The 108,441-nt window shown below is 44.6% G+C and overlaps 3 protein-coding genes across 3 annotated transcripts; all 3 read right to left on the bottom strand.

Annotated features, from left to right (window-relative positions):
• Positions 1-13,975: 13,975 nt before the first annotated feature.
• LOC119059743 (glutathione S-transferase A4) lies at positions 13,976-36,434 on the bottom strand. The gene is made up of 7 exons (XM_037159556.2): positions 31,663-36,434; positions 23,863-23,969; positions 22,653-22,704; positions 19,955-20,087; positions 17,748-17,889; positions 15,734-15,865; positions 13,976-14,241 (listed from the first exon to the last, which is right to left on the bottom strand). The coding sequence occupies exons 2-7, from the start codon at positions 23,947-23,949 to the stop codon at positions 14,119-14,121; spliced, it is 669 nt and encodes a 222-aa protein (XP_037015451.2). The 5' UTR covers positions 23,950-23,969; positions 31,663-36,434; the 3' UTR covers positions 13,976-14,118.
• Positions 36,435-36,534: 100 nt separating this feature from the next.
• Positions 36,535-48,173, bottom strand: GSTA4 (glutathione S-transferase alpha 4). Its single transcript, XM_037159555.2, has 6 exons — positions 48,048-48,173; positions 42,752-42,803; positions 41,031-41,163; positions 40,016-40,157; positions 38,308-38,439; positions 36,535-37,128 (listed from the first exon to the last, which is right to left on the bottom strand). Exons 1-6 carry the CDS (start codon positions 48,135-48,137, stop codon positions 37,006-37,008), a joined length of 672 nt encoding a protein of 223 aa, XP_037015450.1. The 5' UTR covers positions 48,138-48,173; the 3' UTR covers positions 36,535-37,005.
• A 3,477-nt stretch (positions 48,174-51,650) lies between these two features.
• CILK1 (ciliogenesis associated kinase 1) lies at positions 51,651-86,330 on the bottom strand. Its single transcript, XM_037159544.2, has 13 exons — positions 86,230-86,330; positions 82,853-82,907; positions 78,209-78,330; positions 77,186-77,265; positions 67,977-68,109; positions 67,110-67,281; positions 64,228-64,395; positions 61,788-62,108; positions 60,160-60,350; positions 59,894-60,045; positions 58,905-59,033; positions 56,251-56,373; positions 51,651-55,229 (listed from the first exon to the last, which is right to left on the bottom strand). The coding sequence occupies exons 1-13, from the start codon at positions 86,328-86,330 to the stop codon at positions 55,075-55,077; spliced, it is 1,902 nt and encodes a 633-aa protein (XP_037015439.2). The 3' UTR covers positions 51,651-55,074.
• Positions 86,331-108,441: the final 22,111 nt, after the last annotated feature.

The following is a 108,441-nucleotide window of genomic DNA, read 5'->3' as shown; positions in this document are numbered from 1 at the left end:
TTATTCCATCTTCCATGCAGCAGCCAAAAAGGGTTTTCTTTTCTCTTTTGAGATATAACTAACCTTCGACGTAATAGTCATTTCGGGTGTACAACGTAATGATTCAGTACGTGAATGTATTGTGAAATGGTCGCCACAGTGTGTCTAGTTAACATCCGTCATCACACATAGTTGCAAACACTGTTGTGGTGATGAGAATTTTTAAGATCTGCTCTCTTAGTAATTTTCAAATATGATATACAGTATCGTTAGCTGTAGTCACCGTGCTGTACATTGCATCCTCATGGTTAATTTAATTCGTAAGTAGAAGTCTGTCCCTTTTGATTCCCTTCACCCATGTTGCTAACCTCTACCTCTGGCAACCACCAATCTGTTCTTTTGTTTTGTTTTTAGATTCTACATATAAGATCTACAGTATTTTCCTCTCTCTGCCTCACTTATTTCGCTTAAAATAAAGTCCTCAAAAGGGCCTTTCTAAGAAGCATATTTAATCCTGTCACTTGCTGGCTTAAACTCTTCAGGGAGCCATGTTTGCCCGTAGGGTGAAGTTCAGACTCTCGCGCAGAGATTGCCAAGTCTCCACTAGCCCCCACGCTTGTCCAGCCTGGTCTGGGCTCCCTCCCTCACCCCAGTACTTTCCCCTTTAGACCGTCTTTCCCACCTCTTCACCTCCTGCCTTCACGGAGGGTGTTTGTTCATAGGATTCTCTCCTTGCATCTGCCCTCGGCCTCCCCACTTGGCCTGACTGCCTCCTCCTCCCCTTTTAGGCCTGCTGAAGTGCCTGCGGAAGCTTCACAGTCCCACAGACCAGGGCTGGGTAAGAGCTTGGGGTGGTGTCAGTGTGGTGGGGACAAGCCCAGCCTTTGGAGCCAGACCGCCTGGGTTCAATCATGGCTCCGGCACCTGGTACTGCGTGGCATGGGGTGAATTACTCCCTCTCTTTGTGCTTTAGTTTCCTCATCTAGAAAACAGGACCACAATACCTACCTCATAAGTCTGTTGGGAGGGTTAAATATAAAGAGCATAGGTCAAGGCCTGGCAGTAAAAAGCTCTGCATGTGCGCGCATGTCTCGGTCGTTACATTGCTGTACCCGTCACAGTGCTTCCTGAATGCTGCCCTTTAACGCCATTAGGTTATAGATTAGGTTGAGTATGGGACATGTGGCAGCAAGTACATTTCACTGATTAAGAGCAGTTATCTTTGTGTCGTGGAACAAGGAGTGGCATGTGTGTGTGTGTGTGTGTGTGCGCACGAGCACGTTTTGTCTTTTTCACAAGGTTTGTGCATTAAGCCTTCACTACGTTAGGAATTTAAAAAATGCAATATAATATTTTAGTTAGGCAATTAGAAAAGCATCAGAATACTCAGTTATCTTTACGCTATGGTTACAGATACATGGACTTATAGATTATAAGATTTATAGATTTCTATGGACTTATAGATTATATCTATGTAGATTTATACGAACAGGGGAAAAAACAGAAAGGAACACAGAACAAGAGAGATAGTGTGCATTGGAGTTCTGAGATTGTGGCTAACGTGTTTTCTTTTAACGCGAACTAGGATTTTAGCATCATATCATTACCTAATAAGTTAAATTAGTTAACATCTGGAGAGCAGAACGGAAGCACAAGGGGACTTGCCCTATAACGCGGAAGGAGGGGCAGGCACAGAAGGCAGAAAGTGAGGGGGAGTCACTCGAAGTTGGCCCAGGGTCGCCCAGCCCGGCAGCGCCCAGGGCTTCGCACCGCGGCCCTGCACGGCACCACATCACACTGGCAGGGTCACAGAACAACAGGGGCCGAGGTTTGTCTGACGCCCTAGAGGAAAGATGCCTCTCAATGCCAGAGATTCGTGAAAAGGAAAGGAAATGTTTATTTAATGCTGTACAGAATTAAAGTAGTGACCTAACGTCTTCATTAAAATATCAAAGCCCTTTAGGATACCCACCGATGCCCACAGTGCTTCCTTATTCCCCTCCCCTAATTTGAGGTACCATAACTCAGGAAAAAAAGCAAATGTCCCGTGTTTCCAGCCGCTAGTACCGCCAGCTGTGTCGCCATCCAGGCAGGATCTCCAATTAATCCAAAGCCATGTGGCACCTTCTCATGATCCACTGGCAAGAGTTCTTTGTACCCAGTTCCAGTCAAAGTCTCTCCTGCTTTCCAGGCCACGCAGCCAAAGGGGCACCCCAAAGCCACGTGGTCCTCTTCTACCAAAGCTGCAGGTGTCTGCACTCTGGCCAGCGGAGAACCACATGGATCTCCCCGCAAAGCTATGGGGGTCTGCACAGAGAGGGTAGGGTCCCCACTCTGGCAAAGCCACGTGGTTCTCCTCAATGGCTGCCATGCCTGGCTTTAAATCCCCACCCCTCGCCAATCTTCCTCTATACCCCCATTTCTGACTCCTCCCACAATCAGTTATACCAGTCAGCATTCCTGTATTATTCCAAGTTTACTGGGCTGCCATCATGAGTCTGGGCAGGTATGGCCCCATGTCATGGAGCCAATCTTCTCCAAGCTCCCACACAGGCTCTGTAACTCAGGGAACCTGCCCCCCAGGTACATCTTGGGGGGTAACTTCCATCCTCCTGGCTCCAAGCATGGCCACAGCTATTTAACATATCTAAGCAACCAGCCAAAGCCTATAGATAAGTTAGATGACCATTCCATGGATGAGCTGCAAGGCTGTGGCTGTACAAAACAGCCCTGCACGTTCCTGCTCCATGGGTCCCTTCCCCCAACTCATGCCTGTTGGGAATGGAGTGAGGACATCTTATATGTCTCTCCAATATTTCCTAGACACCTGGAGTTCTGGACCCCATTCCAAATCCCTTTTTCTGGGGCCCCCTTCTTGGTTGCACCCTGTGTCAGTAGTGCACCAAGTGCTCAGCAGAGCCTGCACGGCCGGCCCGGCTGAGACTTTCCGTCTGCTCTGCCTTGCCGGGTGTCAGCCTATTATCTCCAGGTACCGCATCAGTTACAGTGTCTGTACATGAAGAATGCGGGCTTTGGAATTTAGGCTCAAAACTCAGCTTAACCTCTTATCAAACCTGGGAAGTTGCTTCTCATCTCTGAGCCTAATTCTTCATTGTAGGGGACCGGTTTGTCTTGGTCTGGCAAACGTGACTCAGTTCTGTATGGAAAACCTATAGATGCAAAGTGGTGGGCAGGAGTCAGACCTTCAAACCGAGTTTTCCCGTGGGAATCAGGCCTAGAAAATACTTACAGACTGTTATGGCTTGATCTTGCTAAAACTTCCTCACCCTGGTCTAAAGCAACAAATGTGTATTGTTTATCTTCAAGGTAATTTCCAAAGCCTGTGTGAGCTCTCCCAAGGACAGAGCTAATCAGCTCATTGCCATCCCCCTCTGCATGTTATTTTTATTTCCTTGACTGTACCTAGAATGTAGACAATAATGTTCTATGTGATAGATAATAAATCTTTCTTTGATGTAAGACCAAGGAAAACAATAAAAGCCTGTCTAGGCAAGGGTCGGGGCGCTCCCCTCTTGAGGGAGTGGCCGAGGCACCATAGGCACTCTCCCCTTGAGAGAGTAGTTGTGCCTGTTCCCTGTTTCCACACAGGGTTGTTGTCGCCTGTGCACTGATTCTCGTCTTCAGCCACAATAGGCAGACTCTGGTAGACAGAGTCTGCAACACTTCATCAGTAAAATGGAAATAGTAATACCTACCTCACTAGGTTGTTGTGAAGTTGAAATAAGGTCTGTGTAAAATAACTGACATATAATCACTCGCAGTTGTCATCGTCAGCATCATCATGTGAGCACAGTTTTGTAGGGACAGCAAGGAGCTCTACAGGCAAGGAGCTGGGCCCCAGCCGTGAGAATCTCACCCTTTGGGGCTGAAGTGCGGTGGCGGGGAGTGGGTGAGGGGTGGGGTGTGTTTGAAATGCTGGCAGAGACTTCACAGGTGCAGTTTCACAAAAGGAGGTTCTGGGCCAGAACAAAGATCCAGTTACCAGAAGTGCAACCTAAAGTTCTGGGCCAGAAGAAAAATAAATAAGCACAAAACTAGAGATCATCTGGGCTGATAAAAAAAATTCAGCTGTGGAGATGTCAGTCCTAAAACTAAAGTTACAAATGCAGCCACTGGTGTGGGGCTGTAGAGGGACAGACACCGGCTTTCATTAGCAGATGGTTCTAGAAATTGTATTCTAAAGCATATTTTACAAATCCAAGCATATTTTCCTCTGGGAACCATGTTACATTTGTACATTTTATTCCTGACTAAGGACTTAGCATCAAACAATGCCTAGATATGGCTAAAAAAGTCACAAAAACAGAGATAAAGCAATGAACCTATAGAACCATCTAGGGAGATCCAGTTTGTGGAAAGTGGAAACCTATCAGCATCCCTGACTCCTCTTCATGATAAAGTGTTGCACGATCAATAATTTGCTGGAAGAATCTAAGAAGTTGGTGGCTGGCTGGCAGGCCTGGGCTTCCCTTATCTTCCTCACTCCCACTCGATTATCCACCAAGTTTGCTGATTTTCTTCAGTGTTTTGAGTCTCTCTCCTCGTCTCTGTCTTCACATCCTTCTGCCTATGGTACTGGCCCCATCATCACTCAGCTTGGCCCTCACAGAATCTCCTAACCTGATTCCCTGCCCTCTGTTTCTGTCTATACATAAAAGATGCTTTCACCTTCAAGCAAGAGAAAATTCAAACAAAAGCATCTTAGCAATAAGGAATATAGTAACTCAGCAAGAAATCTGGAAGCCCCTCCAGAAATGGCTTCATTACCTTGGCAACACAACAGCATCATCAAGGATTCTGCAAGTGTGCCAGCTACTTCATCGGGACCATGACTTTGGTTACACAATGACAGCCACAGTCCCCAACTCCTAGCCCCTCAATTGACTCGTCTTTTAGGTCCTTAGTCAAGGCTGCATGCTGATGTGTGAACACTGGACCATGATTGTCTTCAGTTAATCAAAACTCACTGATGGAATGGAGAAGGGGCTGGTTTCCCTGACCCCATGAGAAGGTGGTGCCCCAGCGAAACTGTTGGAATGCTGTAGGATGGACAACCAAATCCCTCACCTTCCTCACCAAGCCCCTTCTGCACAAAAGTCGCCCCTAGAATGCAAACCCGACCTACTGACACTCCATATTAGAGCCTTTCAGGGGCTCCACATTATTTAAGCCTCCTAGTTCATGTGGTAATAGCATGACTACCAAATTTCAAAATACTTTTGCACATTATCAATCTATCCGCCCTATGATTGCACTCTTGCTCCTTTATTCTCATGGTAATACTGACACTGCAGACCCACCTGGAAGAGAGAGCCTCCCCTTCTACCCAAGACTGGGCTAAAAACCTCTCATTAAAGTCCCACTCCCAGCTGTATTAGCCAGTGCAGAAACCACCTCCGTGGTTGTGTAGGGCTGAGTTCCATTCTGATTGTTTTGGTGTCCATTCTGTCTGTCCCTACCTTTCCTAAAGCCACTGTTAAATATGTTTTACATCACCCTACTTTTATAACATTCTTGCAGTCTGTCTTAGTAGTTATCTCCTAATGTAAGGAGTCTTCCCTCTACTAAATATAAGCTCCTTCGGGGGAGGCTGGGATGGGAAAAATAGACAAAAAACTGTACTTGAAAAATAATTGTCCTGAGATAATGTGCATTACCTTATTAATCGGTGTATGTATCCCCATGCCTTATATGATGCTGGCTGGCATAAAGTGAGCTTTCAATACCTTAAAACATTGTTATTGATGAACTAGTTGCATGCAAGGGTGTAAAGGAGAGGAAGGATTGAAGATGATGCTGAGGAGTGGAGTACTTTTGATATGAAGAAAATTGGGCAGGAGAACCAGTTGAGTGAAAACAAAGGTTTTATGGGGTCGAGATTTGGTCATATGGAGTTTTAGGCGATGGCAGGACTGTCCTAATACAATTGTTACCAAATGGGGTCTGGCCACTTGATGGGCGTCAGCCAACAGAACACTCCAGGTTAATTTTCTTAGTAGGAAATTTATCGCAAGCCAATGAGCAAGAAGTGCAACGAGGGCCGCTCCCTGAGCTGTGCCTCCCGAGAACAAATGACCACCCGGTACTACAGGGCTAGTTGCTCACCTCACAGCGTGTTGAATTATGCTGGGGGTGAGTGTGCTCAGTAAACAGACGTGACTATGCACTCATCATATGCACAGAAAATAGCAGGTACACCCTGCTTTGGGGGAGATTGTAGTGTTACATATACAGTGAGGGTGTAATGAGAAAAGTTCACACAGAGACCACCAGAGTGTCTTCTGGTCAGCCTCGGCTGGTCTGGGTGTTCTTTTTTATCTTTACATTCTGGCTCTAGAAAAAAACATCTTAGGCAAGATTTATAATCAGCCAACCAACCAAACTTAGCAAATATTTAGGCTTGACAAATATTTAGGTAATTACATAGGCTTTCTTTTAGTTCTTTTTGTAAATACATTTTATTGATTATGCGATTATAGTTGTTCTTATTTTTCTCCCCTTTACTCCCCACCACCCTGTACCCCGCCTTTTACCATCATTCCCCCACCTTAGTTCACGTCCATGGGTCATACACAGAAGTTCTTTGGCTTCTCCATTTCCTGTACTATTTGTAACTTCCCCCTGTCTATTTTGTACCTACCATTTATGCGTCTTATTCCCTGTGTCTTTTCCCCTATGGCTTTCTTTTCGTTCTTAACTCTTCTGTACATTAGGTAGGCTACGAGATGAGATGCCGGCACCTGTCTCTGAAGCCAGGAGAAGTTATAATGATGGTACAGTTGCGGGTGTAGAAGGGATAATACAAAGCATTAGAAAAAAAATCTGCCAGCCCTGACCAGTGTGGTTCAGCTGGGTGAGCTTCATCCCACAAAACCAAAGGTCGCTGGTTCAATTCCCAGTCAGGGTACATGTTTGAGTTGGAGGCCTGGTCTCTGGTTGGGTGTGTGCAGCAGGCAACCGATTGATGTTTCTTTCACACATTGATGTTTCTCTCCCTCTCTTTCTCCCTACCTTCCCCTCTCTCTAAAATAAATAAATAAAATGGAGAAGCTGAAGAACTTACACACATGACATATGAACAGTGGTGTGGGGATTGCCGGAAGGAGTGGCGGGTGCTGGGTGGAAGAGGAATGAAGAGGGAAAATTGGGACAACTGTAATGGCATAATCAACAAAATATTATTTTAAAAAGGGAAATGCCCAATTTTGTGATAGCTGAAGACTAAATTTAGACAAGTAAAAAAAAGATTCACCTACTGGCTATTAATGAAAAAAACCTGTTAATCTCTAGTTGAAAACCTAAATATATAAACAAAACAGGGCTTAGATGCTATGACTCTCTGACCCCCTTGGTCTGGGCTGCCGGGTCCGAGCATGAACGCCCGCGGGACCCCGTTCTGGTGCCGTCATCATCACCAGAGCTATGGCTGCTATCATCATCGATGATTGGTCCATCTCCCCTGTTAGAATGTAAGCACCGCGAGGTCAGGGACCATGGCTGCCTCGGTCTCCACCATATTGCCAGCCCAGCATTCAACGCAATAAAAGGCATTTAAAAACTATTTCTTAAATGAATGAGTCAATGTTGAAAATATTTATACTAGTTAAGACTTATTAAGTAACTAATTTGGTGGCAGGGACAATGCTAATTGCTTTTTTTTTTTGCTAATTGATTTTTTATTCATCATCTCATTTAATCCTTACAATCCTTTGATGCTGACACCATCATCATCCTCGCTCTGCACATGAGAAATCTGGAGCTTAGGAAGTTTAAATGGGTTTTCACAAGGTCAGAGCCAGAAAGGATATTTGGAATTTGAGTCTGCTCTCGAACACATTAATCTACCACCCAATTTTAGGAAAGGAAGAGAGGAGGTAGGCTCCGAATGGTCACCCATGGGCAATGTCTGTCCCAGTTTGTTTGACTTGCCCATTCCTTTTAAACATTGAAAACAGGATGATTTCACATAAACATGGGCATGCTCAGCTGCATCAGCTTTGGGCTGGAGCTGAGCCCCAGGCACTGTCTGCTGAGGGCCTGGAGCCCTGCCCACTGCCCACCAAGCTCACAAAGTCCTGAGCAAAGGCACCTCCCCCCCCACCCCCGTGCCCTTCATTGGCCCACCACGCTCACTGGCCACCTGCCCCCTATAGCTATTTGGATTTGCAACCCTGGATCTATCAGGGAGTTTTTTATTATTATTTAATTTTCCCCCTCTTTTTTATTAGCAAAGTAATCAGTCTGTTTTTTAATCTCTTCTTACTTCTTAGTTTCTTTTAAGACTCCACTTATTAATACTTTTTAAATAAAATATATTTTATTGATTATGCCATTATAGTTATCCCATTTCCCCCCTTCATTCCCCTCCACCCTGCACACCCCCTCCCACCCACATTCCCCCCCTTTAGTTCATGTCCATGTGTCATAAGTTCTTTAGCTTCTACATTTCCCCTACTACTCTTGCCCTCCCTCTGTCTATTTTCCCCCTGCTGTCTATGCTACTTATTCTCTGTAACTTCTCCCCACTTCTCCTCCCAGTCCCCTGTTGCTAACCCTCCATGTGATCTCCATTTCTATGACTCCACTCCTGTTTTAGCTGTCCTGCTTAGTTTGCTTTTGTTTTAGGTGTGGTTGTTAATAACTGTGAGTTTGCTGCCCTTTCACTGTTCATATTTTTTAATCTTCTTTTTCTTAGATAAGTTTCTTTAACATTTCATATAATAAGGGCTTGGTGATGATGAACTTCTTGAACTTGACTTTATCTGAGAAGCACTTTATCTGCCCTTCCATTCTAAATGAAAGCTTTGCTGGATAGAGCAATCTTGGATGTAGGTCCTTGCATTTCATGGCTTGGAATACTTCTTTCCAGCCCCTTCTTGCCTGTAAGGTCTCTTTTGAGAAATCAACTGACAGTCTGATGGGAACTCTTTTGTAGGTGACTGCCCCCTTATCTCTTGCTGCTTCTAGAATTCTCTGCTTCATTTTAATCTTGGCTAATGTAATCATGATGTGCCTTGGTATGTTCCTCTTTGGGTCCACCCTCTTTTGGACTCTCTGAGCTTCCTGGACTTCCTGGAAGTCTATTTCCTTTGCCAGATTGGGGAAGTTCTTCTTTATTATTTGTTCAAATCTTCCTCTTCCCCTTCTGGTACCCCTATAATTCAGATGTTGGAACATTTAAAGATGTCCTGGAGGTTCCTAAGCCTCTCCTCATTTTTTGAATTCTTGTTTCTTCATTCTTTTCTGTTTGGTTCTTTCTTTCTTCCTTCTGGTCCACTCCATTGATTTGAGTCCCAGTTTTGTTTCCATCACTGTTGGTTCCCTGTGCATTTCCCTTCATTTCACTTAGTGTAGCCTTCATTTTTTCATCTAATGTGTGACTAAAATCAACCAGTTCTGTGAGCATCCTGATCACCAGTGTTTTGAACTATACATCTGATTGGTTGGCTATCTCTTGGTTGCTTAGAAGTATTGGCTCTGGGGCTTTGATTTGTTCTTCTGTTTGAACCATTTTTGGTCAGGTCACACCTATTACATATAAGGTGCAGAGCCTTAGGTGTTCACCAGGGCAGAGCAACCCAGTTGCTGAGTTGTGATGCTGTATGTGGGGGCAGCAACAGAGAGGGAACAATGGTGCCCATTCCACTCTCTCTCAGATTTCAGTCCCCTCTGCTGCTTCCCACAAGCAAATTGGGCCCTTCTGGTGCTGGTTCCTGGGTGGGTGGGCTTGTGTATGTTCCAGGACCCTGTGGGTCTCTCCAACGAATTCTCCTGTGAGGCTGGGCATCTCTCCTAGCACCTCAACCTGGAAAGTTTTTCTGATTGGTGCTTTAGGCTTTATTTCCTGTTGCTGGAGCCCTGGGTTGCGAGGTCTATCTCACTGCCCATTTTTGCCTGGTTTATCTGTGCGCAAATCTATGACTGAGGTCAGCCAACCACCTTGCATGCGCTGCTCGTTTCCTCCCCGTGCCTGGGGTCTGCTAGCCCCGCACCACCTGTGCTCCTGGGTCCAGCAGCCACCACCTTTTCCAGCCGCAACCCCTCTCTGCTGGCCGCTGACTCTGCCCCTCTTACCGGTCTGGTTGAATGGTTATTGAGCTTCTGTACAGTTTAATTTTTGTCTGCTCTGGTTGTGGTTCTATTCCTAAATATTTGTTGTCCTTAATTTTGGTTGTGTGAGGAGGTACAGTATTTCCATCTATGCCTCCATCTTGGCCAGAAGTTCTAACTAATACTCTTTTATTTGAAAATGAATCAGAGTCCTCTAGGTTTAAGACTGATTCCAAAATCCCCTTTGGAAAACATCCACTTCAATATTAAAATATACATACAACTTATATAATAAGCCTAGTGAAAAATAAAGATTAAACCTATACATGAATTTCAGCTTTTCCCCCTTTTGGAAAAAATACTATAGAAAAATTCCATGTCCTATTCTTTGAATATAATGTGCCTTCTTGCCTCTGCTGACCTCTAGTGGTGTCCACCGTGGTGGTTAAAAGGAGCAAGGGGAGAAAAAGTACAGGGTCTTTGGAAAATGCATGGAATTTACAGTCCCCCAAACGTGTTTTAGTTGGAAATGCGACTTAGACCCCAAAATGAAAACTTGTTGCTTGATGATGGTTAAACACGATTTCCTTTCAAATGAAATGTTGCTATAGTTGCAAAAATAACCACCATATAATTACCATGTTTTTCTTAGCAGCAACTTGAATGAAGGGTCTCATTTTAAATTTGCAACTCGGTAACTGCCAAAATCGAGCTGAATTCATGCATTCATGAATTCAATAACAGATGCTAATGGAAGGATGGCTTTGGTTTGCATCATTAGTGCTGCTCACATCCAGTTCTCTGGAGTTGATGCCGGACAAGAATTTGAACCCAAGGATAACCGGGCCGTTCCTGCCAGGGTTGCCCAAGGATCCAGTTATCAAGAGATAACCAAGGGCGGCCAGGCAGTTTGGGCAACCAGATGTGTTCTGTGCCAGGGTCTATATGGCGTTGAGAAAACCAGTACCCTTATTTAACAGATAAAGAGAGGCTCTGAAAGATAAAATTTGCCTGCTCACCCAGCTGGCCAGATCCCAAGTTTTTCTGATGTCAAAGTCTTTGCCGTGTTCACCATGTGCCTCTCACGCACAGTGCAGAGAGAAAGCCAACTGTAATGTGGAACTTGAAGAGAGCCTGTACCAAAGGCACCACCCCTGGAAAAAAGCAAGGGTCTCAGACATAAAGCAGGAGATGGGCGAGCGTGGAGAGGGCAGCCCAGGACTTGGATTCCCGAGTAGGACTGCCGGATAAGATAAAATACAGGACACGTGCAACATTTGGGACATACTAATACTAACAAAGTACTCGTTGCTTACCTAAAATGCGAATTTAACTGGATGCCTTCCTCCACACCCCCACCCCCGTCCCCATCCCGTCCCCACCCCCCCTAAAATTAACAACACTAGTCCTGAGTGCCTTTTGTGTCTGGTTGGTTGGAGTTGGAGGCCGGGCCCTGAAGCTGCCCTTAAACTCAATATTGGATGGAGTCTATAGGGTAGACAGCAGGTAGGAGATAAAAGGAGGCAGGAAACCCCCACACCTGGGGAAAATGGCTTTCTGCCTAGAGAGCCAAGACTTGGAAAGATGAACAATAACACAAACCTGTGTCAGAAACTTCAACAGGCACACGGATCACAGGGCAATCTTATTAAAATGCTGATTCTGACCCAGTGGTTCCGGGGCAGGGCCTGAAACTCTGCATTTCTAACACCATCCCAGGTGCTACTGGCTGGGGGCCACACTGATAGAGACCAGGGCTGTCCCTCCCCATGAGTAGATGTGTCTCTGGGGGTGTCATGCGATTCAACTCTAGCATCTTTTCCAGCCTTGCAATTCTTCTGTCTTGTTTCACACTTGACAGGATGCTTTATCACTACATGAAGCTATTCTCTATGATGCCTTCTGGGAGTAACACATGCAACCAAATTGTAGTTTTAAATTTGACCACCAAGTCCTGAAAGGAAAAACAATTGAATTGACTAAATGACTGGATTCTTTTGCACTTGTAGAGGGACGAGGGTGGGGGGACGTTTAGACTACTGGGAGACAGCAGCTACTTCCAGGGACATTACAGCCCTGTGAGTGAGTAACCCTGCTTAAAGCAGGACTGGAGAGCTCCACATGCCACCCGCCCCTCGGCACCAGCCTCCCCGTTATGTACAGTCTGAAAGCACCGCGGCTTCATCCCACCCCTGGACCCCGCTCTGCTATTGAGATGAATAGCAGGGCCAGGCTTAAAAATGAGTTCATGGTAAATTTTATGTTACGCATATTTTACTACCACACACACACGTGACACAGGTATATAAACCAGAGATATGTTATTTTAGAAGAAGAAAGTAGTTTCTGGGAGGATCAGAATGTTCCTGATGGCGGGCCAACACACGTTCAGCCCCGGAGAAAAATCTCTAAAAAAGCTGTGATGAACACAAAATCCCAGCCAGAAAAGTGGAGTGAGGTTGAGAGCTGGCTTGACTGGTGACACTATGAACTATGGCCGGCTGTGCCTCTGCCGGCTGCCCCTGGGGTGTTCTTGGGGAGAGGGTGCCAGCTTGGGGCCAGGCCTGGAGCTTGTTCAGGTAGCTGGGCAAGGAGGGAAAACTAGGAAGTGGTTGTTTTTTAAAACTACCTGGGGCATGGAGGGGAGGGATGATTCTATTTTTCACTATATAAGCCTAAACTATTAATTATTTACCATGAACTGGGCCACAATTTTGAATCATTAAAAATAATTTATTTTTCTTTTTCCACTTAATTTCTACAAGATCAGAGTCTTGGCTCTGATGGAAGTCAGAGGAAAAAAATCATCTCACACAGCGGGCGTCGGAGGGCAGAGTCTCCCCTGAGAAGCCCTTTCTACCCCTCTGTCTTACTCACCACGTGTTAGTTGGCCTTGGCTTTGTTAGGGCGGGAATGACAAGGGATGATTAGCTAAATGGAATCCCCAGGCTGGGATTTGACCCCGCTGGGAGCAGGACCTCAGGGCAACTGGGGTGGGGGGTGCTGACTGGATCAGCTTGTCATAACTCTGCTGACGAGTCAGTCAGCCCATCATCTCAATGAGTTGGGGCAGTGTGTGGTGTCAGAAGGTCCTGCCCTGGGGTGGCCCCGAGGGCTGGTGAGACATTCATCAGGTCATAAGTAAGGATGCACATGGACACACATTCACAATCAGCTCAAGCCTGGACGGGATGTCCAGCTGCAGTTTAGAGCTGGTGGACTCTGCACCCCAAGCCACCGGCAGGAGCCCAGTTCCAGACCAGCGACTGCCCACCAGGACCCACGTCTGTGCCTGTGACATCACCCCCTCTCAGCTCCCCCACCCCCCACCCAGGGCCCTGACGTCAGCTGAGCTTCCACAACTCGTGAAGACAATGATCATCCTTAAAGAAAATGTATTTTTAAAAACGTATGAAATAGAGAGAATCTTTGGGTCAATTTGTATAAATATTCATTGGTTTTATCTTAATCTCAGTGTTACTTGGAATGATTTCACCAAAGCAAACCCAGTCTTGGTGGCCGAGTTAGGTGGGATAGGGCTGTCTAATTGCCGGTTGCTGTTTCTGTAACCAGACTCTCAGAATGGTGTTCCCAGGACAGTCTCTGTCCGCCACACACACCCCCCCCCCACCTTAGGATTTACTAGCATCATCCATTCCCTTCCCGACCGTTTATCACTCGCCACTTTTTCCTATTCCAAGTAGGGCATCAGGGTGGGTGTTGGAAAGATCCTGTCCCCCAAAGCTCTGCTCACCCTTTCCCCAGTGGATCAGATCTGGAGACAGACAGCAAGAACAGGGCCCCAGGCAGGCCACCGCCTGACAGGTACCAGCCTCCTGTTCACTTGTGCATTGGCCTCAGATAAGCTGCAACCGTCATCCACAGTTGACAAGCTTAAAAATGCTCACCAATCCAGATGGTTTCATTCTGCGTTTAATGGGCATTTGCTGTTGATGACAGGGTGTTTTTGTTCTTTTCAGACATTTTACACCTAGAATCTACCGTGAGCTCGGGCACCGCCGTGGCTGCGATGGGACCGTGACCGTTTGCTATGAAGACCTGCTGCCGTCAGAACTGCAGAACGTGCCTGACCACTTGAACGTAGTGGCCGTCCGGGGGCGGCTTCCGCTGACTCCCAGGCTGCAGGAACTTCTTAATCGTAGGGATGTTGCTGATTCTTGTTTTAAATGCCTGGAACAAATGAAAGAGCAAAATCAGGGCTTCGAGAATGGTCACAACCTTTAAGAAAATTCAAAACTTTGTTCTGAGAGGAGGGTGCTTAGACCAGCAGCGTACGGAGCCCAGCGAGTTGAATCTGAGTTCATGCCTCAACGCATCTTTGCTGATGCTCTTGGGAAGGCGTAAGACACTTGCTGGTACGTATAGCCTGAGTTAAATGATCTTATTTTTTTTTAAAAATCACTGTCACAATTAGGTAGTGCATGTTAAAACTCAGAAAAAAATCTTTAGCCTATCAATTCCCATTCTAGGAATTTGTTATTAAGGGAACAAGTAAGGATTCTATCAAAGGAATAACTATAAGAATGTTAGCACAGTGAAAAATTAGAAATAAGATGGGTTTCCAAGAAAAAACTGTAAGCCAGCAATTCATAATGATGTTATATATAAAAGGAAAGAGGAAGGTCCTTGCACTGACAGGAGAAAATTTCTAGAATGCGTTGTTTAGGGGAAAACAATGCTCAGGGCACTGCTTAAGAAAAACAGGGGATAAATATGCACTCATTCTTGCTCTGTCTGCACAAATAGGAACAGCGGGCGCCTGCACAGGAAAGCAGTAAAAGGACCCCGGGAGTGGAAGGGTGGGAGGGCAGTGGTGGGAGTGAGGCTTCTGCATTTATGCCTTTTTTACATGGTTCTGGTTTCTCAGAAAGCTGTGACTGTACTGCCTAATGAAAACAAAATAAAACTATATTGCAGAAGAATATTTGTTGGCATGTAAATATATTTCTGATCATTGAAACAATGTTAAAAGCAGGCTGCGGGAATGTGTTAGTGTGATCCTGTTTGGGGAGCAAAAGGTAAAATAATAGGATATAATCATATTTAGATGATTAGGTTTTGTCCTTTTGGTTTATACAAATATATAGTGTAGCCACATAAACTTGCATTTCTTTTATAATGAGAAAAAAGGCTATTTTTATAAAACCGGTGGTCATGTGTTAGATAAAATGTTTCTAAGGAATTGGGACAGAGGCAGGCAGGATTCAGTGAGAGGTCAGAGCCACCCACGCAGACGCTCCTGGCAACCCAGGGACGTCAGGGGGCCCTGGCGTCAGGGGGACCGTGGGGAGCAGAGGTGTTTGGTAGGTGGGAAGGAAACACAAAGACAGACTCGTTATCCTTACTTCCTCGGGGGAAAAAACGTTCCAAGTAGTAAACAAACAAACAAACAATGGAAAGCACCACAAAAATGAAAAATGCACTAAATGTTTATGCTAGAAATCAAAACAGTCTATTCTTTCTCCCTTTGTAGGATTTTCTTTTCTAACCATCTTATATTGTGAGCAGGAGAAAATTACCAAAATGAATAAAATAATGATTTTTAAAACAAACAGTCTTCTTAAGTTTCTTTTGAGATTGACCTGTGAGGCACATTTTATTTCAATCTGTGTTTTTATTCATTTCCCACCCCCCTGGGCTTTGTGTGAATGAAACACACGACCTTTAGCAGAGGGAAGTCGGAGAGAACAGAAGCGTTGAGTTCTTCCACCATTAAAATAGCTTCTAACAGTTGTATGTCTGCCCAGCTGAATTTGTTGCCAACGAGGAAATCCTCTCCATGGTCTTCGAAAATCTGTGGAATGAAAAATTACAAAGAATATCAAATAAAAATAAAGACTACTGTGCCTGGCTAAACACAATGCACGTACAGATCAAATTTGCTAAAGAATCTTTTTCTTGGTAATCCTCCAGAATGCTGGCCCGGACAGGGTAAAACCAGCACTCCCACGCATTGCTGTGAGTCAGCACCATCTTTGGGGAAATTTGTCGGTGGTTATCAAGACGTCCTGGGTGGCGAAGTGCCAGAACAAGGTACCCTGTTATGAGACTGGAGCTGGTTAAGTGACAGTGTACCCACCCGTGTAGGGAGACATAAGTACAGATAAGCCACCAATGGGATACAAGAAGCCCAAACCTGGTGAAGTAGCATTTATCCTACTTTCCCACAAAAAAAAACATACCCCAGAGTAACCAAATATATTATGAGGGGAGGAGTCATTTATGACAGGGTTCCAGCTGACAAATGAGGAGTAGCTGACAGGACTGGGATGTCAACATTTGCATCTACTAATAAATCAGCGGCTCTGGGCATCGATCATCAGTCACACTTAGTCACAAGAAGAGTGACAACCAGATATGTGCTTCCTAATGACCTGCACAACACCACCAGTGAAGTGGTCTGACCAAAGGACATTGAATCTGAACCTATCAAGCTTCTAATTCTAACTTCCGATTGACAGAAAATCTAGGGAATAAAAGAGCAGGTTGTGACTGGTAAAATCCAGTCTGTGAGAAACTCAGCAAGATGAATGGGAGAGGAAAGAGGAGAGAAATCGAGAGGGGAAAAAGGAGCTTGCAATTAATAGGGGCTTAAAATACTATGAATTGACTAATTACAAGGAATGAATGTGAGTTGGGTCCTGATTTGAGCAAACGAATTATTTTAAATATTTTAAAATAATTTAGACATTTTAAAATGCTGGATTAGGCACACAGATTTAAAAACCTGTAGTATGATAAAGCTGTAACTGAAATAATCAGACTAGGTGTTTTTATTTTTAATGGGAAATGTTTGAATATCACTGTACCTTATCCTCAGATAAACAGGAACTTGCTTGTCTAGAACTCTGAGGTTCTGGTAGAACTCTTCATTATCCTTCAGTCAAAATTAAATGATCCTTTTTCAGTCTAAGATGGAACTATTTTGAATTATGCCGCAGAATAATTTTGTGCTGCAAACCAGTATTTATGGAACCCTGTGCTAGCAAGTCTTTACCACATGGCACATGGCCCTCTCGGTCGGGAACCTAACCAGACAAGTTCTGTGACTTGAAGAGGCTTTGTCTCTTGATTGAGGCATGATTAGCTAACAGTATTAAGCCTCAAAAATTTCTGACACAGTGAAGTTGGGGTGATGAGATCTTGAGCTGATCGTTTTTGTTTCAATCAAAACAGAAATGCCTTTCAGTGCACTGGGTTTATTCTAATTCGGTTTTGTTGTACGTTCCGTAATTATGTCGTTTATTTTAGAATCCTTATTAAAGCTTTAGTTCAAATGCAGAAAAGCTCTAATATGATCTCTGTCTTTTCAGATACTCTTTTAAATATTCTTGTCAACAACTTGACCAGGACTTGAAACAAGGACTTGAAAGTGGTAAGTCCTAAATCCCTGCAGCCTGGGAAGAGAAGTAGGAACTGCTGTGTCTGGACCATACCTGCCAGTGTCTCCCTTCCCTTCCCCACTTCCTCTCTGGGTCCAGAGAAGAACTGGAGGGTTCTCACAAAGTCAGCTCCATGCCCCCCCCCGCCGCCTGTCCTCTACGCCTCCAAGATCTGAGCATGCAGCTGTTGTCAACTGGCATCCTGGGTCGCAGGAGCATCAGGGCACCCACCACACTGCTGGTCCCCTCTGGGTGAGGCCTCGCAGCTGTCCAGACTGGATCTCTGTTGCCTACCTTTTCAAACACCGGGAAGTAACGGGTTTTAGCTTTGGTCACGATGGAAGCAACGTTCTCCTCTTTTTCCTCCGGGGGTTTGAAGGCAGCCTGTGCAATCATCATCATGAGGTCCAGAGTGCCGTCGGCATACATATTGATCCTGACAAAACATGGCGGGACTCATTCCCAGAAGCAGCCCCGAGTGCGTGCGGGTTTCCTAATCGGCAACTTCTATGGTGTAATTAGAAATTGGGGCAAATGACTTTCAATTTCCCCTCTCTTGTTTTCCACGTTCAGGAATGATTTCTGAAACCAGAGCCAGCCAAGTGACCATGGTAGAGTAGGGTCTCTGGAAATGTTTAGTGAATAAAGGGATATGTGGAAGAATTGATGAGTCCCTCTGAGTGGAAATCTTTTATAAACAAATAATTAGATTATTAGGGGTGTAAAGAGTGAACTGAATGAAGTTTACCAAAAGTGCAAAACAATTCGTACCAGGACCTTTTCACTTGGAAGATACATACGCAACTTAGCACATCTTCCGTTGACCTGCCAACTGAGAAAGGAGTTTACTTTCCTAGTCAGGTCAGACAAAAAGCTCCTTTCATTCTTTTTACAATTTTCCTGTCATTGACGAACACTTTTTTTAAAGGTTATTTAAAAACGAATAATAGTGGATACATTACCCTTTCTTTTGGTCTATCGGTCCAGTCACACTGTGCTCGCGGTCTCTGAAAACAGTCTGCACAGGCACTGGGGGGTCCTGTGTCTTCGTACCCCCGCTGGGTGCTAATTGTCCAACAAGTGGAATCGCCTTCCTATCTTTGTTTTCCTCTTTAACATGTATAGAGTATAGAAGGATAATTTACTTTCCTTGTCCTGAGTTACAAATCCATTTTCTTTCCTGTTAGATTGACATCTAGCCCGCTTAGTCTATTAAAGTTTATACCTTTAAGAATGTTAGTGATGCTATCTATAGCTTAAGACATTATCTTGGAAAAAAGCCATGGATATTTTAAAAAAAACAATAAAAAACATGCATTGAAACCATGAGAAACAGACTGCTTTTGCATGTTAGTACTTCTTTACATTGTTATAAAAGGATTCTATTCATAGTGTGTTTGAAATTGCTTCTCTTGGTGTACGTCCTTGGGATTGCAGGTTAGAAAGATGAGGTCAGTTTTAAAGGTGAAGCTCTGGGAATGTTGGGGCGAGCTGCCTCTTTTTATGAACTTTGCTCATTTGTATGTAACGCTCTCTCCTTTTTCCGAACAATTGAGCTTGGGCCTTTCTTCTACCACGTCTTCTATGTTTATGGACCATTGAGTCATAGCCATGTTTATGGTGATGAGATATAAGGGGGTCACTGAAAATGCCCCTTGATCCCAAATTCAGATAAAATTTTATAGTTGTCTTTGCTTTGTCTTGTCTATATAGCTCCTATGAAATTACACTAATCACCCAAATAGCTACATATACCCTCTGGTATTTGTAATACAATTTGGTAGTTTCTTCCATCAGTAGATGGGGGCTGTATCCTGGGCTGCCCTTGTGACTTGCTTTGACTAATAGAATGAGGTGGAATTGATAAGGTAGTAGTTTCGAGCCTAGAATTTAAGAGGCCTTGCGTGTTTTCATTGTCCTTCTTAGAGCCCTGCCTAGAAGTCATGAGGCATGTTCAGGATGCCACCACCCAACACCAGAGCCTCCTGGCTGACTACTCGTTGACTACAGACATATGAGTGAGTGCGGCCAAGATCAGTCAAGCCCGGCCCAGATATGTGACCACCCAGATGACCCATAGACTGGTGAGGAATAATAAATGCTTGTTGATTAAGTCACTGGACTTTAAGAAATGCTACACAGCATTGTTTGTGGTCATAGGTCATTGCTACAAATGGTTGATATTTTTACTAAGTCATCCATTTCCACCTTCATGTAGAATGCCAGGTCATTTGATGAGAAGATATTTTGTTGGGAGTGGGGAGAGAATATGAGAATGTTGAATGCAGACTGCTATGAGTAGTAACAGGAGAAGTCTAGCGTATTTATTCGGAGTTAAGCGTAAGTCATGCTGGTATAGCAAGCGCACATCTCCCCTTTGTTCCCCTAGCCTTCTCTCCTCAGTGCAGGCTGAAAGGCTACACCTGAACCAGGTTTCAGGTGCCACCTACAGAGGCCTGGGTAAGAACAAAGTACGGGCATGAACAGGTATCCTATGGTACCTGACTGTCTCCTTCAGGTCCTTCCCATACAAGTTGTACTTGGCAGCCAGGTAGCTGAGGATGGCTCTAGTCTGTGTCAGCATCATCCCATCAATTTCGACCAGAGGCACTTGGCCAAAGAGCAAGCATCCATCTGCGATTTGAACAAAGAAAGGTTATGATGCACTCCTTCTATGGCTGTCACTTCTAATTTTATTGGATGATTTATAGTTTTCATCTAACGTGTTGAGTTAAAGACCCCAGCTCTTTGAGAAAATGCCTTCCATCTGCTTAATAGAAAATTTAAGATTTGCTGGATGGTTTCATGCATTTTTTGTGTGTTGGGTAGTCATTATTATTTCGGACTTTCTACATTTACTATGGCTGGTTCTCAAAGAGTAGGGTGTATAAGAATCACCTGGGGGAGCTGGGTTGTTAAAAATACTCACCCCGCCTCCCAGATATTTTGATTCAGGGTGGCGTCTGGGCGTCTGAATTCTTTAAAAAGCACCTGGGGTATCACTCGGGGTCCACACAGCAACAGGGGGAAGTGGCAGTGAGAACCCAGGCAGACATGGGCCTGCATGTCAGCTTTGGCCCCTTCCGCCATGTAATTTTGAGTAAATGACTTACAGCTTCAGCTTCCTTTTCTCTAAAGTCATAATATTATACATCTAGCAGGATTTTGAAAGGATGGAATGAAGTAACATTAGTAAAATACTAAATACTGTCAAGTCGATGTTTAGTAAAATCCAATTTTCTTCTTTGTGAGTGGCTGCCTAGATAAATACTATATTTAAAAATATACTACAGATACTGTTCTTTTCATGAGGCCTTGAAGAAATGAACAGCCTTTAAATTTCACTGACACCTGTACATTACCCAGATTAGGGAATTTGACCCAGAATAGGAACCAGACTTCACTAGTGCATTGGCAAAGGCCACAGGTGATCTCTCCAATTTCACTACTTTGCTAATTGATTAGTTAGAGGCAGAAGGCGGTGGGGAGAATGGCAGTGCAGGGACCAGCAACAGCTTTCAGGGGCCAGTGTCCCTGTCTAGGTGGAGGGCTTTAGGCAAGTCTCTAACTTCCCTGAGCTTCTTTTCTGCTCTGGAATACCACCTGTCCTGCCCGTCTTAGTGAGTTCCTTTGAGTAGGAATAAGATTATGTTGGTAGCCATGCTTTGGAAATATGAATACTGTTATTAATACTTCAAAACCTCATTTTCCTAAACATTCTACATTTGTTCAATATTGAAGGAACTTCTAAAGCTGTGCTGTGCTGCTTATGAGTGATACAATTTAGAACCAGGACCCAATGATCTTCTGAAGGACTTTCTTAAAATCCTCAGATTAAGAGTGCAGAAAAGCATGTTTGAGATCATTTAATTTAATTCATTCATATATTAGACGATGATCAGGTGGAGACCAAGGGAGGCACATGTGACTTGCCCAACCTCACAGAGTCAGGGACAGCTAAGCCAGCGGAAGTGGGCCCGCTGCCTCCTGGGCCATGATCCTTCCGCTGTCCCTCTCTGCCTTCTGGTCACAGGTAACAGCACTGGCCAGGAGGGTGTCCCAAGTGCAACTGCAGCATCCCTGTCTCAGACAAGGCTGGAGGATTTCAGAGGCTCTTAGGGAGCACTGCTGCCAGAGTGGTCATGGAAGAGATTATGGAGATACAGTCATTTATTCATTCAACATGTATGTAAGTATTTAAGCCCTACCCTGCACCAGTGACTGTCCCTGTGTGTGGCAAAGTGGGCTGAAATAAAGGAGAGGAGCTTCAGGGGGAGTCCAGATAATGAAGTCCCTAGACAAGAATTAGGGAAGGGGTAAGTGGGCCTTCTCTGCTCAATAGGATCAACTGGTGTATTGCCATCTACAACCATACACATTATTTAAATTTTATGGTAAAGAGGATGCTTATGTCAACTATAATTTTTTAAAAAAATTTTAAAGAGACAGGATGCAGAGAAGTTAAAGGCCTTGACCAAAGTCATACAGTTTGTAAATGGCAGGACCTCTGACCACTGGTTGAACATTTTCCTTAAGAAAATAATTTGTCAGTTTCATGATTGTTTATCAGCAACATGTTTATCAGATACCCAGGTTTCCTTAGATAAGAAAAATAATGTAATGGCTGTTAGAAATTTGAAAGTACTAGTCTTTTCTCTCAGTGTGAGAAATTTTTCTGAAGATTGTGGGGATTAAAGACATTTTGATCCCTTTCTATTATCTTGATTCTAAAATGTGACCTGATAAAATGATTTCAGTTAATCTGTTAAAACTGCTGAGCACAAGTGGATACTAATGATGAGCACTAGGGAACATCTTAGGTCAAATTCCTCTCTCTTTTTTCTCCCTCCCCTTCAACTTCCTGGATCATTGTTTAAGAATTAGAGGATGCTTCAGTGCTGATGGGCAGTTTTGAACCGACTGGCACTGAGCAACCCATACTCATCCGTCTTACCTAATAAGGATCTGGGTCCTAACCTACTTGATAAGCTTGTATGAAAGCTAAAGAGACACTGCAGATGACAAATTTAGCTCTGTGCCAGGAACACAGTGAACAGGCAGTTGGTGTTAGTGGTCACACTGCGCGCCTTTCCTAATAGTCATCATTCTAGAGTGCTGTGTTCTATAATGAAATGAATATTTCCAGAAACAAATTTTCTATTTCTTCCCATAAGATGCATTGAACGAATCCAGGCTCACCCTTCTGCAACTTCTCATATTGCTCTCTTGTTTCCAGAAATTCTTCTTCAAACTAGATAAAGGAAGAGACATTGTTATAAATTTAAGATCAAGAAAGAAAGGAAGGAAGGGAGGGTGAGAGGGAGGAAAAAAGGACGGAAGAGAGAGAGAGAAATGCCCGGAGTATAAAATGCCCAATGGCTTCCGGGGAACACAAAGCTATCAACTGCCACACAGCTGAAAATTCTGGTGCAGTGTGTGTGCAGATCAGCTGAGACTGGCCGAGGACTGGCAGCCCTTTTTGTCCTGGCCAATTTAAGGCACATCCCACTCAAACTTTTTTCCTTTCTTCACCTTAGCTCTTCCTTCTCTCCAAACTCTAGTCTTTTTCTTCAATTTCCCCAATGATTTCTCCTCTTCAGTTTTTTCTTTTCTTTCTCCTCTCTTTTCTGTGTTATTCTCCCTCCATATCAGATCAAATCAAATTTCTCTTTGATGCTCATATGTTCAGTGAAAGGGGTCCAAAGATCATTACTCAGGTGGGGTTATCATCACTTATCGATGGAATTTCTAAGCCTCTGTGGGAAAGAGTGACATGTTTGTCCCCCAAACACTGAGATGGGGGTAGGAGAAAGTGAGCAGTGTTAGGAGAGAAGTTCTTAAAGGGAAAAGGGAAAAACAAAGAAGGTCATGAGTCTAGAGGAGATGGCGTTAAACTAGGGAAGAAGAAGCTTACCCCTGCATGAAATCAGACCATTGCGTTTGTGAAAATCTGTGGAAAAGTCAGCAGAGAGAAATTCAGAGCTAAGGAAAGATCACCCTGGGGTGACCCTTCAGAAGAGGATTCAGGGGGAGACCAAACTGCAGCTGCGCCTAGGACTCCAGTTGGCAGCCATTGGGTCGATGTTACTGAGATGCTTAGGCAGAGCTGGAATGATCCCAGAAAGTCAGCTGGTCCCAGTGCAAGAAATGATTCATCTTTGTCTTATGACCCACCAAGATCTTTCCAGCCCTGACAAAGCTTCCGGAACACCTCCCTTGGCTTCCACCCTCCCACCCCTGCTTAAACAGAGGACTATGAGCCTTTCTTCACTTCTTACACAGGAAGACAGTGGGAAAGAGAAAGAGTCAGTATGGCTTGGAGGCACCATCCTGAATTTTGAAGAAGGAAGAGGCTCACTTCAGTCTCACCCCAAGTACCCTCCTTCCTTTTTCCCAATCGAGAACCAACCTCCACTCCAGCGGCAGCCAGCAGCCAGCGGATCGACTCCATCCTGCCCCGGCCTCGGAAGTACCAGAGCTTGGGCTTGGCTGCCATGACGCTTGGCTCAGGGGTTCCTGAAGAGCCAAGTCAGGAAAACGAAATCAGAGAAGAAACTAATACACACCATACGGAGTGTCTCTGTTCATGACAATTCCAAAACAGGCAAAGCAAAACTATCCTTTAGGGGTGCACACGTAGTAGGTAAAACTATGAAGAAAAGCTAGAAAAAAGCAGGATGGAGGTTGTGTTCGGGGGAGCATGGGGCATCCTGGGAGGTTAATAATATTCTATTTCTTAAAACTGAAATAGTAATTAGCCTGTATAACCAATCTGTAGGCTGCACGTACCGGTTTTTGCACTCTCCTATACATATGTGAGCTCTATCTCACAATTTAAGGAAAAGAAAAAACAAACTATACATATCAAGGTAGTCTTTAGATTTGAGAGACTGTCTCTGGTATTTTGAGAAAGAAACAAGGAGTTAATATGATGGTTTCATGAATAATGTTACAAAAGATCATCTTCTCTAACAGTGGCAAGGAGCTGGGCTTGTTCATGGGAACTGGGACCTCCCTCTCTCGCTTCTGCCTCGGACTTTCCTGAGTGCTGGGACGAGCAGGCACAGCCCTGGGCAGGACCAGCACTCCAGGCCTTCCCTGGCCCACACCGAGGGGGCAGGGGCGGGGAGCCGAGGACCAGCTCACTAAACCTTGTCTGCCTTCATGTTCTCACCTATAACTGAAGAGAATTACACCAGGTCACCTGCCACCTTTTAAAGGACAGTGTTGAACAATAAAACTTTGTAAAGTAAAAACTCTGGGAAGAGGTTTAAAAAAAAAGGAGAGTATAGTGGTGATGCAAGTGTACCTGACAGCACTTTTCTACCTCATTGTCACAGAGCCACAGTGGCTTTTGTGTTAATGACCCCTTTTCCTGTCACCATGATTGAGGGGATCGAGTAAGGTAAAATAAAGGTAAAGTGCTCTGAATAGATTAAAGTGCTGCCTGAAGCTACAGGATTGTTGGGTCTCCTGTTCCTGCCTTTTCCCCTCGGCCATACGGGCTGATGCAGGCTTTAAGGGAATGGCAGAAACGTCTCCTGAAGGCACAGTGCTCGGGGCACTGCAGCTGCGAGGCTGCTCTGGAAGCCTCAGGGTGAGCCCAGGAATGAGGAGGCTGCCTCAGCTCCCCCAGGCAGCACTTACTGTGGTCCTCACTATTGTTCAACCTTAGCCCCCCTCTCTAAGTCTGGGTCTCCTCATCCTTAAAATGGGGTGGTAGTTGCACCACCCACCTCCGGGCTATTGTGAGGACCAAGGATTGAATAAAAGTGATAGATAAAATACATACCACAATATCTGACCCATATCAAATAAAGTTCTTGCTTCTTTAAGCAAATTATCAGTGGGTTTAGCATTTCTTAGAGTTTCTTACGCTAAGATAGGCTTGTCTATTAGTTTTATGTGAGATTTATAAGTATTTGTTGTGTGTGCAATTGATATTTGTAAAAGAGAGCTAAATCTTCCATGAACCTGACTCCATATTGTACCAGATATTTAAAAGGTGGTATCTGGTGTGGTTTTTGCCTTCATTGTGGGATTATGAGCATAATGAGTGTTTTCGTGGTTCCCTGTTACCTGGAAGTGTATTTTGGAATTTTACCTAATGGCCCTGTGCCCACAGCCTCCTCACTCCCCTTCCACCTGCCCCTTGCACACTCTCAGGGCACCTGGGGGATGGACAGAGGTAACTCTGGAACTCAGAGCTGGATTACAAGGGCCAGGATCATCCGCTCACCGCTAAGCCGTAAACAGTGCCGAGGGAGCCCTAACAGCCCAGGGTGAGAATGGAAACCTCACCTCAGCTAACTAAGCAGGACTGAACCTAGCAACCCTCCTTTTCTGGTCCAAATGAAGGAAACTTTTTTCTCTAGTTGTGAATAACCAGCCACTACCTCTTAGAAAAATCCCACAAATGTTGGTGTGTCCCGTAAATAGCTGGCTCTGGCCAACCAGCCACCATTTGTCCTCTCTCGGCCTTGGTGGGCCCCATGGATTCCACACTGGCATGATAGAGAACTGAGCTGGGGCTGGCTGACAGGCTCAGCGGGACTCCAGTCCCCACGCCCGACCCCTCCCAGGACGGGCTGTTTCTGGCTAAAAGGACTGAGCGCAGAGAAGGGACCGGTTGGTTACCTGTCATGATCTCACACCCCAAGAATCAGCTGAAAATTCTTCACTGCAAAATTCTTTTTTTTTATTTTTTAATATATTTTATTGATTATGCCATTACAGTTCTATTTCCCCCTTCATTCCCCTCCACCCTGCACACCCCTCCCCCACCATTCCCCCCTTTAGTTTATGACCATGTGTCTCAAGTTCTTTAGATTCTATATTTCCCATACTATTCTTGCCCTCCCCTCATTTTCTACCTACCATCTATGCTACTTATTTTCTGTACCTTCTCCCTCCTTCTCCCACTCCCCTGTTGCTAACCTTCCATGTGATCTTCATTTCTATGGTTCTGCTCCTGATCTAGCTGTCTTCTTAGTTTGTTTTTGTTTTAGGTGTGGTTCTTAGTAACTGTGAGTTTGCTGTCCTCTCACTGTTCATCTTTTTTATCTTCTTTTTCTTAGATAAGTCCCTTTAACATTTCATATAATAAGGGCTTGGTGATGATGAACTCCTTGAATTTGATCTTATCTGAGAAGCATTTTATCTGTCCTTTCATTCTAAACGAAAGCTTTGCTGGATAGAGCAATCTTGGATGCAGGTCTTTGGATTTCATGAGTTGAAATACTTCTTTCCAGCCCCTTCTTGCCAGTAAGGTCCCTTTTGAGAAATCAGCTGACAGTCTGATGGGAACTCCTTTGTAGGTGACTGTCCCCTTAGCTCTTGCTGCTTCTAGAATTCCCTTCTCCATTTTAATCTTGGCTAATGTAATGATGATGTGCCTTGGTGTGTTCCTTCTTGGGTACAACTTCTCTGGGACTCTCTGAGCTTCCTGGATTTCCTGGAAGTCTATTGCCTTTGCCAGATCGAGGAAGTTCTCCTTTATTATTTGTTCAAATAAGTGTTCCACTGGTGGCTGTTTCTCTTCCCCTTCTGGTACCCCTATAATTTGGATGTTGGAACGTTTAAAGATGTCCTGGAGGTTCCTAAGTCTCTCCTCGTTTTTTTGAATTCTTGTTTCTTCATCCTTTTCTGTTTGGTCATTTTTTCCTCTTTCTGGTCCGCTCCTTTGATTTGAGTCCCAGTTTCCTTTCCATTACTATTGGTTTCCTGTGCATTTCCATTCATGTCAATTAGTTTAGCCTTCACGTGTTCCTCTAATTTGTGACTATAATCAACCAGTTTTGTGAGCATCCTGATCACCAGTGTTTTGAACTGTGCATCTGAAAGTTTGGCTATTTCTTCATTGCTTAGATTTATTGGCTCTGGGGCTCTGAGTTGTCCTTGAGCCATGTTTTGATCTGTTCGTGCCTGTTATCTACGAGGAGGTGTTCACCAGGGCGGGGCCACCCAGGTCACTGGTTTGTGCCGCTATATGTGGGGGCAGGTCAGAGAGGGACAATGGCAGTCCCCTCTGCCACTTTCCGCCACTGGGGCCTGCAAGGTCTGTCTCACGGCTTCACTCCTTCACCAGTTTATCTGCACTTGACTGTGTGACTTTGGTCAGCCCTCAGTGAGTCCACCCACTTCTCCACAGCTGGGATCCACCTACGGCTGCTGGTGCACCTGGGTTGTATGCCTGGGTTGCGTGCCCGGGTCTATCCTGTGGATCCTTCCTGCCCAACCCCGCTCCTCTGCTGGCTCTGCCCCTCTTACCGGTTTGGCTGAAGGGCTCATTGTTGTCAGACTTCTGTGTAGTTCAATTTTCTGTGGTTTGGCTGCATTTTTGTTGCTAAAACTTTGTTGTTTTTAAACTTGGTTGTGTGAGAAGGTGCAGTGCTTCCACCTACGCCTCCATCTTGGCGGAAGTCTACTTCTTCACTGCAAAATTCTAACAAGGAGGCAGTGTCCCAGAAGGCAGGGGTGATGGCGTAGCTCTTCCACCTCTTGTGGAGCCAACCCACACACGTGGCAGCTGTTACCTCAATGAGCACTTTGAGATACCTACCAGTTTCTTACATTTCTGTCTTTGATCTTTCATTCTCTCAACATCAACCATTTGTTGAACTTCTGCTATGGATATAGTACTAGGTTAGGCACTCTGGGCACACAAAAATAAATAACATGTAGTTCCTACCATCAAAACCCTTATAAACCTATTTACATCCAGTGGTGGAAGTGTCCAGACTAACCAGAGGTAAGTCAGAATCAACCAAGTGTTCAGTTGAAACACAAAATGCTACAGAGGAACTGAACACAGCATTACAGAATGGGTATATAGGTGGTGTTCTTATGGGAAATAATACAATAATTAAATACGTAATAATACAAGGATAAACACTTGTTCCACATACTCACAACTGTAAACCTACTTTTGCCCATGGCCTGTACATAAATGTTTCTCTGAACCCTACTCCCTACTCCCCCATGGCGTTATAGGTAAGGACCAAAACCAAGTCCTTTAATCCCTTATACTTGACCTCTAAGGAATTTCAACAGACTAGGATAAACTACAGTTTTGCAATATGGAAGATTAAGTTTGTATATGCTTCATGTAGAAAACCTAATTATTCTCATTGTTAAAAAAAATACAGTGTCAAAGCTTAGAAGCACAGGTGAAATGGAATGCTCATTCCATCCGTGGGAAGTGAGGAGGCAGGAAACAAAGGAGCCGTGCTTTTTGGAACTCATCCAAAATGCAAACACTCTGAGAAAAAGCCGCTGAAAGAACCTGGAACCCGAGACTTTGAGCTGAATGTAAAGTCACTCCCATCTCTTCAAAGCTCATTCTTGTGCTGCTGATGTTGACCCACATGTGTGTCCTGAACTCAGACCTGCCTGGTGCTTCGACATTGGATCCAACGACACAGGGAACTGAGACTCACCTGCCAGGATTCACAAACTTCACTTGTGCAGTTTCACCTGAGATAAGCAGTGGGGTGTGTTTCCCCACCCAGAACCCCAGGTACCCACACCTAAGGCAGGTGAGCAGAAAGCAGCGATGATGGCATAACAACCTTTGCATAGTCAGAGTGTGCTCCTTAGGTAACAAACATGCCCCAAATCTTTTAGAAAAGGGGATGTTTATCTGAGTTAGTCCCTGGGACTCACCGGTAAAAAACATACTTCAACTCTCTCACTTGAGCAAGATATTAACCTCTCTGAGCCTCAGTTTCATTGCCACCACAAAGCTCAAAGTTCCTAATTCATTTGGTTAGTTATGAGATACAAATAAGATGTATGCAAATTGCTGAACATGGTATAGACGCATGCACACACACACCTGCATGCATGTACACATAAGCGCACACACATCTATATCTCCAGGTTGCAGCAGCATTCACATGTGCTTCCGAAAGGAGGGGAAGGCATTCTCCAAAAATGTGTCGGGCCAGTGGCATCGCTTCCCACCCAGGAGTGTGTTAGAAACGCAGTCTCAGTCCCTGGACCCAACCTACTGAATCAGAATCTGCATTTTGCACAACACCCCCAGGTGACGCATCCCCAGGTGATGCACTTATATATATATATAAGTAAAGTTTGAGAAGTTGAGTCTAGAATAAAAACCCAACTAAACTGCCGCTGGAACTCAGTGTGGGGCTGGCTAAGTTATTCTCCCTGGGGACTGCTGGCGGGCACAAATCACAGGACACGGTGTTTAGAAGGTAGGTTGAGCAGGCAGGGTGAGCACGTGGTGGCGTGCCAAAGTGGTGGGTGGCTAGGAATAAAGGAGGGGAAGGGCAGAGAGATTGGGGGGAATTTCAGTGAATTCCTCACGTGTGATCATTTTTCTGGTCCCCCTTTAAGTGAGGCCTCCTTCGATTCCCAGGTTTAACAAAGTAATGGATATGCACAGTGCGTTGCCGCCCTAGGGCAGGTCAGCTTCCTCATCGGCAAACTGAAGCTTTGTTTCAGAAGTAGACAATGCCTTTGTTTCTTCCGGCTTTAACAGTCTTTCTGATCTTGTTTCTCTTCCCTGGTCTTCATTCTTTGCCTTCAGCCCCTATCTGCTGTGTACACAGGTTGGGAAAGCAGCCAGTCTTCTTGGGGTGAAATTTTACTGATGATATTAACAGTCATTCTGGATAATTTAGGCAAAACAACACACATTTTTCACATTTATTTGAACAGTTAGTCAAAAAGCAGGCCTTTATTGCCTTGATCATGAAAAATTTAAGGGGTTGATTTGAAGGGGCTGCCAGTTTTCGCAGATGTTTTAGGCCAGAATACAAGATGTCAATTCTAAATCTATTACCAATAGAAATGACTTTAACATTGACTTTGGCTTCTCCAATGGATCAGAATGGTCTATATGCATTACAAACAGCAGGTCAAAATTTGTCACTAAGACAAAACATTCTCCCAGATAACCCTGCATTCCCCCCAGAATTTTAATTTGCTAGTTTGTGAAGAGGTAGCATTATTTTAGCTTTAAGTATATAATGCTTCAGAGCACAACCAAGACTTTCAGTGCAGCTTTAAAGTTTGTCTGTTTTTACTCAATTATGAATTATTTCTCTGTTTTGCTAATATGCGACATAACATCAAACATTTCATTACTTAGATTCAAAATATTAATTATTTGGTTTTTATCAAAGTGAAAGTCTCCATGACAGTAGTTCCTTTGAAAATGAGTGCCAGTACTTATATGGAATTTTAAATATACAAACATAGCCGAACAATATTCCTGGGTGGGGTGGGGTGGGGTGGGGTTACCAATGGAATAGAGTATCTGAAGGGGGGGTGCTCTATCGCAAGCTCACACGAGAAGTATTTCCTCCAAAAAGCTTTATATTTCAGTTTCAGAACCTAAGTTTCCTTTCCATGAAGGTCTAATGGATTGACTCATGTTCCCCAAACTCACAGAGGTTGACATAGACCCCCAAGGTTTATAAACTTACTGAAATGAAAGATATAGCCAAAAAAGAGACTTTCACCTCCCTAGGTCATCAAGGCTCTTTGGAGAAGAAGCAAAGAGTGCTGCCACATGGCCCCTTGCTGTTTAAAGACTGGGGCAAGTCCTAGGGAAATGCTGTGTCTCCTGAGACACAGGAGACTAGAGACTCCTGCCTTTCCCCTTGGCCGTTCCCCGGGGGGTGCAGGGCCCGAGGCAGATCACCTGGATTAGACTTTCCAGGCTCAGTGCAGCAGTTGCCTAGATGAGGAGCCTTGGTTTACCCGTTAGCACCTGGCCAGGTGGCGCCTGTGTTTTCAGCTATGTAGGAAATATGAGATTTGCCTAAGAAGGCAAAATGTAATGGCTCAAAAATTCATAAATGTTTAAGTTCTGCAAAGCCTGTTATGTCACCAACCAACCAAAATACCACTCACTCGCAAGCACTTATTTCTAAAGTTACATTTGATGTGTGATGTCGGTGTGGAGGATGTTAATGTCTGACGTTATGTATAGCATGCATAAGCAGGGAAAGTCTTGAAAAGGCTGGTCTAGATACACAATTGCCATCTCATTATCACTTATGAATCTACTCTGCAGAAAAAAAATATCTGTTCCTTTTATCAATACAGGCAAGTTTAGAAATATAGGCATTAAATTAACCACAGAGTTACAAAAATTGACAATAAGCTGCAAATTTGGCTCCAAAATGCAACTATCCAACCAAGCCCAAGAAGAGTGTATGAAAATTTTACCACTAACCTTATCTCTTCCCAGCTCTTGTCTCCGGTGCAGTGGGGGCATGAAGTGAGGGCTTATAACCCTTATCGTTCCAGTTGAAAGCTCTGCCTGCTCAAGGGATTAGCCAGTGAGTATTCAAGTTTGTACACACCCCTGGGGCTTCACTTTACATCCATTGTTGTATTTGATAGCACATCAGGTTACCCCGAGAAGGAGAAAATAGGACTCCACTGCCTCATGGAACACATATTTACTGAGAACCACGCTGCGCCAGGCACTGTTTTAGGCCCTGGCTCGAGAATGGTGGGCAGGACAGACCCAATTCCTGCACCTGCGGTGCTTACAGTCTAGTTGGGGAAGACAGACGGTATACATAGATAAACAAATACAATGTGTCCAAATAATAACAGCAACAATATAGCAGATGATTACAGTTTATGGATAAGTGAAATCTATGACAGCGATGTTATAAGGGACAGAGGGGAGGAACTGGGAATACTCTGTTATACAAGTATGTACCTACACTACCTATGAAGCAGTATAGTGTATTTGAAAGTGGTCTTTTTTTTTTTAATCCTCACCTGTGGATGCTTCTAGATTTTACAAAAGGAAGGAGAGAGAGAGATTGAGAGAGAGAAACCCGGGCGTGAGGGAGAAACATCACTCAGTCGCCTCCTGCCCGTGCCCCGACCGAGGCTGGAGCTGCTGCAGATGGAGAGGGGTCCAGGCGCTTGGTGGCTACAAACGATTGAACGGGCCACACAAAGGTAAGCAAAGCAAGCAAGGAAAAGTTTCCGGTATCGTCACTGATAACTATTCTGGGAAACAGGAGAAAGCCTGAATGGGAACCACCCACCAGAACCAATACCAACCATCAAACTGTCCAGGGAAACAAGTGGCAAACCTGAGGGTCAGGATCCACTTAGAGCGAGACCAGCTCCTGAAACGGCCCACACCTTCCAGCTACTGAAATGGCCAGACAAAAAGACAGGGAAAACCCAATCCAGTGGGTGAGGAATGTCATGATCTGCTGTATTTACAGTTTTAACACAGTAAACCAAGGTGAATAACCACTTGACAAAAAAACAAACAAACAAACAAAAAAAACACTATGTTAGGGATCATCTCAAAAGTTCCAAGTTAATTCTTTCTTTTCTTCTTGTAGTTAATCCCTTCCCTTCTCCCAGCCCTTTGGCCAAATCATCAGGAGATAAAAGAAAAAAGGAATAGGGACTCTAATCATACAGAAAGTGTCAAGAATTGCCTATTGCCAATTAAGGATTCTGTGCAGAAATGCAGTCATAATGAAAGTTACACTAAAATATTTAATTCCAAAGTAAACACATATTTTACAAGTTCCAAAGTCAAAATCACCCCCATTCCCAAAATCCTCATTTCTTCCAGGAACCAAAGGGAGGGGAGCTTCAGCCTTGGTTCTCTTGGCTTCGTCATCCCAAAATATGGGAGTGGGCCATTTCTGGCCAGGGAGTGAGTCTCTTCTACTGAACAGTTGGTTACAGGCTTTATACAGTCTTTATTTAACCTTCTACCCAGACAATTTCCCACAATCCTCCTTGATTGCCCACTCAAGGGAGGAAACCACAACACCTACTATCAGGTGTCACAAAGCGATTCCCGAAAATCAGGGTGCTGACTGGTGACAGCTGCAGTGTCAGGGTTTCCCATTCTATCTCCGGTCTCAGAGCCCACGATCCAGGTAAGTGCCCGGACCGGGGATCGAACCAGCAAACCTTTGGAGTTTGGGATGATGCTCCAGCCAGGTGCTCCAACCGAGCCACCTGGCCAGCAGCAAGTGGTCTCAGTGTAGCTGTAAATATATATTGCAAAATCTAGGGCAACAAATAAAACTTTATTTTAAAAAATGAGCTACGATTGACATGCTAAGAGAAATGGAATCATATAAAATATTCAATTAAAACAAAAGAATACAGAAAAAGAGGGAGACAAAAGAAAACAAAGAACACGGGAAGCAAACAGAAAACATTTACAAACAGGGTAGATATTAATTCGGCTACATCAACTATGATTTTAACTGTGGTCATAAATACACCAATTAAAAGACAGACTATGAGTGGACTAAAACAAGACCCAACTATGTTTTCTAAAAGGAACCCCCTTTAAATACAAAGACAGAGTTTCATTAAACAGATAAAATTGCCAGAGGGTGTCAAGTGCTCTGAAGAAAACAAAATGGGATGATGAGAAAGGTGGGCAGGTGCGGGGGAAGTGCCACCGGTCCCCTGGTCAGAGGGACTCCCCTAGGGGGGACGTTTGTTAGAGCGGACAGAAGAGGAAGGAAATCGCCATGCTGTCTTCTGGGCAGACAGTTTGCATAGGGGAATAAAAGGCACATGGGATGAAGAGGGAACACCAGCAGATGCAAGAGCCCAGGCTGACTGTTGCTGGTTGCAGGCCCCATCCAGGGGAACTCACTTTCTGCCCTGTTGGGTCCGCAGGATGTGGGCCTTTCCAGACCACCCTGGCCAAGCAGCAGGAGTCAGGGGTTCCCTGCGGCAGCCAGTCTGCCAAAGCCTCTCTCTGGGTCAGGGCTCATTAAGTGCTGCACCTCCTCCTCCATCAGACACCAGGGCCACACGCCATCCAGCTTTTCCCCTTTTGTCCCTGACACTGGGGCGTCTGTACCTGCTGCATTTATATGTGGCTCTGCCCTTTACCCCCATTAGTTCACCTGCCACAGATACGGATTCTAGTCGTTGTTCCTCATGTCACCCCTCTGCTTGTGCTCCCTGTCTCACGTGTTTGGGTCCAGCCCCGATGTTTTTGAGGATAAATGGCCCAGAGCCTGACCTCTTACTCTATCTAGCACCAGAGTCTGGTGTCTCATGAACATGGAATAGAGGGGAAAGGTTTGAGACTAGCAGGCAGGAGTCTGGGTTGAACTGGGGTAATGACACCTAAGGCGGGACGGGAACTTGTTTCCGATGAGGGAACTGAACTGCACGATTTGAGGTCATGTAACCATGAGCAGGAAAGACATGGGAATCTGTCTTTGTTGGTTGGAAAAAGCTTGGCCTCTTGAGTTTATTTTCTCGAGTCCTCTAATTCAAACTTCCTCCCGGGTGGTTTCCTCAAAGAGCTGGCATGGAGTGCCCCCTTGTGTCCAAGAGAATTAAAACCCAAAGAGCAATGTTTACAAAATGGCCTAAAGGTCTGTATAGCAGCAGCCTCTAAATTAATACTGTCAGACAGTGGCACTGTAAATTAGCCCAAATTCGCTGCCGTCCCCCAGACTCAATAATACAGACCCTTGGGTGTTATCAAGTCCAGGGCTGGTTCCCATGTGTAGGTTAACCTTCACATGAGTAAAAAACGTTTCTCATCCCTAAAGAGATTAGAAAGAGCAGGCCAGAAGACCACCCTCACTCTGACACCAACTGCAAGTTCAAGGGGGCGCCCAAAAAATGCCCTCGGGTTTGACAATCCTAGAAGAACTCACAAGACTCGCTGAAAGCTGTTACACTCACAGCCCTGGTTTATTACCGACAAAGGATACAGACGGGAATCAGCGGGGGGAAGAGAGGCACGGGGCGGGGTCTGGGGGGCGCTCCACACACGCAGCTTCCAGATGTCCTCTCTGGGGGGTCTCTGGTGGATGGCATTAACTCCCCCTGGCAACCACGTGTGACAATGGATTCTTGTAAACCTGGGAAGCCCACCCAAGCTCGGAGCCCAGAGTTTTTACTGGAGGCTCCGTCATGAGGGCCTACCTGACTGCCCACGTGGCTGACCCATGTCCAGCCCCTCCAGAGTTGAGCTGACACAGCAGGGCCCAAAGCCCCCACCCTACGTATGTGCGTGGCCTTATTGTACATACGTGGCCGTATGTACGTGGTATTGTTACTATCTGGCTGGCTCAAGGTCCACAGGCAAACAAAGACACTCTTATCAGGCCTGCCATTCCAAGGGCTTAGACATCACCTCCCAGAAGCAAAGGTCAGACCTGTCTGTGGTCTGGCCTTCGGGAAGGGTGAGTCTTTTCACTACACACTCCCCCATTGGCTTCTTTTTCTTGGCTCTTACTCTCTGGATCCTGGCTGGAGCCTGGGCCTCTGCCTCAGCAGCAGCAGCAGCCTGGGCCACAGCTTCTCGCGACACCAAGCCCCTGCTCTTCCAATGGTCCTAAATGTCAGAGTGACACCGGAGTGCTCCACTGTGAAAGTGTGAAGACAGGGACCTGGATGTCTGCAGCTGATTTTTCCCTAATGAAACACTAAGGCCCATGCAGTGATTGGGACAGGCATTAACGATCACTTCGGGACTGTTTTTTTGTTTTTTTGTTTTTTTTTCAAATATGAGCAAAACCCCCTCCTGCAGTAAGGGGTGAATGTGTCTCTTCTGCAAGCCCTCACCAAAAACTTGGCCTTCCTTAGTTATTTCTATTAGATTCTTCCTTTTCCAAAATTACTTCCACTGTCTACACATCTCTCTCCCCTTCTGTGTGGTCAAGTTTTGTAGAGCAGGCACCGTGTTCTAGGTTTCTGCCTCCTGGAACCTTGCTTGGCACATAATAGGTGCTCAGTTAGTATTTGAGCCATAAATCAACACATGTGTATTGCGGTATGAATAAACCATCCTTTTAGTCTGAAATGGAAAAAATTCAGGTCTGTAAATGAACATTTGGGTGATAGAAGTAATATATACTTATTTTTTCTTATGCGTACATCAAAATTAACTGGAAGGATATACACATGGTAACTATGTTTGCCTGTGGGAAGAACCAGTAGCTGGGGGCAGGGCTGAAAAGACTACTTCCAACCGTATACAGCCTTTCATGCTTTTTTGATTTTTGAGCCATGTAACTGTATTATAGATTCCAAACAATTTAATTTAAAAATTCTAGCAATAGGGCAGTGATTTGTAATTCTTTATTTTGGCTTATATCAACCACATTCATTACTACCATGGATTTCTAATAGCTCAGAGGGGAGATGGTCACTAGATATTCTGTTGTTACTAGACACTAAACACGAGGAAGAGACCAGATGGGGTTTAGAATGGGCTCAGGAGAGGAGAGAAGAAGCTCAGGGGAGAACAGGAAGTCCCGCCCTCCCCTGTTGTCAGGAAGTGAGTTCGGATCAGGTCTAACTTAAATGCCAGCCTCTCCAAAAAGGTTTTCAGAAACAGGTCCGTAACATTATTCACTGGACAAAAAAAGATGTCAATGTTTCTAGAAGAGACGTCCTTGACATGAAAGACCCAACTTAGGAACCACTATACAGAGCACCACGACGGAGCTGGGGTCACGGCAGCCTGGCATCAAGATACTACTGTGGACACGGCAAACTCTAGGGGCGGTTCTCACTCACAGACGCCCGCGTTGCTTTACGGCATAAAGATGTTGTAGACGGTTCTCACGTAGATCTCGTCAGGAGGAGGCTTCTTCTTGCTGCCAGGTTCAAGGAATTTTCTAATAGTAGGGATATTACTCATCTTCACTGTGTACTCCTAGAAAGGAAAACACAGATGTTCAAGGTTAACCACAAAGGTATAGCTGTTCCAAATGGTCCATCCAACAAAATTTATTCAATAAGTATTTGGCAGAGATCCAACCAGAACCGTAATCCAGCATCTGTTTAGGATCTGACCTTTGGGTATGGTTTTTTACAATCTCTGCCAACAACGGCTGGGATCTAGACCCGGCTTTATGCAAACCTCATTGTTCACAGCAAGATGTGAATTTTTTTCAGAGATGGCAAAATTAAAAAGGTACTTAGAATAGGACTATGATTCTTGCTTAAAGAGGGAAAAAAGACTTAGGAAGTACCTTAAATATACTGGTCTGTTTACAGAAAATGCACAAGTGATTTAAATAAAAGTGCTTTAAAAAGTCATCAGATGGTATAATCAGATGGTGGGGGAGATGTAGTTGGCCAACCCCTAGTACAGAGGGAAGCCCACTGGACTTGCAAATAAAAGGCTGCGGTTCTAGGCAAACTCAGGGACCCACTCGCTGGGCCATCTGACTGCTGACTTCTTTACCTGGAGTCTCTATTTCCTCATATGTGTGTTGAATCATTGGATGAGATTAGTTGTTGAAAGCCCTTTACTGCTTCAAAACTGTGAGATCAATCCTGCCAGAATAATAGTGAGGAATAAGCAGACTCACACCCATCTTTCCTCAGAATTTCTGGGACGGGGAATTGTGGGAGCTCCTTGGGATGATGTTTAGGGAGTCTCCTACTAGCTCTCGAAACTCAGGCTTGGACATGTCCGATCTGAGACTATGTCATTTCTGAGAACAGGAGCCGTGCCCTGAGGATGAGACCATTTTGACACTGATGCTCACGTCCTCCGGGTCAGTACATTCAACAGGAAAAGATGCATCCCACTCACGTGATTACATCTATGGCAAGCGCCTATTGGCTAAGCTGTGTAAGAAGTTGGTTCCACAAGTGTAGTTACGGAATAAAAGCAACACGAAACTTCTTTCACATGTAAATGATCTTTCAGCTCTAAAGATCTAAGAAGCAGGAAAACAATGTCCAGTCTGTACCTTCACTTCATTTTACTAACTAGAATCTTAAAAAGTCATGTGCCCACACAGGCATCCCGCCCCACCCACAGGCACTGAAGGGAGGTCGCGAGAAGTTCTGGACCAGTCTTCTAACACGTGGTTGTATTTACCTGCAGGTGAGGAAATGATGACAGGATATTGGGAATTTTCTCCTCCAAGGCCAGAATGGTCTGGAGGAGAACCACGTCCGCAAGGCTCAGCTGATTACCAACGAGGAACCTCTGTCCGTGCTCCCTCAGGACCTGCAGGGGTGAGCAGTTCACATCAGTTACAGTACTCTGGAGACACTGATGAAGCTACTGAATCAGAGCAGTGCCGGTGGCCCTATGGCCTTATCTTTTCATCTCTTTATTAACAACATCAATTAGGAGGAAGCCCCCTACATCAGACTGTGCATGCACAAAACATATAGATATGTAAGCACCCTTAAATATCTGCTTATATCAGAACAGAACACTGTGACGGTGAAGGACATTAAATCTGGATTTAGCATCCAGTACTTTCAAAGGATATATCTGTTCTATAAATACTGAGGATACATTTACAGAAATGAACTAGCCCTGATGAATTCCGGACGTGATGTAGGGAGTAAGCGACAGGGCCTTGCCAAGGAGTCCAATCTCGTTTGCCAGTTGTTTCTGCAAACATCAACGCTCATAGTCACAAACTGGACCTGACTATACAAAAGTGGGCTTCTTTTCACATCTTCTAAGCCAGAGAGAATTAAAAGCATGATCCCCATTTTGAGAGCACCATATAAGTGCAGAGTCATAAGAACCATGATAGAAGGAGGGAGATCCCCTTGGCAGGGAACTCTCGGGTGCTCATGAGTGCGAGGACATGTGCACACGTGTGTGTGGTATGTATGACGAACAGGGACCCTGTCACAGCCACTGGAGCCAGAGTGCGGGAGTACAGTGAATCCAGAATCTGTAGTCCGAGGGCCGAGTTCCATCCCCAGCTCTCCTCCGTGGGCACATCACTCAGTCTCCCTGTGATTCTGTTTCACTATGTATAAAAGAGGAGTAACCATTTCTAGCTCATGTGTTGGAAAGAGACCTGACATCATCTGGGCCACTGAAACATAAGAACCAGCGGTGGCCTTTCCCCGAGGCACCTGTTTCTCCCCTGTCACGCCACATGTCTACATTATCATATTTTACATTCGCAAAGTGCCTGTGGGCAAGAGAACATGAAACCGAGTGACAGAAAAACCCAGGAAATACCACCCCTTCTGGAATCTAATTCCATGAAGATGGCCAGAGGAAGTCTGCCAAGTCTATATTTTAACATTGTCTTCTTTTGTTTAATTTTTAATTGAAACATTTAAAACAATTCCTCTCAGTTGAGAAAGAGGAGTTAAAAGTCCAGAAAAGCAGAGTAATAAGACAAGATAAATAACAGCACAGAAAAAAACTGCAAAGGGTAGAGAAATAAAGAGCGATAGTTCTTCTCTTCACATCCAACTGTTAAGTAGAATGTCTGACACATAACGCTGTTCCACAAACGTCTGTGGGATGAAAGAATGAATAAATGAGGGAGTTTCTGCTTTTCTGTACCTTGTACAGGGCGGGCGCCTGGTGAATGTAAGCCACGATAATGCACACACGTGGCGAGCCATATTTCTCCAGACTTCTGAATGATGTGGTCCTAGTGGAGTCCGAGAGGCTCCAAGACACCTTGGCTTTGTGTGGATGGCTACTGCCAGCTCCCAGAAGTCCCTTGGGTTAGCCCAACACTGTCATGAGCGAAAAGGGACATTGGCAGCAGCTCCCTGTGGCCTGGGTCTGCTTGTCCCCAGGTTTCTCTGCCTCCTACCTTTTCGAACACAGGAAAGTATCGAAGGATGGCCTTCTGGGCCATGCTAACCACTTCCTTCTGCTGATCGTCTGGTTTTAGGAAAGGGTGCATGATAATCAGTTCCAGCAGGTCCAGCGTCCCTTCCACATACATGTCAATCCTGAAAACCAAAAAGCACTTTTCTTAGTTTCCCTTCCTAGAACTCCTCGGCTTCCACAACTGAAAAAGCAATTCAGAGGGCTTTTTCTCTTAGGGGTCTGACAACTTAAGTAGCAAGAAGCATTCATCTACACCCGTCCCTTAAGAGGGAAGATACCGAGAAAACTCTATAGTTGTCATTTGGAAAATTCCTTCAGAAACATCTGTCACAAATCAGAAAGCTGAGGCCCCCTCTCCTCCACTCTCACCCCAGCACCCGAGTGCGGTGTGGGTGGAACTCCCCATTTATAAAAAGAGTGGCTATCTCTATGGAATGCTTGGTATGTACCAGGAATGGTGGTAAACACTCCATATCCGGTATTTTATAGACTCCTATGACATTCTGAGGAATGTGCTATTATAATCCCAATCACACAGGAAACTCATCAGGACTGCAGAGCTTAACACATTGCCAGGGCTCGTGCCTTTAAGAGGTACAAGGACCAGGCTTTGAATTCAAATGATAATCCAAGGCACAGTATCCTAGGCCTTGAACGTCACAGCAGCTTCCTAGTCCTATCATGTACGTAATGGTAATAAATTTGCATGGAAGGTAAAGAGCATTATCAAAGCTTTTAAAGATGTTGAAAACTGAAACTATCACACTCCAGATACACAACCCAGTATCTGAATTCAATTCTTTTCTATCATTTCACTCAGATACTCTGTAGTGACTTTGCAACTGGTCTTCACAACCTTCCTAGGTTTTCATTCACTGTTCACAGTAATGATACAGGAACACATAAAGCAGACAAGGTGTGTACTGCAGGGACTGCAGATTGGCTAAGGCATCAGTAAGCTGACAAACGACAGCACTCAGGAGGGGCCACAGTACAGGGTTCTCTCCTTCAGGTCCTTGCCGAAGAGGTTGTGCTTGTCCGCTATGTAGTGGAGGATGCTTCGGGTCTGCACCAGCTTCATCCCGTCAATTTCAACCATTGGCACTTGCTGGAACAGCAGGTGGTTACCTGAGAATGGAAGCCCAGAGTTAGAGGTGATCTCTCCGCTGCCCCCCAACCCCTAAAAAGTGCTGTAGGGAATGAAAAGGGATAGTGGGGCCATAGCCGTAGGAAACAGGGTAAAACTTCCCAATAACAGAGAGATAACCTCAACCGCATTCAGGGGAGCAGATTCAGCCATGAAAGAAGCATGAAAACTAGCTTTGTGCTAAAGTTTCCCCTTTCATTTTCACCCCTGGAAAAGTGCCGCCACAGTGACAAGGGTGTGGAAATGGAATGAAGGCATTTCTTTAGAGCTGTGCTGGCCGAGAGAGTAGCTAGTAGCTGCATGTGCCTAGTTAGGCCTAAATTTAAATTAATTAAAATCTGGAAAATGTAGAATGCATCCTTAGTTACACTAGATGCATTTCAAGTGCTCAGTAGGCACAGATGGCTAGTGGTTGCTACGCTGGACAGTGCAGACTAGACCATTTACATCGCTGTAGAACGTTCCACACACTGTATGCCTTAGGCGACGGGAGAATGAAGCCTAAACCGCCAACTGCTACTCATGGACACTCGTTGGTTCTTCTCTTTCACAGCCATAAAGCACTTCTACCACGTTTGCTGTCACTGATCAAAAAGTAGCCCGTTACTTTCTTCAACAAACCTGTATCAAATACTTTCAAATCCCAGGGAGAGATGCAAGTATAGGGTGCAGCTTGGCCTGGGAAGGGCTCAAGGCTGGAGGGAATGTGAGGGTCAAGGGGGGATGAGTTCTCAGCACATGCCTCATGATGTCGGGCAGTGTGCTGCACGACAGGTGGCATTACGGCCCTGTACAGCTGATCCCTCTCTGGGGAGTCTCAACCTGGGCTCAAGGGCCCTGCTGGGGGTTGGGAGGGAGGCCTCTAGGTATTTCTTAGCAGGGGTGTCCAACCTTTTGGTGTCTCTGGGCCACACCGGAAGAAGAAGAGTTGTCTTGGGCCTCATATTAAATACACAAACACTAATGAAAACTGATGAGCAAAGGAAAGGTTTTAAGTAAATTTACGATTTTGTGTTGGGCCGCATTCATAGTTATCCTGGGCTGTGGGTCAGACACCCCTGTATGGGGCCTGGGTGTGGAGAGGGTAGGGTTGACTAGGATTTAAAGGGGGTCTTTTATTGGTTCATTTGCTCATTCATTCAGAAATGCAGCCCAGTGCAAATGGGGACTTTTATCTGCGTACTTTAGTAGGCCCAATGCCTCAGATAATTTGGAGGAGGCGAAAGAGGTGAGGCAAGGAAAATGAGGAGGGAAGGGATGAGGGAGAGAAAGGAAGGGGGTGAGAAGGAGGTTGGAGGAGGAAGGTCAGGGAGGAGAAAGGGATGGAGAAGGGCTGTTTATGAGGTTGGAAGAAGGAAGTGCTCTCTCCCTTTAGCTAACCCTTACAGAAGTACCAAATAAGAAGCAATTTCCTGGCAATTTCTGCTGTTATTCCCTCTTGCTGGTCTGGTTTTAGGACACTGTTTTGAATGTTTAACGTCAACATTGCCTTTGCCGTTCCAAAGAAATACCGGGTTTTTTTAGAAAAAGTACCAGTATTACTGAGCGTTGTCTCATGTCCATACTCACCATCCTGCAACTTCTGCAACTGCTCTTTTGTTTCTAGAAATTCTTCATCAAACTAAAGTTTAAAAAAGACACCCCCCCCAGAAAAGGTATGTGTTATTACAGATTCAGCACCACAAATTCCAAATTAACTTGCCCCCAAATTCAAGAGAAGAGCACACTTAGTATCCTCATCCCTGTTTCTAAAGACCACTGCCCACTGAAAGCAACCAGGGCTGCTAGGAAAACAGCTGACTCTGGCATGTCAGGAAGCAGGGACACCCAAAGACTAATGAGACATGTCAAAGGTGAACTTAGGACCCTACCTGAGGATAGTCGCCTAGTCAAATCTGGGACGGTTCAAGCATCAGGAAGAGTGGATTATAAGACATACCAACAACAAAAATCACTGTGTCCAGAAATGATGATACTGAAAAAGGGGAGGGGGAGGAGAAAGCTCTTTTTTTTTTTTTTTTTGACAGCAGAATTAATGCTGGGTAATGTAGAATTATTGCTAATTCATAATAAAATTAGAAAATCACTAGTTTGCAACCTACATTGGAATAACTGATTCTAATAAGGGTGATAAAGGGTGCTGAAATCATTGGGTCATGGGACACAGACTAGTCACACAATCTCAAAATGTTACCCATAAGTCACTACATTACAACAAAGGAAAAAAGTATCTTTACAATGCAGAAACCTGGAGGTCACACCATCTGTCCAACCAAGTGGTCAAATTTAGTTGCCCACTGAGGGACACTCTGAATGTCAGTCATGTGCTTGCTGCTATGACAGAATGAGAGGGACACAGTAGCAGTGTACAAACCTTGCCAAAAGCATTCAACCTGCATCTAACCCTGAGGTAAAAATCAGGCACACCCAGATGTGGGAATTCTGCAACACAGTGGCCTGGACCCTTTCAGAGTCAAGGGTGTGGGGGCCAGCGGGGGCGGGTAGAAGGTACTGTTGGAGAGGAAAAGAGACTAACAACCAAATGCCCGAATCTTGGTTAGATCCTGGATCAGGGTGGTGGTTCAGGAGGCAGCTGTAACTGCTACACAAATATATAAAAGTGAGGTAGACATCTGGGGGACATGGGGATTGTATATTAGATATTGTAAACTTAGTAAGCATTATTTTTCTTAGTTGTGACAATTAGATTGTAGTTATTAGGACAGTTTATTCTGAGGAGGAAGGTATCTGCTGATGTGTGCAACTTACTTTTAAAGGACTGAAGGAAATGAAGGCAGAAAGAAAGAAAGCAAATATAGCAAATTATTAACAAATTTAGTTGAAAGGTACCCATTGTACTATTACAATATTTCTGTAGGTTTGAAAAAAATCAGGCAGAACTTGCAGGCAGCTCCAGTGCAATTACTGCCTGAGGCTGGGTTCCGGTCCCGCCACCAGCCCTTTGCTCCCTGACCTCGGAGAACTGCCCTCTTCCACACCACAGCACTCATTTTCTCAACACTCTTGCAGTTTTTTTAAGTGAATTACCTGGAAGCCCTGAACTAGGTAGGAGCTCCAGGCCCGTAAGTATTCCCTTTTGCATGCTGTCGATTTCCCTCTTAACAAGGGGATCTGACTGGATTTCTGGTTTGGGGGGTCTTCAGGCAGATAGAGATCTGTGCTTGATGCTGGAGAGGCAACATCCAGCAGATATTTATGTCTAAGGACCCAAACCAGTGCCAGGGATGGAGGATGCTGATTCCCTGAATCTGGACCAGCGGCCCTTACGCAGGTTGTTACCTAATTACTGAGAAATGTGTGCTTTCCCCGCAGGCTCAACCCGATACTGTGACAGCAGGAATCACGACCTCATCTGGTGGCTGCCAGCTCGTCCCTGATTGGTTCAGATCTGTATAAGCACAGACTCAGCTAAAAATGTGCTTTGGCGAAGACATGGGGAGGAACCGGCGCCCACATCCCATATCACCTTTTGGGAATTGTTCCTGTAAACCACTGTGTTCAGCCCCAGCGAGGGAAGCCAGTCAAGCTCCCTCTACTCTGCTCAGGGGGTGAGCCCAAGACCCAGGCTGGGCTCATTATTCTGCCCCACCCACCTGCCCACTGTGATTGGTCCCGGATAAGCAGGTCATGTGACCTGTGCTTTTTGTTAGTTTGTTTGTCTAACTTATTTAGGGTTGAGTGTCCATTCATGAAACCAAGAATCTTGACTGGTAGGAGAATAGCAGGGACGGGGTAGAATGAAAATTGGGGAGAGGACATGAGGAAGCATTATATTACAGATGTAAGACATCTATTACGATGCCTACTAAATAAAACAACTGTAAATTCAGAAGCATGCAAGTTTAGAAAGATGACATAAATAAGAAGGCCAGGATGAGATCATGGGACCGAGAATTTTTTCACAAATGTCCTGAGCCAACAGGGAACGAGGGGGCGGTGCCGAACTAGAAAGGCCCGGCTGTGTATGTAGTGGCGGGTCCTTCCTCAGGTTCCGTGGAAACGAGAGCCCGTGTCACTGCGCCTTCCAATTTCCCAAGAGAGGCCAAAAGTCAGCATTTGTATATAAAAAGGATATCAACCAATTAAAAAAATAATAAAACACTGTGTGGGGAGTTATAATGGCATACAAAGAAACCAAAATCCAAACCAAACCAATAAGACACAAACCCCAAACTCAACAACCTTCATTGGTCATTTTTGGCGGTTGCCAGGGTTCCAGAACTCATTATTCTGAAAATTGAGAAAGAGACCGAATCAAACATTTACCTTGCCTTTCCCACACAAGCTGTACTTCAAGGTAATTAAATGGTTAACAAGTGAAAAAATACTCTTCGTCAGAGAATCACAGCTAATAAATTCAGGTGAAAGGAAAGAAACAGAAAAATCAGCATTTTGTCATCGCTAGCAACACTGCTGACCAGCAGCTGCTACAGCCACCATCTGAAAGGGTGATCGGGGCACCTTGTAACGTGTGGGCCAGGCTGACGTCTCCGAGCGCACTGGTCACGCTTTGCACGGCTGAAAGGGAGACAGTCAGACATCATGCACCCCTGATGGCGTATGATAAAAACATGTGCTCCGTTCCTTCTGTTAGAATCTGGCAAGAAAAAAAAATGTAAACACAGAAAGAAGATAAAGGAGCCTGGATCTGATCACAACTCAGGATCCAACCAGCCATTTGCAGGAAATATAGATAGTGAAAGAGCAGGTTTAAAATGTGTTTAAAATCAGCCAAATGCAGAATGGGGAGGGGGGAGATTCTACAGAGCAGTTTCTTCCACACTAAAACAAATGAAGAAGTTAACACCCAGATTTGGACTGTTAATGTCATTGTCTAATAAAAGGAACCAGAGCTTCTTGGAGAAATTCCTGATTCTAGGGCCAGGCCAAGGAAAATACAAGCGCAGGCTGGAGCACCTTGTTGTGCTAAAAAAGTAAGAAACTGATGAAGGGGGAGAAAGAAAAGAAAGGTGGGGGGGCAATGTGGAAAGGACACAAAGAGCCAACCTAGAAGAGTTCCAATGGCCAAAGCTGGAATAATTTGAGAAACAAAGTAAAATATGACTGCATTGTAACCCAACGTAAAAAATAAATACACAGAAGTCAGTACTAATATAAATAAATGACTGAATGAATAAATAAATAAAGGGAGAGGAAAAAGACATCTCCCTCACCTAAGAATTCTAAAGGCAGATGCCCCACCCCCACCCCAGGAGGTGGAGCTTCATTCCCACCCTTTTGAGCCTGGGCTAAACAGGATTCACATCTAAAGAAGGGAAAATGGCCACTTTACAGGAAACGTGGCAGACACCACCTTAACCGAGTGACCAAGATGAATAGCACCAGTGATTACCCATGTTAATATTATGTAACCCCTAATGTGATACCATGGAAAGGGCACTTTCCATATAGCACCTTGGTGCTATTTTTCCCTCCAACCCCAAACCTCAGTCTAATCTGAGAAAAACATCAGACAAACCCAAACTGGCGGATCCTACCAATCCTCCAGTAAAAAACCACGACCAGTTCTTTTCAAAACTGTCCAGGTTGTACATTAAAGGAAAGACTGAGAAACTGTCATGGATTGAGACTAAGAAAACGTATGATTCCAATGTTGGATCCTGGAACAGTAAAAGGACACTTGTGGAAAAACTAATTAAATTTGAGTCGTCTGTAGTTCAGTCACGCACCAAGGTTCATTCCTTAGTGGCGGCACGGTTATACGCAAGATGTTATCATCAGGTGAGGCTCAGTGGTGGTGATATGGGAACACTCTGCACTGTCTTCATAAGTGTTCTGTAAATCTAAAATTATTCCCACATATAGAGTTTATTTTTTTAAACGCAGAAGTAACTGTTATTCATTTTTTTTATTCCGAAGGAAATACAACCAGATGCAATGTGCAGGCCCAACCTAGATCCAGACTGGAATAACTGACTATAAAAAGACCAGTTTACAACAATCAGGCCGAGTGTTAGATGATAAACAAGGAACCGTTAACTTTGTAAGGGGTAATAATGGTATTGTGGTAATGTTTTAAAATTCTCATCTTTTAGACATAAGAACTGACAAAGCACTACAATGTTGGATTTTGCTTTAACATATTCCCACGTAAGTGGAAGGGAGGAGTTAGGTGAAATAAGACTAGCATAAAGTTAATGATTCTTTTTAAAACATTTTAATAAACGTATTGGGTTGACATTGGTTAATGAAATGATATAGGTTTCAGGTGTACAATTCTATAATGTACCATCTGTGTATTGTATTGTGTTCACCACCCAAAGTCAAGCATGCCTCCACCACCATTTGCCCCCTTTTTACTGTCTTCTGCCTTCCCCCACCCCCTTTTCTGCTGGTAATCACCATTAAAATGAACAATTCTTGAAGCTGAGTGAAAGGCACATAGAATTAATGGCAATGTCCTCTTTACCTTTGTTCCTACAGGAAAATTTCTGTAAGAGAGAAGCTAAAAAAACAGAAAAAAAAATCCCTGTGGGCCAACACATACACAGATGCAGACAAGAAATACACATCGTATAATTCAGAACAGTCTGGGAAATTTCAGGCTCATTTCTTTTCTCCTTATTAATAAATATTTATTGGTGGTAGATCAGAAGCCAATGATTATGTAAAAGTCAAAAGCAGAACAGAATTCCATGCACTACATACCATGTATTGGAAAAGAAAAACGAATGAGAACAATGTTAAGGAGAGAATCCTGACTCCATGGAGCAGGTCTGTAATATTAGTGGGAGAGGACTAGCTCCGGGCTCCTCCACTGAGGTTTCCCTCAAAAGTCCCACAGTTGTACGACAAATCTGTGAAGAAACAGCATATAAGGTACCTCGACTCCAGCGGCAGCTAAAACCCATCTTACGGTTTCCATCCGGCCTCTCCCGTTCGGATAGTGGAGCTTGGGCTTCTTCTCTGCCATGATGGTCTTTCAGGCTCTGCAAAACACACGCAGCAGCTCCTCCTACTTTCGAGTCCTCAACCCAGTGCTCAGGGGCTAAACGAATATTCACGATGGGGGCACAGGAACGGTTTTGTTCTTACTGCGCTTTCCCTCACTCAAAAACATACCACCTTTTTAAAACTTTTTTTAACCACCTCGGGTTTCATATTGTTTCTATTTATGATTTCTTATTCCAGATCTTGGGAAGCTGGGGCTATTTGTTGTAAAGGCATTTGTGTTAGCATTGTATTTCGCAGAATCAAATCATTACGTACTTTGACCTTGAAAAAATCTTAGATTTCCCAAATTCGGCCGGTAGAGGCCAGACACGGAGGGTTGCAGAGAAGTCTACACTCACCCGCGGGTCTGCAAGTGGGCATACTTTCACGAGCATCATCCTATTTGATTATAACACAAACAGGAGTGTAGACAGGCCGAGTGTTAGTATTGCCTCCAAAATGTGCATCCATCGTCACGCCTGTGATAGCGGCCCCGGGTCCCGCACGCCCTCCCTGGGAGGCGAGCCCTGGGCCCTATGAATGCACCCAGGCCACAGATTCGGCCACCCAAGACTAGACTTCGGTGATCGTTCCATCTGTCTGCCTGCCCTGCCCGGGGAGGATCTGAGCCCGGCCTCTTCCACCAACGGATTCAGACTTCGCAGAGCGGAGTTATAAAAACATGCGCACTGAGCCGAGAATGACCCCAACTTGCAGTCAAGAAGCCCACGTCTGTGCAGACGGAGGTGAGGGGGTGCAAAGAACAAGAAGGAGGGAGACGGGGAAAAGACTGGAGGGTAGGGGAGAAATAAAAAGAGGGGAAAAAGCGGGTGGGGGCGTGAGTAGGGACACAGACCTGGAATCCGCTGACGGCACCCGGAATTTCACAATGGCCACTACGAGGAGCCTCCAGCCAGGCAGGACCACCAGGCGGCTAGGAGGCCCTAGTTGTGGGCGAGGCTCGGAGAAGATTTCACCAATTGAGACAGCAATATTTAGCATGCCCCACCCATATGCAAGGCATTGTGGATAATATAAAAACAGCTGAAATTTAAGCCAGTTTTAACGTTAATTTTAGCCTTTTGAGAGATTTTATAATCTTTGAGGTCCTACTTGGACTTAGACTTTAATTGAAAATTCTCACTAGAGCTCTAACATAATTATTTAAAAAGTTCGACCTACGTGTAAAGATGACAAGTATCTGGGCTTTATATAGCGTGCATACAGTGTCTCCTTCTCGGATGTGAGGGCGATCTGGCTGCGACATCTGTCACCCCATTGATCGCCAGGGTTGATTCGGCTGATCTGGCTGGCTAGGCGGGTGTCCCCTTCCTCCCTCACCGATCCATGTGCGTCCCTCCCGAAGCTGCGCGCTCGGTCGAAGAGGACGACCTTCCCAACTAGAGGAGAGGACCGGTCTTCGGTCAAGGGTATACGAGTAGCTGCGCTCCCCTGCTAGAACCTCCAAACAAGCTCTCAAGGTCCATTTGTAGGAGAACGTAGGGTAGTCAAGCTTCCAAGACTCCAGACACATCCAAATGAGGCGCTGCACGTGGCAGTCTGCCTTTCTTTTCACACATTTTCTTTGTTAAAAATTACATATGATTACTGAAGTGGATTACTTTTCACCTGAGGAGGATAGAGACACACAGATAGAGACACACAGACCTATGTAGAATCATGAGTTTGAAGTGATGCCCCTCCAACATACATACACACCACACATTTTTGCTTTTCCATCCTTTGTCTATTTTTCATAACTCATTGTCATCTAATATACTAAAATTTTTATTTTGTAGTCTGCGGAAAAATGTAAATTCCATGAGGTTAGGAATTTTCATGTTTTTAACAGCATGCATTTGTACATCCTACTTCTAGAATAATGCTTAACACAGAGTGGATATTCAGACAATATTTGCTGAAATAATGAATGCATGCTGCCTTGGTTTGTAGCTCCATAAAGCCTGGCAGAGGTGGACAAGGAATGGAAGAAATAATGAGTACATTTGTCTTTCATTCCCAGGAGCCGTCCGATCCCTGGTATCTTCTGGACAGTTGTGTAAGCCAGTAATGATTGGGAAGGGAGGACGAACATAGATCGAACTGGCAACCAAAGGATGAGCAAGTATGGAAAGTAAGAAATTAAGCAAATCAAGAAGAGCTAGGTAGCCCATGAGGCAGAAAAGTCACTTTCAGGTACAAATATATGTTCAATTTCATCTTTCTATATGACTTAACACAGAGATTACTCAGTCTAACATGGGTAGGAAGTCATATTTTCCAGCCCTGGTGAAAGTTATTATTCTCTTTTTCCAACCCACTTTTCTACAAGGATTCACTTTAATTGAACTACTAACACAAGCATTATTATTCAGCTTTGTTGATATGCCATTTATCTCTATTTCCTTATTTCTAATTGGTTGAATCATATCACTATTTTTTTTCTAACCCACCAAAATGGCAGGTTCATATGTGCAGCCTAATAAAATAGGGACCATCATCCTAGCAATCTTGTTTACCTGAAACAAAGAGAAACTAAGGCAGTATTGAACTACTCTATTAATTACACAGCCTTGTGGAGAAATAAAAAGTCCTGTTTATAATAATTCTGCCATCCTATGGCAGGAACCCTTAGGTCATTTTATTCTTGGGGACTGAGTCACTCTCAGTCCTACTCTATAGCAGTGTCTTCCCACCAACCTGATGTATTTCCAGAGGCCCTGGGAAGTACTCTCTGCCTTTGAACCTTTGCCCACCCACTCAGTAGCATGTAAAATTAACAAAAATGAAGAGTTTTATATCTCAGTTTCAGAGAACCTTAAATTGTTTCCCTCTAGGAAAAGGAAAAAAACAGAATTCAATTCAGCCTTAGCTATAAATGACTAGAATCAGAACGAATTCTAACAGCAGGTTTTTATGGAAGGAAGGATAGTTTCAATTTTCTGGGCTTCTGAAGGAGCAAGGCCAGAAGGTTCGACCGATGGTGACGGACCATCAGGTCAGCGGTGCTCTGATCGTAAGGGGCACCTTCAGGGATTCACCAGTGTAAGTCTGACTGGTAATCACATTCCACAAAGTTCTGCCAAGTCAAAGAATGTTTGGGAAATGAATTTCCTGTGGATCTTGTGTGTATCATGAGGTTATGACTTTCTTTTGAAGGCTTATATTGAACATGTGAGTGCACCATGAAAGTTAGAAACATGTAAGATAGGTTTTAATCATGATGGAATCAGAAACAAGAAGTTTTGACCTGTGCAGGTTTTTAAAAAATATCCCTAGTCACCAAACATTCTAAAAGCGAAACTTAAAAAAATGCTTCCACATTTCGGGACAACTCTTCATACCGCTGCTCTCAGGGTATGCTTCCAATGCACAAGTATTAAGGAGAAGATATAAAACATCAAAATTCCAAGTGGGAAATACTATTGTTATCTTTTGATGGAAGAACATGGAAAAAACCCAGAACACTCAAAATTTTTTTAAATCATAACTTTATTTTGAGCAGAATTTTTAAATGTAAAATTAACATTTTAAAACACCTTAGGATGAACTATTCAAAAAGCAACATTTTATTTTGGAAGGGGCTTGCATAAGTGGTTTTCTGTCCTCTATCTTTTCATCATTATGAGTATTTGCTTTATAAATAAATATATTCTCAGTTCCTCCCTTGTAATCAAATCAGTTGACAAAATTTCTACCAGAAAGCTATTAATTGGGTCCTTTTAAATTCACATTAGCACAGTGTTCGTAAGAAACTAATAATACAGATTAAGTGATATTTGCCTCCAGTTTGTCTTCTTAATGGTTTCCACGAGAAGATCCTCACAATAAATTATATAAAATACAGTACTTTGGTTGGAAATTGTAAAAATAATTCTAAAAATCAAACACATACATTAAACAAACAAGTTGCTATAGTATGCTTTAAAAGAGATACAATTAGTATGTCACACATTTTCTTATAAACATATTGCTTTTGGTCATACACTGAGCTGAATCATAAAGCCTGCTTTCTTTTTCTCTCCTAAATGGCACAAAACGACTTGATGGAAGGGAAATGCTACTTCATGAAAAACATGTCGACCATGAACTCCAACAGTACTGCTATTTGTACTGAAAAACAAATTCCTGACAAAATCCTGACAATTCTTTACAAAATGAGAATAGTGTCACTTTACATGTGTTTCCTTGATTGTATCTGGTCTTCAAAAAACCCAAGGAGATGACGTAGCACTGATTTATTAGACGCTACTTAACCCTTTAGGCGAGAGATATGCCTTCAAAGTTGTTTAAAAATCCATTTTCTTCCTACTTAAATCCCATCACCCATGAGCAGAGGAGGGCTTATTGTAAAATGAGCACTCACACCACGCTACTTTTGTGTCTGTGCAGTTGACACATGTGCCCCCTGGCGCCCCGTCGCTGAATCTTTGGGCATGAGTGACAGCCATCCCCGTCCGTCGCCTGGTGCCCTGAAGGGCTTTCTGACTGAAAGTGAGGTATAGTCATGGATGAGTCCGGTGACACCCATCACTCGTCTTGGTGTCTTGTGGTACACCTTATAATTCTATAGTCATTAAAAAAATACATGCAACAAGTAGCATTTTTTTCTCACTTAACCATAACAACAACAGCAACAAAAAAACAGGTCACTATTCCCTTCTATATTAAAAAACTTGTATACATAATTATCCTTTACCCATTTCGGGGATGGGGAGAGGGAAAGTACTTTATAGGGTTTTCCTAGTTCTTTAGAATTTATTCCCCCGGGATTCTAGTTTCCTGACTAGAAACTGCACATCAGCTTCTTGACTTCCTCATGAATAAATGTGTTTAGTTTCCCAAGGGAAGTTGTTTGCTGATGAACAAAGGAAAGATAAGAGGAAGAAAAGCAAAATATTCTCTGAACTCAGGCCCTACAAAAGTATTAGAAAAACCACTTTATAATGTATAATAACCGGGTAACAAGGTTTTTCAATTAAAAAATATATAATGACTTTAACATGAGCTACAGTGTCAAGAATATGGTATTCACAATCCATTTGCTTCTCTAAGGGGTATTTACAGTTTAAACCCAGCTTTCCAGCAAGCTGGGTATGGTTACAGATTAACTTACTTTGTATACATAATACAGAAAGAGAAAATAAATATTAACCTCAGGAAAGGACTCATTCCTGAAAACACATTTTCTGTTGCTTTAGATAATGAGTGGAGAATATAATACAGAAATGAATTCAGGTTCAAGTTGTGCTTACATACATATTTATTTTCGGAAGCTCAGCCGCCAGTTCGTTAACAGGAAATATTACCTATCGAAGCCACATCCATTATGTGCTTTTCTCCTGGCCCTCGGGATCATAGTGCTTGGTCAAGTGCATTTCTGAGCCAGATTCTCCAAAGCAGAAATTACTCCTGACTTTATAAAAGTGGCTCTTTATAAAAGTGGCTCACAGTATAACTGGTTCAGGTCAGGCTGCAATATATTATTAATACACTGAAATGACAATTTACCAACTTATCAGGCTCACCCATAGCCAAACGCCAATATTCATTTTAACCTACGACAATGGCAATTTCACAGGGTTCAGCTTCTGGAGCCTGGAAGCACAGGAGAGAGCACGAGCCCGGGAGAGCGGGTCGGTGCGCTACTGAGACTGCGCTGCGTTTCTCTGGCCGTGACCTGCCCTCCTGCCTTTCGGGTAACCAGGAGCGGAGGCAAACGCGTCCTACAGGGATGGAGGAGGGTGCGCCTTTTGACTTCCTCTGTCTCCGAACTAGCTTTGTCATTTTCAAAATCGCTGTAAACATTCCTCTCAATGGAACAGCCCCCCACCAACCAATAGAGTTCTCACTGTTGAAAGAAACTACACAAGGGTTAAGAGTTCGAAGTTCAAATGTGGCACACGATGACATCACCATCACGGTGACTGACTTCCTAGCTAAGTGGAACCTCTGCCATGAATCTTGTCAGCTCCGCACATTGCCCTGAGATTTTGGCTCGGAGAGAAGATTATTTGTTGCATGTTCCTAACCAGGCCTGGAGAACTGAGCTGAACACAAATTTCTATCCGTTTTTATAATAAAAAAATCTGCTGCTTTGAAACTTAGATTTTTGGTCATGCATCTTGGCAGCAATATTTGTTTCATTGACTGTATTAACCTTTATGTTGAGAATCTTGTGGCTTGATAAGTTTTCCTTTTGTGGGTACATACACCATCTGATTTCGAACAGGGAAGACACAGAATGTGACGGCACACAGCACGAGAAAGCCTGGTTCTAGCTGGCTACCTCCAACCACTTATAAAGGGTGTTGTAGGAATTTCAAAAAATATTTACTTAGAGTTCTTTCATCAGAGGGGACAAACACCAAACAAAGCGAAGTGGAAGGTCATTTTTCTGGTCCTGATGTCAGTCCAGGGAAGCCTGAGGTGCCTGATGTGCCACATTTAAAATGTAACCACTTCACAAATATCCGCACGCAGTGAGTAAATAACCCTTTATCTTGTAGTCTTAAATTGCACCCCTGTTGCAATACTGCATCAATATTATTACATTTTTTAAAATCTGTATAAAATATTATCTGGAACCCCCAAAAGAAAGTCAATTAATTTTTTAAAAATTTGTTACAAAGTTGACTGTATAAAATGCTAAAACATAACCCATATATACAAAATGCTGCTGTTTAAGAAAATAATGGGACCCAGTATTAGAATAAAATAATTTTGTACAAAAAAAGGGTATTGCATTTAAATCAATATTTAAAAAAAAGTTAAAAAAGAATATTGAAATGTCTTCATTCAGAAGAAGAACTATAAAGTGTTTGTTTGCTTTTACACCATCTGAAAGTTTCTTGCAGATAGAACACCAGTTGGCTGAGACTCTGTCCTGCTTTCCCCTCCAAAGGGCTCTGTGACTGTCACCGCCGAGACGCGTACTTGGAAGCCCAGTCTGTCCGGCCGTGTACTGGCTGTGCAGCTGGAGGCCGTGGGATCAACCCCGGCGTGCTTCTAGGCTGGGTGTGGAAAAAAGGTCGTCCAGGATGAGGTCTCACAGACTTCAGGGAAGAATAACCTGCACGGAAGAGAAAGGTGGGCCTGACTGATAGGGTGCCCATGCAAACAAAGTGCAGATAAATGCATCTTGTGACCAAAATATGAGAAGATGAGAACTTAGGAGGAGCGCTTTGCCTCCTACTCGTAGTTTTCCCCCTTTCCATTAAAGACAACCTGCTTCTATAGCTGTCAGGCTAAATACAGGTATCATTCCTGTCTCCTCTCCTTTTCTCGTATTCTACTTGTAATCTGTCAGCAAATTCCGTTGGCTCTTCCTTCCAAATATACCTAGAATCTGGCTCAACTCAACTGCCACCACCCCAGCTCAGCTCAGCATCATCCTTGCCTGGATGATTACCCTCCCGCTCAGTGTCGCTGCTTCCAACCTTGCTCTTCCCTTTCAGTCTAGTGACCACGAGCACCTGAGTGGGCCTGGAAGATGGAAGTCAGGTCACCTCACTCTTCTGCTCAAAACCCTCCAGTGGCTCAGCCTCGGTGACGACATGCTTACGGTGGCTGCAGGGCCTCACACCACCCGGCCTCTCCTCACCCCCCTGACTTCCTCTCCCCACTCCCTTCTCTCACTCACGTCACTCCTGCACTCTCCCTTTTTGCTGTTCACTGAATATGCCAGGCCTGTCCTATCTCGAAGCCCACACACTTCAGAATTCCATGTCTGGAACAGTCTCACCCATACTGCTCGGCTTGCTCACCCACCTCCTTCACATTTACTCAGCACCTCCTTTGCAGTGAGGTCTTCTTTGGCTACCTGTCTAAAATTGCAATTTGTACCCATCCCTCCAACCCCCACATTCCCTACTCCCTGCCTGCTTTTTCTCCTGAGAACCTATGAGCATCTTATCTGGCTCACTTACTGTCTACAGAGTGCACATTCCTGCTCCACAGCCACCAGTTTTGTCCGTCTCCTTCACCGGTGGATCCTAGACCTCTAGCATGCCCATTCATGCCTACGACTACAAAGCATGTGTTCAATGACTATTTGCTAAATGCCTTTATGACTAATTCAAACTAGAACTTACCAGGGGAAGGATCTGGAATAGGTGCCAAGTGTACCCTCTGCACAGCAGAACCCACTTCTTTTTTCAGGAAGGAAGAGAGATAGTTTCCAGTCAGTCCACTGGAACTCGCAGAGCTGGAACCAACTGATTTGCAAAAGCAAGAGTTCATTAGTGCAAAGTCACGCACACACGACACCAACAGGGCTGCAGGCCAGCGGTGCAGAGTGAAGGATCGGGCTTTATTTTGGGGGGAAGAATTGATAAAAACATATTCTGAGCAGAGCATTCCAGCACACCACACTGCAGAGAGATGCGGGGGACGGGGCGGGGGCAGGGGCAGTGCTGCTCCTGTAGTCCACACCCAAAAGGAGGATGGTTGGTTTGCTTAAGAAAAAGAAAATCGGGCATTTTCTTTCTTTTGGTATAATCTGTTCAACCTGTTCTGAAATTTGCTTTTTTCACTTCATAAGACAGAAGAGTTCTCCTGCCCTGTCGGGATATGCAAATTCTAGGGTATGGATAAACCATAATTCATTTAACCATTTTCTCATTGATCAACACACAAGTTATGTTAACTGTTTAGCTATTCCAAGTAATTCTATAGTAAGTACTCTTGTATGTAATCAGAATAATCAACCATTATCAAACTACATTAAATAGCCCCTACTGGTATAGCTCAGTGGATTGAGTGCTGACCTGTGAACCAAAGGGTTGCCAGTGCTATTCCCAGTCAGGGCACATGCCTGCATTGCAGGCCAGGATACCACTAGGGGGCGCGCGAGAGGCAACCACACATCGATGTTGCCCTCCCTCTTTCTTCCTCCCTTACCCTCTCTCTAAAAATAAATAAAATCTTAAAAAAAAAAAACCTCCTTAAAAAGACTACATTAAATACATTTACTTATTATGTCAGTTCCATCCTGAGAGTGCTTTAAGGGCCAAACTACATACTACTCATCTGTATAGTCTAGGAAGTTAATGGAATGCCTTACATACAGCAAGTAATCAATATATGAGTACATTAGATGGGGGAATGAATATCTATAAGCCTTATTATTAAGGCTTAATGCTACACACAGAATCACAGGAATGTTATTATGGCCATTATACAAATGGAAGTGACAGCCATTAAGAAAGGAGACCCTGAGCGGCTGAGCTGCTCTATGTCCTTCCAGACCGAGTGTCCTCGGCAAATCGCTCAGAGCAGAGTGCAAACCACGGGCTGGGACGCACGCCTGAGGACCTGAGTTGGTCAGCTGGCGTGGATTCTGCATTTTTGGTGAAGAGACAGATAAGAAGAAAAAGGAGAAGGGAATTTGAACAGGTAAAGTCACAAAAGGGATGAAAGATACAGCCAATAAACACAAGAAAGGATGCTCAACCTCATAAGTACACAGGACATGCATGTTTAAGCCAAAATAAATGCCATTTCACACCCATGACATTAGCACAGATTTTACAACCTCGACAGTACCAAGTGGCATCAAGGATGCAGCACAACTCCCATGCCCTTCCGGAGAGCAATTTGGCAATATCTGCGAAGTCAAAGATGAGCACACCCTTTAACCGAATGCGTTTGCATCGCACCCAGAGAAACCCGCACACAGCTGCACAGCGAGGTCCTTTCAGCGTAGTTTCTAATGGCAAAAATTGTAAGCAACTTACATGTTCATCAAGAAGGAAGAGGATGAATAAATTATGGTCTAGTACAGTAATAAATGATGGTATTATATGGTTATACATATTATATGTTATATGATATATATTCTATACATGTACAATTGCTACATATGAATACATAATTATTAAAATGAGTGAAGTGAAGATCCAGAATTATATGCACATAAATTTTAAAACATGCGAAATCATACTATATACTTCATGTATATGTTTTTTAAAAACACAGAAATAATAAACACCCCAATCAGGTGGGAGCTGGAGAGAAGGAAAGGGAGGGAAGGCCTGCGCATTGGGCTTTGGGTCTCTTTCCAAAGTGTGACTTCTTAAGCTGGCAGTGTGTATGTGGGTACTGATATACTATTTTCTTCCTTTTTGTATTCCTTGAAATAAATGAGCACATAATGGATAAGGGCAGAAAGAAGTCAAGCCCAGATGTTTACCTGGGAAGTGGGGGGGGAGCAGCACAGAGCAGGGCCGCCCCGTGAGGGAAGGCGGTGTGGGAAACAAGTCGGCCGGGAATGGGGTGAGTCAGCCTGCAGAGCTTACTAAATGCATTTAAGTACCCATTTAAAACTATCCTTCCAAACTATCTTCCAACTGGAAGTTTTGACGCCCTGGGCTGGGGCTGGGCTATCAGACGCAAAGGACAAGCTGGAGCAGGGCAGACGGAGTTGAGCTTGACTTCTGGAGGTCGCCCACCGCAGAGGGGGCCTCAGAAGTCAGACTTTGTAAAGTTATTTTTGTTTTTCCCATGAGCCAAGAAAGACTATGCTTTTTCCCCAGATACTCCTGAAGGAAGATCCCGTGGAGCTGTTTGAGTTCTCGGGTCCTGCTGCCAAAAGAGAAACAGGCCCACAGGCCTGGAAAACAGGCCCAGGGTTCTTGTCCCAGAAAAGCCCTTGTGGTTCCACGCGCGTACCTTCGCCTCTGTACCCACTTGGCCACCTCCAGAGAATCTGCTTCTTGCCATCGTGGGGTTAATAATTAGTACTCACCTGAATTTATTTTGCTGATCACTGATACCGTCCCTGAAGACTTTCCAGATAAACCAGAACTAGACCATGGGTTAGATGGAATAAAATCCTTGCCTGGAGTCGGAAGGATGCCATTTCTTATATTTATTCCTAATAGGAAAGAAATGTTTTTCAAATTCAAAATACGCATTTAATCTTGCACCAGACTTGAGACGAAATTAATGCAGAACCCAATTTGTCAAAATGTTTCCGAGATTCAAGAACCTAAGCAAAAACTGACTGTGAAAAGGGAAGAAGCCGTCTTCAGGCTGGGTGTGTAGTCTCACCGGTAGGTGGCCTGAGAGAGGTGTCTCACACTTCTACACACACATCTGTCTGGCCAGGTCTTATGTCTTGAACCCCGCTGCTACCGTCCTGGGCCTGAGTGCTCCTGGACATTCCTACTTGTCCCCCTCACAGACCACTGTCTTTCTGTCATCTAAATTTCTCTCTGTCCTCCTCCAAAGCCCTGACCTCTGCAGGTCTCTCCCCTCTTTCTGTCTCCTGTCGCCTGAGATTCCACCTTCTCACCTGACCTGGACCACTGCTGCCATCCCATACTGATGAGTCCAGTCTGTACCAATGAGCTTCACGGACTCCCTCATGTCCAAGGTTGCCTTGACCTTAACCTCAAGCCAAACCACTTTCCCTCTGGACCACCCACGTTCCCTCTTGTGTCAGGCACTGCAGATTTCTGGGGCAGAGACCTCGGGCACGAGGCCTGGCTCTTACCAGTTCCTCCCTCCCTGGGGGCCACACCCAGTTTCCTCTACCAAATTTCTTATTTTAGGCAACTATACAAAGTAGAAATATGAGGCCTGGGCTCCGGCAGATATTTTTATGATGTTCCCACCAGTCCCGAAGAGCAGCCCCAAGCACGTGCCTTCCAAAACAGGATCTCTGAACACGCGATTCCAGGGAAATGGTTTCTTACCAACGGTCCAAGAAAAGGCAAGTGTTTATATTCTTACCAGGCAAGTATCGGGAGTGCTTCAAGTAGTGCTGTTTGGCTGCTGATCTCAGGGTCGGCGTGTCTCGCCTCTGATATGAAGTCTGGGTGGGGGCGCTGTTTCCTGTCCCCACGGGCTCAGAGGGTTTCTTCAGGTCCAGAACACTCTCAAATCTGAATCAAGAGAACGTGGCTTAGGTCAAGCAAGACAGAACCCTCATCAGATCGGTACGATCACCTCACCGATCCCAGGTTCAGTCCGCTCACAGACAGAAGCCTCACACTTGCCTGCAGAGGGTCTCGTCGCTCTGTCTTTTCTTGTTTTTCAGGTCAGTCCTGGTGAGGGACGGGCTGAACTCCAAGTCATCCAAGTCGGCCCAGTCATCGGAATCCTTCGTTGACCTGGAAACCAGACCCCACCTTCTCCTGCTCTTTGGTTTGATGTCACCGTTTTTGTGCTCCAGCCCAGGTAGGATTTTCTGTGTTTACCAGGAGAGAGGAAAAAGACAATGCTTGGCATTAATGGTGCTCATCCAGGGGTAATCCCCACTCTGAACTTTCCTGGTCATAAAAAGGGGGACCCTGGGGTCTTTCACTCCCCACCAGGCACTGCTTGTCTGGAAGGGCAACTGGGAAACACACTCCCAGACTTCTGTCTCTCGCCTGCCCTGCAGAGCTTCACCATTCTTCATCCTGGGGAGACCCCGAGTTGTATAAGATAAGGGTTTTAAAAAAGAAATTCTAGGTACTTCTCCAAAACTAGGAAGGTGGCTGGATTCTCATTCTGGTCTCCTCTCAAAGAATTAACATGATTTATAGTGTTATAAATAAAGATGGAAGAGAAAATAGCTAAGATGTCCCTCACCCTGCTCTTTTACAGAAAACAATACAAGCAGTGGTTTCCTTGCCTTCTTGGTAGACCTGGACACGATTTCACTACAGAATGAGGTATCATGGAAAATTTCCAAACACACTGCGTTCAAGTCTGGGGCTGGGGGACAGCCAGCAGCCTGGAGACACCACCTCGTAACCTCCCGCAGTGTGCTGCATTGTGCTGGCTGGGCGCCCGCGCTCGCGGAATGAATGCCAGTTGACAGAAAATGTTTGCACGAAGGTGTTGGAAAAGCAGACTTTCGGACAGCGTTATACAGTGACTGGTAACCACACTTCCTTGTCAGGGTATCGTTTGTCTAAATCTAACACTCGCCGTCTCCTTTTGGACTCCAGCCCAAGAGGAGAAACAAGACCTGGACTCAGTTACTGCCACATTACCCACCGCTGACGGCATCCGTGGGAGTAACAACCTACAAACACCAGCGTGGTTCTTTGGGATTTTCAGAACATGCTCGCAAGGACCTCTGCTGCTCATGAAGAGCCCTGTCAGTGGGCAAGACAGACATGGTGACCTTCTCTCACAGGTGGGGAGACTGGGTCCACAGGGACTGGTAACAACGACCAATACTTACCAAGTTCTCACTTGGCACCAGGTACTAGTTCACACTCTTTCAAATATTAACTCATTTAGTCCTCAAAAAAATTCTGTCAGACAGGCGCTACTGCCATCCCTATGTTACAGAGAGGAAACAAGGACTGGAGGGGCCGGGGAGGTGCCTAGGCCGACCGAGCGGGGAAACAGCAGGGCGGAGGCGTGAGACCCTGGCAATCTGGCTGCGGCGTCCTGCCCGGCGTCCCGCCTGCAACCACCACAGCACTGTGGTTAACAGGCAGGGCCTGAACTTGAACCCAGACCTCTGACTCCAAGGCCAGAGCTCTCTTTACAATTCCATGATATTGCCATGACAAAGTTATTACAATTCCACTTTATTCGCTAAAAAAGAAGACAGTTCCCACGTTAAGTGAAGTCAGAAGAGGAACAGGCCAGGCACGAGGCGCACGCGTGCACCTTCCCTGCTTACCGCCGGGGGGTTCTTGGCGTGGAGGGACGGGAGGAGCAAGGGGCTTGACTCGTCCTCCGGAAGATGGCTCGGGTGGTCTGTCCTGGAAGCCTCTGCTTTGTAGGGGTACATGAGATGCTGAGGGGGCTGGCCGGCTTGATGCTGTCTCGAAGAAATCCGCGTGTGTGGTTTGGTTGGGGGCTGGGCAGGAGGGACTGGCTTCAGGTGAGGAGGCGGGCCTGCCTTTTCCAGGCCGTCCTTCTGGGGTCCTCCTGAACCCTGAAGGCTCTGCGCGCTGCTGCCCAGCGGGTGCCCAATCTGGAAGTAAGGGTATCGAAGCGCCTGCAATGACACACGTGGCTGCTTTAGGAGAAAAGTCTAGCTGGGAAGGTCAACACCATCGGGCTCACGGGGCTATATTCCGTGGGACTGTAGTAAGAAATTGCTTATTACAGTTTCTTAGCCCAAACCAACTACAGGGTGGGGCAAAAGTAGGTTTATAGTTGTATGTATGGAAACGAATACAATATTTAAAAAAAAAAATAACACTCAAACTGCAAACCTGTGTTTGCCCCTGCCCCATATCAAACAGCAGCTTCAACCTGTAACACCCGTGAATTTTTTCTAAAACAGCATCAAATGCATGGACTTACAGTGGTCTGGCGGAAGCAGCCAGTTACACTGCTATTACCTTTGCTACTTTGGAGAAGTATTTGGGCTCAACACAGGTCCTAGCTAGCTTTGTAACTAATTTGCTGTATGTCTTCAATATAATGCTTCACCTTTCTAAGCATTTCCTCGTGCCAGAGAAAGAGAAGTAAATAATGTAAAACCGAAACAGCCAAACACAATGGTCCCAGAGTTCCCTGAAGAATCAGGTGTACAGTGAACAAGTGCATCTGCTTGTACCCCAGGAACGCCGAGAATACAATACAGCGTATGGCTGTACAAGTAGCCACTAAACCTTGTTAGTTGTTCTGAAAAATCGGGTTCTCTAGACAGCCAAAAGATAAGTCTCACAAGTTTTTCTGAAATCTTCCATTTTCCCTAGTCTTTCTGGATGAAAATTACCGATCACAGCATAACCTTTCTTAACCATCTGGGACGTGGCTGTAAACATCGATAAGCACCAATGTAAACATCGACACAGAGGCAAGCGACGTGGATGGTCCGGTGCAGGTCCTGGACCCCGGCATCGAACTCGGAGAGTCTCCTCTGCGGTCCCATTCCTGGAAGTCCCAGCTGGGTGAGTGGCACTTCTAGCTTTTCTGACACTGTTAAAAGCACACACTGCTCCCTTCGTTCCTTGTTACAGAATCTTTTTCTTTTCATTTCTGTGTGCACCTGGTAAAACACTGGGTTCATCAGAAAGCTTCCTATCTGCCCTGAGAATATTAGTGAGTTTCATTCCAAGAAGCGCATTTCTGAGAGCTTGCCCACCTCTTGGGCCATCCCGAGTCCTACGGCACCACTTGGCTTTCTTCTTTGAGCCTTCACAAAGCTGCTTTTCTGCAGATCCTTAATCCCCCCATCACCATCTCTGCAGCTCTCACAAATTCTAACATCACATCGGCACTGTCTCAAATGTTGCTGTCACTTTTGCTTAGCCAAATCATCATTTCCGGTCACTGTTCTTTATTCCCTGAGCAGTGTGATCGTCAATGAGACAAGGTGAGAAGGGGTCGGACACAAGCAGTGCAAAAGGCAGCTGGCAGGGGCCCTGCCACGCCTCTTTGGGGCGTACTTCCTAGTCTAAGCCAGGTGGCCCGGGGGAGGGCGGGAAGAGAACCCGGGAGGAAGGGAGTCAGAGACCTCCACCCGAGCAGCTGCGCTGCAGTTGGTTGTCCTGTCCGAACCACTTACTAAGTGAGTGATTAGGGCAGATTGCTTAAACTTTCTGAGATCCCATTTCCTCATTTATAGAATGAAAAGAGTAATGCCTACCTCATGGGTTAAAATCGCAACAAAACAATCTTCAGCATTTATAAACTGCAAAGTGCTATAACATGCTAATCCCGGTTATTAGCCCAACCCTATCCCACCGGTCGTTCTCTCTGTCATCTGTAAAGTGAGCAAGTTGGGTTTTACAAGACAATTTCAAATTCCCTTTCAACAATCAGCCTGGTTATAAACAAATAGTTCCATGATTTCAACTCATAGAGGATATATTTGACAACATTCTCCAAATACAGGTAGATACACACCTATTTTCATTTCCACACATATAGTGATATATCATGTGAACTGAATGCCAGTCTTCAAAGCCACCACAGATTAAATCTTAACTATGCCTTTACATGAGTTTCAAGCTATTTTAAGAGAATACACCAACAGTGGTATTCACAACTATTGTTAAGCATAATATCAAATGAATTACTTTCGCCAAGATGTATAGAAGTTATCTGGAGTTAGGTGTGAACGTCACGAGAAATGCACTGAGCAGAGGAGAGTGGAAGCCGACCTGACTGGCTGTGGGCCGTTTCCTGGGGTCCCACTGCAGCATGTCTCTCAGGAGTTGAATCGCTTCGCTGCTGGCATTCGGAACTAGAGTCTTTAAGTTATTGGGCACGCACTGCGGCCAGCGGAAGTTCATAGCACTCGAAAGTTGGTAGCCTTCCGGCCAGTCGGTCTGAAAGAAGGAAAACACAGAAAACCTTGCTCAGCCAACCTGCGGGGACAGGAGTTGGTGCGCCAGCTTGTGTGTCTGCGACAGAAAAAAAAATCACGTCACTGCCACGCCACACCCACCTGCGTGGCACGGTGCAGTGACTGACACACGGGAGAACGCTGACGGGGAGGCTAGAAGTACATGAAGTCGGGGAAAGAGTGGGAGGGACATGGATTTGCCACCAACTTGTTTGATAACCTTACCACAAGGCAGTTCCTTTCGAGATTTGAGGGTTGAACCAAATTACTGTTTTCCCAATTGTGTTCCATAAGACAGAGGTTTTGGAAACTGCTAGTGAGACATATTTGGGGGGGTGGGGAGAATAAAACAAAACACTTTGTCCTCAATTAAATAAATTTGCCAAAATCTGCATATCCCCATCTTGATGATTCAAAACACACATGCTGAGAAGTCAGTCCAGCCGTAAAGAAAGCTGTCCCACCCAATCTCAAACTCTCTACTGTTCCACCCTCAAACCTGAAAGGACAAAGCCGGCCCCATTTGCTATTGTGGCACCATTTGCCTAGCAGGCCTGTGACCTTGTTAAACGTGACTGCCACTTTACTCTTTTCAGCTTGTCCCCAGGACTGGAAACTACTGGAAGAACAGAACTACCAGGTCCCTGCAGCCATAGGCAGAAGACCACGTGAACAGGAACTGCAGCCTCTGGTTACAGTCCCTCCACTGGAACTCCCAACAGCCCGGGGGCCACACAGCAGTCCCCCCCACCCTTTCTTAATCCACTACAAACTCAAAGCCTCCAGCCATGGAGGCTGGCATATCTCTCCACACCGTGCCCCTCTCTTTTCTTGGAGAGTGAGTAAAAACTTTATTCTCTACACTTTCCTCTCTTTGTGAATTCTTTCCCAGCCCGTGTCACTGACCACCTTAACAATACTAAATACAGGAGTGAAGGACAGGAAAAAAAATGCACAGATAATTTTTAGGTTTCCTTGTAGTTCCAACACTCCACTACTTTACAACATATTCTGGTATAGTTGCTTTTTTTAAAGCCAGGTGAAAGTGGCATTGCACGTTGTTTATAACACTCATTCACTTAGACAGTCACTGCACGCCCACTACAGGTGCAGCGCTGGGTATCCAAAAAGAATGTGATATCAGTCCTTCCCTTAAGGATATCGCTGTCCAAAGGAGAAAATAAGATGTTTACATAAAAACAATAACACAGAATAAAAAGTAACGCAGGTCACAAGAGAGGCACAGATACAGTCATCCGGAAGAGAGAGGGAGTCCAGCAGGAAGGGGACTGGAAATCTTAAAGAGGTGCCATGAACGACTCGTTCAAATGGCTTAATAATTTTTTTTTGAGAGACTGGTTTGTATCAGCCATGGTGCCAGGACCTGGAAAAAGCAACACAAATATACAGGAGACAAACCCTTGCCCCGAATGAGTGAATCAGGAAACAGGTATGCACACGGACAACTACACTAACACTGACCCCTCGGAAGGTGGGGCGGAGACTGGAGGAGCAGTGAGGGGAAGGTTCTGGCAGGGCCTCGGAGGAGTGTGCTGGGCCTCAGGGACCTTCAGCTGGGCAGGGTGTGTGTGTGCGGAGCACTGCGGTGGGAAGACTCCAGGGCACCGAGCGGGCCGGGGGTACAGGTTTGGGGCTGCAGGTGTGAATGAGGGACAAGGGTGACATTTAAGGGGGCTGGGTGATAGGAAGCCAGCAAATCTTTTGAGGAGGGAGGTAGAGTACCAGAGCTGTTCTTTAAGAAGGTGCGCTGGCTGCAGACTGAAGGATACATTGGAGGGCAAAGACTTGAAGGCAGGGAGGGCGAGCACGGCCCAGTCTGGGGTGGAGGTGGTGGCGCACTCCAAGGACGAGAGCCACGTGAGAGACTGTGCAGCAATATTCAACAGGGTTTAAGGACCCAATGCTCAGGTAAGGGGAAGAGGAATAAGGAGAAGAGAGAAGATCAAAGGGAAATGCAGCCTCAAGGCTGGGGCTCTGGGATCAGGATAGGATCGCAGATGGACACGGAGAATGAAGGAAGGACACCAGCTGGGGGCAAACAAAAAGAGGTTGGGTGCACCTTGAACTTGTACAACAATGTGTGTCAACTATGTCTCAGCACGATGGAAAGAAATCCCATAAGCAGTGATGATGTAAAACAATAAAACACATAAATGACTAATTTAGAAGTAACTAAAGTATAGAACACAACATGCAAGGTCAGAAGCACATAAAACATCCCAACGTGTCTGTGTTCTCTGGAAGAAGTTTCTGGAAAAGGCGCACTGTGTCAGACGTGCTGAGTCTGAGGTGGCGGGAGGGTGGCGGGAGGCAACCTCAGAGGGTTGTACCCGTGCGAATGGAGCTACGAAGGAGGGAGACGCGGGCTGCAGGTCACAGGTAGGAGACTTCTGAACAGCTTACAAGGGCTGCAGCCGTGACAGCAGAGAAACTCAGCAAGGCAGGCGAGGCGCCACAGAGAAACCAGCAGAGGGAGCTGTGACAAGTGTCTTCTACTGGAGAGCAGGAGGAGGGAACCCGGCGGCTGTGTCTGAGAACGTGGGCAGTGGAGGGTCCCTGAGGTTGAGGGAGCGATTCTAGGATGGCAGGTGATCACCGTGCCAGCACTGCACGGGGTGGGGGCCAGAGGGACGGCGAGCTGGCTGCGGCCCACAAGCCTTTGTTCCGCGTCATTACCTTTTTCGGAGTCCCCAGTACTTGGCAAATTTTGAAGATTGTGTCAATTTCACTGGCCCCGGGGAAGAGCGGCCTGAGGGTGTACACTTCGGCCATGATGCAGCCCACGGCCCAGATGTCGATGGGGGAGCTGTAGTTGGTGGACCTCAGGAGCACTTCCGGAGCCCTGTACCTGGAGGCACAAAGGCGACCTGCCTGTTATTGCTCCCACTGGCCAGAAGCAAACTAAACAAGTCATCAGTTCTCAGCGACAGAGTTTATACATGTCCACTTTCTGTCTAGTTCAGAGTGGCACACGCACACACGAGCACTGCCAACCGCTGCGGCTGCCGTGGCAAACAGGGCTTCTCTGTCCTACGGTATTTTCTACCGAGTGTGTCTCTACAGGACTCCTCTCTGTAGACACTTTGAGAAACAGAGAGTGAGGGTAAAAGCGAGGAAAAGAGGGAGTGTGAGAGAAGAGGAAAAGGGAGGGAGAGAACACGAAACCTGTTGTCTGTAGGCTACCTCTTGGTCACGGCCAACTGCTTACATCGGATCCTTAGGGTCTGGAAGTTTGAATAGCAATAATCTAGCTATTCAGACAGGTCTTTGGAGAATCTTTCATACAACTATCTTAGTAAACGGTCTTTAGGAAGGTCTACGAAATACTATTTGTATTATGGAAAAGCATAACAGACTTCCTTTGAAAATTATTTACAACACAAGCTTTTAAACCTCGCACGATGCCAACATACCTACAAATGCATGTTTTAAACTGCACCGTTTCTTAGTGAAAAGTTCATGTTTGTGACATTATTATCCTCAGTATAGTGACATAGATTTAAACAAATGTAATTAAATAATTTTGAGGAAAATGGTATTCACCATCTGGTAGACACATAATCTGTGTAGGGAGGTCTTGATCGGATTTCTCGGGCCAATCCAAAGTCTGCGATTTTCACGAGTTCTGGTCCCATGCAGAGGAGGTTCTCGGGCTTTAGGTCCCGATGGAAGAAGCCTGGAGAGATAGTGGAGAAGGAATCCACGGGCGAGCTTGCTTCTGCATTAGTCTTTGCAGCTCTACTGCCCTTGTCATAAAAGCTATAATTTCAAAAGTAGTCTGGCGTGACACTGAAGCCGCTATACACTCGTCCCACTGATAACGCGGAGTCCCCTGGACCTCTCAAAGGACTTCATTCATTTCCCTTTGATGAATTCAAAATGTAAAATTATTCCAAAGTTGACCTTCATAATTTTTTTTTTGCCAAGGGAGAAAACTTCTTTTAAAATATCGAAACACAGTTATGGGCTGAGATAACTTTGCAAAAAGAAATTGTCATCTAAGGAAAAAATATTTCAAAAGAAAAGTCTTATGGGTACTGAGAGTTTATACCACAGCAGAAACACAATTACAACTTTTGTTCAAGAAACAAGGGATTTCTGAATATGACTTCCTCATAGCTGAGACTCTGGTATGTGCTGCAACAGATGTTTAAATGTTAAATACTACTTGGCCTAATGAAGAAGGACAGGTACAGCTGCAGCTCACATCAGGAGAGGCAAAGAAAGGTAACTCGTCACGTGGGAAGCAGGTCTCAGCTACAGCAAAGCTCTGGGAGCCACCCAACCTGCCAGCCTTCTGGGTGCACCCAGACAGCCACTGAGTAGTGACACATGGCTCTGAAAACCCAGAGCCCTCCCCTTACATAGAGTCTCACTGAAAAACACATTATTGTATATTACTGTACCCTAAACTCAATGGAACACCCAAACTGGAAATTCAACCCCATTTCAACACCATTTAGTTAATGCTGCTAAATGGTATTAGTTGTTATGCGCTATTACCAAGGTTGTGAAAATTGGGTCCTAACTAGCACATTATGGGAGAGATTAATGGCCCTCATTGAAGATCTTCACTGTTGCTCAACCACCTCTATGCTGGCAATACCCCATCTCCGCATCTACTGCGCCTTCTCCACCCTTTCCTAGACCTGCGTGTCTAATGACAGCACTGATGTCACTGCCATCCCACAGCAACCCGCCCCAGCCACCTGTCCTTGAACCTTTGACAAGATGCCCAGACACCTTGTGGTGAGGCTGGACCCACCTCTCCCCAAACAGTCCTGAACTGTCACCTTTTTCACTGAAATACCTGCTATCTGTCCTGCGTGCCCTTTTCGGGCCACTGCCCCTGTGCTGCCACTTTCAAGCAGGCCTCCCTCGCTGTGGCCTGTCTGATTCTCACCCTCCTCACTACTTAAACTCTGTCTTTCCCTTGTCAATGTCCCATCCACACGCACACACACACAAACCTTCCATGGCTCCTTGCTAAATTATTTCACAAGGCTGAACTCCTTCCAGTCTATCTAAAGAGATAAATTCATTTCCCAATACTCACCACCAATATGTGTAAAGCGTGTCCCGATCAGGGTCACTGTACTGATCCCCTGTAACAACGTGGTACCCTTGCACTCTTTGTCCCTACTGATCCCAACCTCCGTCATCCAGACTTCGCTTCATTCTCTATTTTGCCATTGTACCAATGAATATGTAATGGCCTCCCTCACACCAACTTCTTAAGTATTGTAATCAGATTAAGAGTAAGTTAAACCTAAACTATAGGAAGAACCAAACTTGAGGCTGTGAACTCAATAAATTCAAACAATAATTAATTCAGTGTTAGTCAAAAATGGCCTTCAAAACAAAAGAAAGAATTTCTGTTGTAGGCAAATTTGGACGGCCTGTTCTCAGCCTAATTAAACAAAGATGGTCGACGCCCACCGAGTGGGCGAGGTCTAAGACTTAGTGCATCTGAGTCATTGTGCTCGGACCTTCTGCTCTTCAGAGCGCCACCCAGCTGCCAGGAGGCCTGACTGCATGTTCACTGCACCTCGGACGTGACTTAAGAATGTGAAACCGCTCAAGCAATTATTAGAAAGTATCTTTTGTCAATGCACCCAGGAAGACTCCCGTGGCCCCTTAAAATGTATGAACCATGAGCCCATGGTTTCTCTTCCTAAAAACTCAGAGCATTGGAAACACCCCAGTGAGGATGAAATGGTGGGCATTGTTTTCTTACTGAGCAGATGGGAAAAGCGAGTCACGGTGGGTGGGTGAATTACAATCCTACCAAGAAATGTGTCACAGCTGTTATACTAGGGAGCTCTATTCTGTCCCCCTCAATGCACATAGCTGTGCATTTGTGGTTCTGGTCCTCTCAAGTCCGGATTAGCTGTTTCTCCTCTTAGACTCCACTTTTCTCCTTTTGTTGAGCTAATATTGTTTCCAAACTTATGTGGCATCTCTCTTATAATGAGTCGTTTGTCCTCCAGCTCCCAAGCCCCACTGCCACCACCCACAACACCCCTCGACAAATTTGCATCTTCTCCTATTCTGTTCATCCCATCACTTCGACTTGTACTCAGATACAAGGATTCTTTTTTAAAATTGTATTTTACTGACTATGTTATTACAGTTGTCCTGATTTTTCCCCCTTTGCCTCCCTGCACCCAGCACCTTCCAGTCCCTCAGGCACCCCCCCCACCATTGTTCCTGTCCATTGTTCATGCTTATAAGTCCTTTGGCTATTCCATTTCCTGCACTGTACTCTACATCCCCCTGGCTACTCTGTAACTGCCTATTTGTACTTCTCAATCCCCTCACCTCTTCACCCCTTCACCCACTCCCCCACACTGGCAACCATCTCCCATCTGGCAACCATCAAAACAATCTCTGTATCCATGATTATGTCTCCATTCCTGTTTGCTTAGTCTTTTTTTTCAGATTGAATTACTGATAGATATGTATTTATTGCCATTTTATTGTTCATAGTTTTGATCTTTTTTTAAGATAAGTCCCTTTACCATTTCATATAATAATGGTTTGGTGATGATGAAATCCTTTAGTTTTTCTTGTCTGGAAGCTTTTTACCTGCTCTTTGATCCTAAATATCTTTGCTGGGCAAAGCAGTCTTGGCTGTAGGGCCCTGCTTTTCATGACTTTGAATATTTCTTGCTAGTAGCTTCTAGTCTGCAATGTTTCTTTTGAGAAATCAGGTGTGTCCCTCATGTGGGCAGAGTACACCCTCCTCTGGTAGTTGATACTTTACTGCTGTTGGCAGGTCAGTGAGGCCAGTCAGGTGCAAGGACTGGCTGTGACCACTGACCACCAACCTCCACCCTCTGTGGAGGATCAGCCGTACAGGGCAGGGTGGCGGTGCTCCACCGTGGTCTATAACTGTCCACTGGGTGCACAGGCTCTAGGGTTTTCTGGGTGGTGCTGACCAAGGTCAGCCCCCACCTCTGTTTTGCCCAGGGCCACCCTGCCTGAGCTATAAAGCAATCTGAGATGGCTGCTACTTGTACTGGGCTTGGAGATTTCCAGGCAAAGCCAAGCTGTGAATCTAGTCTGGTCATTGCTGGTGTAGGGCCTAGGGCTCACTGAGGCTGGCTGTTATTTGGTAGGATTTAGGAAGCTGTGAAGTTAGCCAAGACCAAAGATTCATATGGAAAAGCAGTTTGGGTGGGCCCATAAATTGGGTGGGATAAGGTCTTTGGGGATCTCCACGGCCAGGCAAACAGTGTTAGCCAGGTCGATAGAGACTCAGATATGGCACCCGCCTGCGGGCTCTGTGGCTCTGCGAGGGGAAGGTTTGCAAAGGGACCACAGCCTCTGCTGGCCTTTCTGTCTGGGCACAAGCTGCCCTCCAGCTCTCGTCTGGATGCCAGATACTTCAGTTCCTCCCTGTGTGCCACTGGTGTCTTTCAAGCTACTACTCTGGTGCTGGAGCTCAGAGGGACTGAGCCTGGGTAGTGAGTCCCTGTGTGAATTCTTTAAGGGGAACTGCTTGGGACTCCAGAATTTTCTTCTACCGACTCTGTCCTCACTGGTTTGTGCAGCCATAAGTTATGGGGACTTATTTTCCTGGCACTGGGACCCTGGCTAGGAGCCCTGCTATGGGGCTGGAACTCCTCATTCCCAAAATGTCCCTTCCAAAATTTTATCCATCACATGTACACATGGGACCAGCTCGTTCCCTATCTCCGCCCCTGCTACCAATCTAGATGGATGTGGTTTCTTTAATTCTGTAGTTGTCAGACTGCCATTCTACTCAATTTCTGACAGTTCTGAGTGATGATTGTGTATTTTAGTTGTAATTTAGATGTGGTTGTGTGAGGAGGCGAGCTGTGTTTACCTGTGCTGCCACCCTGACTGGAAGTCGCAACTATTCTTGCACTGCAGGAATTAAATATCCTTGCTTCCACCCTGGGTTGTGCTCCCGGAAACACAGACCATCTCCTCCCACCAGCCGGACTTTCCCTCACTGCTCACTCGTCTTTAATTCCACTTCCACAAGGACATGTGCACTAATGAAATGGGGAGAAAGAAGATTCTGGTTCCCATGTGTCCCTCAAAGCAGCTTTCTTTTCTATGGATCATACTTCAGGCCCCAAATAAACAATCAGAGGGAAAATGGCCAGGAAAAACAACGAACTGCAAACAGACTCTACAACTGGCTGGTGAAAACTGTATCTGTCAGTTGACATATGCTGTCTGTTGCACCGTCATAAGCCTTTACAACTAGGAACATTCATGAGTGTGTCTGCAGGATGCAGCCCTCTGCTCTCTTCATCACTGAATAATGAGCTCTATTCCTTGATAATTAAAAATATAATAACCTCATGTCATGTATATTTACTTTTCATCACTATTTTAATAAAACATTACTATTTCTATATGACAGGCAATACTGTATGGTGGTTAAGTGTACAGACCAATCAGATTGGCCAATTTCAAATCCCAATTCTGTTCACTGGCTGGCAAATCACTTAACCTCTCTGCCTCTCTTCCCCCATCTGTAAAATGGGGAAATAAAGGCATCTATCTCATGGGCTTTGTTATGCAGGATTCGATGTGTTAGTATCTGTGAAGCTCTTAGAACAGAGTTTAGCACATTGGCACCTTGCTAGAGCTTGCTGTTATCAGTAGTACGAATCCTCTCATGTTCTCTTCCCAACAACCCGGTAAAGTGCAGAGGCAGACACAGCTCCACGTTTGCAGATAAGAGTCAAAGCTCACGGGGCTAATGATGTGCCCCATGACCTGTGAGGAGGTGGTGCTACGCTCTGAACTGACTCTGGGCAAGGTCCACGTTCTGCGGATGTGTGCACTGGGCCTGTGACAAGAGTCCACTTCTTCCTCTGCCCTTCTGATTCACAGTGCAAACCTGTATAGCTGGGTCAACACACAGCAAAGTGCTATTAAGATAAGAACTTTCCTGTTCAAAGTGTCTGGCTTTCATAATTCAGGTATTGAACAGCCCTTCAATTTAATTTCAGGGTACCCCATGCCAACTGAATAACAAAGGGATTTTCTCTTTCATCCTGGCAGAAAATGTGTTATGCTTACTTTTCATTATGAACCCTGGGGCAAGGAAACCATCAGCCACAAAGAAGGCCTTCTCCCCTCTGCCACATTCTGTTACCGATGAACCTGATATGAACATCTGAAATTAACCAGAGAATACTTAGACACTGTGATGTGTGTAGCATACCTTTCTGTGATGGAAGTTATAATTTCACAGGTATTACTACGTTTAAACCTACACAATGTTTTTATAAAGAAGGCCACAAGGACAGCCACACACAGAAAGGCCAAGGGCAACTCGAGGTCATGCACAGGCAGACAGTGGTAAAGCACAGAAGCAGAGAGCTACTTCCCGGGGCAAAACACTGTTCTCCAAGCCCCCTAGTGCATTTCTGATTGCTGGCATGGATAAGTGTGACCTGAATATTTGTAAGGGCAGGTTAAGGATGACAAACAGCGTGCATTAATTATTTAATTCCTGCAAAGTGCATATGCTTTGGCATTGCTCAGTCAGCCCCAAGCAGAATCATGCTTTCATTCCCTGTGCGGGGAAAGTCTCAGTGACAGGAACTATGGCCATAGCAACACCTGCAGTGCTGCTGTCCCCTCCCACAGGAGTGTCCTCCCTGGGGGCAGAATGCGCCTCTGCATGAGGAGAGCGAGCTACCAGAGCAGAGCCTGAAAATCACCTGAGAGATCTGTGAAGTGCTTCATGTTATTATTGTTATTTTTACCATTACCAGAGGAAAGAAATAATATGGAGTTACATGTGCAGTTAACCAAAGTCAAATACTATATAAATGCCATTTAAAAGTTTCCAAAAATCATTTATCAACAAAAACGAGGTAGGACCTATAAAATTAGCATCAACCTACAGTTATCATCACTATTTTTTTAACCTCTTACTCTCTTGTTTGCTTTGAGGACAGGTTTTTCTAGTAAAGCAGAGTTAATGGGCGCAGGTGTCTGAGCTAATCTCTGCTCTACCACTTTATTACAGTGGGGCCTGCGAGAGCACTTTAAACCTCTCTGAACCTCTTTGGAAGGAAAAGATACCACCTTTCCTTTCTACATGAGAAATTGGCATGGAAATAAAGCAACAGATGAAACGTTATTAAGTTACAACTAGAACTGGATACGTAGCAGCTGGGGTTCTAGAAGTACAGATGGTTGGACCTTCTCAATAAACTGAGCTTCCAATATACTATCTGAGTGTCTACGACATATCAAGGGAAACTAACAGTGCGGAGTTCCAAAGGGCTGATTTGAAACAACAGTGTATGGAAGCTAAATTATTGGATGTAAATATATATTGTGTGTGCACACATACATGTGCCTTTGTGCAAGGATGTGTGTAGGGGAGTATTTCTGTAGATACATGTACATGATGGTTTGTGTGCATGGAGATATGTATGCACATGTATGAGGGCACATAGGTAGATAGACAGGCTACCTATGGGTAGGTAGATAGCTAGATAGGCTAGGTCTCTACCTAGCCTATTCGTCAGATAGGCTAGGTAGAGACCTGGATAAAAGGCTACATGTTCTTTCTGGCAACAAATATCTGAGTCACATAAAAGCAGCAAAAAACACAATAAAAGGAAGCCAAAGACTGTCAACTTTGTTTCAGGTCTCCTGCTCAGCTGGTAGCACTGAAAACAGCCCAAGCAATTGAGATGCTATGACTGGTCCACAATGAAAACATTCTGGTTGACCTTTCTCTTTTGAGAATTTCTTTGACTTCTTGTCATTTCTTTTTCCTGGACTCCTACATCTAATAAGTGACTCTTCTCAGCCCCATCTGTCCCTGATGTCTTACTATAAGTTTTTCACATTTTGCAAATTCATATCATCCCTTGTGAATTCTGGTGACTGTGGGCTAAAGTGCAAGCTTGATCAATCTCAGCAGAAGCAGACATATCTTTACTAAAAACTTTGTCCTAGAATTGGTTTACCTGTTGACTCAGTCTTGCAATTACGCGCTGATTATTCAGCATGTGCCTGAGGCTGACAAGAACTTGCACAGATAGCTTCCGTCTGTTGTTTGCATTTCATTTAGTCTCTAACTGTGAGAGGGCACTTAAGGGCTGAAGAACCACCCCGATGGACTGTGACCCATGCTGTGGCACAATGTCTTTTCTACTCACTACCAATTTGTGTCAAATCTGAACTGACTGTATGATCAAAGTGTTTCCACACAGCTTCCTTTTGGAGTAGTGAAACTCATTGTTGGTGTAGTATTTGCAATGGATGGCAATGATATGCTTAGATTGGGAGTGAATGGTTTCTGTCTGTGCAAGATTAGCCACTTTGCCCACCTGTCTATGTATCAAAGTGACCTCAAGTCACCTCCTGAGGGGCCTCCAGGCTCTACTGATGAACACGTCCCTCCCATGGCTCTGTGCTCACCAGAAGGTATCCATCTGACCACAGGTGGGTCTGCGTCCAGTTAGTAACAAAGACTAGTAATGCCCCAGATACCTGCTGGAAAATATAACCTCAAACTCATTGCTAATCAGTCTCTTTCAAAATCTCAGCTAAGAAGAGCAACAGTGTCAGAGGATTTCCTGAAGGGTATGTGGCCATCCATTCCTCGAGATCAGCAATTTTCAACCAGAGCGCTGTCCGAATTTGTAAAACATGCAATACCTGACTATTTAGTCAGGGGCACTGACCTTGTTTCTCTTGGGTTGTCAGATTGTCAAATAAAAAATGACACCAGCCAACACAATAATAGCTGTCTGGTGTAAATAAATCAAAATAATACGTATTTTTTGTTAGATCGGGAAAAATATGGTTTTTGGTGTAGTTCATGCATGCCATGGGAAGGAAAGGTTGAAAATTGCTGCTCTAGGTACTCTACATCTTCCCTTGGACTAGGCAGACGCCCCTAGAGGGAATTATACTGAGCCTCAGCAGAACTGTCTTCTCTGATCAGGTGATATAATTGTCCTATATTGAGGGACATGACATGAAACTAACCCATCACTATGTTTACCATGAAGTCCCCTCAACAAGGGCACATGTAAGAGAACCTCTTTTGTCTTGGTACCAGGAATAGCTCTGCTTCTCTTGGGCAACTGGACTGTTTTTACTTTGGGGAAACTGCGTTGCTTGTAATTGGTCATGTTTCACATTTTGCGTCGTCAGAAAGCAAGCTCAGCATCAAATCCATAGCTGCTTCTTTGACTTAAACACAACATGCTGATATGCATCTTGTGGATCAACCCCTCCCCTGGCTAGAGCTATAACGTGTTTTGCCTGTGCCCTTGTCTTTCTTTTCTAATTTTTAATCATTTTACTTTCCTGTGTTAGACTATTTTTGAGCCCTTTTGAGTAAACTGATATATAAATACATTAGGAAAATGAGAAGCCACAGTAAATCCATGTTAGCTACTGAGTTGAACATAGTATGTGAAACTTCTCTAAATCCTAATCTTAGGTTTCTCATTAATACACCAGTTAATGATCAGGAATAATTTTAGATCTATAACTAACAAGCTTAATGCTAAAGCCTAAAGAATAAGAATACACAGACATGATAAATAATGAGGAATATTCAGAAATCCAGTAACGGAAGATAATGTATTCCAAAATCCACTGTCAGCCTCTCAATTCTTTAACCTTTACTGGGAATCAGTTACAAAAGACACCGAAGCTTCCTACCTACATCTACCTGATGACAACATTTTGCTGCATCCACAAGAACAGTAACCCAAATCACCTACCGTGTTTGTGAATAAATGCAAGTCCTTGCAATATCTGATACATGATATTCCTTATAGCAGACTCAGGAAACAGCTTATTTCTGTATGGAGCAGAGGAAAAGAGTTACAAACCTAGATTTACAAATGAAAATGGATTCATTTTGGTTATACGGTTAGAACTTAGGAAAATACTAGCCTACGTGCTAATTTGAGCAGATCCTTTGATAATAAAGAACAGAGAAAAACAGCCATAAATGCATACAAGAAAATGACCTGACATACCCCAAATATATTGAGTTATGTTAGAAAGCAGTGATGAAATATGTTATAGTAAACCCCCTCAATACAATTCCCTCTAATGTAGCATATAAAAATCTCCTCTCTCCATCATAGAAGCTATAACTTAAAAACATTTAACAGGGAACCCTTGAGGCTTTATGACATGTAGTAGACAGTAACATTTTCTTTCCCCTGGTGGGCAAACGATGCAGCTCCCCTGCCCTTATGGACCATGAGGACGACACTTGTTCTCCAGAATCACTGAGGGGTGCTGTGAATGGTTTCCACTCGCCACCAAGAGAATGTGTCCAAGAGGTCCTACACACGTCACTTTTAAAGTTCATGACTGCCATAGCAGGTAAGTTTTTTATGAGTCTTCTCCACCCAGCACGCAGGCCCCTGAGCACTGCGGCGAGAAAGGAACTGAAATAAACCAGACGTTTCCGATGGAGGTCTTGAAATGAATGAAGCTATTACACTCCCCGACTTGTAGCTGCTCTGCCCCACGTGTCCTTGTGGGAAGAGAGAACTGCAGAGTATCTGTTCAATACCTTCTTTGGGAGAATAGCCCATTAAAACATGAAAACGGCTTCACTGAAACTAGCTTCTATGAAGCGAGGCATTTAAAATAGGAATGCGGGTCGGGCCCCTCACCTGATGGGCAGTTCTCAACAGCAGAGCCTAAGCAACATGACTGAAAAACCAGGGAGAAAACACGTCCACTTGGCAATATTTGGCTCTAAGATCATGAAAACCAAACCATACCTTTCTTTAATGAGCTGGTAAAGATTTTCCTTCATGTACTCAAAGATAAAATAGAGATGATCATTTTCCCTGATAACTTCTTTTAATTTTACTATATTGGCATGGTTGAGTTTCTTTAAAGACTAAAAAGAAAGGCAGAAAAACAAAAAATTAGAGGAAAAAACCTGTTGTTGAAAAAGAAAAATACCCTGTGTAGATATACTCGGGAAGAAACACCTAGTTCAAAAGCTACAGAAATACCACAAGTCATATTCTAACAATAAATTAATAAATGGTGTTCCTATGAAATCAATAGTAACTTTACATGGGACAGCTATCTTGATGAACTGACTGGAAGGTCAATTCGACCTTGACCAGTATTTCTGGCTGCCATCAGCACCGGGCCGTGGGCCAGGGCTGTCTTCGGTGCATTCCATCCAGATAACAGAATTCCCGCCCGGGAGGCGGAGACAGAAATCAGTTGGCAGGTGAGGCTTTGCTTGCTGTAGTATAGACACACCTCATTTCACTGCACTTCACTGTACTGGGCTTCACAGACGTGGTGTTTTTTATAAATTGAAGGCCAAGACCCTCCACCAGCAAAAAGATTACAACTTGCTCTATTGCTGTGCCCTGAAAATGAACCCACCACATCTCAGGGGTATGCCAGTATCGGAAAAGGCAGCTACTTTGGGACAAAATCACCAGTTAACAGTCTGCAGACATTATGAACAAGAAATTGTTTAAAGAGAAGCCAGTAGCCTGATTCTGTCAGCTCCCATCTGCCTCACGAGTGTCCAGGAGACATGCAACGCTCCTTATAGCGTGGGTTCTGGAGGAAGGGAAATGGAAATCTCATTGGAAAGACCCTGAAGTGACATGGGAGACAGATCTCTGCTCCAAAGAATAGCAGAGGCAATAAGTCAGGCACAAGGGACAAGAGAATGACTCAGAAAATGACGCGTGACCTTACTGTCCAGCCTCGCGCACACACACAGCTGTCCTCCTGCAGGGACACACACATGAGTGCACACAGCCGCGTGCAAACTGTTTTTTGCTTGCCTCCCTAGTTCTGTCACTGGGGAGCAGCAGCCCTGTTTGTGGATAATGACCAGAGATGCCCGGCCACTGGTTTGCTCACTAGCTGATTAGAATTTGATAGACTGGCTCCTTCCAGGAAGCCTCAGAGGGTTCCTCTGGCCAGTGGGATGAGCCCTCTAATTCAAAAAGCCTCTTCCTCACAGAGAAGTGAGTCCAATCATACTATACTGTAAAGCCCTCTTTACGTTTGAATTTCCTTAAAAGGACATCCCTTTTATAAAACAAACACAATATCTGAAGATGAAAATGTCAACATTTCCAGCTCTGGAAGGACACTCAGTAAGAAGGTGGTACCCCAGGGATCAGAGCTTGGGAATGTGTAATATGATCAAGTTATTTCAAGCAGCCGGGCAGAGGGAAGACTGTCGCCAGTGAATGAGAACAAAATAAGGCTTTTCTGGAGCCTCTTCCCTGAAGGACAAGCCCCTGCCAAGATGCTTCTCCAAAAGGAAATACTCAGCTGCTTTGGCCAAAAGGACAGATCCTTCTAGAATGGCCCAGCCAGGCTGATTACTTCTTTTAGCTGGCTGCATTCCTGGTTCTCCACGGGTAACAAAAACAAACATTGCTTAACTTGTAAGTAGCATCCCTGGGACTCTCACAGGCTGCAGCCATCTTTTCTGCCTGTTCGCTTCAACTGCATCCCAAGCCATGGCTGGGATATCCGGTGGACGAGCAGCAAGTGTGTTAAGAGGAAAATGAAGTTTTAAAAGTTTTCCAGAAGAGAACTCTGGGCAAGGAGTAGGATACCTCCTGCCGTGAGCCTGAAGTGTGCTCTGGCATGGGTGACTGGCCCGAGTCTGAGAGTGGCTCTCAGCTCTTGTTTCTAAGGGAGGCTCGGGAGCAAGTTAAAGTCTGTATTGGTTCAATATAAAAAGAACTAATTTGGTGTGGAGGACTTCGTGTGATTCATTTTACAGAGATATTATCTCCAGAAAGAAGGCATCTTACTTTGGCTCAGGAGAGGCTTACGAAGGAGAGGAGGAGGCAGGATGGCCACATCGGCCAGAGAAGCAGAAGCTGCAAATTAAACCCGGGGCTGTGGTCTGAGTAGGGACTGTTTCCCCTGTGCATGAATGTTCTTGACTACGAACACGACTACAGTAAGTACCCACTTAATGTCATCGATAGGTTCTTGGAACTGCAGTGAAACAACGTACAAAGAAACCAATTTTATCACAGGGTCATTGATATAAACACAAGTTAAGTTCCTATGGCTTCTCATCCATGCCATAAAAAAAGGACACAGGATGAAAGGACATTATTTGAGGACCTGCTGTACAATGTTCCGAGCCCCAGGGATACTCCGGGCATAAGACACAGTGCCTGCCCTTCAGAGGCAAACAACCCAATTTAGAAGCGAGGACACAATACATGTGACAAAATAAAGATCATCTTAAGGGTCAAAGAAATGACAGAGACAAGGAACATCAGAGACGTTTCAAGAAGGAGTAATCGTTAAACCCTGAGTAGTCAGGGAGTACCACTAAGAAACACCTAGACACCGCAGTGGGAGGGAAAGGGTGTGTCCGGAGCGGAGCCCTCACAGGTGAGGGTGTGGGGGTGGAGTGTATTGTCTATGTCTGAGGAATAAGAATCGCCCCTGTTGGGTTCCAAAGGAAGATCATCTGGAAGACACTCCCTGGATGCCATGTGGATACCCACTGAAGCCTTCCCACGAACCTGGGTTTGAAACCAAACTGCATGGCTTAAAGCTGTGTCTACCTCAAGCAACTTATTGAGCCTGGGCCTCAGCTGTTCTCATGGGCGAACTCAAGATACTAACACTTTCCACATCAGGTAGTTGTGGGGATGAAATAAGACAGTGTGTGCAGGGCACCTAAGGCACTTCCTGGCCCGTAAGAGCCCCTCGGTAAACGGAAGACAGTGTATGAGCAGCTGGGTGTCATGGAAGCCATTCTGGCAGCAGCACACAGGATGGAGGAGACGTGTGGAAAGTGGGTCTGCACAGGCCACCTGAAGGGGTTTCTGGGTAAATGAAAATTGACAAAAGGGGGAGAAAATAGGAGCGCTGAGGGATGCAGACGTTCTAAAAAACTCAGGTACTGATACTCACTAAGCAGTTGGATATGGGGGCCTGAAGCAGGGGCAGGAAAACTTTTCTCCAAAAGGACAGAGAGTGAATACTTCAACTGTGCCATCATAACACGAAGTCAGCCATAAACAATATGCAAACAAATGGACACGGCTGTGTTCCAACATAGTTTTACTTACAAAACCAGAATGTGGGCCATTTGTTAATCCCTGGTCTAACACATATGATAAGAGGTTTGATGAGACATTTACTCAGGGGTTGAGTCAGAGCAAAGGAAAAATTGCTAAGACCAGAATGGAAGAAATCACTGATATTTAAGGGATGGGCCATAGAAGAACTGGTGAAAGGCAAGAAAAAGGTAGGACAGCTAAGCAGAAGCAGAGTCACACAGCCCTGGGAGAGAAGAGGAAGAAGTGGTCAACAGCACCCAGCACTGCAGGCAAGAAAGTACCTGAGAAAATGGCCCTGGACTTGCTAACTGCTGACTTAAAAGGAGCAGCTTCCGCAGTGTCTCAGAAAGATGCCTGACTCACGTCAGTGGAAAGTCAGTGGTAGGTGGGCAATGGTGGCGAAAGGGGTGGTTTGGAAGGCAAGGAAAGGGGTGGAAGCTCAAGGGGAGAAGGCGCTGAGGCTGATTACAGAGAATGGCAGGCACATTTACAGACTGAAGAGAAGGAGCCAGTGGGAAGGAAGTTTAAAGAAATGGGGAGGTACAACACAGCCAAAAGGTGAGAGCAGCCCAAGTGTCCATCAGTGGATGAATGGATAAACCAAACATGGTATGTCGGTATAATGAAATATGATTTAGCCTTAAACAAGAAGGAAATCCTAACACATGCTACAACATGGATGAACACTGAGCTTCACCCATGCTGTGAAATAAGCCACTCACAAAAAGATAAGTACGAGCATTCCTCAGAGATACCACGGGTTTGTTTCTAAACCACCTCAATGAACGAGTATTGCAATAAAGTGAGTCGGAGGATTTTGGTCTTGCCTTCAATTTGTACAAAATGCCACACCCGTGAAGCACAATAAAATGAGGTCAGCCTGCACAGTGTGATTTCACTTGTAGAACGGTGGTTGCCAGGGGCTGGGGGAGGGGTTGTGGGGAGTTACTGCTTAATGGGTGCAGAGTTTCAGTTCTGCAAGATGAAAAGAGTTCTAGAGATAGACGGTGATAATGGCTGTAAAACAACAGGAATATACACTTAAAAATGGCCAAGATGGTAAATATTATCTTATTTGTATTTCACCACAATTTGAAAGAAAAAACATTAGTGGGAAACTACTGAAATCTAACTAAATCCGATATTTACTTAATAGTAATATAGCAAAATTTAATATAAATATACTCACTAAAAGCATTAGTGTTATCATTTCCCCCCTTTCTTTTGCATCACTGAAACAATTCAAACAGAATGACTATATCAACAATAAGTCTAAGCACATATAACACTATTTTAATGGACTATACATAAATCACTCCATACTGTATTAATAAATACCTTAACCTCCCGAAGATTCATGCATTCCTCCCAGGAATAAAACTTTCTTTTCATTCTAAAAGAGAAGAAAGAAACAAACAGTATGCTTACTCCCAGCCACAGGTTAAACTTTATTCTGAAAAAAAAAAAGTTTTCTTTCTGAACCTAATGAATAGTGCTTAAAACTGGTTTTGATTTCTATCAAATATTATACTATCCAAAACAGCATTCATTTAAAAATCTGGCAGTGCAATCCATCCTGCACCCCCCAATTTCCCAGCAGAGGCGGTGCAGGGCAGCCCAAAGGGGCCTGGTCTGCACTCTCGCTCTGTGGCTGACAGGCGAACCTTGCCCGGGAGGGAGTCCTTGATTCTTGTTTTATTTAGACCAGAGCTGTCCAACGGACCTTTCTGTTGTGCTGGAAATGTTTTGTCTGTCCAGTACGGTGACCACTAGACACATATGGCTACTGAGCACTTGGAATGTGGCTAGTGAAACACAGGAACTGAATTTTAATTCCATTTACATTTAAAGGCCACACACGATTACTTGCTGCCAAGTTAAGCAACACAGTTCTAGGCACGCCAGTACCACCGGGGTCGGCAAGCTATGCCCCGTAGGCCAACTCCGCTCCACACCTGTTTTCCTACAGTCCATGGGCTCAGATGGCTTTTACATTTTTAAATAGTTGGGATTAAAAAATCAATAGAAGGACAATATTTCGTGGCATGTGAAAATTATCTGAAAGTCAAGTGGCAGCTTCCACAAACGACGTTTCACGGGACTGCGACCGCACTCATTCATTTCTGTGTGGTCTATGACCGCCTTCACGCTGCAGCAGCAGAGCTGAGTTGCGACGGGGACCATATGGCCTGCAGAGCCCAAAATATTTACCGTCTGGCTCTGTACAGAACGCGTTTGCCAACCCCGCTCTGGAGCCTGAGGTGAGGAAGAGAAGCCTGTTAGCTAACCAGACACCCAGGTTTCAAGGCTCTATCACTCATCACACTTGAAGCACACTGTCTGGTTTGAATCTCACTGCTGCCCTGTGGAATACGTGGGGCAGGTGAGGCAGCGAAGACAGAGAGAAGCGACACAATTCTCCCAGGATCTCACTGTTGGCTAATAACAGACAAACATTCATCTCTCCACATCACTCTGACACTCCGCCACAGATGTCACATTGTCTCCTGGTTGAGTGACCGATCCCTTTATTCATGCCCCGAATAATTACTTAGCCCCTCCTGTGCAGCAGGGCCTTTGTCAGGCACTGGGGATGCAATGATGAGAGAGACATCCCTCATGGAACTGACATTGTAGCAGGAAGGCAGGTAATTAATCATTTCTGTACTAAGTGCTATGAAGAAAAGGCACAGGGCATTGTGAGAGGGGGCCTCAAGGCGACCTAACCTCGTCTAGGGAAGCAGGACCATTCCCCTAGGGAAGTGATATTTCAACCAAAACCTGATGGATGAGTAGAATTTAGTCTGGTAGGAGGCACGAGAGGCTTGGGGCAGATCTGTACTGGTGAGTTCAAAAAGCTAAAAGGCCGGAGTGGCCAGAACAAAGTGGGCAACAGGTCGTGATAGGAGATACGGCTGAAAAAAACAGGCAGGGCTGAATGAGGCAGCTATTTGTTAAGTCACATTAAAAACCGGGGGCTTGATCCTAAAACTGACAGGAAGACACTGAAAGCTGTTTTAGTTTGAGTTCCCCAAAAAGCAGAGCCTGAGGCAAGGACTCACTCAGGTGCAGGGGGTTTATTTGGGAGGTGATTCCAGGAAGCCAGGGCAAGGAGCAGGGAAACTGGGAACAGAGAGGTAGGAAACCCATTAAAGGGTGCCTTGCTGAGCTGACACCAAGGCGGGTCTCCGGCTGGCTGGGGGCCTTCTCAGGAACCGTGTAGAAGGCACACTGGTGGACAGTGTCCTGCATGTACTTGTGCAGGAATGCTGGTGGCGGGGGTGACACTGGACACCAGAGCACCCTGATATCGGAAGACATGATGGGGCAGCAGAAACACAAAGAATATTCAGCACAAATGGTTTCAGATACTCAGATTCATGATAATTAGATTAGATTTAAAATAATCCCTTCTGCCTGGACTAGATTGGGCTAAGAATGGAAGACTAGAAAACCCTTCAGAGGAAATCACTCCAGTAGCAGAGGTGGTAAATGGTAACGGGTGGAAAGGGAGCTTAGCAGTGGAGTGGAGAGAGGCAGGTGGGTCTGATACCTGGTTAGGAGTTAGAACTGACAGGACTAGTGCACCAGCAGATGCAGGGAAATCAGGAAGACTCCCAGCTTTGGCGGGGATGGTAGCGTCATTTATCAAGATGGAATACTGAAGAAGAAACAGGCTGGGAGCAAAAGCGGAACATGTTGGAGTGTAAGTTCTGCTTAGACACGATGAACCTGAAGTGTCTAGAACATCCAAATGGAGATGTTGAGAACGCACCTGGGTGTGCATGAGTGTGGCAGGCACACTCCAAAGGCCCCCATCTCCTTATGCCCACAACCCGGTATAACCCACGTTCCTTCAATGACTTGCTTCTAACCAACAGAATACGGCAATTAGAAAGGATACCATTTCTGTGCTCAGTTTGAAAGAAACAAAAAGATGTGGCGTCTACTTTGGTAGAGGACTCTCCCTGCTTTCCTGGCTCCCACGTCTTGATGAAGTAAGTTGCCTCCAGCCAACAGCCAACCGGTGGGAACCGAGGCCCTCAGTCCGACAACCCAGGAGGTACCGAGTGCTGCCCGTGATCACGTGAGGGAGCTCAGGAGCAGATCCTTCCCCGATCCAGGTTTAGAAGAAACCCAGTGCCATCCAACACCCTGACTGCAGCCCCGCGAAAGACCCTGGAGCAGAGAACTCAGCTAACCCGTGCCCAGACTCCTGACCCGCTGAAACTGTGAGGTAGTTCTATCAAACTACTAATTCTTGGGGTCAAGTTTACTAATACAATGAGTCTGAACTGAGTGCAAAGGGCAAGTGGGGCTGAGGGAACAAGACAGTACTCACCAGACTGCCACATGTGTAAATGATTCAAATTAGTCACTTAATTTCTCAGTTTCAGTTTCCTTTCCTATGAAATAATATGTATTAACCTGCTTGTTACTACCTCACAAGAGCACTGTGAAAGTACTCTTGAACACACTGAAAAAGTACTAGTGCTATATGCTAAGTGGCAACGTGTTTCAGACCTCCAACACGAGCATCCCAGCGTGGACCAGCACCAAGCCCACAGCCATTGCTGTCTGAGTTCCTGTCCACGCTTCTTGTGCACTCTCCTTTGGAAATGTCTCCAAGACGAGGAGTGGAGAGGGCAGAGTGAGAACAAAGTTGACAATGCACAGCTGAGGATAAATTCATGACAGTGAAGGAAAAAACTTACTTTTTAATGGCAATCAGTTCCCCAGACTCAATGCTTCTTCCCAGCAGGACGGAACCGTAGGTTCCATCCCCGAGCTGCCTGATCGTTGTGTATCTATTCATGGTGCGCCCGCGCAGGCCGGACACTCATCTCAGGGCCGAGGTGGTTCGGTCCGGCAGCGGCGGCAGGCCTCCCCGGAGTGTAACCAGATTTTTCTGTGGCAGCACCCGCACAAGGTATTCAAAAGAACGGGACTATCTCCCAAATACATATTTTCAAAGATCAGTCTTCTGCCTGCAGAGAAAAATCAAGGACAAGGATAAATGCTGATGTATATTTTGAGTTTCTGTATCTTTACAGTCTAAACTGAGAATCAGCAGACTATACCCACCCATCCCCGCCACCTGCTCTTATAAATAAAGTTTTATTGGAACACAGTCCTTCCCATGCAGTTGCATATGGTATATGGCTGCTTTCACACTGCAACAGCAAAGCTGAGTGGTTGTGAAAGACCGCATGGCCCACAAAGTCTTTATTTTCTGACCCATTACAAATTAAGTATGTCAGCCTCTGATCCAAACAAGTTCTTATAAAACAAGTTTTTATAAAACAAGAGAAACCATTCTTGGAAAGTGAACTTTTCACCAGCTCAGAAATGAATCAGCTGCAAGTCCATGCTTCTTTGTTGACTAACCTCTGTAGACAAACCCTGCACAGGAACTATGGTCAATAAAATCTGCTGAGCTCATGCTAAACATACTGTGTTCTATAACTCAGCTACAACTAACAATGTAAACATACTAAAACCAAGAAATGCCAAAATTAAAGTTCTCCTGATTGAGAACTTACATGTGCTCCATGATCTATTTGCAGCAAGTAGTAGTATTTTTACTGCTGTATATTCAGAAGCTAAACAAAGACCAAGTCATTTTTTCAGGCCTACTTCTAGGCTGTGCCTCTTTTAAAGACATTCAGTTGTGGGTTTGGGTTTTTATTAATTAAAATTGTTTTCAGTTGTGTTTTTTTTTATATATCATTGATTTTTTATTTATAAAATTGATAGTCATGCAGTTGGCTTATAATAAAGAAAGTGTGCTAATAACTCATGTGATTGCAATGCCTTTATATAAACATTAACAAAATATAAATACTTAGATAAGAACAATAAAGACATTTTTAAATATAGCAATTAAACTAATTATCTGAAGAATCAGAAAATAATGTGACATTATGCATCTAAATTCAAATCCAGTCTCTGCAGCTCCTTCTTCCAGAAGAATTCCTTCTAACCAATGAACACAGAAGGAAAGAGAGAAAGAAGAAGTTCACTTTTAAGCATGCATCAGAGTACCACTGTGTGTTAGAGACAAGATTCTCTGCTCAACGTAAATACTAGGTGATAGAAGTCTGAAGAGAAACAGGATATCTGAATAGTTTCAAAGTATCTCTAAGATATTTATGAACTTCAGAGAAAAGGATTTTCTCTACAGGGAAAATCTGGCAGAAACTTCCTTACCCAAGTGATCAAGACCTATATCATCATTAATGAGACATGCGGTCACGTGCCCTGGACATGAAGCTCTGAGAAGGGCACAGCATCAGGACATCACAGCCGTGTTCTCGTCAACAGTGCAGAACCTCACTCCATCCATGAGCAAACAGCAGCCAGACCCAAATGAGGGACATTCGACACAAAAGACTGACTGACACTCTTCACAAGTGTCGAGATCACAAAGGCAAGGACAGACTAAGGAGCTGTCACAGACTGGAGGCAGTTAAGGAGACATGACAACTAAATGCAATGTGAGATGCTGGATAGGACACTTGAACAGAAAAAACGCCTGAGTGGAAAAGTTGGCGACGTGTGAATACTGTCTGTGGTTTAGTTAAGTGGCATTGTGTCAACTCCAACTTCCTGGTTTTGATCATCATTCCATGATTATAGATGTTACCGTAAGGATTTCTAGGAACACTCTGTCCTATTTTTGTAATTTTGAGGGAATTCTAAAATTAGTTCATAATTAAAATTTTTTAAAAAATCCGGTCCACATTCTTGTGAAGGCTGTGTGTGACCCTGAGGACCTTAAGAAATGTAAAGGTTATGTCTGATTTCACATACTCTACCATTTCATTGGGAGAGACCAATCTCCCCAACCCAAACTCATTTGCCTTCCCCCAGAACCATTTTAAAGCCGCTGGTTAGAGGGGCCTTGTCCTTTCTTTTGAAGCTCTTCAGGATCAGACTCCTACAACTTCCTTCAGCAGCTCTTTACAGTAATGTTTTCCACTGCTGACAAATAAATATTTATAAAGCACTTGCTGTGCGACAGAACCTGTTAGAATCTGGGGACACAAAGACCAACAAAATGTGGCTCATCTTTTCAAAGATCCTACAGCCTCACAGCAGGGGGTAAGAGAGACTGACGGTGGGGGCAGACTTGTACTCAGGAATATGCATGAAGATATTCCAAGTGCACCTGGGGTACGAGATGTGGGGGGAGAATGAGGGGAAAGCCTCCGGCTTCCAGCTGGGTCAGTTACATCTGGGCTCACGAGTGCAGTAAGGATTCATAAAGAATTGGGTATTGAAAGAAAAAGGAAAGTAGGCGCCGTGTAAGGTTAAGGCTAAGCACTCCAAGAGCACAAACGAAAGCACAGGAGCTTGGACCTGCGGTGGAGGGAAAGGTGAGGTGCTTGGAGCTGGAAAGAGGTCACCCTACAGTTTAGTTTGCGGAGGGCCTCAGATGCCATTTTGAAAACCACAGCGTTTGACTAGCTCTTGTATAAAAGGGGAAGAAAACACCTATAAAGGCCATTATTGGGTCAGTGGGAACAACTGAAATATGGATAGCAGATTAGATAAAAGCACTGTATCTGTATTAAATTTACTGAAGTGGATGCCTGTCCTGTGGTTCTGTAAGAGCATATTCGGATTCTTAGAGAGTACGCCCTGAAGGATTTATAAGTAAAGGTCCACGATGCATGCAGTTTATTCTCAAGCGGGTAGAACAAAAAGTGAGTGAGAGTGTGTGTGTGTGTGTGTGTGTGTGTATTTGGAGAGAGCGTGCGCACAAGCACGTAAGTGGGATAAAAAGGTAACAGCACATAAATCTGGGTTAAAGGTACATGGGTATTCTTTGTACTATTTTTGTAACTTTCCTGTATGTTTGCAATTTTCCTAGATTAAAAGTTGAAAAAATTACCCTCAAAATGTAAAGGAATGGAATCTTTTTTTTTTTTTTTTAAAGATTTTATTTATTTATCTTTTAGAGGGAAAGGGAAGGAGAGAGGGAGAGAAACATCAATGTATGGTTGCTTTTTGTGCGTCCCCTGCTGGGAATTGGCCTGCAGGGAACTGGCCTGCAACCCAGCAATGTGCCCTGACTGGGAATCGAACCGCAATTGTCTGGTTTGCAGGCCCGTGCTCAATCCACTGAGCTACACCAGCCAGGGCTGGAATCTTTTTAAAAAATACATGTGCCCAGGCTGGTGTAGCTCAGTGGATTGAGCACGGGCCTGCGAACCAGACAATCGCGGTTCGATTCCCAGTCAGGGCACATACCTAGGTTGCGGACCAGTTCCCTGCAGGCCAGTTCCCAGGAGGGGACGCACGAAAGGCAACCGTACATTGATGTTTCTCTCCCTCTCTCCTTCCCTTCCCCTCTAAAGGTAAAGGAATGAAATCTTTTTTAAAAATACATGTATTAAACCTTTTACTTCAGCTTAAACCATACAAATGTAAATTTACTTGATGAAGACATAGTATTATGTCGTTGTTCAACAGCTACAGCGCCATCATACACCACAGCTCAGCCGCTTCACGGTTAAAGCTGTGTCTGTCTGGTATTCAAGCTCTGTCTCCACATAACGTACAAAGAGCATTTGGGCCACAACATAGGCAATTTGAGGCCCTGTGTTTGTTTTCCCCTCTTTTTCTTATGTATCCCCATCTGTTTTTGATTTCTACATCATTCATAATTTCACCTTCCAAAAAATTAAAACTCACAAAGCACTGTTATGTCATCTCCCTAAAAAAAAAATCATTAGAACTTTGATTTGTAAAAAACCAGCTAACTAATAAATCACATGCTTCATAAAAAAAAAAAGTAGCCGGGGCCGACGTGGCTCAGTTGGTTAGAGCATTGCCCCGTAACCAAAGGGCTGCAGGTTCCTTCAGTTCCTGGTCAGGGCACACACCCAGGCTGCAGATTCGATCCCTAGTCCGGGTGCGTACTGGAGGCAACCAACTGATGTTTCTTCTCTCTCCCTTCTCCTCTTTTTTAAAAGCAATGAAAAAAAATGTCCTTGGGTGAAGACAAAAAATTTTTAAATTTAAAAAAAATGTAGGCTTTGATTTAGAAATAATGGAAAGTCAAGCAAGGTTTTTTCTTAAACTAGAGCACAGCATGATCAGATTTGCATTTTGTAATCCAATTTGTTAGAATGTTTTTCTTAATGTCCAACCAAAACTTGCCTATTGTAATTTAAGCCAATTTCTTCATGCTTATTTCTTTGTGGATGTAAGAAAATATCTCACAAAAATCTCTCTCTATATATAGAGTTAGTAATCACATGTGTGTCTCTCAGCCTTTTCTTGTTTTAATTACATGACCTTTCCTCACAGGACCTGTTTTCCACTTTTTTAATTATCTTTGGTGTTCGCCTGTGAATCCTCATGCGTTCCTCCATCTGCTTGATGAACTGTGGTGACCAAAACTGAGGAACCACCCACGTGCCAGTAGGCATGTGGGCTCGTCCCCACATTTTTTGCAATGGCATTATACTAATGAACCCCATCTATTAATTATTAATCATAGAAGAATTTCTTTGATAATTAATGTCCTACTACTTCCCCGCCCACTTAAATTGTATAATTGGGACAATGCTTTCCCTCGATGACCACTCAGAAAACTATTCGTGAAAGCATTAAGAACTCGATTGAAACTGAGATAAAGTCGGTCATTCATTCAACACACAGTCACCCTTACAATTCTCTCTTGTTACAGTTTTTCATATTATTATAGAACAAAATCCAATTACTCTGGCAAGCGTTCACTGTCACCATGGCACGGAAGTTGCTTTTTCAGCTTGATATTTCAGGTAATTGAGCAATGATTGTGTAACAGAGGAGACAAGTGTCTCTTCAGGCTGAGGTGCTAAGCATTATGCAAGGCTTTGGGGACACATTACGGATGAGATAAGGGTGCTTCCTTCCCGTAATTCACAATAAACATGTACACGAAAACGGTAGAAAGTGCTGTGGAGAATATGGTAGAGAGAACCTCCAACTCTCGGGAGAAAGGAGAGGTCTGACGACCCTTCAGAGAAGTGAGAGGGCTGAGGTACTGAAGAACGAGCACAGCTTTAATACACACAAAAGGGAAAAAGGAGTTAGATGGAGGGAGCTGTGCGCAGAAGGCTGGCAGGCACAGGGCTTGGTACATTCACCACAGTGCAAAAGCCAAGAGATTCATTCCTCGGCTGAATGTTAGAATCACCTGGGGAACTTTTAACATGTACTGATGCCCAGGCTTCACCTCCAACAGTTAGGTCAGGGTGACCTAAAACTAATACAAAATAATACTGACTATAAACTGCAATTGAAAGTGAAATTAATGAAAAAAGAGTTAGGTCAGGGTGGGAATGAGTTTCAGTCATCTGGAAAGCTCTCCAGGGGACACTGAGGTGCAACCAGGGTGGTGCAGACAGGGCCAGGGCGTAAGACCCATGGCCAATAGTACATGGAAATGGCAGGAAATGGCCAGAAACTTAGGGTGGGGCCCAGCTGTGAGGGGGCATGTACATTTGCCATGCAGGAGTTTGGTTTTAACCTGCAGAGGGAAGATCTCCAGGGTTTTTAGGCAGGGAAATGACACGAGGAAAATCCCTCCTGGAGACCAACCAGATGTTAGAACAGAGAATCTAGAGGTGGAGAGACTAGTTAGGTAGGTACTGAGACACTCCAGGTGAAATACGTCCAAGGCCTGAACAGAGGCACTGGGCTGGATAAACCTTGGAAACAGAAGGAGACCGAGGTGTGGGTTTGGAAGAGAGAGAGAGAGAGAGATAGAGATAGAGAGAGAGAGAGAGAGAGAGAGAGAGTGTTTTATTTGGAAATGTGCAGAGACAATGAGTTCTGTCTTCTAAGGTGCTGAATTTGAGGTATGTGCAAAATCCCTCCTTGGAGATGCTCCGTGGGCAGCTAGAAGTACTTCTAAGGTTGATCTGTTTTGTTGCCAAACAGTGCATTACTGAGGTTCTTCTCAGGGGCACTGGGATGAGGCTACCACAGTGCATAGCTCTGGGGCACTCCACTCACACAGAACGCTCCATGAATACGCCCTCTGGAGTGCTCCGGCACGGTGGCCAAGGCCCCAGAACACAGGACATGACAGTCTCAACATATGCCTGAGTTACCGTTCAACTTCGGATGGCAAACTTTAAGGGAGATATTAAAGAACATACTGAGGGGTCTAAGTGAATGAATGCACAGGAAGAGCAGTTGAAAAAACACAGGAAAAGAAGTAAAAAAAAACTTCGGAAGCTGTGGTATAATTGTTTCAAGTGTACAAAGGGATATCAGGGAGAAGGATGGATTACGCTGTGTAGGGTTCCAGAGAACAGAACTGTGACCACTGTCTGAGCTTTCTATTCTCTACTCCAGTGCGTTATTTCCTATCCTAAAAAAAAAAAAAAATGAAGTGGTATTATTCAAATTAGCATTAGACAAGAAGTTTCATTCCACCCATAGCCAAAAAAATCTGAGCATATCTCAGCAGGAAGTGGTCAAACACATTTGAGATCAGTATTGTTCAGTTGTTCACCATTTTTGTGGTGGCCTGAATGTGATGACTCATGTCATGATCTGAAAGTGAAGAACAAAAACTCACTGCTGCTCGGGGAAGACAACGGAGGGGCAGACAATGCCCTGGAAAAAAGGAGGAGACAGGGGAGGCCACTGTTGCTCTACCCAAGAGCCACGCTCCTCTTCCTGCTCAGGTTATGGAACCCTGATTTTACTCAAGCCTCAGTCTAATAAGGGATGGCAGCCAGCTACTACGGCCCTGGGCATAACCTCTGACCAGCCTAAACCAAGCAAAGCGATACCACTTCTACTAAAAATTGTGCAGGAGGGAGGCTGTGGCTCTGACTTATGAGAGGGAAAGCAAAGTGAGCTGATGAGGAAAGAGAAAAGCCTCTGACAAGGAGCCACTCCTTGAGAAAGACAGCTGACAAAGAGGTTGGCCTATGTTTCTGCCTTAAACATGATTATATAAAACTGATATTTAGGGCTCAGGCAGCCTTCTGGTGACTCTAGGGGGGAACTCTAAAGATGAGAATCTTTTCTTTTAAGGACGGACAAAAGAAAGAAAGAGAAATGGGAATGGGGAAAGGAGAGGCTGAGTGGTCGATGATGTCACTGGGCTGCTGCATGATCCCTGAAATCATCTGCCTTAGATTTCTTGTTTATGACCTAATTAAAGGTCTTTGGTGCTGAAGCCGTGTTTAGGTATTCTACTGAGTAGAGCTGAAAGCATTCCTGAAACAGTGGACTAAGTGCACACTGACTTAAAAGACAAAATTCTATAGGGGAGGTGCTAGAGACAGATGAATCAATCAATGGATCAATCATCTGTAGTAAGCAGGGTTTTGAAAGCTGAAAAAGGTTAGTATAGCTGGAGACATATTAGATGAATTCTCTATCGGCCTAAGGCTCAATGTTCCATCTACCACTATCTGCTTCTATTTTGGAAAAACATATGACTACAAATCTTTTGTTGTGCAACAAGGAGGAATATCCAAAAGTAGCCCTGGGTACCACTGAGGGTTGCCTGGACAACTAGCCAGCTGGGAAGCGGGTTCTTTCCCCCAGAGTTTATCAAAACCCAGCTTCTTCTGGGTCTTCAAGGTCCCCACATGTGAGGGGGATGACTTTACCAGACAACTGCTATGTACAGCTGGCCCCTAAACCCAGGCTCTGCAAATCATCTGATTATGCCCACACCACCTGTTCCCCAGAGCGCCGCAGTCCCGCACGGCTCTCCATGAAGATAGTGAGGAACTGGGACATCCAGGCCCCTCTTTCTTGCTCTCTTGATTTGAAAATTTTCCTTGAAGAACTTAATCCTTAATTCATGCTGTGTGGCCTTGTGGAATTTTCTCCTAGTCCTGTGACATGGCTGGGGGAATCATGATGGGATCCATCCTTGCACAATAAATGGGGCCCAATGGAGGGCCCACTCTGTATGTCGCCAATAGTGAAACTCACTACACATGGCAACAGAGCTTAAGTTAAAGGCAATCGCAGAAATCAGAGAACATCCCAAAGACTTTCGTACAACCATCTGAATTAAGGCAGCAGTGGTTTTCATTTATTCAAAATTAAATGTTTTAGGAATGATATCAGAAATCTATGTTTACTTACCCAACCAACAACGAAATTCCTTTTTGAAATACAGAGACTATTTCTCTACAACTTTGCACATTGGACAAGATGTCACAACTGTGACTGAAACCTCTGAACATGACTTTAGCATGTGGAGATTCACACTGCGTAGACCAGAGGTTGTAAACTGACAGCTTGAGGACTGAATTCAGAGGTATGTTCTCAATCTACATTTAAAAACAGGAAGTTTCACATAAAAATCCAGCTTTGGGGCTTCTCTGGAAAAACTGAAGGGCCCATCACACAGGATCCTTAGCCTTGTCTGGTGACAAAAAACTAGAGAAGGGCAGTCACCATCTCTTTCCACTGAGCATCAACTCCAGCTCACTACAGTCCTCATCTCCCTGTCGTCCCTAAAATAATGTCCTTCTCAGTTCTCAAATATTTTTTAGTCACTATTTATTTTGTGCCTTGACAGCCACTTGCGTTAGTGGAAGAAGAATATTTCTGTGTTCCTATGTTGCTGTCTAAAGTGACAAGCTAGCCCTGTCTGGTGTAGCTCAGTGAGTTGGGCACAGGCCTGCGAAACAAAGGGTCACCGGTTTGATTCCCAGGCAGGGCACATGCCTGGATTGCAGGCCAGGTCCTCAGTAAGGGGCCTGTGAGAGGCAACCACACGTTGATGTTTCTCTCCCTCTCTTTCTCCTTCCCTTCCCTTCTCTCTAAAAATAAATCTTTAAAAAACATATAATATGCCCAGTTAACTCTGAATTTCAGATAAAAAATATGTCCCATGTTAATATTTAGGGCATACTTATACTAAGGACAATTCATTGTTTATTTGAAGTTCAAATTTAACTGGACATTCTGTATTAAAAAAAAAGTGACAAACTAAAAGACAATCAATCTGTCGGCAGGAGAGGGGGGAGGTTAAGGAGTGGAGGGACTGAGTGAAAAGGAGAAAGAACTCATGGCCAAGGACAACAGTGTGGTGACCGTGGGGGGAGGAGGACTAAACAATCACGAGAAAAAAATATACTAAAGATTAAATTTTAGAAAAAAACCTCATGTTTGAAAAAAAAGTGGAGGAAAAGAAAAATTGTTCTTTATTTAAAAGAGAAGAGCAATTCCTCACTTCTTAACAAGCGCATACCTAGCTTCCTCCTCTGGTAATGTAGTAAAAAAGAGGCTTTTACATCTCTTCCTGTGCCCCCTTTAGGGGCGTGTGAATTCCCAGCTCCTGGTACAGACAGGGAAGACTGCTTGAGGAGGGAATGGAGTACAGCAGCCCATCCATTAGCTTGGGAATGGGCTAACATGCTCAGAGGCAAAGAATTAACTGGGATAAATCACTCTCTATAACTTACTTTCCTAATATATCACATAAGCCAAAAAGCTACTATTAATAATTTTAGTACTTACAAGGTATATGGTACTATTATAATACTTTGCATATATTAATCCATTTAATCCTTACAACTGTACCAGGTAGGTACTGTTGTTATTACCATCCCTATTTTATAATAAGGAAACTGAGGCATAAGCAACTTGCCCCAGTACTATTACCATCATTCCCCCATTTTATAGATAAGGAAACCGAGACACGAATTACTTGTCCCAGGTTATACAACTAACAAGTAGTGGGACTGGGACAGGAACTCAGGCTGATGGAACCAAACTCAAGGGAAAAGTGGCAAAAGATCCAAAGACTACGAAATCTTTTGAGGATCTGAGAATAAGAGGAATTAGAGGAAGTACTTTGTAGCTCAAAGTCCAAATACGGAAACCAGTGATGTGGCCATGTTCTTGCTGGCCTCATTCTGCAAACAAACATCAGCAAACCCAGCAGGGACCTCCCCAGCGGTGGAGGCAAAGTGAATGCAGACAAAGCAGGGCTGGGCCCCAGTTCCCAGTAGGCACAGACCCCCCCCCCCTCTGACTCTGAGTCTCTTGGTCCTTAGGTTTACTTTCTGTAAAATTGGGACATCAGACTTGCAGTTAAGTGGTTTCTTGCTCAAATGCTCTGTTATTCTGTGACTGTGTCAGGAATCAAGCTTGCATTTGTCTAAGAAAAAAATGGGTCATTGGCCCTGACTAGGTAGCTCAGTTGGTTGGAGCGTCGTCCCGATATGCAAAGTGTTACAGGTTTGATCCCCAGTCAGGGCACACGAAAGGGTCAGCCAATGAATGCATAAATAAGCAGAGCAGTGGGTTGATGTCTTTCTCTCTCTTTTCTCCTTGTAATATGCGCAAACGCTAGTAAAGAGAAGATAGTGCCCCAAAAGGACCCTGTATGCTACAGGCTGTTCTAACATTTCTTTCAGAGAGGGACAAGTACCCCCTGCCACAGCTGGGCCCCAAAGTTCAGATTCTACAACAACCACTCTTCAAAGCCTCCTGCCCCAACCTACACAGACACAACTAATAGCTTCCTCAGTGCCCTGTCCTCACCTCAAAGTCCCCAAACCTTCTCCAGTGGTCAGTGACATGCAGACCTGCCCCCCACATCAGCCAGATCACTCACCATGCTTCCTTCACCTCTGTGTTCTCACACCTCATACTCTGCTTGCATGTAGCGGTTACTCAAAGACTGAATGGCCAAAATTTGAATTTTAGTTTTTGCTATTTATTTTGTGCACCACCTTTGATAAGTATCTCAAAATTCTCAGTGCTTCTATTTCTTCATGTGCAAAGTAAAGATGATCAAATTGTTTGTCCTGCCCGCAAATGTTCAGAAGTTCTGAAATAGAAGAACAGTAAATGCTGGAGAAAAGCGTGGGCAGGCAGGCTGTCGGGCCCTCCCACCACAATGCCGGAATCGCTGAGTCTCAGAGAATCACAGATAGCCCCCTCAATGTGGTCAGATCAGGCCTTTGGCCTCGGGGTAAGGCTTTACCAAACTAACAAAGAGATACAACTTCATTTCACTTTCAGAGAGTTCCAGCCTATCTTTGAGATAAAGATGACGGTTTCCTGGCTAGGTGGCATTGGGGAAATCTTCCTGCAGATCGGCTGCAGTTCCCTCCCCTCGGCTGCAATCCTCAGTGCAGGCAGAGCATCTGCTCCTACAGGGTGCCCTGCTCATCCCCAGCCTGGACACCAGAGACTGGGCCCAGGGACAACAGTAGTCGCTCTGTATTTTGGAACCCTGATATGCACTGAATAAGGGTCACTATTACTCCTTTGTTAAGCGAGGAGACAGAAAACTGTATACAAACATGGGCTTCCCTGAGTTATGGTTTACCAGCCTGCTGACCCCATTCAGACCCTCATGAGAAACTTTCTCCCTTAGCCTCAATTGTTTTACACTGAAAAGATTCCATTACTTTCACCTGTCCTTGTAGGAAAACTGGATCATGTGCCAAATCATTCAACGGCCCTTCTCTTGGCACTTCTGAGTTCCGTTTTTACCTTAACCAGCATGGAATTAATTACACAGGGAATTCCAGGTCCACGCAAGTCATAACTTGATAAGAGTAAATTAATACTGTTAATTTCTTTTTAAAAGGTACTAAAAATAGTACACGGGTTCATATTTTTTCTCTCTGGAGCACAATTCTTCTGCCTATGTATACATTTTAGCAGAAATGTTCTCCAAGTATTTTGCCTCTTAGATGAGTGCTTTTCTCTATACTGGGGACAGCAGCTACCAGGCCAAAAGAACCTTTTTTATGTGGAACTCACTCTGCCTTTACCTTGTCAAAGGAGTACGTTAAAGGTGCTTTCAGTGACAGCATCCAGTGGTGAGAAGGGAGAAGATCAGCTCTCTGGTGCGCCTCTTCCATTCCCCAGAAACTGCTGCAGGTCTTTACCTCCCTCTCCTCCATCAACCCCAGCTTCTGGGAAAAGAACTCCCCGTGCACCAGGGCCCTTCATCCCCTGGAAAAGCGTCCACAACATCCCATAGCTTCTCCTGCAACACCAAAGGGTGCTCATGCCCCAAGGCTTAAAACAAAGTCTTCAATCACTTGCAGATTATCTCTAAACTAGGCCATCATTCTTTATTTCTAAAAGCCATCATTTCTAAAAGCCATCATTCTGAGGCTTTTGTGGACTGGAAAGGACTGAAAGGAGAGCCAAATGTTAATGAGGTAGAAGAACACCTTTACCCTGCCTTGCGTGAAACTGCGGATGAGCTGGGGTGACTGACAGTCCCTGTGCTTTAAGAAGGCTGTCGAGAGTGTTGACGGTCCTGGTCCCAGCTGCCTGCCTGATCGCCACCCCATAGTCAAGGGTGGGCAAGGCTGGGTGAGGTGAAGATGGGGGAGTAGATGAGAACACATGCCAAGTGCCATGCAAATGTCACAGCACATTTAACTCAGGAGCTGATCTCACTTCAATGGAAAATGATTCATTATCACCTATAACAACAAACAAATCTATAAATATATATCAAGGAAGTAAAGGGTTAATGTAAAAATAAAACAGAGCAGGGACGACATTTTCTGGTAAGGGACAGTAAGTATTTTAGGCTTTGAGGGCCACACGTCTCTGTTACGACTACTGGCCTTCACCATTGCAGCACAAAAGCAACCCTCAGTAAGGAGATGAATGGGCACAGCTGCATTCCACCACTGCTACTCTGTTCTCCAACATGGGCAGCAGGCAGAATGGGCCTGCAGGGCACAGTGTGTGGCCCCTGGAACAGAAGAAACACTGCAAGTAAGCAGACACTCTTTGGCCCTCTCCTTGTAACCCTCGTTTAACCCTAGGTTACAGGGTGACAGGTACGAACTGTGTTTATCCCTAGAATATAAGCGATTCGAGGGCAGAAATGCTATACTCTCAACTGTATTCCCAGCACCTCGTACCTGGCATATGGCTGGCACAAATAAGTGTTCACAGTAAAGATTTGGTGAATGAATACATTAGCGAATCATCAACTTACAGGTTTGTAAGTGGTTATTTTGCCTGTAGGTGATTTTCTATATCACCAACCCACTCCCACTGCCATTCCCCTCATACTCTTCTTTGCAAAGTTGTGCAACTATATGGGGGCTAGTGCACAAAAATGATGAATCCTTCTGATTTAGGAAAACATGCTTTTTAACAGCTAAGTAATGTGTGAGCACGTACAGCTTACTTTTTTCTCACTCAGTTTTGTCTGAGTTAAATCACCCTTTCATAATTCACTTTCAAAGTCAGAGTGGTGTCCAAGCCCACAAAACCATTAACTATTGTTTCGGGAGAACTGCAAGTTCATGCAAATAGTAACTTTCCTGACTGAGAGTGTCAAACACGTCGCTGGACAGGACACCATAATTCTTTACCTGTTTGGTTTCCAGGCCATTATCTTTTACCGTAACCATGAGGACAGTCATGTGTTATCAGCACTTTATTGCAGGTCATACTATACGGTACAGAAAGATAAAAGGTGACTCACATCGACTGTTCCACAAACACACAGGGCTCTCCAGCTCCTGGCCATCACTATTCACTTACCAGATGGCTACTGAGAGCCCCCAGTGTGGCAGAAAAGGCACCAAATGACAGGTGAGGCCCCACTGTGGCCCTTCCATTAAAAAAAAAAAAAAACTGACTTAGGATGACAAACTTAAAATCTAAGAAACATTTAAAGTAGGATAACTTATAACACTGCTAATTAGAATAGATTGAAAGTTAAGTTCACTAGAACCGAAGTTGAACATGGCGTAGCAAATGTTGAGGAAACTACAGGCTGTAAAATTAATTTTTTTTCCTGTAAAGGGACCTTATTAATCATTCAATACCCTCGCTTTACAGACGAGATCTAGAGACCCAACTAACAGGAACAGAATCCTTATCTTCAGAGTAGTGTATTTTTTTTAATGTGTGAATAAGACATGTTTTAATAATCTATTAAATATGTATCGAATGCTCCCCACTTCCCCTTTTGTAAAAAACATATGAATGTATTGCTAACTCTGAGCCACCTATAAAAGAGGTGACAGATCTCTGAAAACGTGCTTTCTTCATCCCGAGACAACTTCACAAGGCAGCGCACACAGGATTTGATCCCGGCCGCACCAGTGGGTCTGACCACAGATACTCTTTCCACGAAGGTTTCAACTTTCAAAGCACAGAGCATCAGGCATTTACTCAATGGGAAAGGATGCTTCAGTTTCCTTGGAAAGAAGTCAGGAATGGAAGCTTTCCGCCTGGACTGAGAGTCTTTCTAGGATCTGCTGAGTAGTGATATTCTCCTACCACGGTGCAGCACCTCACTGGGCACAGAGGTTGCGTGTGGGCGCCCACGCCTGCCTTCCTCACCGTGTCGGGAGGAACCGCACTGCTGCTTTGGCTGCAAGTAAAGGCATCTGATTCCTTCCTGCCGCAATACTTTCTTAGCACCTTAATAGAATTTGCCCCAGACAATGATTTGCTTCACTAAATTATTTTCATGGGGTGATTTTCTAGAACATGTGTGTATTGATGAGGAAGTTAAAACTGTGTTTCAAGGGTAAGCATAGCCACAACTAGGACACGGTTACACTATCACCTTCAAACAATGTATGTGTGTAAGCTGCCCAGTACACACCTCTGTTTGCACATTCTTCCAGCCAAGCACATCAACCACAAACACTGAGGTCCACAGATAGGAGATTTCCGACACGCTAGTCAGAGGCCCTTCTCAGAACGCCGCGTTGGTCAGACTGCTGCTGAGAGAATTACAATGAAGTGAGATACTATTCACAGACTGACAGATCGACATATATAGAAAGGTCCCTGGACCCAGAATTCTGCCAAGAAAGAGCTGGGTGAGCAGTCCTGCCATAAACGCATATACTCATACATACCCCACAAGCAGAAAAATGGAAAAGCGAGGGAGGTAAAACTCTAACTTGGTCAGATATTGCAAAATGAAATGGAGGAGCTTGCCTCAAGAGAAGCAGTCAAAAAAAAAATTCAAAAGGCAATAGTGTTCCTGGCAAGATTCAGATGGAAAAACAGCAACAGATCCCAGAAGCAGAGCTCTAGCCAGGAATAACCTAAGCTCAAGCCATTTTAAGTAAGGGCAGGATAACACTCACTAAGCTTCACTGCATGACTGCCCATGCTCTGGGCCTCCAGGCTAAGCCAACTTGTGGTCTACTATAAGTCAATCAACAAACATCAAACAAATGTTTGCAACCTGTTCAGGCCTCTGAGAGTCACTGTTGGGGGGTGAGCAGATTTTTGTCAGGCACTGTTTAGGCACCAGGTCGCCTTCACAGCACAGTCAGCGGGGGAAGCATTTCCCCTAGTTTACATGTGAGAGAACTAATATTGCCGGGCCAATCCCATAAGGCCACATGAGTAATAAGTGGAGTCAGGCCCTGACCTCAATTCTGCCTGGCTCCAGAGCCCACAATGCCACATTACCATGCATAAAATATAGCTCCTGCCCTAAAGAGGCTTAAGATAGCCTAAACCAATTAGAGATCAATACAGCCAGTATAAGGAAGGGCTAACAAACAAGTATTTTAAGACTTTAAAGAAAGAGAAGAGAAATGAGTAGTTAGAGAAGACATTATGAAAAAAGTAGGACTTAAGTTCCTCCTCAGAGGATGGGGAAGATTTGCACAGGAGCGTGGAGGGTAGGGAGGGAGTTTCTAGGAAGAGCCTGGCTCCTTCAGCAGGATAGCAAGAAGAACAAACCCCACGGACCACAAATGTGTGTGCTAAACTGAAAATGAGATTTAGGTAGGAGGAGGGGGGAGGCCAATTAGGAAAGGCCTTGAAAAATCAGACAAATTATCTTAGAGACTTTAGAGGAACTGCAGGTGGCAAGGCAGGGAGAGGTACGTGGAAGTGACAGTTGAAAAGTTTTAAAAAGATTAGATGGACAAGGAATGCTGAGGATTCCAGAAAGGGGAGCATCTCATTCATTCATTCATTCGTTCAGGAAACATTTACTGAGGACTTACTAAGAGCCAGGCTTGGAAGGCTAGCTAAGAGGTTGCTCCAGTCTGCAGGAGAGAAAGGGCAAGGTTCTGGATTCAAACATAGACTGAGGGATTTATGTACCTTATGTTTCAAAGGTTTTGATGACTCATTGACATAATGGAGGAAGGAAATGAAGGAAAAGATAAAGATAATTCTAAAGGTTCAATATCAACATAATTTCCACCTTTATTAGGAACCTCAAAAAGCAATGAGAATAAAGCATGCAATGGGCTTGGAGGATGTTGAACAGTCAATGAATAACATGCCCTTCCCCACCCAAGACCTATTCTTTATCCTGTAGGTAGGAAACTTCACTGAGAAAAAACATTTCTTTGTAACTAAATGCTGAGTTCCTTTGGCAAGGAAGACAGACCTCTGCTAATTCAGACAGGCTCCATCAAGCCCCCAACACATCCCTCTATCACCTAAAACTGAACCGGTCTCATTTAGAAACGACTGCCCATTCCTGCCCAGCCACGAGTCTTGACTTTGGAGAAGGGGCACAAAGCAAAGTGGAAGGGGCGGGGGAAAATAAAAAGTGTGCAGGGTCACTGTAGAGGGTCGAAACTTAGGGAGAAGGCAGTGGTTCAGGAAATCATTTTACATAAAGAATCCCCCCAGCACAGCTCTCATTATTTCTACACCCTCCTCTTAGTGCTTTGCAATCACTGGTCCTCAAACAGATACGAAGGCCTTGAAGATTCCGCACCAAATCGTAGTGCTTTGTTCAGAAACTATTTCAAGTGTGCATATTTATGCATACATTAACTCCTAGCACTGCTGGCATATGGTTGAGACAAATTCTTCTTAATTATTTATATGTTGACTAGACAGATCTAAAGCTCATTTTAATTTTATATCAAGCAATAGTACAATTCACTACTGGGGCACATCCAGGAAGCCCACTCGTTGGAAAATGTGAGAAATGAAAACTGTGGCTATGAAATGTTTATTGCTGTAAACAGCACTCCAGGACAAAATAAAAACACAACTGCCAACACCTTAGAGAAATCTGGCCCGGCATGCAAAATTCAAGGTGGTATTCTCTTAGTACAGCCAAGCTTTAGCAAAAACAGATCTTTATTTAGTTGTGAGTGGAGATACATATACTCTTTTCTGCAGAAGGATGCATTAAGCTACTTTAATATTTAAAAGTAAAAGCTCTTAATGTCAGTGTCGAAGCCAAACTTTAAAAGGTGCGATACTGAATAAACTCTTCAGTTTCTGAAAAAATCCATCATCGTCCCTCTCATAACATGTATTCCCATTAGTAAGAAAGAAATCAGAGCAGAAAAGACACCCAGTGAAAAATGGTTGCACATAAATGTGTGAGGATTCTTGCTCAGACCCCTTGTGGGACAGCCAAAGGCCTAGTCGGGAAAATTCCTAGAGCAAGTCCTCCACATCCTACTAAAGGGGCTTCAAATCGAGCACGAATCTTTCCCCTCTCTAACACTAAAAGGTAAACACCCATCAAAATCTTCCAGACTCCGAGGAAACGGGAGTTTTCCTGCCAAGAGGGAGACAGAGACCCACATGACCGCGCAGAGAAACTACAGCCCATTAACCTCTCCTTCCCGCTCGGATCACTCAAGGGGCCATGGGACTGGAGTCCTTCCGCAGCTCTAGTCCATCACCCCGAGTGACAGGTCACTCGGCAGAAACCCCTAAATCCCTGACCCCACTTACTGGCGCGACGAACACAAGCGGGGGCCCGCCCCTGCGGTGAGCGCACCTCCTCGGCGAATGGGGCGCAGCAGCTCGCTCCGGAAGTGAGAATAGAGGCGATCCCTGCTAGGACAGGCCGAGGCGTCCGTGCAGGGACGCTCGGGAGGTCCGGCGAGTGGCACGGGCCGCGCAGCGCATGGTAGAGCAGCAGGAACCCGGCCGCTCTCCAGCCTCCAGCTGGAAAACAAACAAAAGGCAGGGAGGCTTCTAGCGGGGACGACTGGCCGCTTTCCCTGGGAAAAGTTACCCTGCAGCTCCCCTCGGTGGCGCTGCGAGTCCTTGCACCGCGCACGGGCTGCCCCGGAGCGAGGAGCAGCTCCGCTCCGGTCTAAGCTAGGAGCCGGACGCAGCCCAGGGGTCCCTGCCATCACTAGACCACAAATGCGACCTCGGCTTCCTACGCACGCCTTATTGCCGCTCGCTGCACCAGGTATCTAGATGTAGAAATGGTGGCGGTAGATGCACATTCTCAGAACATTGCATTAGAAGTGATCACGGTGAAAACATTTTTTATGGTTAAAAAACAACACAACCCCCCCCCCCCCCCCCCCCGTTGCTGAGGTTGCAAGATATTGTGAAAGAAATCAGTGCCACTTAAGTGTACACTCAAAATGGTTAAGATGGAAAATTGTGTTATATATATTTTACCACAATAAAAGATGTTTAAAATAAAGACGAAACTGATTGCCCGTTACCATTCTTTGAACTTTAGAGGTTTTATATTAGCAACTTTAGTTTCAAAGACTGGATTGTTACCTAGGTGGGAAACAAACTAGGTATGCTCTACACAACAGTTGTAAATATGAAATTTTTAAAACACATTCACCTGTATTGTAAACATTACTTTAAGTCATCCACGTATAAGGACTGGCTCTGAAGCGCTAGGAAAAAAATGCTTTGAGGTCCTCAATTTAAATTTACATAATTGCCCCAAGCCCATTGTTCTGAAACTATTTGGAGGCATCGGAATCACCTGGAGGGTTTGTTAAACCCTCGCTGGGCCCTATCCCCGGATTTCTGGCGCCAGTCAGGGGAACTACATTGCCCTAAGCAACACAATTGTAATTCCTGAAGCAGTGACTTTGTACATACTGTACATCTTTCTCTGTTTTTAAATTCCCCAGCTCATTATGGTGTCAGTTTCTGTCTCTGTTTTGACTTTTGAAGTCTAGGAACTGAAGACAGATCGTTTTTTCCCAAAGAGTCTGTAAAAGAGGCCTGAATCCCTCTCTCCTCCTGCTCCTGTTGAAAAAACCTACAAGACAAAAGAAAGTCAAGCTTTCTTAGACTTCCTGTCCTAAATTGGAAAGGGTTATGGGACACTGGGCAAATATACATTTATCTACCTTTGTGCTTACCTGTACAACATACAAACTGTGTGGTAAATGAAAAAATTTAAAAATATTACCAGTGAAATGATAGGGAAATAAGGAGCCTAACAAATTTTATGCTATTCCCATGAAAAATGATTTTAAATATCTAAAATTATCAGTTCTGGTCAGATTCAGCTGTCCAAGCAAGTCTACCTAACACAGAGGGCCTATCTTGGTGTACCTTAACGAGGGTCCTACCTCCCCTGTCTTATTTTGTTCCTACCAATTATGCTTCTTGATCCCTGCACCATTTCCCCCATTCTCCCCCATCCCCCTCCCAGTGATAACCTATGATTCTGCTCCTGTTCTGGTTATTTGCTTAGTTTGTTTTTGCTTTTATTTTTTAGAATCATTTGTTGATACTTGTGAGTTTGTTGTCATTTTAATGTTCATAGTTTTGACTTTCTTTTCCTTAAATCACTTTCTTAACATTTCATGTAATAATCGCTTGGTGGTGATGAATTCCTTTAGCTTTACCTAGTCTGGGAAGCACTTTATCTGCCCTTCCATTCTAAATGATAGCTTTGCTGGATAGAGTAATCTTGGATGTAGGTCCCTGCTTTTCATCACTTTGAACACTTCTTTCCTGTAAGGTTTCTTTTGAGATGTCATCTGATAGTCTTATCGGAACTCCTTTGAAAGTAACTCTCTGGTTTCCTCTTGCTGTTTTTAAGATTCTCTTTATCTTTAGCCTTTGGTATTTTAATTATGGTGTGTTTCAGTGTGGTTGGTCCTCTTTCGGTTCAACTTGTTTGGGACCGTCTGCTTCCTGGCCTTATATGTCTATATCCTTCACCAGACTGGGGAAGCTTTCCTTCATTTTTTTTCAAGTAACTTTTCAATTTCTTGCTCCTCCTCTTCTCCTTCTGCCACCCCTATGATTTGGATGTTGGTACATTTAAAGTTGTCCTAGAGGTTCCTAAGCCTCTCCTCATTTTAAAAAATTCTTGTTTTTTCTGTTATGGGTGAATGTTTATCTCTTCCTTTTGTTCCAAATTGTTGATTTGAATCCTAGCTTTATTCCCTTCACTGTTGGTTATATATATGTGTGTGTATATAATATATATATATATAAATAATTTCACTTTGTAAAACCTTCACTTCTTTATTTCATGGCTATACACAGTCATTCCTCTGAGCATCCTGATCACCAGTGTTTGAACTCTGCATCTGACAGGTTGGCTATCTGCATTTCGTTTATTCTTTTTATGGGGTTCTGTTCTGCTCTTTCATTTGGGCCATATTTCTTTATCTTCTCTATTTGGCAGCCTCCCTGTGTTTGTTTCTATGTATTAGGTAGAGCTGCTTTGTCTTGGTAGTGTGGCTTAATGTAGTAGGTGTCCTGTAGGGTCCAGTAGCACAGCCTCTCGTCACCCGAGCTGGGTACTCAAGGTGCACCCTTTGTGTGGGCCGAGTACACCCTCCTGTTATAGTTCAGTCTTAGTTTCTGTTGGCAGATCAATGGGAAGGATTTACCCAGGCCAGTCAGCTGCAAATATCGGCTTTGGCTACTTACCATCAATCTCTGCCCTTTGTGGAGGATCAGCTGTGTAGGGGCAGGGTGGTGGTGCTCTGATGTGATCTGCAGCTGTCCACTGGATGTGCAGGCCCTGGGGTTTGTCGGGTGCAGGCCAAGATCAGCCCCCACCTATGTTTTGCCCAGGCCACCCTGCCTGAGCTGTAAAGCAGTCTGAAATGGCTGCTACTTGTGCTGGGCTTTGAAATTCCTAGGGGAAGGCAAACTGCATCTCAGCTGACTGCTGCTACTGCCTGGCCTGGAGCTCACTGAGGGCAACTGTTGCTTGTTTGATAGGATTTAGGAAGTTGTAAAGTATGAGCCAAGACCAACCATTCATATGGAAAAGCACCTTGGGTGGCCTGATTAATTGGGTAGGGTGGCGTTTCTGTGGATCTCCAAGGCAGGTCAAATAGTGTCAGCAGACTGATGGAATCTCAGATATAACCCCAGCTGACTGGCCTGGTGGGGGGAGGGTTTAGAAAAGGGACAATGGCCTCTGCTTGACTTGATGCCAGACACTTCAGTTTTTCCCTGTATAACACTGGTGCCTTTCAAGCTGCTACTCCACTGCTGGAGCTCACAGGGAATAAGGGAGTAGGTGAGTCTGTGTGTGGGTTCTTTAAGAGGAACTTCTTGGGGTACCAGCAGTTTCTGCAATAGGCGTGATCCCTACTGGCTTTTATAACCAGAAGTTGTGGGGACATATCTTCCTGGCACTGGAACCCTGGGCTGGGGGCCCTGGTGTGGGGCTGGGACCCCTCACTCCTGAGATATCCCTCCCAAATTTTTATCCATCACACATTGGTGAGAGAGAGACCAGCCTGTGCTGCATCTGCACCCCTCCTGCCTGTTGATGGGTGTGGTTTCTTTAATTCCGTAGTTGTCAAACCTCCATTCAACTTGATTTTTGACAGTTCTGACTGATAGTTTTTCTATATTTATTTGTGATTTTGATGTGGTTTTACAAAGAGGTAAGACTGGAACTCCCAATACTTCATTCTTTATTTGCAAAATTGATCATTTGTATTCATGAGTCCCATATAATTTTCTTCCAACTTTTACATCTAATCTTTCCCCCAGATTTGAATTTCAAACTCCTTTTAAAGAGATCATTGGGAGGAAAATCATCCTTAAAAGACCTAAGCCCTAGAGTCTCTTTTAGAAATTAAAAACTATTAATTTTTTTTTTTGCTTCCATTAAACATGTAGATAACTTTTATACGTAGCTGATTAAAGGTGTAACTAAAAATACCAGTCTGAAGGCAGGGTCCCAATAGTATGACTGCAGTTGGGCTTTCATATTGTAGCTCACCATTCTCCCC

This window comes from Artibeus jamaicensis, unplaced genomic scaffold (assembly GCF_021234435.1).
Source record: "Artibeus jamaicensis isolate MK-2021 breed Jamaican fruit bat unplaced genomic scaffold, CSHL_Jam_final contig_484, whole genome shotgun sequence".
NCBI classification, from domain to species: domain Eukaryota; kingdom Metazoa; phylum Chordata; class Mammalia; order Chiroptera; family Phyllostomidae; genus Artibeus; species Artibeus jamaicensis.
Note: the sequence above shows the minus strand (reverse complement) of the source record. Positions and strands in the feature narration are given on the sequence as shown.

Bases quoted from the DNA above. Each gene is read 5' to 3' on its own strand.
- LOC119059743 (XM_037159556.2), bottom strand. From the start codon at position 23,949: ATGGCAGCCAAGCCCAAGCTCTGGTACTTCCGAGGCCGGGGCAGGATG. The intron at 22,705-23,862 runs GTTGGTTCTCGA...TCCTTTATCTAG, and splicing joins TGGCTGCCGCTGGAGTGGAG to TTTGAAGAAGAATTTCTGGA. The intron at 14,242-15,733 runs GTCGTGTGTTTC...CATTTGTTCCAG, and splicing joins CCGACTTCCCTCTGCTAAAG to GCATTTAAAACAAGAATCAG.
- GSTA4 (XM_037159555.2), bottom strand. From the start codon at position 48,137: ATGGCAGAGAAGAAGCCCAAGCTCCACTATCCGAACGGGAGAGGCCGG. The intron at 42,804-48,047 runs GTACCTTATATG...TTTAAACTTTAG, and splicing joins TAGCTGCCGCTGGAGTCGAG to TTTGATGAAGAATTTCTAGA. The intron at 37,129-38,307 runs GTAAATACAACC...TTTCCTTTCTAG, and splicing joins CATCATTTCCTCACCTGCAG to GAGTACACAGTGAAGATGAG.
- CILK1 (XM_037159544.2), bottom strand. From the start codon at position 86,330: ATGAATAGATACACAACGATCAGGCAGCTCGGGGATGGAACCTACGGT. The intron at 60,046-60,159 runs GCAAGTGTGAGG...CTCTTGATTCAG, and splicing joins AGCGACGAGACCCTCTGCAG to ATTTGAGAGTGTTCTGGACC. The intron at 55,230-56,250 runs GTAAGTTCTAGT...TCTTCCGTGCAG, and splicing joins TATTCCAGATCCTTCCCCTG to GTTATTCTTCCCTGAAGTCT.